At 47.7% G+C, this 144,179-nt stretch overlaps 1 protein-coding gene across 2 annotated transcripts; it reads right to left on the bottom strand.

Moving 5' to 3' along the window:
- Positions 1–24,726: 24,726 nt before the first annotated feature.
- LOC147729466 (uncharacterized) lies at positions 24,727–125,964 on the bottom strand. 2 transcript variants are annotated; one of them, XM_086954335.1, is made up of 7 exons: positions 125,842–125,964; positions 104,288–104,414; positions 91,903–92,013; positions 91,137–91,250; positions 79,093–79,200; positions 78,694–78,798; positions 24,727–26,938 (listed from the first exon to the last, which is right to left on the bottom strand). In XM_086954335.1, the coding sequence occupies exons 1-7, from the start codon at positions 125,857–125,859 to the stop codon at positions 26,268–26,270; spliced, it is 1,254 nt and encodes a 417-aa protein (XP_086810461.1). In that variant the 5' UTR covers positions 125,860–125,964; the 3' UTR covers positions 24,727–26,267. The 2 variants fall into 2 exon arrangements, with proteins under 2 accessions (XP_086810461.1, XP_086810463.1); XM_086954337.1 differs by having other exon boundaries at positions 78,694–78,795.
- Positions 125,965–144,179: the final 18,215 nt, after the last annotated feature.

Genomic DNA, 144,179 nt, shown 5'->3' with positions numbered 1-144,179 from the left:
TTTAACCTGCCGAAATTTAACGACGGTTGGGTCATTTAACACATCCAATAACGATCGAATGTTTTAAAATAAAACCAAACTCATGATTCCGTCCCATGCATAAACAGGGAGTTACACGAGGGGCGGAATTAACCAACTTGTAATCAGCCCCTATTTGCCTAATTGTCACGGAGGTTGTTGGCCCGATGCACACTTTGGCTGGTGAGTACATGGGCACATTACGAGCCGCTCATGAGGTTTTACTACAAAGAACAGGCCTTTACCTCACAGGCGGCGGCCTGTTTTTAAATCTGTGTTTTGGAATAAGCAATACTACACTGCTCGCAAGCCAATGGGTAAGTTAATTCAAGACACTATAGTTGTCTTTTCAGTTACTTCAATTGGCATGTCATTTTAAATTGTACGCTCAAATATTTTTTTCTCTCATTATAGATATTTGGGGGATGTTGTAGGGGAGTGCCCCTTTTTGAAATGGTCTCCCACACTTTTTGCCTGGACATTGATGCAATTTTAACCAAAATGACACTGGATCCCTGCTATCCAGGCCAGAGTGCTGATCTCTTTCCCTAAAACTGTACAATTGTTCCCCCAATTGGCAATACCTCTAGCAACCCTGGAAGACCCTAGTAAATGGTACCCCGGGTGCCTAGGGCATGGGTACTTAAGAGGGCCCCTAAGGGCTGCAGCACATACTATGCCACTCCTCAGCACACTCGTACTACCTGCCATTTCAGACTGCATGTCTTAGTGCAGAGAAAAGTGACACGACATGGCACACCTCGTGTGTGCCATGCTTGCAAACACTGCATGCAATATAGGTAAGTCAACCCTACAGCAGGCCTTACAGCCCTAAGGTAGGGTGCACTATACTACATGTGTGGACATATCTGCATGAGCAGATTTGCCCTTGTGACGTTGTGATGCGGCGCCCTCCCATACCGTCCTTGACCCGCGTCACTTCAGTCCTTCGAGTAACGCGGAAACCACATCCAGGGCGTCCATAGCAACAACCCGGCCCACCAAACGTCCAACCCTCTGTCCTCTGTTCCAGGAACCAATCGGGAGCAGCGGATACCCGGAAGCACAACATCCCGACCCCGGAAGTACCTCCCCCATGCGGGAACCGGACACTGGACAAGGAGGAACCAGGAAGCAGTCAGTTGTCGGAGCAAGCTTGTGGCAGGCGATCCAGACCGGAGCGGAGACGAAGAAGGCGACCGAGGAGGAAGAGGAGTGGAGTGAGGACTGGTGGAGTCCACAGGAGGTTGCTGGGGAGCGGCCGCAACTCAACCAGGAGAGTTGCGGCAGAGCGGGTGAGTGAACAAGAACCACCCCTGTAGCACATTAGGTGCAGTGTAAATAATTCCCTTGTGTATAAACCGACCCCTAGAATCACGCTGTCACCAATAGCACTGTATATAAACTGTATAGCACCATATCACTCTGTAGATAGAACCCCTTCGTCCCCCTCACGTCCTATCACTTAGTGCACATACTGCCTCTCAATATCCGCCCTGTGTCACGTTCCTAACCCGACCCTACCTTCCCCGCCTCACTGTCGTTTCCTCCCCCTCACGGATACCCGGGTGCTGGTGAGAGTTTCTGACCTACGAAGTCCGGCAGGACTAACGGCTCCTTTTTCTTTGTTTTTCCTCCCGGTACCTCCGAGGACAACCCAGACAGGAACCCCGGAAGAACCAGCCCTACACGAGACCCGGACCAGAGCCCATCCTTCTACCCGAGGAGCTGTTTTTTTGTGTTCAAATTTGAAAGACACTTACCTACTCTGTTTCTCAAGTGGGAAGAAAATAAACAAACATTGCCCACTACATACGGCCTCCGCGCTTGATATTCCGGTCCGCCAACCCCCCACGTCCACAGACGTCTAAGTCGATTCTTAGATATTATAAGTGAACAGAGAAGTCATTTTAAGTACATGTGCTGGACACTGGTAATGACAAGTTCCCCAGCTACATGAGGGATTCACTGACAACCAAGATGTTCGGTATCAAATATCTCGTATTAATAAGCCCACACTTATACCAGTGATGGGTTTATTAATAAATGCACCCAGAGAGCACCTTAGAGGTACCCTCTGGAAATCTACTAACTACTAATGTACTAGCTGACTGGTGTAGACCAGCCTGCCACCACAGACAGGTTTCTGACCCTCTGCAGGTGAGAGCCCGGGCTCTCTGAGGTCAGAAACAATGCCTGCTCCGGACGGAGGTGTTGTCACCTCCTCCAAGCAGGATGGCTAAGTAATCCGCATACTTTAAAGCCTCTACCACCCTTTATTTTATTTTTTAGATTTCTATAGCGTGGCTTATCAACCGTGAGGGTATCCAGGCACTGTCCATTGGCACAGAGATATTAAGTGATTTGCCCAGAATGGCAGGATGTTACGCCGAGACTCGAACCCGGATCCCCAGCTTCTAAGTCAGGAGCTGTGGCCACTTTGCCACATCCACTCCCATGTGATTCAAGGTTTCCACAGACAGGGGAAAAGCCACCCCTGTCCCAGGATAATTTGGCACCAAGATAGGTGGGAAGATTAGCTACTCAGGAGGCATGTTCCCATCCAGCAAGTTCCACCCCTAAGGTGGGCTGCCTGAAGTGAACACAAAACGTAGAATTCCACCATCTTAGTTTTGGTGGGATTAGTTTTACTGAGTCAGGGTTATACCCACTTCCCACAGGGTGTGGTCATATAGATGGTGTACACACCCTAAAGTTAAGTACCCCATTGGTTACTACCTGTTACTTTCCTCAATACCCCAAACTTATTTATTTAGGTGGCACTCCCGATGCCAGGAACTCAGATTCTACAAATCCAGAAGAAGAGGACAAAGAAGAGCTGCGAGAAAAGTGAGAACCAAAGACTGCTGTGAACTTTTGGCGCCAAACCCTGCCTGCCTGCACCAAGTCCCGACAGTCATGACCGAGTGCCTCATCCTGTGGCTGAGCCTCTACCAAGAGCCCCAGTAGACGGCCAGCCCATTGCAAATTGCCAGCAATCTTCCTTGGAGTAGAGGAGCTACTATCTGAAGTCTACAGGCACCAACAAGCACGAGTCCAGTTTACTGTGTTGCCGCTCCCTGGCCAGCCCGACGCAGCAGCTTCCCAGGAAGAGGTATCTGTGCTCCTGAAGGTCAGATCTGTCCTCCCACCGGGTGAGAGGGCACCAGGACGGACCAGAGACCGCACAGCACCAATACCTAGGGTACCAGACCCCTTACAGCAAACAAAGTCCATAAGAGTCTAATCCGGACTCCAACGACCTTCAGACCGAGCAGCCATCAAGGCACATCAACGGCGCAGAAACCCACTGCCAGAGTTGCCCAGCTGTTCTGACTTTTGCACTTTCAACTAGAAAAACCGAGAACCACATGTGGAACTTAGACGCACATAGCCCAGTCAACCTTTCCACACTGCATGTGAGGGCCCCGGCTTGGGTACCGACGAACCGGCTGCGCCCCCTTGTCCCCAGGACTCTTGTGATCCAGGCTCCATTGGGAGCATCCTGGACTCGTCCCCAAGTCTCCCTCTACAGCCTATTTCCAGGTGGCCCCCCTTTTTCCATCGGCATAGCATGCAAAGCCATCAACCCAACCAGCACCTCTGCACCCGAACGCCGCAGGGCAGGTAACAAGTAACTGCTGTTGGAACTTTGGACCTTGGTCCCCTACAATCCTACGTTCTGAAGGAGACTCCCAGAAACCGACCGGAAATAAGTGTATGCAACATATGTCTTTTTCCCATAAAAAAGCATTGCTGCGTAAAAACGCATTCAAGTGAACATTTTACCTACCTGTAAAAATCGATTTTAAAAAAAGTACTTACTTGAAAATGCAATTCTTGGCTTATTTTTCGAAATTGGTCTTGGATTTATTCCCGAGTCTCATTTAGTGCCTCTGTGAGTACAACAAATGCTTAGCACTCCCCTCTGACACTACCACAAAAGAGAGCATTTGGGGATATCAGTTTTGTCTCTGGAAACCAATAAGGGTTGCCTGGATTCTTCACACAGGGAGACTTGTTTTAGTCCACTGTATAAAGAGCCAGCTTCCTATATATGAGATTACGCCACATTACAATTTAATCATTGTGAGTTGAATTTCTTTGATCTCCTATTCTGTCGGGCAAGCCCATTGGTCAGGTTTTTTTAAATCAACTTTAGACATCAGTCTTCTACCCATTCCTAAATTAGAGTTTGTTTTTCCACCTGTTTTTGAGACTCCGTGCCTACATATTCCACGTATCAGAAGGTGCATTCTTTGTCTTCAGTCCTGATCAATCAATCAATCAATCAATGACATTTATAGAGCGCGCTACATACCCGTAGGGTCTCAAGGCGCTTGGGGGAGGGGGGGTGCCGCTACTGCTCGAACAGCCAGGTCTTCAGCTTCTTCCTGAAGGAGAGGTGGTCTTGGGTCAGGCGCAGGTCGGTCGGGAGGGAGTTCCAGGTCTTGGCGACCTTCCTCCTGTAGTCGCTCTTCGGATGCGGGGGACGGCGGCGAGGGCGTGGTTGGCTGATCGGAGGTGGCGTTTGGGAGCGTAGAAGTTGATCCGGTTGTTGAGGTAGCTTGGTCCTTGGTCGTGTAGGGCTTTGTGTGCGTGGGTGAGGAGGCGGAAGGTGATTCTTTTGTTGACGGGGAGCCAGTGAAGGTCTCTCAGATGTCCGGAGATGTGGCTGGTTCGTGGGATGTCGAGGATGAGTCTGGCTGAGGCGTTCTGGATCCGTTGGAGTCTCTTCTGGAGCTTGGCGGTGGTCCCGGCGTAGAGGGCGTTGCCGTAGTCCAGTCGGCTAGTGGCGAGGGCCTGGGTGACGGTCTTCCTGGTCTCGGTGGGGATCCACCAGAAGATCTTCCGTAGCATGCGTAGGATGTTGAAGCACGCCGAGGAGACGTTGTTGACTTGCCTGGTCATGGAGAGGGAGGAGTCCAGGATGAAGCCCAGGTTGCGTGCGTGATGAAAACCCAGTCACCAAAACTGCTTAAATATTTTGTTTATTGGGTCGAAACATCAACAATATATTTGTACTGTACATACATGATTTGTGAACTGCAGATAAGAGTCTTCATGCAGTTTTCTCATTGAAATATACCATACAGCATTTGTGATCCTTTTTTTGTTGTGGTTTGCTTTATATAGCGTTAACCAGACCCGAAGGTATCAGAGCGCTTTACATGAGCACCCGTTATGTTACAGATGGACACATACATTTTTTTTTTGGCACAGGGAAATTGCCCAGAATCACAGAATGTTTGGCGTCCCTGTCGAGACTCAAACTCAATTCCCCAGCTCCGACGTCGACCGCCCTAGCCATTAAGCCACATTCTATCCCCCGGGAAACATCATTTACTACGAAGGCATCCCCACGCTTAACGTTTACCACGGTACACTTACCACGCAAACGTTTTTTCAACGTGGGTGCCTTCCACGACCGTCTTTACCACGAAAGTACGTTCAGCGTGGGTTGGGGGGAGACGTGGTATTCCGTCCAGTCGTGCTGGGGGAGGGTTGGGAGGGGGCTGGGGGGGTCTCCCCCCCCAAAAAATAACAACAATTAAGGAGCGAGTTACATAAAAAAAAAACGCTCTGTGGTATTAATGAAGTAAAAGGAAAGAGCCTCCCCCAAAGACGTGCAGTGTACGTCAAAAAAGAAGTCCTTTTTTTATTTTGGAAGACGTGTTTTGACGCTTGTTTCCATGGTAGATGGAAGTAAGGGCTGCTGGAGAAAGACGTGCAGGTAAGACGTGGTACAATCCTTCTTTGTAAATTCCAGCGTGGTAAAGCCATGCGTGGAACTTGAAATCGTTGAAAAATCATATATTCCTATCCCCCAATTGAGCAGACAATTCGGAATATCATGTTTGTCTCTTCCCACACGCACTGGCCTTTTTAAAAAGAAATATTTTGAGCACCATCAATGTACAAAGCATAATAAATCCATAAAAAGTTATTGATTGCTCTGTGTGGCCTATTAGTTGTCGTTGCCTAATGAAATTAATTCTTCATCTGTAGGTTTGAGAAATACAGGGTTACCTCTTTTATTATTAAAATGTTCTGACCTTCGCTTGAGTGCAGAGTCTGCCTTCTCACTGAAAAGGCGCAACACCCCAAAGGGCGTTTCCATGAGGGAGGCCTGCACGTCGCTGGACAATCCTTTAGATTGCATCCATGCATGTCCAAGCAGCACAGCACTGGCGTCAACTGCCCTCCCTAGGCAATCCTAGGATTCTAGACCAGCGCAGATCACACACTGGCTGCTTATTGTACATCATGAATTGTTTTAGCCAAAGAAACCCTCGAGTGTTCTGGGACGGTCAGTAAGATCACACTGGCCATGTCCTCAGGGTATGAGTACAGTGGCCCAGTAACCAGACCGCATTAACCAACTCAAGTGCTATACTTGTAGAGGAAAATATGTGCTTTGTGTAAGAAAGTGCCCCCTTTTTGCGTGGCTTTCCCCACTTTTTACCAAACTGTTGATGTACTTTGAGTTTGCCTTGGGTACCATTTATCAGGGGCAGACCTGAGGCCAGAGAGTGCCAATTGGGTTTTGTTTTCAATACAGTTTTAGGGACAAACATAGGCCCTGGGTACCTGCATGGCAGGAGCCCAGAGCACACTCCGTCAAAGTACATCAGCAGTTCAGCAAAAAGTGGGGGCAACCATGCAAAAAGAGGGTACTTTCTTACAGTGGCATTGGTCGACTCCGCGTTCATCGTCCTAGTCACCTGGTCGACGTTGTGGTGTCTATACTTAGACGCCGCCCCTTCACACTGACGTCAGTTCTGACATGACTTTCCAGGCCAGAAGTGCAGAGCCATGCAAGACACTGACCACTGCTGCACATAACGTGGGCCTGTAAGGAAGTCCCTATGCCTAGAAGTCAGTTTGCAGAACGGGGAGGATGTGTGGTGCGGTAAGGAATCTATAACTACATATGTCTCTTAAAGGTACATCGTTACTGAAGGTAACTTGTTCATCTGAAAGAGACCATAGTTATAGATTCCTTGCCTTAGAATAGATACCCTAGCAATGCCAACCCCGGTGGTGGGTCTGCAAACTAGGTGCACACCAGGAAGTCCTGGAGAACATAATGGCAGAAAAAGCGGTTTCTCCAGACTTGGTTGTCCAGGCAGTAATGTTTCGTGAAAGTGTGCAGGGATGCCTACGTGGTTGCCTAGAAGAGGTCAACCAATAGAACTCCACGTCCCAATGCAGTAGTAGCTGCCGTCGCCCTGGCACAGTGGGCGCACAGACCTACTGGAGGTTCCTTTTTCGCTAAAACATAGCAAATGTTTCAAGCATAGGACAACCCATCTACCGACCCCCCCGGACCCTGCCCCCAGTTCAGCGACTCCATCGCCGACTTGATCAGCACTCACGCCCTGACCTCCACCGACTACATCCTCCTCAGAGACCTGAACTTTCACCTTGAGAACAACAACTCCGATAACCTCGCCAACCTCGGACTGAAGCAACTCATCACAATGCCCACCCACTCCATCGGCCACACTCTCGACCCAGTCTTCTCCTCAAGCCCGTACGTCTCCATGAGCCACACCACCAAACTCCTCTGGACCAACCACCGCTGCATCCACTTTGCCTTCCAGAAACCCACCACACACCACCACACCCAACAGATCCCCCGCCGCTGCTGGAGCAAAATTACCGAAGACCAACTACACGCAAACCTTGCTCTCAGCCCACCCACCGAACCCTCAAACACAGACGACGCTGCCCAACGCCTCAGACGCTGGATCGAGGACTGCGCCAACACCCTCGCCCAGCTGAAGAAACCCTCCCACAGAGACACCAGCAAGAGGGCCAGCTTGTTCACCCCAGAACTCCTAGCCTCCAAGCAAGCCTGCCGGAAACTAGAGAAGAAATGGCACAGTGAACAAACTCCGAACAGCCAGGCAGCACACAAGGACACCATCCGCAACCACCACCACCTCATCAGGGCGGCCAAGAGGACCTCCTTCAAAGACCGGCTCAACAACAATGCACACAATTGCAAGGAGCTATTCAACATCGTGAAGGAACTCTCCAACCCTAGCTCCAACACCAACGACATCCAGCTGTCGCAAGCCCTGTGCGACTCCCTCGCCACCTTCTTCCACCGCTAGATAGCAGACATCCATGATAGCTTCAACACCCCGACAGCCCCAACAGACAGCAACACAACAGACCCTCCGTACACCATCGACCACGAGCCCCTGCTAGCCTGGGTTAGCGTGAGCATCGATGACCCCATCAAGACCATGCGCTCAATCCACTCCGGCTCTCCGTCGGACCCATTCCCGCACCACGTCTTCAACAGAGCAAGCAGCACCATCCCACCTCACCTGCGCAATGTCATCAATCTCTCCCTCGAGACCGCGACCTTCCCAGAGATCTGGAAACAAGCCAAGATCAACGCCCTACTCAAAAAACCTAAGGCAGACCCAAGAGACCCAAAGAACTTCCGGCCCATCTCTTTGCTCCCCTTCCCGGCCAATGTCATCGAGAAAACCGTCAACAGACAGCTAACCCGATACCTCGAAGAAAACAGAATCCTGGACCCTTCCCAGCCAGGGTTCTGCAGCAACCACAGCACCGAGACTGCCCTTATCGCCACCACTGACGACATCAGGACCCTGCTGCACAACGGCGAAACCGCAGCACTCATCCTCCTAGACCTCTCTGCTGCCTTCGACACCATCTCCCACCGCACACTACGCGCACGCCTCCACACCACAGGGATCTGAGACAAGGGTCTGGATTGGACCACCTCCTTCCTCTCCGGCAGAACCCAGAGCATCCGCCTCCCCCATTCGGTTTCAAAGCCTCCGAGATAATCTGTGGCGTACCCCAGGGATCCTCCCTCAGCCCGACGCTGTTCAACATTTACATGGCCCCGCTTGCACACATAGCCTGACAGCACAACCTCAACATAATCTCCTACGCCGACGACACTCCGCTGATCCTCTCCCTCACCAAGGACCCCATAACAGCCAAAGTCAACCTCTACGAAAGAATGAAGGCCGTCGCCGACTGGATAAAGACCAGCCGTCTGAAGCTGAACTCGGACAAGACGGAGGTCCTCATCCTTGGCTCCAACCCTTCAGCCTGGGACGACTCCACACACGCGACCTGGGAATCATCCTCTACTCAACGCTCTAAATGACCAAGCAAGTCAATGCCATCTCCTCCTCCTGCTTCAACACCCTCTGCATGCTCCGCAAGATCTACAGAAGGATCCCGACAGATACAAGAAAGACAGTCACCCAGGCCATCGTCAGCAGCAGACTCGACTACGGAAATGCCCTCTACGCAGGAGCCCCGACCAAGCTTATCAAAAGACTACAATGCATCCAAAACACCTCGGCATGACTGATCCTCGACGTACCACGGCGCGGCCACACCACCCCCCACCTGAGAACCCTGCACTGGCACCCCGTCAACAAGAGGATATCCTTCAAGCTCCTCAGCCATGCACACAAGGCACTCCACAAGACTGGCTCAGCCTACCTCAACAGACGGCTCTCCTTCTACATCCCCAACCGCCAGCTACGCTCCGCCGACCTCTCACTCGCCACCGCCCACGCATCTGAAGAACAACTACAGGTGGGAGATCCTTCTCCGACCTCACCGCTAAGACATAAAACACCCTCTCACTGAGCCTACGATAGACCCAAGACCTGCTGACCTTCAGGAGGATACTCAAGACCTGGCTGTTCGATCAGTAGCGGTCCCCTACCTCCCCCCGCGCCTTGAGACCCTCACAGTTATGTAGTGCGCTTTATGAATGATTGATTGATTGATCGAGAGATGGTACGTTTGTGCAGTGCCTGACCTTTCTTGGCACCCGCATAACCCAGGAAGAGTTCATCGTCCACCTGAAAGTCTTTAGTGCGGTCAAGGTAGAAGGACAGGGCATGTTTTGGGTTGAGACGGTAGAGTCTTTCTTCCTCTTTGGAAGGGTGCGGAAGCAGGAAGAAGGTGGGCAGTGTGTTGGTCTGGTCTATGTGGAAAGAGGTAACCACTTTGGGCAGAAAAGAAGGCCTAGTACGAAGGATCACTTTGTCCGGATGGACAGCAAGAAAGGGAGGTTTGGATGAAAGAGCCTGAAGCTCACTCACCCTGCACGCAGATATGATGGCAAGAAAGCAGTCTGTAAAATAAGGAGATGAGGAGGACAATTATGCAATGGTAAAGGGAGCACACAAGATAAGGGAGGACAAGATTCAAATCCCACTGAGGCATTAAGAAAGGAGAAGGAGGAAAGAGATGAGCAATGCCCTTCAGAAATCTGTTAACGATCGGGGGCTTGAAAAGACTAGGCTGATCAGGAAGGTGAAAAAAGGCAGAAAGATAGCCTTTAAGAGGAACGTGGAAGAGACGGGATTGCTCCACGCGACGCAGTTTGGTTTCAGACCACGCCATTCCACCGAGTCTGCCCTCCTTATGGCTACGGAACATCTGAGGGAGGGTGTGGATGCAGGCCAAACTATGGCCTTGATCCTGTTGGACCTCAGCGCGGCGTTCGACACTGTAGCTCACAACATCTTGCTACAGTGTCTGAACAGAGGTGGCATCTCTGGCACCGCGCTGAGATGGATCCAGGACTTCCTCAAGGGGAGAAGCTTTCGAGTCAGGCAAGGAGACTGCTATCCAAAGGGGGTCCCTTTGGGCCAAGGCGTGCCGCAGGGTTCGTCATTGAGCCCGACCCTTTTTAATATGTATGTCGCGCCGGTTGCCTCGATTGTGGAGAGTCATGGTCTCCAATTGGTTTCGTATGCCGACGATACGCAGCTGGTGATCTCCCTATCGCACGCGCCCTGTCTTGCTGCCGATGGCTTCCGCTCGTGCATGAAAGATCTTGCCGAGTGGATGGCTATCAACTGTTTGAAGCTTAATGGCAGCAAGACAGAGGTGCTGGTGGTGGGGAGAGCCCAGTCTGCCTGGTCGTCGGCATGATGGCCACCATGTCTTGGACCAACCCCAACCCCCTGTCAAGAGGCACGTAACCTGGGGGTGTGGTTTGATGCGGGTCTTACTTTTGGCCCCCAGATCAACCGGGTGGTAGGAGTCTGCTTTGGGATTTTGAAAAAACTGAGAAAGGTCCTAGACTTACTCCCGATCGGTGCCCGTCAAACCCTGGTCCATGCCCTGGTGACAGCTAGGTCGGACTACGGGAACCTGTTGTACCTGGGGGCTCCGGAAAAAAGCATGGCACGCCTGCAAGTGCTGCAGAATGCGGCAGCTCGTTTGATTCTCAGGCTGCCCAAAAGGGCGCCTTCTAAGGCGGCCCTCCAGAAGCTACACTGGCTCCCCGTGAGGAGAAGGGTGGAATACAAAGCCCTCTGTACCTGTCATCGAATCTTGAATGGCAGGGCGCCCGACCCTCTGAACAAACTGATCGAAGTGTATCAACCAACACGTGCGCTTAGATCCGCTGGGGGCGGTCTACTGAGGATCCCCAGAGTTAAGAAAGCACGCATGGGAGGTAGGTCCTTTAGATGCTTAGCGGCAAATAACTGGAACAAACTACCAATGGACCTGCGCTTGGAACCGGAGGAAGCTAGGTTCCGAGCGAAACTGAAAACATTCCTCTACACCAAATAATTGTCCGCTTTGCTTCTGTGCTCCCTGCTCGCTGCCTCTCCCTCTCTTAGCGCGTGGACACGCCGGTGTGCGTAACGCAGCGCTCTACAAATGTCCCAATAATAATAATAATAATAATAATTTAAGAGTGCCCAGAGCAGAGCCTCTGAAAGAGGGACAGAAAGGGGATCCACAGCCTTTGCTGTGCACCATGCCACAAATTTGTTCCATCTACAGGCGTATACCGTTTTAGTGGCGAAATGCCTGGCTGCCAAGATAACGTTACAGACTTCGGGAGGAAGGTCAAAAGCGGTCAACTGTTGCTGCTCAATCTCACACACAAGGCGGTGGAGACTAGACAGGTTCAGGTGGAGAACCGTCCCCTGCTGCTGTGACAGAACATCCTCCCGAAGAGGCAGTCTGATCGGAGGATCGATGGCCATGGTCAACAGCTCGGGTACCAGACTCTTCATGCCCACTCCGGAGCCACAAGAATGACTTGGGCCCGGCCGCAGTTGATCATCTTCAGTACTCTGGGCAGAAGTGGTACAGGCGGAAAGGTGTACAGGGGCTGTAATTCAACTCGCAACGAAAGGCGCCGCTGAGCGAGTGCTGCCTTGGAAACTCCAATGCACAGAACTGCAGACATTGTGCATTCTTTTCGGTGGCTAATGGATCTAACTAAGGCTCTCCACACTGCTGAAAGAGACCGTGCACCACCTCCAAGTGAAGATGCCATTCGTGATCCATCATGCACCTGCGGCTGAGTTAGTCAGCCCTGGCTTTCAGGGAACCCGGCGGGTGTTGAACCACCAGGGATATGCCCTTATGTTCCAGCCATGTTGTCCAAAGATGAAGAGCCTCTTGACATAGGGTCCACAACCCCACTCTGCCCGTTTGTTGCAGTACCACATGGCGGTGGTGTTGTCCGTGAACACCTACACTACTCTTCCTTTGACAGAGGGAAGGAATGCCTTCAGTGCAAGACGAATCGCCTGGAGCTCCAGAAGGTTGATGTGGAGCCCGGACTCCGCCTGAGACCAGAGACCCCTGATCTCTGCCTCTCCCAAGTGGCCGCCCCATCCCAGGAGTGACGCATCCGTCACCACTGTGAACTCTAGTTGGGGAAGGGAGAGGGATCTGCCGCTGACCCAATCTTGGTTCGTTAGCCACCACTGCAACTGACTTGCAGTCCCCTCCGAGATTTGTGGGACATTGGAAAGATTTCCTTGATCCTGCGCCCACTGGAACTTCAGGTACCACTACAGAGCCTGCATATGCCATCTGGCATGATCTACCAGCAGGATGCAGGAAGCCAGAGTCATTCTCACCGAAATCCGTGATAGAGACAGAAAAATCTCTATCATTGCCTGAATATCCTGGCACGATGATAGTGAACCCCAGCGAATGCAGGAGGTCCGCCGTAGTCTGGAGGTGGGAGACAACAGCCTGGGGTGAGCCTGCCTTCAACAGCCAGGTGTTGAGATAGGGGAAGACTGGAACCCCTGATCTGCACAGATGAGCTGCAACCACGCCCATCACTTTCGTGAACACCCGAGGGGCGCTGGCAAGACCAAAGGGGAGCACGGTAAATCCCGGTGGGAAGGCAAGATGAGTATTTGAAAATAAGGGTCCTGCAAGTCCAACGCTACCATCCAGTCTCCACGATCGAGGGTAGACAGGACCTGAGCAAAAGTTAACATTTTGTACTTCTCCTTCCGGAGGAAGCGGTTGGCGCCCCTGAGGTTTAAGATAGGACGCAGGCCTTTGTCCTTCTTGGGTACCAGGAAGTAGTGGGAGTAGCAACCACGACCTACTTCTGGCACAGGAACTTGTTCAATAGCTCCGTTGGCTAAGAGAGCCGTAACTTCCTAGCGGAGAAGGGCCAAGTGATCCTCCGGCAGGCGATAGAGTGTTGGTGGCATGGAGTGAGGGGTAGTATTGAAGGGGAGGGAGTAGCCCCTTTGGACTATCTGCGAAACCCACCTGTCCGATGTGATGTTGCCCAGTGGGGGAGGTGATGGTGGATCCTGCCGCCCACTGGCTACTGGTGACCCTGAAAAGTCAGACTAGGAAGGTTTGAAGGCTGCTGCAGGGGGGGGGGCATTGCTGGACTGGCCAGCCCGCTGGCCCCCAGACCCGCGACCCTGGGTCATACATCCCCGGCCACTCGTAGGCTGGGGAGCTTGTTTGGCTCTGGATGGAACGTGGTGTGGCTCCCCTTCCCTAGCCACGAAAGGGGCGAAAGGCAAACTGCATGGGGCGAGAAGTTGCTGCGAGTCCTAAGAATCTGGCTGTGGCCTTAGAGTCCTTGACGCACTTGAGCGCATTGTACGCCTTGCCACCAAACAGGCCAAAGGGCATGTCCAAAAGTGTGGATTGGACATCCCCAGAGAAGCCAGACATGCTCAGGCAGGCATAGCGCCTCAGTGCTACCGACGTGGAAACTGTCCCACACAGCGAGTCAGCAGTATCCAGCCCACACCAAATGGTGAACTTAGCTGGGTCTCCCTCAGCAATTGGTGACCATGGCCTGGGCCTGGGCCTCCTCCGGGCTCTGCGGCTGCACTTGCGCGACCGTATCCCACACTGTGTGTGTAACTGCTAAAAAGACATGTAGTGTTCACCGACAGCAGTCCTAAGCTGGTGGAAGAAAACATCTTCCAAAGATGGTCCAGCTTCTTGGATTCCCGATCTGGGAGAGCAGTAGGGAATGCGCCTTTTGAGGATGAGGCTTGGACCACCAATGCTCTCAGGGGCAGGGTGTTGGGAGTGGCAAAGTGGGTCGCGCGGTGGCATCGGGCAACCATCCTGTCTACAGGAGCCCCTGTGCTGGGCTTGGACCAATTGCCCAGATGGATGTTAGTGAGAGCCTCATTAAAAGGCAGCAGGGGCTCCGAGGAGGCTACTGCCGGCTGAAGCACCTCAGTCAGAAGGTTAGTCCTAACAAACTCCTCCATAGCCATTGTAGGGAGTGAAAGCATATTAAGGTCTGGGAGGTGTATGTAGGAAGGTACCTCCCGACTATGGTTGCCCCCAACTTTTTGCCCTGTGTTTTAGCTGGTTTTTGACATAGTCGACCTGGGGCCCTGCCAATCAGGACCCCAGGCCTACTGCTCTCTCTGTAAAATGGATTCCATGTACCCTAGGTGCATTTCCAATTGGTACTGGGCCACCTTATCAGACCCTGTAACTCAGGGCATAGGTGTACCCAGGGCCTACCAGGGGCTGAAGCATGTATTATGCCACCCCTGGCTGGCCTCCTAAATTTGACACAACTGGCTGCATGACAGCTGGGGCAAAGTCGTGTAATCACCCTTTGCTGTAGATATAGTATACCTATATCTAACCCTAAAATGGACACACAGATTCCTATCAGTCACTCCTATGGCAGGCCTTGACAATCCTGAAGGCAGAGTGCTTGGAATCGTGTGAGATGGTGCTCTGGCATGAGCTGAGCCTGTCTGCAGCTTGCGGAACCAAGTCCTAATAGCTGTTCCATGATATTGCATACCATATACTCTTAAGTGCATTATAATCCTCGCGGTTAAATGCTATCTTTGGTATTGCTTTATCAAAACATGTCGAGTAAGGTGTCATACGAATTGGAATACTAACCCCTCGCCAATTCTGGCGACGGGGTTAGCATTCCACCCTTCTAGAGGGACACGACATGTATGTAACTGTGAACCCCGGTTAAAGTTAACTGAAGCCTCAGCTCCACAAAATGGATGCTGCCACCACAGACACAAGTCTGACCTCCTGCTGCTGGGAGTCCTTCCAGCGAGGGAGGCCTGGACAAAGGGTTTCCTGTCAGGGGCGGTGCTAGCACCGTCCCAGACATGGTTTTGTGTATCCTGGGTAGGCAGGGCTTTACAGGAAGGTGACTGCTGAGTGCCACCCCGGTGCTCACTACGCATAGGCCGGTCAGAACCAGTTCCAGGGGCACACCAGCCCCTGGCCTGGGGAAAGTCCGGCATGGCAGAGCGGTGTAAACACCCCCCTCCTAGTCCCACCCATAGGCAGGACCTAGTCACCGGGTCAGCCCCCTTTTTTAGTATAAAGATGGGAGCGGGCCCCCTGTTCAAATTAGATCATCTTTGGAATCAAGACACGACTTTCTGCGAAAGGACTTCACGATTTCTTCATCAAGATTCTCCCTTGTGGCTAAGGAGTAGTCACCCTGCATCAAGCGGGCACCATCCTAAAGAACACTGCGGTCTGCCGCAAGTCCTTCATCACGAATCCGACGACCCAGCTCGACGAGACCCGGCTTCCCTGGCACCTCTGACCTCTACTCACCTCTACAGCCAAGCTGAGAACCGTGAGTGCGACGAGACCTCGAGGGACCGACGATCGCCAAGACTGCACGACATCTTTACTGCAAGCCCACCGTGTCCTCCACGGGTGAGTGCTTTGGGGTCCGAGAAGCCCCGACCCTGCGCAGCTCCAGCACCCAAGATCAGCCTCCCTGCATCTCCACGATCTACGTGGGGCCCTTCTGCTGTTTGCTGTGCACCGCGTTGTTTGGCTACTAGCCGGCTGGCTTGTGGCCTTCTGAACGACGCCCGACGACATCACTGCTGCTGGTCTGGGTGCTCCAGACTGGCCCTTGCTTCCTTCTTGAAGAGAGGCACCCCGGACCCTCCTGGTCCACTCCAGACGCCATTTTAGGTCCACCGCGTGGGCTTGAATTTGCCAAGGCTTTGTTGCCCAATCCTGGGTCCAGCGACGCCGACAGCTTCTATCTTCGTGGGACAGCTCGATCCTCCTTCCTGGTCGCCGACAACGCCTCCTGGTCCGTGAGATCTCCGAGCCCAGCGTCACCCACACGCCTTGTCGAGGTGGCTACCATCCGGTGCCCTCCTGGTGCCCACTGACTACTGGCTAGTAGTCTTGAACTTGGTCCCCTCTGCTTTCAGGTGTCATCTTCCATCGATCCAGGCTTGGATCCACCGAACTTTCTTCACTGGTCGCCTGCCAGCAACTTCTTTCTTCCAGGCTCCTGGTCCGTCAACGAGGATTCCTGACGTATTTTGAGTCCTATGCAGCTGCAGCCCCTAGGCTAGGTAACTTCGGCATTTCGGTGCCCCAGCATAGCCTCACTATCCAAGGGTCAGAATCTACTTTCGTTTTCTCCCTACCAGGTCGGGTTCGCCCGAGAACACTAACTTTGCAATTCCTAGCTACCATAGACTTTGTCCCGCATCTCGCGTGAGAGTGCACACACTGCACCCGAGTCCCCTGGGTCTCCTAGAAGTAATCTAACGATTCTATAGCCAAGTCCTAGCGATTCCAAAGGCTATTAGTACTGTACTTACCTGCTAGTAATTTCGCATTCCACTTTTCAAGTATATGGTTTTCCGTGCCCCTCGGGCATTTGTAAATACTGTGCTAACTTAAGTATTTTTGTAAGAGTTTTGGTTTGTGCTTAGTACCCTGTCCTCATAAAGAGTACAGGGCTGTTGTGATTCTTAATAAATAACTGTTTATTTTCATAACACTTGTGTGGTGTCCTTTCACTTGGTGTTCAAGGGGTATATGTGGTATAACAGCTGGCTTAACACGCCCTCTCGAGTCTTTAGCCTTAGACTGCTCGTATCCACGCTACTAGGATAGCTGGTCTATAAGGTTGACTTACAACCACTCATCAATAAGGGTTGCTGGACTGATACATAGTGTTCACTAGAATAGTGACCACTGCATATCAGGCCACCTTCTCACAGTGTACAAACTGGCATCTCCCTACTCCTCTCGCCAGTCCGACTCCTCAAGTTGATCTCCTACAGGGTCAACAGACCCCTCCCACTCCTCCTCTGGCTGCCACTCAGGACGGTAGGGAATGTCAGGGACAAATAGCGGTACAAAATTACCCTCCGGCGCTGGTAACGATGTTGGTCCAACGCAGTGTCCAAATCAGCGGCGAGACTTGGGTTGACGCCAGTTGCGGCACAACCGACGTTGTGGGGTTATCAATGGAACCAGTGCCCAAGAAGGAACCGTGAGGTCAACCAGTACCGATCTGGATCCAGGCCTGGATACTTGGGGACCCTGCGGCGATGAGGCCGGAGCCGCTGGCATCGAAGGCCCAGGGCCCCCAGCCGAGTCCGCGGGGCCCGAATGCACGCCGGTGGAGTCGGCCTGCCCAAAGATGCTGTGCAGCGCTACGTAAATACAGTATTTGTAAAGCGCACAGCTACCCGGAGGCATCCCGGTGCTGAGGGCCGTTGGGAAGCTATTGCCCAGAGTCACTTGGTGCTAGGCAGACACCTGCCGCCGGACCCAGGGATCGAACCGTGATCCCAAGCGTCCAGTGTCCGTTGCCCTGGTCACGGCACCACACCTTTTCCATAAAATGCACAAAGCTGGGCAGGAGATGCTCCGAATCTGGGAAAAGGAAGGAAGCGCAGAGCCGTCCCAGCGAGCTCATAGGAAGGATTTGGAGAGTAAAAACGCTCTGGGTCCCTCGTAGCAGAGGGGGAGTAGGCAAAGCGAGACGATGCTTCTGCGCCTTCTTCTTGTGCTTGTACCCGAGGAGTGCAAAGACCTTGGGGACGAATGGTAGTGGCTCCACGACCGGTCCCGCGACCTTCCCCTGCTTCTTCGACTTCATATTGTGCCCGAGGAGTGTGAAGACTTCGAGGACGAATAGTGATGGCTCTGCGACCTTCCCCTCGACCTGGACCTCGAACAGCATGGAGCAGACGCAAGGCCTCCAATAGCTTTCAGGATTGCTCCCGCAAAGACTTTGGGTTTAGGGCCCAGCAATCAGAGCACGATTTCAGGTCGTGGTCGCGCTCCTGGCACCAGAGACAAATAAGGGGCTGATTGGTGACCAACAACAACTTATGACAGGAGTTACAGGACTTTGAACAGGGCCGACGACTGGACATCTCTCGTGCACCAGGAGTCGAAGACTCAAAAAGAGGTTGACAAAAGTCGAAAAAGGGTTGATCAAAAAGTGACTAAGGGCCCGCTCTCTCCGGATCTGCGCTGGATGGCGAGGAAAAAGAAAGAACTGACGTCACCGCTTAGGGGCGGCGGCTAAGTAGACACTGCAACGTCATCCCGGCGACCACGATGCCGAAGGGTTGTGCACCATCACACAAGGGCAGCAGCTCATCAGCTCTCAGCAAACATTCAGGGAGATAAAGCATGTGTATAATGAGGCACAGTCCGCTGAGTCACAGCGCATGCGATTGGTCATTAAAAGAAGGCACTGGATTGGGTGTTCACTTGCACTATTTCAATATTACAACATTCCCATTGGCTGGTCAGGAACTAAAGTGTCCTTTCACACCCATAAATGAATTTGGGTTGAAATAATGCACACCAAGGTTCAACAACAATCTTTAACAATCGAGCAATCAATCATTTACAAATACTGAGACTCCAAGATTGTTTCAAGTATTTAATAAAATACGTTAAACAACTTAATCATATTGTAAAGTGCCAATTTACCAGTATCATTTTTGCAAATACTAATCCAGATATAGCTGTCTGAAAGCCAGGCTTGTGTGCATGGTTGATAGGTGTGACCTTTGTGGAAGCATTAGGGGTTGCGCATCAGGGCCCAGCAGCAGTTCACTTTTGTTGCTAGGGACTTAGCGCGATGAGTAGGCATCTCAGTGAGATTGGCAGGACGGTACTGCAAAGCTCAATTGAACAGTCCATGCAGCACTGGTTTTCTGGTACAAATCCTTCCTCTGATCAGGAAATTGATTTACCAGGTAGTGGTACTTTTGCAGAGAGGAGATATTTCAGCTGCACTTGGTGCTTATCTGATTATCAGTAGCACATGAGAATAATTTCTATTACTGTCTGTTCTCGCTGCGCGGTCAACAAAATTAAAAAAAAAAACAGGAGGTGCATATGGAATTCTGTAGCAGTGCACCTACAAGATTCCTTGTGTTCTTGTCTAGGGTCGGGCAGTTCCGGCTAGAATGTTCCAGCTGGAGCAGAACCAAGCCTGATTTGCTGTTGGTTCGTTTCTATCTGGAGTGGCGCAAAAAGAAACAAAGTGATGGACTAGAACCGTCGTTCTTAACTTGTGGTCCGGGGAAACTAGGAGGTCCGCAAAGCCTACTCAGGGGGTCTGCTCCTATTACAAAATTAAATAATATTACGAAATTGATAAACTGTATATTAATACAGACGCAAAATTGAAAAATGTAAAATGTTCTGTAAATGTGAAGGAACTTCAAATATGAGGATAAAAATTAGGTTAGTATTTTCAGGTTGATTTGCGGGAGCACTGCAAGTGCATCAAACAGAATACAGCATGGACAATGAACAGCCTGAATTTAATTAGAAACAGCTCCAGCATTTCCATTTAAATTTAAAACTTAAAAAAAAATTGTTAGTGAATTAAATAAAGTATTTCAGCACTTGTGTGTTTGTTTAATGAATGCTTGTTTCTATATTTTTTGTTTACTTATCTGCGGTTCAAATGCTCAAAAATGCTTAAAGTGGGGTCCCTGGCTTCCAGTAATGATTCAGTGGGAGATCCCAAAAGCCAATATTGACTCCGTGGACAGTACCGGGTTCCAGTCCTGATTAAGTAGGGTCCACAGAAGGCAAAAGGTTAAGAACCACAGGACTCGAACATGGACCAAGCTAATAGGAGTGGATGAAATTAATTTGTACCTGTCTGGAAGGGTAACAAGGAAATTCAATTCACTGTTGTAATTCTTTATTTTTGTAACAACAAAGCAGTTATGGTTGTGTTTTAACCATGCAACATTGAATTCCATGTGTCCAGCACACCCTGATGTTTCACTTTGTGAAGCACAATCATCATGGGAAAATAACATATCGTAGAGTTTAACTCCATATTGGGATTCTGGTGTCAAATATTCTATCAGTTCTGGTATCTGTTAAGTTAAAGTACCAATAATTTGTATTTAATTGAAACAGGACACTTTCTCTGAAATATGAAATATCGAGGGTAAGCAGGTCCTTTCTTGATGGGTCAGCTGGCACCGATAGCTGCGAAAACCTTTTTTCGCCAGGCTCAGAATATGTGCAAAGGCAATGATTGCTGTTATTGTGCAGAAGGTGAGCTAGCAGGCATATTTATATCGTATATTATTGTAAACAAGTTGCTCATACCCTTCTAACCCTCTTGTTATCTATCACAGAACACATCTTATCACAGACTTATGCATTTGCTCTGAATCTGACTGAGTTCCAGTGCTGGTATACACACCCTGCAAAACCCTGAACTGACTGATTTCTGAATTTATCAACCTTGTTTCACATTTTAATTACTTTCATGGAGGAAAGCAACGAATTGTATCGAACAATAAAATATAATTATATGCTCAAAATGCAACAGAGAAAAAAACATTTGAACATTTCTGTAAGAGACCTTCTTAGACATACAAATATCAGTATACCTAAACACATCCTATTGTACCAACTTGATGCACTCACATATCCACTTCCTGTTGCTGGAAAGTGCCATTTACGTTGTATAAATTAAGCCTCATGTCAGTGCTTGCGAAATAGAAATGGCAGAAGCCCACACGGATACCAAAGAGATTGAGGGAGTGATGCACGGTAACGCTCTGCAGGTGATAGACGGACAGACACACAGATAGCTAGAGAGTGAGCGAGTAATGTACCGTACCTCTCTGAAGGGGACAGATGGACAGACACACAGACAGATAGAGTGTGACTACAACCCGCTACATCTGAAAGCGCTTCTTTTAGCCCAAAAGAAAAAATGTCAGATTACTCTGAGGGATATTCTCTCAAACTCCTTTTCTAGGAATGAACTGTGATATTTGTAGTGATCATAGGTCAATTAGTCCCTTGGCCGGAGCCCCTCCGACCCAGACAGAATAACCTCACTGTTCCCTAGTCAGGCTTTTAAAATATCTTGGGTCAGATTTCTGTCAATTCTGAATTCAAATTTTCTTTAAAGTATTTCTTTATCCTAAGTGAGAATGTGCAGCTTCTTTTATGTAAAATAAATACCAGATATAGTGGTCTACAGACCCTTGCAGGCCACTGCCCCTGGGATTGCGTCCAACGAGATTCTAAACTTGTGACCTGCTTCTTGAATACGAATAAGGCTGGTCAGACTGCAACCCACTCCGAATCGGAATTTTGTGAACCACCAAATAGTACATTGGTCGGTTCACAATTCACAAAATCACACACTGGTTGCAAAAATACTGGATGCAGACTGAGACCAGTTTCTAAAGCCAGTTAATGATACCTCTGGCCCTTATTCCTTATGCAGACTGCGAGGATACTTTGGTCCCAACTTCTTCCCCACCCCTCCCATTCTCCTCACCATGTCTTCTGACAGAAACCCTGTTTTATTGGACAGCAGCAGATCTGGGCAGACAGGACTAATGACACAGAAGGAAAGCGGCTGCTATGGGGGTGCATTGGGTGTGGAAAGACGTGGGGACTGAAGGACAGGGATGAGAAAGTCTGTACTTTCGTGAATGAATAAATTCCTGGTTGATAAACTCCTCATCCTGCTCCCTAGTCACAGTGCTCGTCTGCGCGAGGATATACTTCTCTAGGTGAGGATGCCCAAAGCAATGGACCAAAAAAGAGACTTCACGTCCTGTTAAAAGACCAAACAAACAAAGGAATTCACACTCCTTTCAATGTGAAACATACATTAAGACACCAGTGCCAAATGCACAGTTCTGCACAACACAACCCACAATCGATCGTGTTGGGTGCAGGTCTGTGAGTGCCCAAGTGTGAACATTATAGATGTCTATTAACAACACTGCGATCATGAACACAGGGAAGAATCATGCCTCGAGGTGACCTTTCCTGGACAGAAGGCGGTAGAGGCACCGCTTCTGCCTTGTAATCCTTGCAAATTGCTAGGAGAGTCAACTACTAAGAAAAGAAATAAACAGTTATGTGCCAACAATTGACATAACCTTCCTGGACAGATCAAAATGAGCTCACGTGTAAGCAGAAAGTCTTTTTATCCAGATTACATCTCACAAATGGCGTCTTCTGGCACAATAGCAGTTGGATTTTATCTTAGGGATATAATGTACCGTTGGAAATAGGTACTTTGAGGTGAAACGTTAGCTCTGACTGCACCAAATCTCCCCTCCCGCCCATCTGGCAAGAACTTCAAGAATGAACACTGCTATATGAGACCATCTGGTTCTCCTATAACTCATCTTAATTACACCCAAAAAATCATTTTGGCTGACGAAAAGTCAAACTGGACCGCTAAATAAAAGCTGAATTGGTGGAGCCTGTACGACTTACAGCATCATTGGAAAGAGACTGAAGATGCAGAAGGCGAATGACCCTCTGGGTGATCAAACATTTTAGGAATTTTGCTGCAAGTGGCTCCAATGACGAAACTGCTGACTCATACTTATGAAAGGGCTTTCATCACTGCCCACAGACCCCCAAAGCAGGGACACAGAGTAGGCAAGTAGAAAATCATCTCTCAAAGCACTTTGAAAAAAAAACCGGTTGCTACATCTTTGGTAAAAACACAACATGAGGAAGAGTCACCGGTAGTGTACAAAAGCTTCAAAAGTGACTGGCTGGCGCGATTCTTGTGTTTCAGTTGCAACTTCCCATGAACAGTCATTCCTATTGCAACCCTATCCTGTTAACATTCACACCACTGTGAAATGTCCAGGGAAAACCAGAGTTTAGAGAAAGCATCAGAGAAAAAGAGGAGGTACGCAACAGGGTCAAAAGAGGGCACAAGGGCGAAAATAAGAGATTTGTCATGTCTTCACCTTCTCATCACTGGTCCTCAAGAGAATCATAAACGCAATGGAACAGAAGAGGATGCAGACAGTTCATCATGGGAGCACTAAAGAATGTCTACACCACAAAGACAGCGTTGACGGAGATCCAAACAAAATGTAGGAAGAGTAGCTTTCTCCTTTAGTAAAAACCACTAGATCAGACACCCGATCAATAACAATACTAAAATCCTCCTTTACATTCTCAGGAGTAGACCGTGATAGACAATGGCCAGATGAAAGTTTGATATGTCCCTTATGTCAAGGAAAAGTGTTGACGAAAAATAAACAAACAGAATGTCCAGAACAGAAGCAGCGGTACAAAAGGGGGTGGTGATGGACGGAGCATCTGAATCAATCAAACACTCACACCCAGTCAAAAGATCTAGGTTTAATCCATCACCGTTCTTTAGCCCACTCTGCCACCCCAGTTCAGAGATGGCTATATGCAAATATAGTCCCAGGTCCCAGGATGCTTGTTTCTGGTCCAGGGAAGACATGGCTTGGCAGTTCGGGCTGGACTGTTCCCATGAGGCACAGGGTCAGACTGATTTGCCTATGGCCATGTCTGAACTGGGGTGGCTGAGTGAGCTAAAGAATGGTGATGGATTAAACCCAGATCAGTTGACTGGGGTGAGTGTTTGATTTGCTCAAACTCCATCATCCCCTTTTGTATCACAGAACAGAAGCAGGACTTGAATGCTCAGGAGATGAAGAAAGGGAGTTTGCAAAACAAGGCAAAGAGGAAGTAAAATAGCTCAACAGTAGTCTGCATAAAGAAAAAATATTTAAAATATTTTCAAAGCAACAGCTAGACTGGTCTCTGACATGGTGGAAAACCTCTTAAACTGGAAAAGGACTTTAATGTGGACGTGTGGAGAAAACAATGCTTATGTTCATTTCCACTGTGCCTTTGGACGACGCCAAGGCAATTCTCATTCTAAAACTGCTTACCAAACAATCACAAACATAATAATAGACTGAAGTGCACAGAGGCAGTATGCTAATGGAGAGACAGACACAAACAGATAGGCTCAAGGCAACATTTGCAAAAAGAGCACTATTAGACCCACCTGCAAAAAGGAGAGACTAACAGATATAACCAGCAACATAGTAAGAGAGAATGGGAGAAAGCGAGTGACAGAGAGGCATAGAGATGCACAGAGGAGGGTGCGCTAGAGAGTAACAGAAACACCAACACCCTTGTTTATAGTCTGACGGACAAGAAATGTTGTCAAAACATGGCAGAGATCACGTCCAACGTAGTACAACTGCTACAAGCTAAAATGCAGTAGTAATATGGCGGACAGGACATCAGTTAGGTTTTTGATGGAGTATCCCATCCGCCAAACTCTACATAAGGGCATAAGTTTGTAAAATAAACATAAAATCATAACAAGTAAGAGACTGACATACACACTGCGATTACTGCAGAGAAAGAGTGACAAGTGCAAATAAGCAATGATGGCGAGGGAGGAGACAGAAAAAGACAGCCATACAGAGAGAGGAGGGAGAACTGAAATATACACAGAGAGAATAAGAAACCAACTGAAGATACTCTGAGGTGACATCACAAGCAGAGACAGAGGCATATACTGAGCACAGACATTTGAAACACAGACAAGCAGAGGGGAACGGGGGAGAGATTGAAAAACTAGGCCATTAGAAGTTTAACTTTTATATGATTTTGGGGTTTTGACAGCCATGTGTGTTTGTTCATTTTCAATGTTTGTCTATTTGGAGGTACTGGATAAGGTTGTATTCCCCTGGCATGCACCTGTTTGGGCCATGCTCCTAATTAGTTTGGTTGCCGGGACCGTAATATTAAAGTGTCATTTATATTTATGGTATCCCACTTTCTGGATATGATGATTATGTTGTATACACTGAAGTTACTCCCGGTACCCTTTTACATGTTGGTACTAAGCACCAGCTGTAGTAAACACTGGTCGCAAAATACTGGTCGCAATTTGCAACCAGTATATTTGCGACAAATGTGGTATTTTGCAAACAAACCTATGTAACAATAGGTCGGTTCGCAAAATACTAAATCGTAGTGGCACAATACTACCAACCTCATGGATATTAGTACGATTGGAGGTCATCACAGACATGGTAGCCTGCTGGGGTAAGCAGACTACCATGTCTGTGATTGCTTACTAATAAAGCAAACAGTTTTTTGTTTTTTAATGCAGCCCATTTCCCTTAACGATGGGGCTGTGTTTAAAAAGAAAAGTTAAAAAAAATGTTGTATGTTTAAGGGAAAATGTGATCAACTTTTTTTCTTTTAAATTCACAAATGGGAAATGGTCCTAAGGGGACATCTTCCCTTTTGTGAATGGATTTCCACTGCCTTTAAGCTGTTAAGAAAGTAACGTTTTGCAACAGCGTCTTGGTTGCAAAACATTTGATACATAGCATACTAGTTCCGTATTTGGAAGGGACGCCTACAATACGCCCCTTCCAAAAATTGAATCCATATCCATTTCTAAATACATTTAGTGCCAGAGAAACACTTTTCTGAATCACTAAATGTGTTTAGAACAAAGAAACAAAATGAGTTTTTGCATTCACGTACCCTCTGACTTACACATTCCCTAAGTACAACTGGCCATTAATGCCTTACCAATATAGTTTGAATGGAGTTGATTTTATTTGCATTACGGAAGATTTTGAAAATATCTATAGATTTCTAATCATGGGAGTCATCTTTCTGTTTGGAATAGTATCTATTGAATCTCAGACTGTTGTCCCTGACGTTCTCACGATCGACTAACTTTTGTTCAAACTGGAACTGCATAAGCGCTTCACAGTAGTTTACAAACATAAATCTTTTCTTGCGATGTTTTCTTTGTTCTATTTTTATTTATAAAATATATGAATCTATTGACTGCTAGAGTGGAGCTCTCATCAAAGATGCTTTTTTCGATGTTGATTTAACTCACCCTTCTGAGTGAAGCATTTCTCACATTCAGTACATTTGTATGGTCGCTCTCCTGTGTGTGTTCTAATATGTCCGTTAAGATAATCTTTACGACTGAAGCTTCTGTAACAGAATGTGCATGTATACGGTTTTTCCCCGGTGTGTATTCTATAATGGTTTATAAGATTTCCCTTATGAAGAAAGCTTTTTCCGCAGTCATTGCAGGCATAGGGTCTTACTCGGGAATGTGGTCCTTTATGTCCAACAAACCTCTCCTTGAGACTGTCGCTGTTATCACATGAAGTGTATGCATATGGTGCCTGGTGTTCTTGTCTATTTGAAAGATCATTGAGTAATTGTGAATTGCTTGGAAGAATTTCAAAATCGGTATATGCCTGGGTTAACTGTGCCATGGGAACTCCAGGAAATGAACCGACGGGCTGAGAAGTGCTGGATCCATTTACACCTGGAGTAGCTTCATTGCCTCTCTGCTCCTGGTATACGTCTGACAATAGCTGGCTTCTAGGGTTTATGTCCTTGTGGAAGCTCTCTAGCACCTTGGTGGTGGTCTTCCGAACTAAAGCTCTACTCAGCGGCTTTCGTTTGGTCCACTTTATAGACTCTCCCATTTTTCTTTTCCTGTTCACAGTCCTATCACCTGTTGGATTTAAGAAAAAGATATATTTTACAATTAATTATTATAAAAATTCCATAGAACAATTATTTTCACGGTGTAAATGAGAGTAGAAAAACAGAATTGCATTGAATGCCGGGAATAGGCTCTGCTGTTACTTCTGGCCTAGCTTTTTAGCACGTCGCTCCTCAGCGCTGTATTTTAACTAAATGTGCATTTTACTAGCGTTTATTTTTCTTGTGCTTTGCTGCTTGGCCTGGGGGCAAGGGTCTCCACTTACCTGCATTTAAAGAGTTGATGCACCGCCGTTTTGGCGGGTCCGGGTCCCGAGGGGGCATATCTATCCAACTTTGGCCGCCATTTTGGATTGGGGCTGTTGGCGCTTTTGCGGGCGCCATCTTAGAGCGTCCTGACGCTCGCTTCAGTCCAGGGGACGCCTATTTAAAGTCGTCCTCTCCGCGCAGCGGGAACGCGCAGCTGGGACGCCGTTGCTTAGCCGGAGTCGTGCCAGAGTCCTGCCCGTCTGCGCCCGTCCGCGCTAAGGACGTGCGGGACTCTGGCCAGGCCCTGCTGGTACGGGGTGCGGTTGGTTATTTCCAGCCATGTTGACATACTCTTGTGACACCCTGCGTGACCTGGGACGCCGGACTGCTGGCTGTAGCTTACCCCTCCTACATCCATTGGACGGTCCCTATCATTGTGCTGGCTGTCAGTGGTTTTTGGAGCAAGCTACTTCCATTGCCCCCACACGTCCGGTGGCAGCCGTTTGCAACACCGGCCCGGAGCATGTTCTCCGCATTTTTAGTTTTAATGCTAGGTCTCTGGTGTCACACTATCAGGCAGTATTTGACCTGTTGCAGGATGATAGCCCGGACATCGTGGCTATCACCGAGACATGGCTGAAAGACGAGGACGCAGCCATTATTAATCTGGCATTCATCCCCTGACTATACAGTCCGTACCCTTAATCTATCTTCTAGGGGAGGGGGAATTGCCCTGGCTATTCGTTCTAGTCTTACTTGCTCCTGGACCGCACTGACCATTGCGGGATGTGAAAGTGCGTTGTTTAAGATTCTGGTTACTCCTCACTTCTCACTCTCGGGGATGGTGGTCTATCGTCCCCCAGGGAGCGAGGCGGCGTTTCGCGCCGCTTTCCCGGACGTGGTCAGCTCCTTGGTGGTGGGGTGTCCCAATTTTTCGATTCTGGGGGACCTTAATCTCCATTTCGATAGACCCAACCTACCTGCGGTCAGTGGCATTCTCACGGATTTGGAGGCCTTACAGTTGCTGCAGCTTGTTCAGCAGCCCACCCACATCGGTGGCCACACGCTAGATCCCTTCTTCACTAATTTGACAGATGCTTCTGTCACTGCCGTCTCGCCCCTGGGTTGGACTGATCACTCTTTGGTCGCCATTAGTACCCCTTTATCAGGTAGGACTGTCATCCCTCCTGCTAAGCTGATCGTAAGGCGGCATTGGGGCAAATTACGGTTGGAAGATCTGCACCGTGTCCTCGCTGCAGAGCCATTAGATCCGTTTGTAACTGTTGATTCAGGTTACGATGGGTTCTGCGCGTGGATCTCCAAAGCGCTAGATGCGCTCATTCCACTCACCGCCTGTAAGACCAGTGCCAGAGAATCTAGCCCATGGTACGATGGCGCCCTACGTGCGCTCAAGGGCAGTTGCAGGCGCGCAGAGAGGGCTTGGCGGAAGGCGTACGATTCGGGGAAAAAAGCTATCTATCTCGCCTCCGTCAAAGTATACCATCGGGCTGTGTGCCGTGCTCGGGCATTGTATTATACTGCCAAAGTCGGCAACAGCTCTAACCCCTCGAAAACTATTTTCAAATTGATGAAGGATCTTCTAGCTAAGCGCCCCGATGCTCCGACGACGGGCTCTACTGCTCATTGTGAGGCTCTTGCGGCGTTCTTTCAGGAAAAGGTCCAAAACATCTATATGACCTTTCCATCCACAGGACCCCCAGTTGAGTCTCCGATTTCCATCTGTGGAGACACAGCCCTGCACTCGCTTCCCCTGTTGACATTGGAAGGGTTTAACATCTTGGCAAAGCAGGTGAAATCTGGGTCCCCCGCCGACCCTCTCAGTTCGGCTCTCTTTAGAGATGAGTCGTTCGTGGGTCGGACCGTGGTACACTCCCTGATCAACATCTCGTTGGAGTCGGGCACGGTCCCCCGTAGCTGGAAGCGGGCGATGGTTTCCCCCATCCTAAAGAAGCCCTCACTGGACCCAGTCAAGCCTGAAAACTATCGGCCTATCTCTTTGCTTCCCTGGCCTACCAAAGTAATGGAGGCCCATGTCAACAAAGTTCTCTCGGCCCACCTCATCCAGTTTAACATCTTGGATCCCACCCAAAATGGCTTCCGTGCTGGTCACAGCACGGAGTCTGCCCTTCTCTCCATGGCTGAACACCTACGCACAGTGATGGATGCGGGGCAGACAGCGGCGCTCGTTTTATTAGATCTGAGCGCCGCGTTCGACACCGTGTCCCATACTATCCTGTTGCATCGCCTGGAGGAGGTCGGGCTGGGTGGCTCTGCCCTCCAGTGGTTTCGCTCTTTCCTGAACGATCGTTTCTTTAGCGTTGCGCTGCCACCGTACCAGTCCCAATTCCTTCCTCTGAGACAGGGGGTCCCGCAAGGCTCCTCGCTGAGTCCCACGCTTTTCAATCTATATGTGAGACCGCTGGCTGAGATCGTCAAGCAATGGGACATGACTATGGTCTCGTATGCTGACGATACTCAGCTAGCGGTGACTATCAGCGGGGATGCGGACCGGGATGCCCCCAGGTTTCAGAGTGGACTTAGGGCGGTGGCAAGCTGGATGAAGAACAACTGTCTCCAGCTCAACGCGAAGAAAACTGAGATCATGATCGTTGGCAGGAAGGCGGAACTGTGGGGGGACAAGTGGTGGCCCATTGAACTGGGGCCGGTCCCTCTCCCGGTCACTGAACTTAGGAATCTGGGAGTGTGGATGGATCCCGCTCTCAGTTACGAGGGCCACTCGAAGAAAATCGCGGCCGGCTGTTTTGGCATCTTGCGGTCGCTGAGGCCCATTCTTAAGTTCTTTGACCGTGGTACCAGGCAGCTGATAGTCCAGGCCACGGTATTATCTCGCCTGGACTATGCCAGCTCGCTTTTGGTAGGGACCAACGTGGCGGAGACTACCCGCCTTCAACGAGTGCAGAATGCCGCGGCTAGAGCCATTGTAGGCTTACCCCGAAGGAGCTCTGTCTCAGGAGTCTTGAGATCCTTGCATTGGCTCCCCATTAAATCACGCATCCAGTTCAAGGTGTTGTGCTTGGCGTTTAAGATCTTGAGGGGAGTAGGTCCGCCAATTCTTGCTGACCTCCTGTCGTGGTATGTTCCTTCCCGCGCTTTGAGATCGGGAAGCCAAGCGCTCGCGGTGGTCCCCCGATACAGGTTGTGTCGGGCTGGTGGTCGCTCTTTTCGGGTGAGGGCGGCTGAACTCTGGAATTCCCTCCCAGTGGACTTGCGGCTACTGACTGACCTCTTGGCCTTTCGCAAAGCTCTGAAAACGTTTCTTTTTTAAATAGATCTTTTATCTGTGTTGTGTTTCTGCTATCTGCTGCACATTGCCTGCCATGCGCCAGGACGCCCCTTAGCTGGGGCAGCTGTGCGCAATACAAAAGTGCATAACATAACATAACATAACATATGAACGGAGTAAATGCAAAGAAATAGGTAGTGATAATTACATTTTAGAGGCGTATTCTGATAATCATGTTGCGTATACTTTCCTCTGACATATGACTGTACCTTAAAACTAATAAAAGCTAGTGTGGCTCACTGGTTAGAGGCGGCAGACCCGAGAGCAGAGGACGGCCCGGGACCAGGGTTCGATTCCCGACGCGGCAGGTTTCTAGGACCAGGGTCAGCGGACTCGATAATTCTCTCGCCTCGGTGCCCACTCTGATCAGCGATCACACTCGGCAACTCTGGGCACTAGCTTGCCTCATCTTCACTAACGGCCCCATCAGACCGCCGGGGATGCCTGGTCTCACCCTGGAGATACCCATTAAGGGACCATCTCTCAGGGAAGCCAGGAAGGGTTTCGCAGCGGTCTAAGCGCGGGGACACGCCGGTGCGCGTAAAAACCCAGCGCTATATAAATGCCCCTATTACTATTATTACTATAAACACAGCACTTCTAGCCCATCACATATATTTTGTACACAACATACCTATCATTTTGAAGATCCCCCTTCCAGGTTATAGGTTAATTTATCTTATTTTGTGACCGCAATGCAAAGCGTGCACCATGCCCGCAGTGGCAGTCTGCGCTGCTGTAAAATCCCATCAGTGTAGAGTGTGTGCACTGCTGTAGAGTCACCCTGGGCCTGTACTGCCATGAAATGACAGCAGGACAGAGTGACCAGATGTGTTATGTTTTGCCATCACAACAGGGTTGTGTTACAGGCTGCTTTGCTATACCCTCACACCAGTGTCCTGTCACTTTGGCTGTTCACGTCTGATAGCACAGAAGTCATACAATCACAGATGTTGTGTAGTGGTGTGACAGGGTGCAGCACCTTCCACTGTGCACTGCGGTGTCATAAGAGCAGGAAATGTGTTGGCTGTTTATAAGAAAGTCTTTGTGTACAATCTGAGTAGCACAACAGCTAAAAAAGCCAGAAAGCTTTCAAACAGCCTACACGTCACTTATTTATCCCACTAAACTGGACTTCCAGACGGAGCGGTGACAGCAGAGAACACATCTGTTTGTAAAACTGAGCTAAACAGGGTATTGTTGTACACAACTCAGGTTTAACATGCAGACAAAGCTGTAATATTAATGATAAATGTGAATATTAGTTAACATTTTATTTCTATAAATATCAGTCATTCACATTTGTGTTAAGGGCTCTACAGGCGTTATGTTTATTCTTGAATAATCAGTGTGTTTTCAAGCAGCGCTCGTTTATGCATGCATTATTAGCTGATAAAAGACATTATTTATAGTCTCCCTACTCCCAGACGATTTAACATTATTGCCAATACGGTAATATTGTCACCTGTCTTGTGTAGCGCTTACAACCCGGGAAAGTCCAGGCACTCTGGCAAGTAATATTTATACAGGTGACCATAAAGGACAAGTAGTCAGGTCACCTTAACCTTGGGAAACCGAACGAGTACAATCTTTCAATTTAAGATATAAATGCCACAGTACTAATTCTGTGCATCATTACAGACACCAAAAATGTATGTTTAAAATTCCACAGTCAGGCATATACCGTTTTCACCAGAGGTCAGTCCACCTAGCACACACAGACAACTCAAAATCAAAGCGATCAGTACTGCGGGGGCAAAAAACACAGAAAGGAATGGGTTAAAAAACATTGATGCACACCGGGTACCTAGAGGTAAAAGATCATTTTGCGAGGAAATGGGGTGTATTATTGGTGTGCTTGTGCGACCTCGCTGTGCAATACACCCACTGGTGGGCTCCGGATATATAGATTTTACAAGCAATAACAAACTGAAACAATTTCAATCAACCGCGAACAAGCCTTGGCAAAGTCAACGAACAAGACACTTGGAAACGTTTTCAAGAAAAACATAGGCAAGAGTCAATACGGTTGGTTAGAAGTACTTGGGGCAGCAAACTCTAGCAGGAGCTACTCAGGGGGACCAGCAAGGTCCTTAAGAACAGTTACCTTCTCAGAAGAAGCAATTCTTTAGCAGTTCCAGGCACTTGACCGCATAGGAATTAATACCTAGGGAGAGGTCCTGATAAAAGGGATGAAGGATGCTGAAGATGCTCCAAGGATGCTGCGGATGCCATGCAGGGACTGCTCGGTCCATGAAGATGGCGAGGGATTCCTGGTTGCAGGGTCAAAATACCACAAGTCCTTTACGGTCCGGCTAACGTCCAGTCGCCACTGGACTACCAGTCGCGGTCACAGTCCAATCCTTACAGAGTCAATAACTTCCCTTTTGAAGGTCTCAGTAACTCTCTGACTGCACTATCGGGCTCAGCAAACTTTGACCTCAGTAGCCCACCACCAGGGTGTGGCTACCCCAGCACTACCCGCTCGTAGGAAACCCGGTTTGGCAACTTGTTTCCCTGCTCTGCCTCCCATGCCAGCCTGTCTACTTCATCAATGGAGCAGCCCTCCCACCTGGTGTTACAAACCTGCCCTTCAAAAGTGGCTTCACCTTTGAAGCCTGCCTTTTGGGGCTAACACCCATGTTGCTTCCTGCAGGGGGGAGGTGCCACCTCCCTGGCCTGCAACCCCTCATTATTCTCCTTCCTGAGAGTTGTTGGCAAGTCTCGTCCAGGAGGGAAGAGAGCAGACTCGTACAGCAGGCTCCAATTGTGCCTGAAAAGTCACAGGAGTTTAAAAGGCAACAAAGTGGCAGCTTTGCTACAGCTGCACACTGCAACATGTTACATTCATTTTGACTTGAGATATGGCTTAGTCTAACGAGTTGCATCAAAGTTAGCACAGCTGAGGGGTCAGCGTTTAACGCTGTCCTTGCCAATCGGGCGACTAAGTCTTTCAATGTAAAAACTGTGGTTTTGCATGTTTTACTGTCAGGACATGTGTCATATGTTGCACTCTGCCTTTAGGACTCTACAGAACTGCCAGAGGGGTGACGCACACACACTTCCAGGAAAAGTGGTTGCTTTGCCATGGCTTTTAATTGCAATGTCGGGCCAGCAGTGCACAACAGCTCTACCAGGCAGCAGTGGCAGACTTGTTCGACCTGGAGAACCTCCAGAGTGGCACAATCAGTGCTGCAAGGTCTGGGATAACCCTCTAACCTACCTGCCCTTGGTACCAAAGTGAGAAAAGAAAGCACTAACTTTGAATACTTAGTGTCCCTCAGTTGCACACCTTAATGGTTAAAGTAACCTTTTTCAAAAAAGAAGTTCCTCAAGTGAATTAGTAGATCCGACAGACATGTGTCAAACTTAGTGCTTTCTTTTCTCATTTCATATACCCCCTTGTGGCTAGAGGGGGATACCTCGTATGCACCCAAGTTGTTTAATATTCTTTCATATGATCTACCTCGCAATTTACTATAGTGTGCCTCGCTATTCCTCTTCAACTTGGTACCAAAGTACCATTTACTAGAGACTAACAAGTAATTTAGCCATTTCCAATTGAGTACAGCTAATTCAAAGTACACGTTAGGGTCAGGGCACTGGCACTGTGGTCCAGTTAGCAGGCATCAGTGCGCTCCCAGTTTAAAAACAAGCATTTGCAATGCAAAAGGTTTAGCATTTGCAATGTAAAAGGTCTCGCATTTGCAAGAGTTTGAACTATTGACATTGTAAATGATAATGCCTTTTATTTATGTGTTTTGAAAACCTGAAAGCAATGCGTAAACACCGCTTGCAGGATTTATAAACACAAAGTAAAAGCATTGAAACGGTTCATTTCCAAGGTCACCACAAACAAACATTTTTGCAGGCCACCCGAACATGTGTGTACTTATTATCAGTGGTGTGCAAATGGAGGCATGTGATTGGTTGAGTTGAGCACGGTGTTGTAATACTCTGCGTCACACAGTGATTTACAAGGCACTGAGCCAGAATTTAGCATGCCTGGTGGCCTTTGATCAACTGGAAGTGTGTGACGCACAGCACAGCCTTTCAACTGCTCAAGACAACATCGAGGGAGTAGCCAGTGGGTGTCAATTGAAGTTGTGTGTTTGCTGTTTGACACCTTGCTGTACTGTGTGGACTAAGTGGAGCAAAACTGCACTTCATGGCAGATTTCACCAATATGTATAATACAGTGAAAGCACTAGAGATGTTCCAGTAAACCCAACTAACCTATCTATGAATGCCCACTAGTATTATGTGGCCTATTCCAGGTCAGCGCCAATGTTAGCAGAGTCCCTTCTGCACCAGGCTACCTGTGCAATTACTGTGCTGCGCAGGACAGTAGTCTCACACGTGCGGCCCACGTGTGTTAAAGTGTAACGAGCTGCCCCGCAGCGGCATCATCTTAAAAGCAGGACACTGGGAGCAAACACGCTCAGTCCAATTTCCGCTAATTTACAGTGAGTGAACCTCTGGAAGTGAGAGTTATCCACAGTAAAGGCCCAAACAAAAGGGCTGTCATAAGCAAACAATCCTGGTAGACTAAATGGGCACAACCCATTAGCTACATACACATTCATTCGTTTAGGCTATGGGAAGAACGAGCCATTTCTCTTGGGCTCTCTTGCTTAGTCCGCTGTAACAACTGGCAGTATGTTCTGACAAGACACACAATTTGCCAATTGTCTCCCACCACATATATCCATTAGGCCACACCTCCTCACATGGAACCAAGACTGCACTAAGAACACTCTTGGTTCTAGGACGGATGCACGCATCCAGGACTCTAAGTGCCGACATGACCGAGCAGGTCTGGGCCTACTCTTTCCCTGAACCCACCAGACTATCCTTGGCAAGAGTTCGGTGCCTCAACACTGATGCCACAACAGACAGGTCCGAACTGGTCCCACTGGAAACTATACAACCCAATCCCTCACGCATCCATGTCACTACACCCTACTGATGCAGAAACAAGCTCCTACCAAGACCTCTGACCCTCACCCACAGCACTTACGATGGGGGTCTATAGCTACCTCCACCCTTGAGGGATAACTGAATTTCCGAAAAATGAGTTCCCCGCTGAGTGAGGGAGTCACGCTTAGGCAGCTCCACCCATGGCATCCACCCAGGGATCATTGCCCAGTTGTTCTACCCAAGAACAGGGTCCATGTCCCCCAACCGCGGCCTCTCAAGCCCCACTGGATCAGCAGGAAGTGCCAATGGACACTGTCTAGGCCACCCCTCACCCAAGCCTGATGTCAAACCACTTCCCAGCCCCCAAGCAGTCAAGCTGGAGATCAGCCATGAACTCTAAATATCCCTCGACGAAATTTGAAAGGTCAGCCTGTGGGCACACACTGCTGCCTTCCACCTCACTCAGCTGAAGGGCTACCCCACCTAGTAAACCAGGACTTCCAAAAGGCCTCCGGGACACACCCCAGGGCTGGTACACCAAGTGCACAAGCAGGAGTCTGCAAAGGCAGTGCCTCTGCAGCCTCTCCTTCTGACAGCTCAGAGACACAATCCCTAACAGATGTGGTTTTCTCCCACCAGACTGATGCTCGTGTTCAAGTCCTTCAGGAGCAGGCACCACCCAGCCACCTAGTTGGGTCACAGCAGGCTAATCTACCTCTTGTACACCATCAGTCTACAGGGCCTCCTCCCCGTGTCCTGGGGTGTTACACCACAGGACCTACCCGATTGGACACTAGGTTGGACCGGGCCATAGCATCCTCCTCTGGTTCCAGGCAGAGCAATCTCTAGGATGACATCCTTCACTGTATGGGGACAGTCGACTTCCCTACCCTGACATCGGAGTCCACCAGTAACCCATCCCTGGAATCTAGGGAGTTCACCACTGCCTCTCAGATCTACTCGGGGTCAGTCACTGGCCTACCTCGGAAAATGAAGGCACTCACTTTCCATCCTATTTCTCCTCACTGACTTCCACTACACCTCCTACCGCTGGAACCATCCTTTATTGGACCACCAACCACCAAGGGTCACCCTTGGACAGCTCCCCTCCCCAAAGGATAACCTATAGAGACCACAACTTATTCTTGCGCCTCCCACCGTTGGAAAATGTCTCGGGGACCACCCCAACCTGCATGTGAGAAGTCCCATGGGTGCCTCTAACTTCAGGGATCTCTCCCGCCCTGCCATTCTGGTAACTGTGGCCTGCGCCAATGGCTGGAAACGCTCTGCTAATGGAATGACTCAATGTGGGTTCCATTGTGGAAAATCTGCTGCGCACATGACAAGGTAGAGAATTTCTTGGAGCCCCCCATTCATCTCTAAATCTATAAAGAAGCACCCTCCGCACACAAGCACTGTGTGTAGTGTTGGTATAGAAAAGGACCCGATGGCCCTGGTCCAAGTACTCCATTGCAGCACTTCGACGGCTCTGCTTCGCTGCCCTGAGAGAGTCAAGTGCTACAAGGGGCAAACAATATACAACTGTAGATGTATTACTTGTACAGGACTTGCATCCTTCACAACTAAGAAAAAAAGTTTTGTAAAGTGGGCTCTTCATTGAAATGCAAGTCACAATCCATCTTTCAATAGATTGTTTAGTCGAGGCTAGGCCCTACCAAATATGACCATAATTGATGAAAAGCTGGTTCAATTTTCGCAGGCATTTTAGAAAGCGCACATCTGGTGTTGTGCTGAAGAGGATGGATTGGGGAAAAGGGAGAATGTGCAATAGTCTGATTTAGAAAAAACTGATACTACTCTGGGTAAAAGGGGCGTATTCTCAGGACTCTTTGCATGGAAACGAATATGGTACTTACCAGTATGCATCTGTTCTTGGCATGTAGGGCTGCTGACATTCATATCTGTGTATAGATCGCCGCCTAGTGTTGGGTCCGGATGATTGCACATTGTTGTCCTGGAAGAGTCTTCGAAGTATCACGAGATAGGTGGCTCCTCCCCTGGACTACAGTGCGCATGGGCATCGACTCCATCCTCAGATTGTTTTTAGCCATTGTGGCCAAGATGGAGTGAAACTAAGTGAATGATGACCATGCTAGAAGTATGCGTGAATGCTGCAGCCGCTACAGGCGCCGGGGAGGAGGGCGGGCGATATGAATGTCAGCAGCCCTACATGCCAAGAACAGATGCATACTGGTAAGTAGCATATTCGGTTCGAGGCATGTGGGCTGCTGAATTCATATCTGTGCATAGAATACATAGCAGTCCCTCCATTAACGGCGGCCGCCTGTGCCAGCTGCAGCAGTTTTGAAAAGTGTTTTTAGAACAGCCTGCCCTACAGCTGCCTGCTGTTTGGAGTGCACATCAACACAGTAATGTTTTGTAAATGTGTGTGTGGTAGACCATGTGGCTGCTCTACATATGTCTTCCAAAGGAATATTTCCAAGGAAAGCCATGGAGGCCCCCAACTTTTGGGTGGAGTGGGCCAGCGGTGGAAAGGTGAGAGTGCGCTTGGCTTTCTGATAGCAGATCTGAATGCATTTAACGATCTACCTGGCTATACCAGCCTTGGAAATTGGGTTACCTTTGTGTTGTGGCGCAAAGGCAGCAAATAGTTGTTTAGTCTTCCGAAAATCTTTGGTCCTATCAATGTAGTACATTAGGGCCCTTTTGACGTCAAGTGTGTGGAGCATTCTCTCCGCAAGTGACTTTGAATTTTGGAAGAACACAGGTAGTCTTATAGTCTGGTTGATATGGAACTGAGAAACTACCTTAGGAAGGAATTTAGGATTAGTGCGAAGCACCACCCTGTTGGAATGAATCTGAATAAATGGCTCTTGGATAGTTAGTGCCTGGAGTTCACTAACTCGTCGTAGCTACGTAATCGCTATAAGGAAAGCCACTTTCCATGTCAAGAACTGAATCTCGCAGGAATGCAGTGGTTCAAAAGGGGGACCCATCAGCCTGGTGAGGACCACATTCAGGTTCCACTCGGGAGCTGGTGGCGTCTGCGGAGGAATGACTCGTTTGAGTCCTTCCAGAAAGGCTTTAACTGCAGGCACCCTAAAAAGTGAGAGGTGCTGTCTGTTTTGGAGATAAGCAGCCATTGTGGATAAATGTATACGAATGGAAGCATAGGCCAGATTACATTTGTACAGATGTAAGAGATAACAAATGATGTTTTGAATAGATGCATCCAGCGGGTTAATGTTGTGGTCTGCACAATAAATGACAAACCGCTTCCACTTCGCCGCATAGCATGCTCTGGTGGTGGGCTTCCTTGCCTCCCGGATGATGTCCATACAGTCTGGAGGTAAGTTGAGGTAGCCAAACTCTAAGACCTCAGGAGCCAGATCGCCAGGTTGAGCTGTTGCGGATCTGGATGCTGAATGTCGCCATGGCTCTGCGTCAAAAGCCTGGGTGTGAGGCGCAGCCTTTGATGCGGTACCACAGACAGTTCCAGAAATGTGGTGTACCATGGTTGGCGAGCCCACGTCAGAGCAACCAGGATGAGAGTCATCGAATGCTGCTTCAGCTTGCGTGCCACCAGCGGTATTAGAGGTGCTGGGGGAAAAGCGTACGCAAATTTGCCTGACCAGTTCATCCATATCGCATTGCCTTGCGACTGTGGGTGTGGAAACCGGGCGGCAAAGCTTCGGCATTTTGCGTTCTCCTTTGTGGCGAACAGGTCTATCTCTGGATGACCCCACCTTTGGAAGTACGGGTGGAGTACTGATGGATGTATCTCCCACTCGTGCATTTGGCGGCTGTACCTGCTGAGCAGGTCCGCCATCTGATTGGGAGGTGTTCTGCCATGAGGAAGATGTTTCTCTGAATGGCCCACTTCCACATGCTCTGAGCCAGATGAGACAACTGTGGAGAGTGTGTTCCTCCCTGTTTCTGAATGTAGTACATGGCCGTCGTGTTGTCCGTCCGGATCAACACGACCTTGTTGCACAGATGTACTTTGAAGGCTTTCATTGCCATGAAGAGCGCCATCAGTTCTAGAACATTGATGTGCATCTTCCTTTGCTGTGGTGTCCATAGTCCCTGCACAGTGTAGTGGAGTACATGAGCTCACCATCCCTGGAGAGAAGCGTCCGTCGTCAGAATGATCTGTGGCACAGGCTCTTGGAACGGTCGTCCCTTGCAAAGGTTTTGTGGATTCCACCAATGCAGAGAGTAGTATGCCCGACCACTCACCAACACTAGGTCTTTCAATGTCCGTGAGCCTGAGTCCACTGACGAGCTAAGCACTCCTGAAGCGGACGCATATGTAGTCTCGCGTGCGGGACTATGGAGATGCAGGAGGCCATCATGCCTATCAACTGCATGAACACTCGCGCTGGAAGCGAGTGTTGAGGTCTGAATTTTTGTATCAGCGATTGAATGCTGCTGACCCTCACTGAATTCGGCTGTGCTGTGGCTGCCAGAGTGTTTATCGTCGCACCCAGATACTGCCGTATGTGGGCGGGTTGCAGGTGGGACTTAGGGTAATTCAGTGAGAATCCCAGATCGTGAAGAAGGTGAATGGTGTGGGACATGTGGGCGGCACACTGCTGGGCCGACTTTGCCTGGATGAGCCAGTCGTCCAGATTAGGGTAGACGTGAATGTTTGGTCTCCTCAGGTGTGCCGCCACCATCGCCAGGCACTTTGTAAACACCCTGGGTGCCATGGTGACCCCGAAAGGGAGAACCTTGAACTGGTAATGTTGGTTGTGGATGGTGAACCAAAGGCTTTTTTGTGTGTGACGGGTGTAGCGGAATATGAAAATACGCTTCCTTCAGATCTAAAGTTGCGAGAAAATCCCCCTGACTGAGCAACGGTAGGACTTGCTGCAGGGTCAGCATGTGAAAGTGCTCCGATAGGATGAACTGATTGAGGGGTCTGAGTTCCAGTATGGGTCTGAGGGACCCGTCCTTTTTTGGTATTACGAAGTACAGTGAGTAAACTCCTGTGCCTCTTTCTTTCAGAGGCACAAGCTCGATTGCCCCTTTTTGCAGCATGACGAGGACTTCCTGCTGCAATAAGTGCAAATGCTCGGCGGACATAGGACGGTGTCTTGGGGGTATGTTGGGTGGAGTGGATGTTAACTCCAAACAATAACCTTAGTGTATAAGCTGTGTGACCCACCTGTCTGTGGTGATGGACTTCCAGACTGGCAGGAACTGTTGAAGTCAAGGCGTCACTGTTTGTTAGTGGCGGAGGATCTGGAGTTGTTGTTTCCACGACCTCTGCCTTTGGCGCTGTTTCCACGATATCCACCTCGACTCTGTTTGGGTATGTGGTCTGCGTGCCGTCTTTATAGTACTGTGCGGTTTGGGAGAGCTGGCCTATGGAAACACCTCTAGTGCTTCAGCGACGAAAAGAACCACCCCTGAACTGCTGGGACTGCAGAGCCCCCATGGACTTAGCAGTTTCAGTGTCCCTTTTGATTTTCTCCAAGGTGGTGTCCACCTCTGGGCCAAATAGATGATCAGGGTTTACTGTCTGATTGAGAATGGTGGTCTGTATCTCCGGCTTGAATCCTGAGATTCTGAGCCAGGCATGTCGTCTCAGCATGACACTAGTGTTAATAGCTCTGGCCGCGGTGTTTGCCGCGTCCAGTGCACATTTAACAGAAGCATTTGATATGAGCTTCCCCTCTTGGATGAGCATCTCAGCTCCCTCTTTGTATTCGTCTGGCAGGTGCTGTAACAGGGTCTCCAGTGTGTCGTAATGTGCCCTGTCATACCTGGCTAGAAGTGCTTGTGTATTTGAAATGCTCCAGATATTGGCCGCTTGAGCTGCCACCCTTTTCCCCGATGCCTCAAACACCTTAGATTCCTTATCTGGGGGAGGAGCACCACCCGTTGTTTGTGAATTAGCCCTCTTCCGGGCATTAGAAACAACAAGAGAGTCCAACGGCAACTGTCCCTTGATGTAAGTAGGGTCACCAGGCGCCGGTTTAAACTTCTTTTCAATTCTAGGGTTCATCACCCTGGCTCTCGTAGGCTCCTTAAAGATCTCCCCAGCATGCTTCAAGACACCCTTCAAAACTTCAACATAGGTAGAGTCTTGACAGTCCTCTCTGAGACGGAAAAGGTGTCAAAAAGAAAGTCCACTTCAATGGGGTCAGCATGGAGCTGGACATCATGATTCTTCGCTGCCCTTTCAATGAGGGCATTAAACGCAGCAGAATCCTCTGTAGGCGACGTTTTCACAGCATACATCTGAGTGTCCGGGGTAGAGTGAGGATCACCTGGGTCAGCAGCAGCTGGCCTGGGTTCATTGTATCATCTGGCTCAGTGTAGGTAGTATAGCTGTATTCATCCTCATCACCTTCCCCAGTGTCCACATCTGAATAAGTGGGTGAGACATCATGGCCATGTGGAGAAACCGGTTCCACAAGAACAGGTGTCGAAGTGGAATCCTTTTTCTTCTTTAGTGGAATTTTATAGGACTCCATTGGCTGTTCCGGGGCAATTTTCCGCTTATGAAGGGAAAGTCTGCCCGTTTCGGCATCGATAAATTGTTCTTGTTCTTCCAACGAAGATTGTCGATGCTATAAGGCCGGGACCGCTGTCGTCGACTTCGGCACCGAGGACACCTTCTCGGGCACGTTGGTGGCCATTCTAGGGGCGATTTCGGCGCCACTTTCGGCAGCAACGTGAAAAGAACGGGCGTTGACGCCTTCTGAGGTTTATCGACAGGCTTCGAAGGTGGAGGATCTTTTGGCCCGACACTCGAGGCCTTGTCCTTGATGCGCTTTAGGGAGCCCGCCACTTGCTTGGAGAAAGCGTCGGACGGCTGCGTCGACTCGACTGAATCTTTCGAGGCACCACCAGAAGTGGACTCGTGGGTCGGTCCGCTCTTGGCTTTGTTTTGTCGACGCGGAGACTTGAGAACCTTCGGATCACTGAGCCCTTTGTCGGTGTCGACAGTCTTCGGCACCGATTTGTTCGGCTCGACTGCCTTGACCTTTGTCTTCAGCGTGCCAGACTTCGTCTCAACGCCCTTGAGCTGTATCTTCGGGTCGATAATGCCCTTTTGCTTCGTCGGCGCCGACAGGTCCGAGGGCTTTGAGCCGACCAAAGCAATACGCACTTTTGGTTTCAATGGGGGCACCAGTGCTTTCACTTGCGTCAAGACCGGTGTCTTCACTTTCGGTTTCGATTTCGCAGGATGCGGCTCCTTAGCAATGTCCGTAGCCGAGCCCGAAGGCGGGCCCTAGAACTCACTGGAAGATCTTGGGTAAGGCCTAGTGGCGATCCCTCGACCTGAGCCTTTTGAAGCGTTTCGGCCGCAATGTCAGTTTGAGTTAGCTCCTCGCTCGAGCTATCTTCCATGGCCCCAAAGGCCTCGTCGTCGTCTCCTACCTCGTCGACGACTTCTTCCGCGTCGAGCATTTCAACATCCGCGTCGTAGTTGTAGTCTACCTCCGACGCGAGATGCGACAGGTTCTCACGAACTTCCCGGTCAGCGCCGTCATCATCTCCGGCATCGAATATGTCCACAGGCGCCGGTGCAGTCTGCTGGGCATCCTGGCGCGCAGCGCGACGATGCAGAAGAGTCTTCTTGGATCGAAAACGGGAACTAGCAATGCAGCTGGCTTCATCATGATGGTCCGTCGATAAGGTCTCTGGCGTTGACTGGGCCTTCAGCGTCGAAAGCACGTGGCTCTCTGGAATACGGCTCGGAACTGAGCTGGAATAATCGGGCACCGAACGCAAGAGTATACCGACGAAAAGCTAAAGGCCTTTTGGCCTTAAGAAAGTTTTATATCGATTCCGACTAGAGTGAACCAATATACATCCTAACCCAATGGCGGAAAAAAACAATCTGAGGATGGAGTCGATGCCCATGCGCACTGTAGTCCAGGGGAGGAGCCACCATTCTCGTGATACTTCGAAGACTCTTCCAGGACAACAATGTGCGAGACGAACGGATCCCTCGACCTCTCGCAGTCTGGCTTTCGGGCCAACCACAGCACCGAGACCGCCCTGATCGCAGCCACCGATGACATCCGAGCCCTGCTTGACAACGGAGAAACAGCAGCCCTCATCCTCCTAGACCTCTCCGCGGCCTTCGACACTGTCTGCCACCGTACACTAGTGCAGCGCCTCAGCAACGTCGGAATCCAGGAGAAGGCACTGGAGTGGATCATCTCCTTCCTCGCCGGAAGGACACAGAGAGTCCGCCTCCCCCGTTCAGATCAGAAGCCACCAAAGTCATCTGTGGCGTTCCTCAAGGCTCCTCGCTCAGTCTAACCCTCTTCAACGTCTACATGAGCCCCCTCGCAGATATCGCACGCCAGCACAACCTTAACATCATCTCCTACGCCAACGACACCCAGCTGATCCTCTCCCTCACCAACGACCCCACCACCGCCAGAGCCAACCTTCACGAAGGGATGAAAGAGGTAGCCGAATGGATGAAGAACAGCCGCCTGAAACTGAACTCGGACAAGACGGAAGTCCTCATCCTGGGATCTTCACCCTCCGCCTGGGACGACTCCAGGTGGCCCCCCGCCCTAGGCAACGCACCCAAACCAACAGACCACGCACGCAACCTGGGCTTCATCCTGGACTCCTCCCTCTCCATGACCAGACAGGTCAATGCCGTCTCCTCGTCGTTCTTCAACATCCTGCGCATGCTACGTAAGATCTTCCGGTGGATCCCCACCGAGACCAGGAAGACGGCCACCCAGGCCCTCGTCACCAGCCGTCTGGACTACGGCAACTCCCTCTACGCCGGAACCACTGCCAAACTCCAGAAGAGACTCCAGCGGATCCAGAACGCCTCAGCACGACTCATCCTGGACATCCCCCGTCGCAGCCACATCTCCGGACACCTGAGAGACCTGCACTGGCTCCCGGTCAACAAGAGAATCACCTTCCGTCTCCTCACCCACGCACACAAAGCCCTACACAACCAAGGCCCAGGATACCTCAACAGCCGTCTCAACTTCTACGCTCCCAAACGCCAGCTTCGATCGACCGGCCACGCCCTCGCCGCCGTCCCCCGCATCCGAAGAGCCACCACAGGGGGACGGTCCTTCTCCTACCTCGCCGCCAAGACTTGGAACTCCCTCCCGACCCACATCCGCCTGACCCAGGACCACCTCACCTTCAGGAAGCAACTCAAGACCTGGCTGTTCGAGCAGTAGCGGACCCCCCTCCCCTAGCGCCTTGAGACCCTCTGGGTGAGTAGTGCGCTATATAAATGCTGTGATTGATTGATTGATTGATCATCCGGACCCAACAATAGGCGGCGATCTATGCACAGATATGAATTCAGCAGCCCACATGCCTCGAACACTGTGTACGTCTGTGTAGAAGTGAGTGCCTGAATCACGCTTCCTTTTGTTCTGGAGGGGACAGCACTAGGACAGACACTGCACTGAGACCTCGTAAATATGTTCAAACAGAAAACCCATCAACTTAGCTAAAACTAAGTGACTAGGTCTTCCATAAGGAAGAAGATTTCTGGATCAGAGAGAAAACTTTATTTTGTTATTCTAAGAAATACAGGTATTCTAAAAAATAAATACGATCCAGAGTTTTTCTATAGTTTATTGCTGCTATATTGAGTTTTATAGAAGAAAATTGTAGTTGGGCCAAACAAGAGTATTGGGTTGTGTCTTATTCCAGCACCAGATGCACAAACCTTTACATTTTAATGCATAACCGGCCCTGTTGAAGGACACTTGGCTTCTCTCAATATCTTTAAACACGTAGATGGTAGGTTTAAATGACTTTACTGTCTTACCTTAGGTGCCGAGCTGCAAAAGATTTAAAGTTCATATGCTGAACTTGCCCCGGAAGCCTCTATAATGAGTTGGGTCTGTGGGCAGTTTCTTGTTTGATGAACATCTGTAGAAGGTCTGGATAGCTCTGCTGTCTCAGCCGCTCCAGTGCTATCAGAATCATCTTTGTTTGAGATTTTGCACCACTTCGCTATTACTGTAGGCATTATTGGCATTAATGGAAAAGTGTAAGCAAATGGCCGGGACCCTGTGCTCAAAAGTGAATTGCCACAGAGTTTGTTTCTCAAGCCCGGATGTGAAGTCTCCTCATGTTTTGTTTTGTACCACTGCAACAACATCTAGGTATGGATTTCCCTACTCTTCATCTTGACTTAGTTGTCTAGGACCCATTTGTGTATTTCATCAAAGTATTAATGGAGGAAGTCTGCTTGATGGTCCTGTGTGGCAGGATGTGCAGTGCTGCCAGTAAGATGCCTCTGGCTAGAGACAAATGCCAGAGACTTGTGATTCCACTGACCGTGATCTTGATACTGCCACTCCCTTTTCTTTAAAGTGAAGATTATGTTACTTACACTGTAAGCCTCTGTTTTTGGCACATAGTGCTGTAGATTCACATCCTTTGCATATTTCTGCCATCTGGTGTTGGGTCCGGATATGTGCAATTTCTGTTTCTACGAAGATGTTTATTGAGTCACAGGTAGAGTGATTACTCCTCTTGGTGATAACGTCCATGGGCATCGACTCTATTGTTAGATTGTTTTCTTTCCGCTGTCTGATTCTATGGTATTGTTTTTTGGCTGAGAGTGTTGTTTGTCATCAGATATGGAAGGTAAGATAGTTTACTTACTAAACTAGTATTAATACATGAATTTTAAGTCACAGGTGCTTATGTGTTTTGAGCGGTTATCCCGCTCTTTGTATGATTTAAACCAAATCAAATAAAGTATTTTGAAACTGGAAACTGGATATGGAAGGAAAGCCTGCAGAGGAAGATAGACCAGTTTCAAGTCCAGGTAGTTGATGTGATACGATGTTTCCTTATCAGTCCAGAGTCGTTGGCTCAGAAGGGCTCCAAGCCTGTCATGTTATGTTATGTTATATGCTGTTTTGTAATGCGCACAATTACTACTGGAGTATCCTGGCGCGGTATACCGCTGGGGAACCCGTCCTGGCTTTCCCTGTGGGATGGTCCCTACTGGGAGTCCCTAAGGTGGAGCCAGGCATCCCCGGCGTTGATGGGGCCGTTGTAGAGATGAAGGCCACGCCCACCGCCCATCTACCCATCAACCTATAAGTATGTGCCTCCCCTGGAAGCGCAGCGGACGAGCGCAGCGGGCGCGCCTAAGGCAAGCCCGTCTGCGCCCGTCCGCGACCGACCGGGACCAGGGGCCACATCCCCTACAGGCTCCAGTACACCTGAGGCAGTCATCATTCGCTACAATCGTATCGATTTACTAGCCCTGCGTAAACCTATCGAAACAACAAACTGCATCCAAACCGGCCCAGGTCTATCCTACGGTCCCATCTCATGCCGTTCATGTCATCCTCACATGATCCCTACCAACCCCCAGCATGAACTAAAATGTCTATATTTTAATGCCAGATCACTACCCAAGCATGCACTAGACATATGGGACACCTTAACCTCCAAAACGCCAGATCTGGTTTTTGTCACCGAAACGTGGCTATCCGATGCCAGTGCCCCGGACCTAGCCAACGCTCTCCCCCCCAATTATAAAATAATAACACAAAACAGACAAAGCAAGAAAAAAGGAGGCGGAGTCGCCGTAATTTTTAGGGACCACCTAACTTGCCTAACGGATACAATTAATGCGGAGCCTGAACATGAGCTACTACCATTCAGAATTCTCGCTGAGAATTATGTCAAGCTAGCGGGCGCAGTCGTCTATAATCCACCTGGACAACAAATTAACCTTAGTGCGAAACTCCTGAATCAAGTACTCCCTTTGTGCCTAAAACACAAAAACTACATGATCATTGGAGACTTTAATGTCCATTACGAAAACCCCAATGCCCCTGGAGTCGCTCAGCTCAAATACGACATGGAAATCCTCCAACTGAAACAACTGGTCGATGGCCCTACGCATATAGCAGGGCACACCCTGGATCTCCTTTTTACGAACATCGAGTCGACCACCCTCAAGGAAACTCTCCCTCTGTCATGGTCCGACCATTTCATGCTCTCATTCTCACTTGAACTTCCCGGCAAACCCGTGAAAATCAGATCCTCCCCCCTCACCTCCAATAGAGCCTGGAAACTAATCAAAGACTCTAATTTCCAAAACCATTTTCACGAGACAGATGTCTCCCTACCAGATAACGAACCTATTGGTAACAATGTCATCCGGCTAGAAACTAGCATCCGCCAAACATTGGACAAAATAGCACCCTTGCGAGAAGTTAGGAAAAAAACAACCATTAACGAAAAATGGTACACCCCCTCCCTCAAGAGCCTTAAAAGGGAATGCCAAAAAACAGAACACCAATGGAGACAAGCGAAAAACCCCACAACCAGAGCCAACTACACTGCCAAAAGGAAACAATACATCCTTGCCATCCGAGAGGCAAAAAAGGCATTTTTCGTGCAACGAATCAACGAAAACCACAACTCGGCAAAAGAGTTATTTAAAATTGTGAAAGAGCTCAGCAACCCATCCTGCACTTCGCAAAACCTCACCCCTTCAACAGAAGCATGCGAACGGATTAGCTCCTTCTTCTCCGAAAAAAATCAATAAAATGTATTCAACCTTCACCCCCTCCCATACCGTCTCCCCCTATGATAACTCTGACGTACGCCCATCTACATCCGACAACGACAACGATCGCCTAGACTTGGGCAACTCCCCTCGCCTATCCAACTTCCAACCACTCTCCGAAGAGGAAGTACTAACAGTCTTTAGAGCAATAAAATCCGGCTCCCCTGCAGACCCCTGCCCGCACTTTGTATTCTCTGAAATTGCACCGACTCTATGCCCACTCATCACCAAACTTTTCAATCAGTCTCTCGCCTCCGCGTCCTTTCCAGATTGCTGGAAACACGCATCTGTAACCCCCCTCCTAAAGAAAGCTGGGGCCGATATTCTCAACCCAGAGAACTATAGGCCAATTTCACAACTCCCTTACCTCTCCAAAGCATTGGAGAAAATGGTTAACTTACAGTTATCCAAATATCTCGAGGACAACTCGCTTCTGGACCCCACCCAAACCGGTTTCAGATCCAACAATAGCACCGAGGCTACGCTGCTGGCAGTGTCGGACAGTGTCAGATGCATCACTGACCAAGGGGGTTCGGTGGCTCTGATACTGTTGGACCTGTTGGCAGCGTTCGACACAGTGTCGCACAAATGCCTACTGAACATTCTCCGGAGCAAAGGAATACAAGACACAGCATTGCAATGGATTGAATCCTTCCTGTGCAACCGCACCCAAGCAGTGCATATGGGCCAATTCCATTCAGAACCCCGTCCCATTGGCTGTGGAGTCCCACAAGGGGCTTCCCTAAGCCCCACTCTCTTTAATGCCTACGTATCATCTCTGGCCGACATCGGAAGAAAGTGGGGCATCGGCATCTGCTCATATGCCGATGACACGCAGCTGATGGTGACCTTGGATGAAAGATCGGAAAAATTAGAAACAACTAAAAATAAACTCCACAGCTGCCTCTCCGAAATGGCGGACTGGATGCGTAACCACTGCCTCAAGCTCAATGCCGGAAAATCCGAAATTCTATTAATTAATTAATTAATTGTGGGTTTATATAGCGCTAGGATAGACTCCCGGAGGAGTATCTCCGCGCTTCGACCGCTGCGAAACCCTTCCTGGCTTCCCTGAGAGATGGTCCCTTAATGGGTATCTCCAGGGTGAGACCAGGCATCCCCGGCGGTCTGGTGGGGCCGTTAGTGCAGATGAGGCAAGCTTATGCCCAGAGTTGCCGAGTGTGATCGCTGATCAGAGTGGGCACCGAGGCGAGAGAATTATCGAGTCCGCTGACCCTGGTCCAGAAACCTGCCGCGTCGGGAATCGAACCCTGGTCCCGGGCCGTCCTCTGCTCTCGGGTCTGCCGCCTCTAACCAGTGAGCCACAAAACTGCACACTAATTGTTCGGAGGAGCCAAACTATCGTGGAACGATTCTTGGTGGCCACCGTCACTGGGAACAGCCCCCACCCCGAAACAATATGCCAGGAATCTGGGCATTATGATGGATGACGCACTATCCATGAAAGACCACGTGCGCACACTTTGGGGTAAGGGATTTGCAATCCTGAAACTCCTCGCCAAGATCTTCACATGGATCCCACTTGACTGTCGTCGTACGATCACCCAGGCCCTCCTAGTCAGCCGCCTAGATTATGGCAATGCTCTATTCGAAGGAATGAACGAGCAGCTGTTCTCCCGCCTTCAGGTTCTGCAAAACCAGGCTGCCAAATTGGTATGCAACAAAGGTAAACGAGACTCTGCATCGGCATGTCTAAAACAACTCCATTGGCTGCCGATGCGCCAGCGTGCCACATTCAAACTACTTTGTCATGCGCACAAAGCCCTTCACAAAACAGGCCCTACAATCCTGCAAGGGAAAATTGAATTTTATATTCCAAACAGGAACTTAAGATCCACTAACTTAGCCCTAGCAAAACCCAAGCGTATCTACAAAACAAGAACAGGAGGACGAGCCTTCTCGCACTTGGCGGCCAAACGATGGAATGAACTACCGATGGATCTGAGACACACTGTAAACCTTCCTTCATTCCGGCAAAAACTCAAAACACACCTCTTCCCCAAATACTAACCCCTCCCGCTTAAACCTCAGCAGCCCTTTCTCATTTAGCGCCTTGATATCCCCTGGGATGAATGCTGCGCTCTACAAATACCACAAATAAAATAAATAAAGCAAGCTAATGCCCAGAGTTGCCGAGTGGGACCCCTGGTTAGAGTAGGCACCGAGGCGAGAATTATCATGTCCGCTGACCCTGGTCCACGACCCTGCCGCGTTGGGAATTGAACCCTGGTCCCGGGCAGACTCCTGCTTCCGGGTATGCCGCCTCTAACCAGTGAGCCATACCACTCCACTTGCGACAGAATCTCCTTTTGAAAAGATACTCCTTTGAGCATGTCATGTCTCTTGAATCACCATGTCAGGGACTGCTTCGCTACTGGGGCTAGTTGCAGTTTATATTTCCATTTGTCTGTCTTCTGACACCACTGATACTCTACGCATTGCTGCACAGGACTCATGTGCAGCCTTGCGTCTTGGACAATGCAAGTACATGGTGCTATAGACACTAAAAAGGAGATATGATGAGCTGTTAGGTTGCTGGCATGATGTGACGCTAGTCTCAGATCGGTGATAATCTCGCCTCCAATAGATACGTTCTACCTTCATTTGTCTCTTTTGTCGTTCCAAAGATGAGACAGATGCTGAATTGGGTTTGAGGTGGATTTTTCTAGGTTGATTTTAAATCCCAGCAGCTTCAGTAGCTTTGTTCTTGTTCTGAAGTCTTGTACAACCCTTAGATGACTAAGTGACTATGTGCCAGTCATCCAAGGGTGCCTGAAACCTCTCTTCTCCTCAAATTAGAAGCTACAACTAACACCTTTCTAGAGTGTTCGAAGGGCTGATTTCAGGCCAAAGGGTAGCAATGTCCATTGATAATGTCTTTCGCCTACAACAAATCTGAGGTACTTTCTTGAGTGACTTGTTGCTGGGATATTAAATTGCGCACCTTGCAGGTCAGTTGGGCATATTCTTTTGTGGTTTGCCTTAGGGCTAGATTATGAAATGTCATAGTTTTTCTTTTTTAAAACCTTTTTATTAGAAACAAATAGCAGCGTTATTGACAATACATTAGACATCTCGGCAGGAGGTACAAACTTTTGTCATTATATTACAGTCTGCAGTCCACCCTGAGCCCACCCTAATAAACAGTGCAAGAATCTTAAACGTGCAAGGAGGGTCACCATATTGCCTTCGGGTTAGAGGACGCCATCTGCACACACAGTTTTGGTAGATCGGGGTTTATGTTACCATGTCATCGCCCGCCCCCTCTAACCTTGCTAGTCTCTCCCTTCTGAGTTCTTTTGTGGGGGAGATGCAAATTTCACCGCTGTATTTATTCCAATGTCCCCACTTGTGATCCCATTTACGTGGGCAGCCTCTCTCTTTATATACCGTTTTTTCCGCTACCATGGCATGGTTCATGTCTTTAGCCCAGTAACGTAGTTGTGGTACCGTGTCCGCCCCCCACGTTTGGGCAATATTTTGTTTCACTATACTCCACCCGACGGTGGCCCATGATTGTTCAGCTTGGGTGAGGTCTGTTGCCTCCCAAATGTGGAGGAGACATAATTTGGGGAATGGATGTATGGGTTTGTTACAAGTCCTTACCAATTGTCGGGTGCTGTCTGTCCAATATTTTTGTATATGGGGGCAATCCCATAGGATGTGTATGAATGAGCCAGTTTGGTTAGTGTCGAAGGCAGAGTGTGTCTGATCTCCTACCTAGTTTAAATAAAAGTTTGGCATCAAAGTACACCCGATGGAGGATCTTAAGCTGAACCAGTCGGAGACGCATCGGAATAGCCACCTCTCGGGGGGATTCCAGGGCCTCCATCCAGTTCTCGTCAGCTATCATCCCCAAGTTCACCTCCCAGCTTATTTGAAGCTTCTGCATTGGGTAAGTCCGGTTATTGATCAGTTTCTTATAAGTGAGGGAGATGGCTTTACGGTCCATTGGGTCTAGCAATAATCTATCCTCAAGGGGAGAGGAGTCAGGGAGGGGGTGTCTTTAGGGAGGGCACAATCTATGGCGTGACTGACTTGTCAATACCGGAAATGTTCTGATGGTGCTAATTGATATTTAGTTTGAAGCTCCGCGAACGACGCCTTTTTACCTCTGATCCACATATCTCCCACTGTAGATATTCCAATCATGTCCCACTTGTCGAATCCTGCACAAGTGCTCAGTCGTCCCAGGATATCAGGTTCCAACATGGGGGTAGCCTTCGTTAGGCGTCCTCGCCACCCCATCCTCCGCTGAACTCCGTGCCACACTTCTATTGTACGGTCCGTGGGGCCAGTTCAATGTAGTTTCCAAGCCTCCAGTTCCTCTCGTCCAATGTCCTTATCCCTTCTGAACTTAGATACAAGCAGTACAACCAAGTCTTCGAGGCACAAATACACAACCCTCCCAATCCAGTTGATTTCCTAAACATCGGACACCAATTTCATTCCCATTTTTCCCACGTATAGATGGACCCCAAGGTCACAACAAAGGGGCCCCCGCCGAGGAGACGACCACAAACATCCCGCACTCAACCAGGAACCTAATGGGGATCCAGACCAACCCCCAGGGCGTCAAGAACCCCGGGGCCCAGGGATTCGCCAACCCCATCCCCATTAACAAGTCTCGTTTTTCTCCACTTTGGTTTGAAGCACATGCAGTACGGAACCACACCCAGTCCCCTCGTCAGGCAACCCCCCAGGGGGTGCAATCCCCCCTCCCAGCAATGCAGGACTTCGACCCTTTTCAGCCATTATCCCCAACCAGGGAATCACCTAGCCGGACCCAGTCTTTTCCACACCCTCCTCGGTCAGCTTGCTCAATACAAAGGACAAATGGCGCCCAGGCTTCCTCAATCGAACCAGGCATTGATTCAACCCCATCAGCCTGGCAGCTCTTGTTACAAACAATGGACACAATCGCCAAAGCAATGTCTTACCACGCTGACAAGCTGGATACCCAAGTGGACCTTCTAAACATCCTAGCAATTCACGTTCAGGGGGTAGAACAGAAACTGCAAAGCTTCAACGAGATGGGCTAGAGAGTGCAGCGAGACCAGGAAACTGCATATCAAACGTGTAACTGCCATTGCACCCAAATAATAGACAAACTAGCGGAGGTCCCCACCAACCTCTCAGATCTACTTGTCTCAAGTAGGGAAGCCACAGAAAAGGACGCCCCGCAAACAGTGAAAGATAATAAAGCACTAAGGGAGACTGACCCTGAATCACCCAACCATGTCGGCAAACAGATTCAAAGCAGCGCAGTTCCCTTTTCAAATCAATTACAGTCAGATCTTCCAGCACCTAGTCCAGCAACTACTGTCACCAACCCAAATATCTCAGTCTTACAACTAGCTGAAAATGTGGAGCAACCACTATCCGAGCCACTCACACCAATCAAGTTACTAACCAAGCGTGAGAGAAAACGCCTACGAAAAACAAGAAACAAAAGGCAACCTAGACCGGCAATCAAATCATTTCCTGTGCAAACCAACCAGCAACCGAATCAGAGCGACCACGATGAAGCCCTCACTCCTCCTGACACAACTCCATGCAATAATCAATTGAATCACCCACCCACGCAATTCACCCACGCAAACCTCCCAACTAACATCAAAAGGGAATTACCGCAGTCTGAGAAAGTATATAGTATTTTTAATCCACCAACGGAAGTAAAACACCTTAAATCCACCAAGGAAACCAACTCAGTGAACTCACCAATTAAACTAAAGAAACCTATGATAGATACAACCACACCAAGTCCAAGCAATGCACTTTCAGTTACCGAAAATCTAAGTGACAATATCTGTCAAACCGACACAGCCAATAATTCTAATGCGGGAAGCAATCAAGCAACCCAGAAAATTGTCCATAAACATCCAACCGAAAACAATGCTGACGTAACCGTGACCACTTCTCTGAGAACAACAGCGCCATCACTGCCCGACAACGTCTTGGGAAGGGCAGTACACCCAGCATCGCACCAGGATTTCTCCTCAAATTCCAACAAATTAGACTTCATCCCCCACTACGTATCAAGGAGAAATCATGACATTTTAAATAGAAGCATTCTACTTAAACTCTTTAAAGCACTGCCCTCCCGGAGTCACATAAATACCAGTGACATGGTTAGTATTGCATTTAAACAGAATACGTTCTTCAAGGGACAGGAAATCACCACAGCCTCGTTCTCAGCCACCTCCTTTAGTGAACAAATTTGGCAGCAGAGGGATCAATTTGCAACGTGGGGTATAGAGTTAAAAATGATCGACCCCCCCTGCTACCCCAACCTGCTCCAACTAGTCTACCCATCAGTCGGTCTGCTAAAAGGGGCAAAAGGCTCGGACCATCAAACTTTCCAAAAAAGAAACGAGTGCATGTCCAAGAACATTACTATCACCTTTGCTAACCCAGAATCCATTAAGTCCCTTCGACCCCTGGACCATCTCAAGATATGGCATGAATCAACACTCATGCAGCTTCCAATCATCTCCAAGGCTGCAACATCTGCTCCTGGAATGTGTTCGGGCTTAACACAAAACTTGAAGATCCAGGCTTCATGGAATTCATTTTAGAGTATAAAATTCTTCTCTTCCAGGAAACTTGGATGATTAATCCTACTCCCATAACTGGATACAAGGAATTTCAGTGCCCCGCCGAAAAGGCAGGAAAACTAGGGAGAGCCAAAGGAGGGCTTTCAGCGTTTGTCTCAACCGATATTCCATGGGAAGCATCAACAATAGAACTCGAGTTTTCTTGGCTGCAATGTGTCAAACTTGAAGCCCCCCCTCTAACTTGTTTGCTGATACCCAATATCTATATTCACCCATCGTTCAGTCGGAAAAAGATATGCGTAAACCATCTATTAGCAACAATGACAACCTTAAAACTTGCCTATCGGGAACCAAATATCATCCTGTCTGGGGACCTTAATATGAACTTACTTAAAGCCATTGACGAGCGCATACACGCACCGAAACTACGTGAGTCGCTCGGCAAGAGATGTGCGGCCAGTCTGGCGGACATTTCAATGTGAATGCTAAACAGGAGCAGCCCGACAGACTGTCCAGCTGCACACACCAGGATTACTCACAAATCTGCCTCAACAATAGACTACTGTTGTATTTCTATCTAAGACCCTAATTCGATATTCCCGATTCATGCCCTTATGTGGTTATAACAAATAGTTTCCTTATAAAGGCATAAGAATCATATCCATATTTAGTAATAGCCCATGCAGTCCTAAACACGGCAAGGCTACTCCCATAGACTCCTAGAAAGCACAACGCGTTCTTTAAACAAACCAAGCCTCCAGCAGCCCGGGAATTCCCTATGCTTTTGTTTTGATTTGCACAAGAACTCCTGGAATCCAGAAAAAACTGTTAGTTCTTAGTGACGTCTTATGTCCAACCTTACTTCAAACCCGGCACCTTTCAGGTATAAATATACCAACGTTGCCATAAGCAAGCACACGGTGGTGTGGAGCACAGCGACTATCTACTTATCCGAAGCCCAGCTGATGCGAGAGCCGAAGGAAGCCGCTCCTCCCCTTTGAAGCGCTGGAGTAGCTGCCCTTTCTCACGCCGAGAAATCCAGCTCCAGTGTTCCCAAGTCACCCTCGCGGGTTGCTGGGAGATCGAGTCCTGAGAAGCGAGATACAAGACCTCCTTCTTTCTATAACCAAGGTACGGAGCTGAATAAAACATTAGAGAGAATTCTTGATTCCGATACTTGGCAAAAAACCTTACTTAAAACTGCAACTTACTTACTCCTTCCCACGTATTAGGCTTAGGTCAGGTACACTGAGGTAGGCGTATCTTAGAAGCAACAGTTGAGTTCGTTAGTCAATGTTTTTATGTATGTATATATTTTATCCATTTTAAAGTATCATATGGCTAAGAAACCATATCAATGCTTTTACAGTATTATTTCATAATACTACTTTTACTGTACGCACTTTACTTTATGATAAGTATTGCAATTGTGGCAATTCATTTCTCTTGCATGAGAAAGAAGACTGCTCAATAAAACAACACCTTTTATTGAAAACTCCCGTCTTTCTATTTCTCTGCACTCTGGTGAAATTAAGCATGCACGATTGACTGAGTGAAATAGCTGCCTATTGTTTTCACACGACTCTAGAGATACACTCTTTATTCTGAGGGAGCAAAGTTGCCACGTTTATGCGGTTGTCAGAAACTAATCCCTTCTTGTCTAAATCAGGACGGTTAACCCTTTCCCGAACATTCGAGAAAGTTTCTAGTGACCTCTGAGCTAGCTGGCAAAACTAATTAAGTCTAACATAGTCAGTAGAGACCTAGATGACCTCAGTCCTACGTCTATACTGCTGTTTATGTTAGTCCAATGCGCAGAGCCTATTGGGAATATAGGAACTACACTACACTACACTTTCACGGATCAAGAGCTTCCCCCTTCATCACGAATTTCCAAATATTGGATAGGACTGAAAGCGACCACCAACCGCAAACATTCACGTTACTAAATAATACAGACTACGCAGAGCCATCCAGAGTATTATCACACCAAACGCAATGCTTTAACTTAAAACGTCTGGTCTGGAAATCAGATTCGATTAACGACATTATGGGGAAATGTACCAACCTCTTAGAAAGACTTCAAACAGAACCCATTAACACTCAGGCATGGGAGTGCTTTATCCTAGAATTAAATCAAAAATTTTGCAAGCAGGCCATGGGGATAAAAGCCAAAAGTCATCAAGGTGCTGAATGGTTCACAAAGTACCTCAGAAAGCAAAAACAACAATTGAATAAACACCTCAGGAGATTACGCACTCAGTGCTCTGCCCCCTCCCAGGACCTCCTGCAACTCATCGCCAAAGCCAGAAAAGACCTAAAAAAAAAAAAGACATCAAGGCAGCTGAAAAAGCGTTCCAAGAACAACTATGGGCCAAACTTCACCATTCTACCAAACAAAGGGACTCAAGGCAGTTCTGGTCAATAATTAACCAGTAAGCAAACGGCAGGAACCGGCACCACAATTGTGACAGTACGGAGGACTCCTGGAGTGCCCACATTGATTATCTATACAACGACATGTCAATGGTTTGTCCGGCAACTCACGGCCTGAAATCAGGCGAGAAGCCAACTGTTTTAGGTCATACCAGAACCACCTCAAATCCGAAGAATTCGAATACTCTCTGCAAGTCCGGAAGGAGCAAGTATTAAAAATAATTTAAAAACTAAGACCCGAGGGAGCCCCAGGACCCAACGGGTTGCCAAAAGCCTTGTTTCGGTACAACCCTCCATTCTGGTCTGATCTCCTCACGCCACTTTTTTAGGTCTCGCCTGCAGATGCACTTGCGCATTCGAGCTGGCGAGAGATTAAGGGGCTTATCCAGAGTTTAACCAGACTGGCGATTTGATGCAGTGCATGTGCGCTTTTAGCTCAATGCGCAAGCGCAATGAGTTAAAATGCGCGTGCACAGCATCAAATCGTCAGCTTGGTGCCGCCAGCAACTCTTCTCGCTCCGCCCCCTGCTGCATCAAAGGCTTTGCGCTCTGCCTCAGCCCAGCCATTCTCCTCCCCTAATTGCCCCCTGCTGCATCAAAGGCTTTTTCACGGCCGGCCGGCCGTGCTTTCAGTTTCACCGCCGCCAGGCCGTGTCTCCTTTTTTAATTTTTTTTATTTTAAGTGGCCAAGGCTTGTTTTCTGTTAGTGTATCTACCATCTCAATTAGTCCATCTCTTCACCCCTCACTTTACTTGTCTGTTAGTCGCTCCCCCTCTTTATTATGAACCCCCTCATTCTTCACCAATCACTCGCTATACATTTGCTAATGCTCCCCATTGGGGCTTTTACTCCTCACTAACAGTCCCTCCTCCCCTCACCACCTTTGTTTCCCGATCCTGTCAGCTTTCCCAGACTCACCCACTGTTTCCCAAACCTCAATTCCGAACTACTCCATAATCATTGTTTACCTATCATTTTTCCCATCTCCCCCAACCCTCTTCTGTTACAGCCCTCTGCATATTCCTATTTAAGCGTGTCCTTTCTCCAACGCTCAACCTTCCCTTATAATCCCGATGCCTTCCTTTGCCCGCAATATTACCTCTCCTCACTGGCACTGATTGCCAGGGACACAATTTCAAACTGGGTGGAATTTTGCGCTTTCCCACTCCTTCTACTTCCCTTGCTACCGGCATCTTTCAATCCCGAAAGGCGGCTCTGACTCTCAGCTGTGAGCGGGAATTGGAAGCATGAAATAACTACTTCAGAAATATAGTCATTATTCCCACAGACTTCAGAACTACTGAGTAATCGCAGTGGAGTCAGGCTCGAGGCGTCAGGCTTTCTGTTTAATCTGCTTTCTGTTTGTTAGTTTAAAGCCAAAGCGAAGACACTTCTAAATAAATAAATAAAGCGTAAAAACACGCGTTCTTTCAGTGCGACCTTTCAGTATGTTTTTTTTAGTTAGTTTAAAAACTGACCAGAACATCTATTGTCTTCGGACGTTAAGCATAAGCCTGTGTGTTCCCTTGGAATCCATAGGAGTAGTAAAACATAAACCAGTGTGTACCCTTAGAATCCGCAGGAGTGTCGTACACTCCGAGGGTTGCAGAGGTTTGGGGAACTAAATCTGATTTAACAAATGGAAGAAGGGTCTGTGAAAAGTGTCTTTGTGCAAGCTTCCCCCAGCGTGCGCTCTGGCATTTCTCCTCCCCAAATTATTCACTGCCTGGTACATCAAAGGCTGCTGCTCCCCGTGCGTCTCGTCACCCTCTGCTGTCCGTTGGTTACAGTATGATCAGTCCCGTCGTGCCAGTGCCTGTCAAGCACTTTAGCAAGTCCGATTTCTTTAATGAAGTCCTCGGAATTGGTGGACAATGTTCGGACTGTCGACATTATGGTAGAAGATGTCTTGTGTAGACAATATTTACTTGAAGCATTCAATTACTAAATCTTGCCTTTTCGCCAGCATGAGATGCAGTCCCCTCGGACCACCATTCAGTCAGATGTTTTGTCTCTAATATTCTCACCAAACAATAGTGAGTAAAGATACTCCACTGCCCACAACAGAAGAACTGAAATGAGGGATGCGCAGCCCCTCTTATCTCTCCGCTCTCCTTACTCTCACCACTCTCCCCTCCCTCTCTCACCTCCCTCTCACCTCAATATCCCCTCTCCTCACTATCCTCACTATCCCCACTCTCCCCTCTCACCACTCTCCTCTCACCACTATCCCCTCTCACCACTCTCCCCTCTCCTCACTCTCCCCTTTCCAAACTCTCCAATCCCTCTCTACCCTCCCTCTCTTCCCCTCTCTCCTCACTACCCTCTCTTCACTCTCCTCTCTCCTCACTACCCTCTCTTCACTCTCCCCTCTCCTCACTCTCCCCTCTCCTCAATTTCCCATCTCCTCTCTCCTCACTCAACCCTCTCCTCACTCAACCCTCTCCTCACTCAACCCTCTCCTCACTCAACCCTCTCCTCACTCAACCCTCTCCTCACTCAACCCTCTCCTCACTCAACCCTCTCCTCACTCAACCCTCTCCTCACTCAACCCTCTCCTCACTCAACCCTCTCCTCACTCAACCCTCTCCTCACTCAACCCTCTCCTCACTCAACCCTCTCCTCACTCAACCCTCTCCTTACTCTCCTCTCTCCCCTCTCTTATTCTCTCTCACCTCTCTTCTCCTATTTACTCTCTACCCTCTTACCTCTCTCCTCTCGTCCCGCTCCCCTCAGCACCACCACAACATCACTATGCGCCACTACAGCATCACTGAATGCCACAGCATTACTCATCGCCACCACAGCATCACTCAGCACCACCACAGCATCACTCAGCACCACCACAGCACCACTCATCACTCAGCGCTACCCCAGCATCACTCAGCAACGCCACATTACCCCTCAGCAACGCCACATTACCCCTCAGCAACGCCACATTACCCCTCAGCAACGCCACATTACCCCTCAGCGGCGCCACTCCAGCCTCACTCGGCGCCACTCCAGCCTCACTCGGCGCCACTCCAGCCTCACTCGGCGCCACTCCAGCCTCACTCGGCGCCACTCCAGCCTCACTCAGCGCCACTCCAGCCTCACTCAGCGCCACTCCAGCCTCACTCAGCGCCACTCCAGCCTCACTCAGCGCCACTCCAGCCTCACTCAGCGCCACTCCAGCCTCACTCAGCGCCACTCCAGCCTCACTCAGCGCCACTCCAGCCTCACTCAGCGCCACTCCAGCCTCACTCAGCAACGCCACATTACCCCTCAGCAACGCCACATTACCCCTCAGCAACGCCACATTACCCCTCAGCAACGCCACATTACCCCTCAGCAACGCCACATTACCCCTCAGCAACGCCACATTACCCCTCAGCAACGCCACATTACCCCTCAGCAACGCCACATTACCCCTCAGCAACGCCACATTACCCCTCACTCAGCGCCACTCCAGCCTCACTCAGCGCCACTCCAGCCTCACTCAGCGCCACCACAGCCTCCCTCAGCGCCACCACAGCCTCACTCAGCGCCACCACAGCCTCACTCAGCGCCACCACAGCCTCACTCAGCGCCACCACAGCCTCACTCAGCGCCACCACAGCCTCACTCAGCGCCACCACAGCCTCACTCAGCGCCACCACAGCCTCACTCAGCGCCACCACGGCCTCACTCAGCGCAACCATGGCCTCACTCAGCGCAACCACGGCCTCACTCAGCGCAACCACGGCCTCACTCAGCGCAACCACGGCCTCACTCAGCGCAACCACGGCCTCACTCAGCGCAACCACGGCCTCACTCAGCGCAACCACGGCCTCACTCAGCGCAACCACGGCCTCACTCAGCGCAACCACGGCCTCACTCAGCGCAACCACGGCCTCACTCAGCGCAACCACGGCCTCACTCAGCGCAACCACGGCCTCACTCAGCGCAACCACGGCCTCACTCAGCGCAACCACGGCCTCACTCAGCGCAACCACGGCCTCACTCAGCGCAACCACGGCCTCACTCAGCGCAACCACGGCCTCACTCAGCGCAACCACGCCATCACTCAGCGCAACCACGCCATCACTCAGCGCAACCACGCCATCACTCAGCGCAACCACGCCATCACTCAGCGCAACCACGCCATCACTCAGCGCAACCACGCCATCACTCAGCGCAACCACGCCATCACTCAGCGCAACCACCCCATCACTCAGCGCAACCACGCCATCACTCAGCGCAACCACGCCATCACTCAGCGCAACCACGCCATCACTCAGCGCAACCACGCCATCACTCAGCGCAACCACGTCATCACTCAGCGCAACCACGCCATCACTCAGCGCAACCACGCCATCACTCAGCGCAACCACGCCATCACTCAGCGCAACCACGCCATCACTCAGCGCAACCATGCCATCACTCAGCGCAACCACGCCATCACTCAGCGCAACCCCGGCATCACTCAGCGCAACCCCGGCATCACTCAGCGCAACCCCGGCATCACTCAGCGCAACCCCGGCATCACTCAGCGCAACCCCGGCATCACTCAGCACCACCCCGGCATCACTCAGCACCACCCCAGCATCACTCAGCACCACCCCAGCATCACTCAGCACCACCCCAGCATCACTCAGCACCACCCCAGCATCACTCAGCACCACCCCAGCATCACTCAGCACCACTCCAGCATCACTCAGCACCACCCCAGCATCACTCAGCACCACCACAACATCACTGGTTCAAATATGTTCTGTCAATGTTTCAAGCTTTATTACAAATGTCAAAAAAGATGTTAATATTTCACTTCTGTTCTTGGATTTTCGTCACAATAAAATACACTGAACATAATCTTCACAAAAGTTATTTACAAAAGTTAAAAGCCATTGTTATTTGTAATATCAATACATCTAAGTCACGTAAATACAAAACATGTTGCATTACAAATGCTATAGGTGTCACATTTGCTAAAGTTATAACTATTGGCGTTGTAAATGACAAAGCTATTAATTTACCTATTTTAAAAAACAACACATAAATAAAAAATATGTCATTTATAAGACCAATAGCTCAAACTTTTATAATGCGAGACCTATTTCATTTCCAATGCTTGTTCTTCAATTCTAGCTTCTTCCACCATCCCAGACTCTTGGAGGAGCAGTATTTTAAATCCAATATACAAGTCGGGTCCCCGCTCTGACCCCTCCAACTACCGTTTGATAGCTTTAATTAATGTGGAGGCCAAAATGTACGCATCAAACTTGCTGGCTGACCTGGAGGACTGGGTCGGAAGCAGTAACCTCATCCCTACACCCAAACAGGATTCAGGGCAGGGATGGGCACACTCACGAACATCTCTGCGGTTACCCTGCTAGCCAACCAAGCTTTCGCAAAGTGCAGGCCTCTGTATGCTTGCTTCATAGACCTGAAAGCAGCCTTCGACAAAGTCCCAAGAGCCAAGCTGTGGGTAAAAATGTACAACTGGGGTGTTCCAACCAAACTCCTGGACGCCATAATCAACTTGTATTCCCAGATGTGGGTTCAGGTCAGGAAAGGCGACGGGCACAGCATAACCAAAAAAGATTCAAACCCTTAACGGGCTAAAACAAGGGTGTGTGCTGGCACCCTGCCTCTATATCGCCGACCTAGATAACCAACTACAGTCAATTCCATTAGACCCACAAAACTGGGTAACGTCCCTACACCCAGTCTTCAATACGCGGACGACATTGTGCTCCTCGCTCTAATACCAGTAGGCCTGAAGCGACTCAAACTAGGAGCTTATACCACCAATGCCCAATTAACCATCAACCATCAAAAAACAAAAGTGATGTGTTTTGCCAGAAGAGTTAAATCCAAGGCTCATCGCAAATTTACCTGGCACTTGGACGGGCAACCCCTGTCCCCAGTAGACTCCTATAAATATCTAGGTTTTACTATAGATCGCAACCTCAACTTCAATTTACAACTGGGGCAAGGCTGTACCAGAGCTACACAACTGCAGTTCGCCTTCAGGGTCTTAAAGAAAAAACTTACGGGGTGCTCTACAGGCCATTTGCTTAAAGCCATTTCAGCAACATTTTTACCATAAATTTCATACGGCTCAGAAATTCTAAACACGAAAGATGTCATCTCTTTAAACTCAGCACAAGCAACTCTCTTTAAGGCGCTGTTCCCAATCCCCTGACACATTTCACCATCCCAAATTCGTCTTGAGTACGGCCTGAGAAACCAGACCCCCGACAGACAAGGGGCATTAGGGAAATACTACTGGAGAATGAGGGACGCAGAGGATAACACCTTAGCACACTACTGCTGGAAGGAAATTGAAACCCAATCCAGGCTAAGTAATTCAACGTTCAGTGTTCTGAAAGACTCCCTCGCGGCACTGCAAGTCGAGGAGGCCTGGCTCACCCTCCCCAGTTACTCCAGTTTCAAAATCGTAGTTAACAACGAACAAAACAGCTGTTTTAAAAAAAAAAAAAAAAAAAAAAAACACGCCTGGACTGTGATTCAAGGCTATCAGCGGCTGAAACCTCAACCATATTTACTTGATCATTTCTCCCAGGAGAGAAAACAGTACTTAACGTTATTACGGCTGGGGTCATTTCCATCAAAAGATCTGACACCAAAATGGAAATACCCCTGGCAATACAAGGAATGTTGCTTATGCGGAGGTCGGGACGAGTCCCTTTTAGTTCTGTTATGCATATGCCCCTCCCTGGCAGCTACCCGAAGAACGGTCCTCCGGGAAGCCTTAAGGAAGGAAGAAATACGGACATGCAGAGCTGCTGTCATCCAATGCCTTGGGGGGGTCATCAATCCAACTGTCCTGTAGAGTAATAACATTTCTCAAAATGGCAGCAAGAGAGCTGGATAAAAAGGAAATCATTCACTAATTTAATTAGTTCCAGCATACCCATCAACGGCATTGTCTTAATGTTTAAAATTCTCCTGTTTTTAAATTTAAAATGTATTTTTATTTAAGGTGGTTCCCCACCCTTTTATGATTTTTAGGTCGAAGCCTGTATTGCAGGGCATGCCCTGCTGCAGGCAAAGAGATATTGTGAGCAGGGGATTTCAGTACGGCGTGAAGCCACGCCCCTTTTTTCCATTGGCAGGCCTCTGGAAACGGAGGCCTGCCATTGGAAAAAGCTCCTGTTTAGCAGATTTGTCTGATCTGGATCCTGCCTCTCAAGGACGCCATGACCTGCCTTACGGTAGCACGACAATATTTTTAGAAATATTGCCTTGGCAACCAGGAGGCAGGTCAGGGGGTCCTGGAGGGGCGGGATTCAGTATCCTGTTTCCGCCCCGTTGTTGTTGTTTCGTTTGTGCCGTCATTCCTGTGCTGGGCGGTGGAGGAGGTAGGGGAGGGGCGGTGCTGGTTTAGAATAATAGACAGTTTCCTGTTGTTGTTCTCCAAATATGTCTAATGCGTTTCAACGGAAACCTGAGGCTGGCCCGTGATTTTGCTGTCTGCCGACCCTAATGTCAGGGTGAGAGCTGGGCCCGGCTGCCCCTTCCACAGCACTAACGAGGCAGCAGCCTTCAGGAAATATTGGACATCAGAAGAGACTGACTCATCCCAGCCCTACCGGCCTTTCATGTCTTATAGTAAGCAGAGTGTCAGCAAATAGGAAGATAGATTAAAGACTCGTAGGCTGTGGTGAGTACGGCGTCTGCGAGTCCTGCACTCCAGGGAAGATCGGTGAAGTGCACACAGGGCAGGGGGATTCCCTTGGCACACCGGGGCTGGATGGGGCTGACACCATGTCGTCGCAGAGGGGGAGGAGGGAAGGGCTGCTGCCATGCTTACGCCTGGAAGGTCAGGGTTTTCACAGGCACGAACAAGAGTCATGCCTGGCACATGGCAGGAAGGGGCGTCGAGGGAAGGGGGCTAGCGTGGCACCTCTCCAGCCCCGGGGAAAAACAAGTGTCAGGCCCGACACGCAGGCCTCTCATCGCGCGGGGTAACAAGACTCCAAAGGCCTGTGAGAACAGAGGCAGGTGCCAGGGAGAAGCGGAAACTTGGTGCGGGTTCAAGGACCAACGGAGGGTCCAGCTGGTCCCACTCAGAGGCCCGAAATACAGTGCGGCCGACAGCAGGCGAGAGCTGAAAGGGCCTCCATCGGATAGCCAAGGCTGCACGAGTATACGGACTGAGGCCTAGAGCTCCTACCGAGGGCGAGACACCCTACCCTGTCCAACGAAGAGTGCCCTGCCTGGTGCCGGGACAGCCTGACCTGCACAGTGCTCTGGAAGAAGCCTCCTCCGGCCTTCTGAAGAGAGCGCTGCCCCTCACGTCTCATTCTTCACGAGCGAGTCCCACGCACTTGTAGGTCAGGTTAAGCTGGCTAGGAAGGCGAGGGCACAGCCTTCCAGACGTGGCTTTAATCTAACGCCTCAAATGGCGAGCCCTTTAGCCATTTAATGGGCTGATGAAAGAAGGCAACTCAAATGCCCCTTCTTTTACAGAGAGCCATGCTGTTATTAGATCTCCACTCTAATTTCTTATCTCTAGATTTAAGAACACACAAAGAAAGAAAGTATCTTTTGTTTGTAGGGGTTGTTTTATTTAAACCCTTTTGGAATTTTTCTAGTCTTTTTTGTATGTTTTCATGAGTGAGAAAGATACTTATATACAACGTTTATACATATATACAAAACTACTACATAACAAACATATATACAAATATGAACAGTTTATATACAGTCTTCTTTTCGAAAGTGGCGGTTTTTCACAAATAATTAATCTTTGCGAAATCTCTTTTCCACTGTAATAACCACAAAATGAAATAGCTGCAAAAACGGCAACAAATTACTTTCAGAAAAATCAAACACCAACTTTGAAAAACAAAATCAAAGTGATCAACAATAAATTCTTGTTAACTTTCGTGCCTGCCGACGCGTTTCGAATCTGGAGTTAAGTTACAGATTCTCATCAGGGCTCTTTCAATGTGGGTAATCTAAACAGAAAAATGCAAAGGAAGACCATTCAGTAACTGCATCTATTAAAATGTTACTCCCCCTTTAGAAGTTGGATGTCACACAGCAATTTACCTTTAGCAATGGGCGACGCGGTCCCGCGGGTCCATTTATTCTAATGTGGTTAGTGAAATCCTGAGGCTTTTAATGCCAATGTAGACCTAGTGTGTAGAGTAAGGGATATTTACTATTTCATCAAGGAGCAAAACAACCATATTGGTTCATAAACATCAAGGCTCTAGATTCATACCTATTACGGTGTTGTCAGTGAGGAGGAATTCAGTTGTTTTTATTTTCGCAGTTCGAACAAATCCGGGGGTTCTAGGTGGGGCTCTAAATTCTAAAAATTTGTGGAGGAGAATAATCCTTTCAAACACCACATAATTAACTGGTTCCGATACATCGACGACGTGTGGCTCCTGTGGCAGGGGAGCCACACTGAGTTGACAAATTTCCATCAATGGCTGAATTCGAGACATAAAGATATAAAGTTCTCTGTGGACTCCAGTAATCTGAAAATGACATTTTTGGATGTGGAAATAACACATGTGGAAGGCAGACTGATTTCCTCCTTACACAGGAAACGGACAAAAATGCCATTCTCCACTATAAGAGTTCTCATCCAAGAAATCTAAGGACTAATGTGCCGTACGGGCAACTTCTTCGTATTAGAAGAAATTGTACGGAACTAAAGCAGTTTGACCATCATGGCCAGAATTTTTGAGAAGAGTTGGGGCAAAGGGGTTACCCCAGGAAGTTATTAAAATATTCCTGTAAGAGAGCACGTTATACACCCCGTGAGTGCCTCTTTGAAACCAAAGCAAAACGTGATCTTGAAAATTTGGTGTGCGTCACCACATTTTGTGCAGAAACCCATAACATAAGGCAAATGGTCCTTAAACACTGACATCTTCTTGAGGAACTTGAAGTGCCATTCCCGCGCCCCATATTTGCGTACAAGAAAAATCAAAATATAGGACAACAAATTGTCCGCGCAGATATAAGGTTAGCCAAACCCAAAAGTGATTTGCTAACACAATGGGGACTAAAACCCATCGAAGGCCACCACAGATGTGGCAATTGTGTGGCGTGTGATTCAACCATTGAGGGAAAAACCTTTCAACACGCCAACATCATTTGGTCACATGCTTGCTTTTCGAACTGCAGAACCAAAAATGTAGTGTATGCGATTGTTTGTTCTTGCCCCAAAGTTTACATAGGGAAGACGAACCAACAAGTAAATACTCGCATGACACAACACAGATCTCGCCTCAAAAATAAAGTCCTAACTGCACCTTTAGTCCAACATTTTATTGAGAACAATCATGCGGACAACGATTTCCAGTGGACTGTCCTATTCAGTATGAACCAGGCAAAACCCGGTAACGATACGGAACAAGTGTTATTGAGGAAGGAGGCTTATTTGATTTTAAAATTTAACAGCACACAAACAGGCTTGAATTCATTGTCAGAGGTTTCGAGGCTATGATGAGCCCCCACAAACTACAGCATCCATAATGCCTAGCGGCGGTTCAATATAGTGGAGGAGCCAAACATGGCTACCGTAATGGTGGTTTGTTCGCTGACCGAGGCAGTCGCACTAAGAAGAAGGTGAGTGTGTGTGTTGTGGATCAATACCACCGCGGCCCCCGAGCCCTGCTCACACTAAACAATGATTTCCCCGTGCAGGCTTACAGCGTGACGTTGAAACGCTGCCCCATCCCCCTGGAGGATTCGGAATCATCTCCTAACGCTGCTGAATTGAACTGCGGGCGTGCAATATACGGAGAAGGCTAACCGCGATCTCCGCACTAAACGAGAATAATACAGGTACGTCCTGTTTTCAGATACAAAGGCGAATTTGTACGGCACTAAAAAATACTGGGCTTTCACCAGCATCACTGTTTGTGCTTTGCAGATTCATTAGGAGCCCCACCTAGAACCCCCGGATTTGTTCGAACTGCGAAAATAAAAAAAACTGAATTCCTCCTCACTGACAACACCGTAATAGGTATGAATCTAGAGCCTTGATGTTTATGAACCAATATGGTTGTTTTGCTCCTTGATGAAATAGTAAATATCCCTTACTCTACACACTAGGTCTACATTGGCATTAAAAGCCTCAGGATTTCACTAACCACATTAGAATAAATGGACCCGCGGGACCCCGTCGCCCATTGCTAAAGGTAAATTGCTGTGTGACATCCAACTTCTAAAGGGGGAGTAACATTTTAATAGATGCAGTTACTGAATGGTCATTGTAAAGATAAGTCCAAGAAAATATTGTAATTGTAGTCTTATTGAAGAGTAGGTACAGGAACCTCCAGCTCATCCACAGCTTGCTTCACAGCTCAGTTTCATCTCTCAAAAGATAACATTCTAAGCTGCTAGGCAACCATTAACATTCCACATTAGTCATCTCTACACACCTTCCCCCTTATATATCCCGCAACAAAAACATTGAAGGGAACTATTATACAGAACAGAAAGATGAGTGAAAATCAATTTAACTACAAGGAGAAAAACACTTAGATACATTTCCCAAACTCCAAGTAGTCCCATCACGCAGAATCACGACATTCTTCTTCACTTCCTTCACCTGGACAGGTTTAGAGAACTTGCTATCACCCTTGACAATAAAACCTCCACGTCTCACTACAACCCAATCACCAGATTTTATGTTAGGAAATTTGACCCCTTTTAAGTGATCATAATGTTTGGCAGCAATAATTTGTTTGTTAACTCCATGGCTGCTATGCGTTTTCCCCCTCTGTGCTGCAAATTGTTCTTTTTCATTGTTTTATGACGAGCTGGGCTCGTCATCAGTGTTTGAGGAGGCTACACCATGACGAGCCCAGCTCGTCATGAGTGTGGAAGGGGTTAAGCACTTGATCTCCAACCTCATCACGATTCACCCATACACATTCCCTGTCTTTCAACCACCCTGGTACTTCTTTCAAACCTGGTTCCCTTCCTTTAAGAGAAATGAACGGTGATACTCCAGTCATGGAATGTGGTGTTACCCTATAAGACCACATCAGCTTCTTCAATTCTTCAGACCAGGACAAACCATTGCACAAAGAAAGTTGTATATTGTCCAAGATCAGGCGATTATTCCTCTCAACTAAGCCATTGGCTTGTGGCCTAAATAAAGCAACTTTCTCATGTTTAATCCCTTTCCCACACAGGAACTCCACCATTTTCCTAGAAATTAATTGCGGACCATTGTCCGACACCAAGACCTTTGGAATTCCCTCATTCAAGAAAACCTTCTCAAGAAACTTAATTACTTTTTCAGTTGTAATACTTTCAGATGTTTCAACCACAAACCACTTGGAGTGATAATCCACCAAAACCATTAAGAATTTGCAATTTGTTCCCAACTTGGTAATAGGACCAACGAAATCTAAAGCCAACCTTTCCCAAGGACGCTCAGGAAACTTCACAGAAGAAATAGGAGGTTGACGTAAAACTTTGGTCTGGTCACTAGCAGCACAAGCATAACAATCTTTGACAACTGCTTCAACCTCATTATCTAAACTAGGCCACCAGAATGACTGACGTACACGTCGCTTAGTCATATTTCTCCCCAAATGACCTTCGTGTGCCATGATGAGAATTTTAGATCTAAGATTCTTCAGTGGTACTAATTTGTCTCTCCTCCACAGTTTCCCTTCTCTTACACTTAACTCTTCAGCAACGTTAATGAAACCTTTAAACCGTAAATCATTGCACAATTGCGCATCCCATCCATTAGAAATAGAAAACATAACTCTTTCCAATACTTCATCTTCCAACATTGCAGCATCCCATTGCTCCAACCCAAAAGCTTGTTCTTCAGTATATCTCACTTCCTCAACATCAACTTCAGACTCAATATCACTCACAACAACAGGTATTCTCGACAAACAATCCGCTACTATATTCTTCAATCCCTTCATGTATTCCACTTCAAAATTGTACTCTAAAACTGATAAAATCCATCTTGATATCCTCGGAGTAACACTCCCTTCCAAACCTTTGCCCCCCTTAAACAAATGAACTAAAGGTTTGTGAACAGTACGAAGTTTAAATGGTAAACCCCATACAAAGTATTTGAAATGTTTAATGCCCCAACAACACCCCAAGGCCTCTTTTTCTATCACTGAATATGACCTCTCAGCACCCTGTAGCCTTCTAGATGCAAACCCAATAATTCTTTCTTCTCCATTACATACTTGCGTTAAAACTGCACCAATACTTATAGCGCTTGCATCAGTGGTGATAAAAGTTTTTGCTCTAACATCAAAGTGTCCAAGGCTGGGTGCAGACAATATTCCATCTTTAACATCCTGGAATGCTTTTCCACAAGCATCACTCCATACAAACTCAACACCACTTTTCATTAATATTCGCAATGGTTCCACAATATTAGTAAAATTTCTCACAAACTTGGAGCAATACTCCGCTAAACCGAGAAAACTCCTCAATTGATCTTTAGAAGAAGGAACAGGAGCATCTCTAATGGCAGAGACAATACTTTTCTTTGGTCGTCGCCAATGTAAAGATAAGTCCAAGAAAATATTGTAATTTTAGTCTTATTGAAGAGTAGGTACAGGAACCTCCAGCTCATCCACAGCTTGCTTCACAGCTCAGTTTCATCTCTCAAAAGATAACATTCTAAGCTGCTAGGCAACCATTAACATTCCACATTAGTCATCTCTACACACTTCCTTTGCATTTTTATGTTTAGATTACCCACATTGAAAGAGCCCTGATGAGAATCTGTAACTTAACTCCAGAGGCGGAACGCGTCGGCAGGCACGAAAGAAAGTTAACAAGAATTTATTCTTGATCACTTTGATTTTGTTTTTAAAAGTTGGTGTTTGATTTTTCTGAAAGTAATTTGTTGCCCTTTTTGCAGCTATTTCATTTTGTGGTTATTACAGTAGAAAAGAGATTTCGCAAAGATTAATTATTTGTGAAAAACAGCCACTTTCGAAAAGAAGACTGTATATAAACTGTTCATATTTGTATATATGTTTGTTATGTAGTAGTTTTGTATATATGTATAAACGTTGTATATAAGTATCTTTCTCACTCATGAAAACATACAAAAAAGACTTGAAAAATTCCAAAAGGGTTTAAATAAAACAACCCCTACAAACAAAATATACTTTCGTTGTTTGTGTGTGCTTAAATCTAGAGACAAGAAATTAGAGTGGGGGTTAGCAATTTTTTTTTGTTCACTTTAAATTGGCCCAGCTACCCCTCCGTCCCAGGGCCAGACTCCTTTTTCTTCACAAAGGTATTAGATCTCGCCACAGTTCTGGACTTCAGTACATAATAAGCATTCACAATGCAACAGGTCTCGCATTTACGCGACTTCGACCGATTGTCATTGATGCCTTTTATTTATGTTTTGGCTTTTAAAACATAAATAAAAGGCATTGTCATTTAACAATGTCAATAGTTTAAACTCGCGTAAATGTGAGACCCATTGCATTGCAAATGCTTGTGATTTGTGGTTGTCCGAGGACAGGGCCGCATCTCTCATCCTCACCTGGCTCCGCCCGTTAACGGTAAATTCTATAACATTCATCTCTGTAGCGCTTTATTGTATATTCCAGAGACTTTGCGGCACTGTTACAGGTAATTTAGTTGCCCAGCTCACTGGAACTCTGCTGTTCCGCATATTTTCATGATGCGACGCTCTGGGCTCACTCTGGCCTGGCTTCCTTCCTGCTCTATCAATTCGTCTATCGCTCTTTTTTTCCTCTTCACGTTTTTTCATTACAGTTACATGAATATTGTAGAAATCCTGCCTTTTGGGCAATGTTTCCAACCTAGCGCTTGCGACGGACGGTTGCTGCCTGAAGGCCTGGGCAGGTGGCCATGCGCTCGTCTTTCTTTTGGAAGGAATTGCTCCGCTTTGGGGTGCAGTGGTGGGTTGTTGCACCCCGTGCGTGCGGTGCTTCTGCAGAATGAGGTGTGTTGAAGTGTTGCACACGAAGAGACCGTGCAGTGATGCGATGATGTAGCGTGTCACCGTGCACTGGTGTACAGTGGTCCTCTACAAGATTACGCTGCACTTTGTGGCGATGTGATGTTTGTTGATGCACATTAAGCTGCTAAACACAGCTGTGCCCCTATTTATGCTGGGTATGCACAGACGCTATGCCTGCGCTTTATGTTTGGTGATCTGACATGTACCGCTTAGTAGCATGACGGGCGCTGCACGTTTTGCTGCTGTACATCAGGGCGCTATACAAGATGGCTTTTGTAAAGGGTCGGTGATGTTTGCGGTGCTAAATGACTGTACTTATAATACAGTGCAGAAACACGCTTCATAATATTGCGCTGCACTTTGTGGTACCACACTTGGTGGTGAGAACTGCGGGCCTGCACGCTGTGCCTCTGTATGTACCTCAAGGCGCTATACACAAGAGCTGTGCACGATGCATGATCCTTTCAAAAAATAGTTTCTTGCCCAAACTCCCAGCAGTTCTTGGCAGCTTCTGGCATGTCTGGAAGAACAGGTTGGCAGCGCCAAGACACAGCAGAATCGCGATATGGATACAGTGTGTGAAAAGCGCAACACATGATGGGAAGGCCTGTCCCGACTATCGCACATTGTTTCAGTAACTCACCCTTCTGTTTTTAACGACGGGCTGCTCTGGCCAGCATTGTCGCAGCTGCCCTGCAGGGTCAGGGGCTCCCTTAACCTCAGAGGTGTTTTGAGGATTTAACACCGGCACCAATTAAACACTTCATGAAGCATCTTTAAATAGCAAAAATAGTACTGAGCCACAGTGTGAAAAATATGTGTATGGTTACAGATGGCACAGTACTTTGTAGTAGCGTGCCCCTCGGTACAAGTCATTTTGGGTGCTGTAGGTGTGTAGCACAATAAAGCCAAACTAGGCCAGGGCTAAGTTGCTAAGGGGCATACCTTAAAGCTCCCGATTCAGCATTATGGTGAATTTGCATTCTAGGAGCATGAGGAGGACCTGCCTGGAATATGGTACGGATCTTATACCCAACAGAGAGTATAAATTCCCTGAGGTAGGGTTTCAAACAGGGTTACACATGAAATGCCTGCCTGTCTTACGAATCTGGCTCCACTTCCTCAGTAAAACATGCTTTATTTCCTTTAAATAATCACTCCACAGCAAGGAAATACAAAAATAAACAACATTGACATTTACAATGCAAATAACTCCAACTACGACAAATGCGAGACCTATTGCTTGTTTTTATTGAAATCAAATAAAAGTATTCATGACTCCGCTTGACTCTGACTTGTGGTTAGTATATAGTGTTCTATTGCAACCTCCCTTTCCCATTAACCAAAGATCGGTGCGTAAACTGGGGTCTGTATGCGACCCAAACACCCATTTGTTGATGGCAATGAATTGGGAAGCCTGGTAATAGAGACGCTTATCTGGCAGCCCGATACCCCCATCGTTCCACCCCATGGTGAGTTTGTTTATTGCTATCCGGGGCGACCTGCTGTCCCAAAGTAAGTCTCTGACTGTTGCCTCAATCTGCAAGAAATAGGATTCAGGGACCGGGATGGGAGTATTCTGAAGGGGCATATAGGAAGCGCGGTAGGGCGAGCATCTTGAATAGGGACGCCCGTCCCAGAAGAGTAAGGGAGAGGGAGGGGAGGGGGGGGGGGGAAGGGGGCGGGAGTGTCTTCCAGTGGGTAACATCAGATTTAATCCTCTGCAACGGTCCCAGTAGATTCTGTTCATAAAAAAAGCAGTGTCAGTGGTTATAAAAATGCCCAGGTATTTGAATCCTCGGGCCGCTACTGGGATGTTATATCCGCAAGGACTTTGTGGAGGTTCACCCCAGAGGGAATACATTTGGGATTTGGACCACTTTATCTTATAGCCAGAATGGGCCCCAAATATGTGGAAAATATGGAGAACACAGTGGAGTGAGCGAACTGGTGAGGCTAGATAGAGCAGAATGTCGTCTGCATATAATGATATATAGTCTTCATGGTCGCCCGTCCATTTAATGCCTCCGATACCTGGGTCTCCCCTAATCCAGACCACCAAAGGCTCAAGGACCAGGGCAAAAAGGAGCGGCGACAATGGGAAGCCTCTGTCTCGTACCACGGCAGAGGGGGAAAGATTTGGAGCGATAGTTGTTGACTGAGACATGGGCAATGGGAAGCGTATAAAATAGTTTGATCCACCCAAGTAACTTGGGCCCGAGCCCTATGCGAGTCAGAACCGCGAATAGATAATCCCATGCTACGGTGTCGAACGCCATTTTTGCGTCAAGCGCGAGCAAAAATGTGTCTCTACCCGGTCCAATGCGCCATGAAATTGGCGTACATTACGTGCCGTATTTCGGCCCGGCATGAATCCCGAGTGATCAGGGTGAACCAAGTCAGTGAGATAAGGAAGCAGACGGTTAGCTAACAATCTGGCCAAAATATTGGCCTCCACAGTTATCAGAGAGATGCGGTCCGGCATGAATCCCGAGTGATCAGGGTGAACCAAGTCAGTGAGATAAGGGAGCAGACGGTAAGCTAACAATTTGGCCTCCACGGTTATCAGCGAGATGGGTCGGTACGATGAGCACTCCTCCACAGGTTTACTGGATTTATGAATGACCACAATGGTGGCCACACGGATATCAACCGGGAGGAGACCAATCTCGAAACATTCATTGAATAGATTTAACAAGTGGGGGGCAAGTTTCATAGCCATTGGTTTTAACAGCTCGATCGGAAGCCCATTAGGGCCCATCGCCTTACCCGAATGGATGTCTTCGATAGCTTTCTGAATCTCTGCAACCGAGATGTCCGCATCTAAAGTTTCCCTGTCTTGTTGGGAGAAACATGCAACATCGATCGTAGCGAGGAGATCTGCCGCTAGTTGTGCTTGTAAGTGCTTTGGAAGTCTGTATATCTGCTCGTAATATTTTGTGAACGCCTCCGCAATGCCCCGGGGGTTGGTAATCAGTATGTCGTCAGCCTCCTTAATTGCTCGCACCCACCTCGCTGACGGTTCTTTACGTTCCAGCCATGTCAATAATTTCCCAGTTCTTTCCCCCTGTTCATATATTCGATGGCGGGTGGCGAGAGCGCGCCTGTTGGTGTGCTCCAAGAGCATTTGCTTATAATCCTATCTCTTAATACTAAGGGTATGCTGAACATCTTGATCAGGGTTCTCCGCGGTAGCACGTTCATGTGTCAAGATCTCCGTTTCTAGTTCACTCACTCTCCGGTTGCGCTCTGTCCTGTGGCTCGCCATCATGGATAACGCCCTCTCCTTTATCACAGCACCGTATGCACCCGAGTGTAATCGCGGAGTTCACGGATCCTATATTCTCCTAAAAATAATAATCAGTATCTTTGCATACGTTTTCTCAGATGCGCGGGATCTTTAGTGCCCATGACGGGGCCTGATTGTGACGCACGTTGCGCACCGAGAACCGCCAGGACAGGGGAATGGTCCGACACTCCCGGCGCGAGGAAAGCAGAGTCGGTGAAGTCTTGTATATGTTGTGCTTGAGTAAACATGGGTAATCATAGTGCAGCAACGAGCACCAAAGAAAAATCAGTCCCTCTAAGAACAGCCAAACATGTTGGCCAAATATATCAATCAGTGACAAAAGTAAATTAGTCAACAGTTACAAAAACCTGGGCCATCCACCTCAAATAAGTATCAAAAATCTGAGCTAGCATCCTCCCCAACACTACACATATGGAATCTCATGTGCCGGAGATCGTGGCGTCAACACCAGGCTACCAAAGGGTACCAGAGGGCCCCGACAACCCCACACAGTCTTACCAAGCACTGGATCAGTGCCCTCCCGTGTGTCCCTGGGAGTCAGAGTGTGGAGGAGAGCGCCGCTGCTGGCGCCAATCTGCGTTATCATCCGCCGCTGAGAAGGTCTGCTTTCCTTTTTTCTCAACCTTGCACCAGCCATCAAGCCAGTCCCAGGCCTACTCAGGGCGAGTAAAGAACCAGGATTTCCCATTGGCTTCCACTCGTAGTTTAGTGGGGAACATCATTGCATACTTTACCTCTTGGTCTCAGAGAGCCCGCTTCACCTCCTGGAAACTTCTGCATTATTTCTGCACTCTCAAAGTGCAATCTGGAAAGAACATGATCTTACTGTTCTCCAGGGTAAGTGGTGGGGCCGCCCTCGCTGTTTGCAGAATAACATTGCGATCTCGGAATTAAACACCCACGCTAGCAACAGCCGAGGCATGCCCCAGGCCTCGGACGGCCCTCAGGCACCCGGTGAGCTCTCTCCATCGTGAAGCATTTGGAGAGTCCTCTGGGTTGTAAATGATTAAGGACCAGTTCCTCCACAAAAAGGTCTGCCGCCTGCCCCTCCGCTCGTTCCGGCAAGCCAATAATGTGAATGTTGTTCCTTCGCATTCGACCTTCGTAATCGTCCAGCTGCAGGGCCATTGCTTCGTGAGAAGAGCGGAGGTCAGTGAACTGTTTCTTGAGCAGGGTGGTGTCAGGAACTAGTTCCTTAGTGGTGTTCTCCACGGTTCCTACCCGCTCGGCCATTTTCTTTACATGCTCTCTGATCAGAGCTACATCCGTTGCAACCGTGTCAATCCGCACCTCAAGGGAGGTCCGTATGGCCGTAATCGCTTAGAGTAGGTCCTTATTCGACGGTTCCGCAGCGTCCCCCGGTGTCCCCGCATCTGTTCGATCTTCAACCTGCTGCTTCTGCCAGGCGAATTTCTCCAGCTTGGACTGGGTAGCTGTCCGATTAATACGGCCGGATGCCATTGTCCGATTGTCGCAGAATCACCTCCAGTGGACCAGGGCGCCGCCGCTACTCCCCGCCTCCTGCAGTGAAAACCTCCACCCGGTCTGTCGGTTTTCGCAGTAAGCACCCTGCACAAAAGGGGGCTTCAACCCGCCTTCACACGTAATGGTGCTCAGCCAGATATAAAGTGCACACCGGTCCTTCCAACTTAGGAGGCCACTCAAATATCAGGGTCAGACCCCTTCAACTGCAAAGTCACTTCAAAGCAACCATGGGTCTCGCTCCTATCATGTAGCCAGCCAGTCATGAGGGTTGGGGGCGCAGAAGACTCAGGGGCCCTCAAAGCAAAAAAAAATTTCTACCACCAGCGTGTCGGGTGCTCCAAAACAACTGCTCCTTTACTATTTCCCCAGCTCCACGGGTAGAGAGGTCATACCGTATGTGGCTCAAATGTCATCATTTTTATGAATTGCTTTGCGAATCGAAGATCTAAAATCGGCCTGTATTCCAGTTTGTGACTTTTCGTTTGAATCAGAAAATATCTTGAAAACACTCCTTGGCCTTTTGCTTGGCTGGAATTAGGCAGTTTGGGCTGGACTGTTCCCATGGGGAGCAGGGTCAAGACTGATTTGCAAATGGCTGGGTTCCAACTGGAATGGCATGGTGTAGGAAGCTGGCTCTGTATATACTCTACCAAAGTGAGGTATAGGTGCACAGAGTCGAGTGGAACCCTAAAGGTAGGCTGAGGTAAAGTAAGATAACACCTCACTCTTTATTTGTGGTAGTGTGGTCGAGCAGTAAGGCAGTATCAGAGGACAGTGTTAAGCATTTGTTGAACACACTCAAAGAATGAAATTCAGACCAATTGTTCTTGTACAAATAAATATTTTAGTTATTTTATTTTCAAGAACCAAGCAAACACGTTTGTCCTCACATGCCTTCGTAAAAGCCTAAGCAGGCAACGTCTGGTATTTGAAAATGATGAATAAATAATTCAACGAACAAACATGGAGTCTCCGCAGTGATGTTATCAAAGAAAACACACAAGTTAAGATTTTGGATAAATTTCAAAAATTAAGATTACAATTATGTGATTACTAAGAAAGAGTCTTATTAAGGAATGATTTTCCACAATCGCAGTGCGACAGGCGGGCGCAAAAGAAAAGTGCCCTTTCAAACGTGCTTGCGATAAGGTAGACAGGATATACGTCACATTGGTGATCGAGTAATACATCCGCCAAAACCTAAATGGGTCCGAAGTCCTTGAATCAAAGTACCGCAGCGTATAATGCTCTTGTGATAAGGTGGGCAGGGTATTCGTCACGTTGGTGATCGAGTAATCAATCCTCCAAACTCTAAATCAGGTGCCAAGTCCTTGACTCACAGTGCCCAGAATGACCCCTCCTGAGATGCTGAGACGTGGTATTGTAATGGGCAGTCACTTCTGGTGGTGCAGAACCGCGCATTACATGTTTACTGGCGTAGGCAGGTGTGCTGCACCTACAGATCAGTCCTTCCAGACATCTACCCTACACTTGTCCTATCCATCCTGCAGGACTCATCTGCCTTTGGCCAGGCCCTCTGCTAATATTCAGCGCCCCTAAGAAGGAAGACATTTCTTTGCTGCAACTAATCTGGGTGGCTATTCTAGGACATTGGAGATGGTACCGCACTTCCACTATACACAGGGCAATGGTTTTCTAACCGTACTCCACTGGGTGAATCAAGACCGGAAGAAGGGGTCTTTTAGTGTAATGATCTGCTCTGACCCAAACCCGGCCAAGTGATAAATAATATGTAGAGAGCTTCTTAGAATATGTGGGGACAGAGATGGCCCAATTTCCCTTTCTTCTTCTCAAGTCAAAGTTACAATAAGAGAAATGTCTAATCAATGATCCGGCTGCAGTACGTTACCAGGAACTGGACTTATGGCACCGGGTACGCATGGGTAGAAGGCCAACAGTGACTTAATACAACTATTAGATGCAGGTAAGTGCACTTCACTCACCTGTTGATCTATAGCCGCTTGCTCTATTCCGAACATCTTGACGGTCCAATGTACACGGTTCCTCCTCCTCCTCTTTTATAATGATGGAAAGGACATTATGTTCTGCTGTTAGAAGAAACATCAAAGTTCGGAATCATGTGTAGCATACAAGAGGTAAGTCATCTATGATCTCACATATAAAGTTATATTTTCTTTGTGAAAAAAAGAAGAAGAACAGGGGAAGTCCGGAGAGCCCTTCACAGGACAGGGAAAAGGGGCCTATGAGCAGATGACAGCCCACGGAAGGATGCAGGGGCTCTGTAATCATGTGGAACCAGGTCATATGTGAAGCTACAAAGGGCTTATAAAAAGGCAAGATAGATGATGAAAGTGACCGCGTGCTAAGCGCCTCCCACTCACCTGTGCCAAGGCTGGGACTGTATTCTTCTTCACAAGGGTGATGCATCGACAACGTTTCCAACTCGTCATTTTTCCTATAATGCACTTCATCACAGAGAAGTGGAAATCCTGCTGGCCAACATATAAAGTTTTAGAAATTTTGAAGACATTTTTCAGTCTTATTTTTTAAAAATTCAAATAATCTTCATTACGTTTTCCAAAACTAGATAGAAAATTACAGTACTATATAAACGTACAATAGTAAGAAAAGTATAGAGAGTTATCAGAGTGCGCGTACATTATTACACCTCGATGTTGGTATTTTGATACATTTCTAAAATACTCCGAGGAGAGACGCACACAATTATAGCTTGACATATAGTGAAAGAGAAAACGGCCTCCAATGAAATTGACTGGAGACAATATCACCACAATAGCTCATCACCATACTAAGAAATACTGCAATAGTGGGCCTGAAAAGATTGAGAAGCACAAAGTATTGCGGTGCTGATGGCATGTGTAGGGTTCATGGTGGGTATCAAGTGACTTCCACAAAGCCTTGTACTGTGATTTTCATGCTGAATTCTTCAAACAGACGTCATCAGCGTCTCTAAGATGATTATCCAGTTGCTGGATGCTTTAGAGAAAGTTTCTGCAGTCTTCCAATTATTTCAAACTAATTTGCAGGCGGTAGTCAATGGTAGGCCCAAAAGGGCGCTATCATTTTAATTTTTTATGTTTAGGTAAAATACCCCAGAATAATGTAGGTTCTTAGGGATGGAAACCTAGAACTAATGTGATACAACTAAACATCTTTGTCCAGAAGAGTTTAACTGGCCTGCAGTGAAACAGGATATGTGTGAGATCCCCAAACCCTTCCCCACAATCCCACAAAGGTTGGTTGGTCCTCCTCTAGTTTCATTTTGTATCGACAATCATCAGGTCCACAGTATCCTCTATGAAGGAGTTAGTACTTGGTTTGTGAAAGAACTGGAGTGATCTTATCTGCAAATCTGTACTCCCATCTTTATCGCAGGGGTTAAACTGAGGACATCATTTTCCATTTGGATATCGGGTGTTTAAACGGGTTCGAGGATTTTGCTAAGAACTGGTCATAAAATTTGAATACATGATGGCCTTTTGAGTTCAATTTCGAGAATAAATGAGTCATTGATGGGTCTTTAAATGGGTTAGGCATTTTTTTAATAAAAGATTTTAGTTTCAATAAGTTATAAAATTCTATGCTATTTAGACCAAAATGTGTTTGGAGATTTTCAAACAAAATAGGGTGAGATGGAAAGTCTAAATGTTTAACAAACAAGATACCTTTGGAAATCCAATGATCCCATTAAATAGGCTTGCCTTTTAATTTGAATTTTGCACTGTACCCTAAGGATGCCATATTAGCGGCTTTAGTCCCAACGTCGGAGAGAGAATCTAAACCCTGAAGGGCCTTTTTAGTGTTAATAAGGATGCACCTTGAACAGGGTATGCTCCTACGGAGTAATGCTGTCCCACTAGAAGCCATGTTGGTAGGTATACATTCGATGGTAGGCCCATTGTAGTTCTTGCTTAGCCAGGAAGGCTAGTTGGTATTTCCTAAAATTCTCCACCCTTACCCTTCCAAGCTCTTTTGGGAGACAGAGTTTTTTTTAAGTAATTTGAGCTCATTTGCCTTACCATAAAACTTTATTTGGCATCTTGTTTACACTTTAGATGAAATCAACTGAACATTCAAGGGGGAACATGCTTAAGAGGTAATTTATAAGCGGAGTAACCATCATTGTATGGATTTTATTCTTTCCCACAAATTCATGAATTTTGGGGTCCAACCATCTAACATGTCCACACTTTTTTGATAGTGATTTCTTCATTATGTTCCAGCGTGTGTAGGAGATTATCTCTGAATTCTAGACCTCGGTACTTAAGATAGCTGGGTTGCCAAGCTAATCCTGCAGACCCCAACATATACTTAGAACCTAGCCTATTCAGTAATTTGACCTCAGACTTATCTCTATTTAGCTTGTATCCTGAAACTTAGGAGTATTTTTCTATTGTACCCTTAAGGACTAGAACAGAAGGTTGTGAATCGTCTGTGATTACTAAGATATCGTCCGCATGTGGCTAATTTGGCTGTGAAGTTATTGAAAGGGACACCTTTTATATATCTGTATTGTTTTAAATATTAAGCAAAAGTGGTTATAATGCCAGTAGAAACACAGATGAAGAGGGGACACCCTTGTCTTGTCCCTTGTCCCAATTTAAAGTAACCTGAGATGTATCCCCCTGTTCAGACCCCTGCTTGAGGATCAAAGTAGATTGACATTACCATTTTCTTTAAATACGAATCTAGATTCCATTTATGGAGGATGGCCTCGATAAAGGTTCAGGACACCTTATGAACGCTTTTTCCGAGCCTTAAGGAATTGCAAATGTTGGAGAAGTTGTTGATTTGACTTTCTCACTCATGTGACACAATAACCAAGTGTTATCACTGGCAAAAAACGGCTTTCAAGAAACCTACTTGTGATGGACTGATTCGGGTGTTGATGAGAGGTTCAAGTCTTTTACCAAGTATTTTCACATACATTTTACAGTGGATATAGATTTGGGATATCCGTCTGTTATTATTCGCTAGAGTAAGGTCCTTACCTTCCATTGGGAGAAATACTATTAAGGCTTCGGCCAAAGCGCCTTGTATCGAGCTAGTGGAGGAGAACTGATTAAACTGATTTTCCACTGTCTGATCTGAGAAAACTATATAGAATCTGTCTTAGAACCCATCTTGACCCAGGGCTTTATCTGTTTTGAGTGTCTTAATGGTCAGTTTAATTTCTTCTTTGGAGATAGGTTTGTTAAGAGATGTGATATCAGCTTCGCTTAGATGTGGGAGCATAATATTTATCACGGTTTTCTCTACAGAAATGCTGTTCGCCTGCCTATCATTTTTGGTAAAAATCCTCAAATACTTGAATTATTTTTTGAAGGGAGGTACGAGTGTGCCCTCATCTTTCAGGACTGATATATTTTGGGAGTTTTGTTTATGCTTTAAATATGAGGCTAATATTTTACTAGCTGCGTTGCAGTTGCATAAATTTAGACTCATATGTATTGATCCAAGTACCGACTCATACGCTAAGTAATTTATTATATCCATATTTCTTGGATATGAGCATTGATAATGTTTTTTGGTCTGTGCACCAATTGTCGGGATTCTAAAAGTTTGATTTCTTGTTGTAAGTGAATTTGTAAGCGTGTTGTTCGATTGAGGACAGTTTAATGACATTTCCTCTAATCGTAGCTCTGAGTGCTTCCATTCTTACATGTGGTGACGAGTCTTACGGTGCATTATCAGATAACTAATTAGATATTGCTTCTTTTATCACAGCCACAGTCTCTGCCTTTTTCAAGACGCCGTCATTGAACCTCTAGATTTTGTCACCTGGTTTTGGGTTGGATCCCATGAGTGACTCACTGATACAGGAGTAATCTAATAAGATTCTTAGGCCCGGATTTAGATCTTGGTGGATCAGGTCCCACCATTACTTTATCGTGGCATTCTCTTACCTTCTACTAGGGGGACCGCCTGCGCTATTTAAATGCTGTTGAGTGCATGGACGATAGTCCGTTGGAATCCTGCCAACTCCAGCAGGACTTTCCTCTCACGTCGACATTGGCAGAAACGGCCAACAGAGGGAGTCCAGCCAATATTACCCCCGGCCCAATCACAATGTGCCTTTCTGCCAAGGAAATTGTGGCGGGGAAACCTCCAAACCTGAGTAGGCATAAACAAAGGGATATGAGGTAGAAACACACCTTTTTTCCTGTTTTCCACTTCCATTTCCCTCATGAACCGGCTAGTCCTACCTTTGTTGCTGCTAGTAGACCACAAAGCAAATCAACTCCGTCGTCACCAGAATCAAAAGTAAGCTACTTTAGTACTTGTTTTCTTATGAATTGTCTGTTTAAATTTGCTCTGGCTTTGTGCGTTTTTAAATTGCTTTTATATGCAATTCTTTTCTTATGCATAATGCAAATGTGTTTATTTGTTCACTTATTAAATTAAAATAAACACAAAAACAATAATCAATGGTAAAATTAAAAATATGTGAAAATAATTTAGATAATTCTCACAAGGACGTTTGAAAATTACAAAAATAAAAGTAATGAAAAAAGGCTTAAGTTTAGGAAGGGCGGTAGAGGAGTGGCTTTTGATGGTAGAGTGAGCTGCAGTGGGTGATGTGATTGTTTCTGTATGTTTGGCCGTTTCCATGTGGGTCCGGTGAATGTTGTGTAGGTTTGGACATGTTTTTTATGACTGGTGTTTGATAATCTGGTGGTTGTTTGTGTTTGCTTTTGGTTGGTAGGTATGCTTTTGTGTGTGTTGGTTTGCTTATGGAGTTCCTCCAAGATCTAAATTAGGCCCCGAGATTGATGACTGTGTGGTCAAGGTGGGTGAAACTATCCGTTAAAAGAATGTAGTCTAGTCTGCTAAAAGAATTATGCGGGTGAAAACAAAAAGTTGAAGCCTTTGTGTCCGGATGTTGTACTCTCCAGCAATCTTTAAAATTAAACCTATGGCAGAGTCTGATCATAGCTTTCTGTGCCTTTGATGACTGGTATTTAAATTTGGAATTCCTATCCAAGAGCACGTCCCATTGGTAAGTTAAAGTCCATGCCAACTAATAGAAGTGTGTTATCCAGAATGTTACTTATCCTGTTTGAAAGGTCATCCCAAAAGGAACGGTCATCGGAGTTTGGGCCGTAGATGTTTACAACATGGATGCTCTGTTTGGCTACAATCCACCATCCTTCAGAGGCAGTTAAGTAAGTAAAATTCAACTTAATGTTTGCTTTATTAGCTATAAGTATGAATACCCCATTCTTTTTATGCATTGCTGGGGAACATGTCACTTCCACTATTCTTTTGCTTTTAAGGAAACTAGATTCCTTATCTCGGATTGAGGTGTACTGGAGCAAGGTGATATCACCTTTTTGCCTCAAGAGGTAGTCGTTTTTTGTTTTTTTCTATTTGATTGGGTGGTGAAGCCCTTTAACATTGAATGAGACAATTTTCAGATTGGAAGTCTTTGGTTTCCAGGTAATCATGGTGACAACAAAGATATCAATCACTGAGGCTGTCGTATATTTGTGGACTGGGACAGATCGAGGCAATGTGCTGAGAGGAGACCGCGTACGAGTCTTCACATAAATGGATGGTGTAAGAGCACTAGAAGACAAAGAGGAATAACGTGTAATACAATTTAGAAACATAGGCAATATACTACAGATAATGACAGTGTTGTTTGTAAGTAGAAAACAAACAGAAAACCCCTGAATACCCCTCCAATCACCCCCAACCCGCCCACCCCCACTTCCTGTAAGTAAACATGTAAGGATGGCCATAGAGACGTAGAATTCTCTCCTCCCCGCATTCTAACCACAACCTTATATTGGATCCCAAGAAAAAATACTGGTGGATTGAACTTAAATCTTAATATCATATACCGTGCTGGAGGGTAACCATTAAACCATAACGCGATCGACCCAAAACGCCTGTCAATCATATACTGACAAAGTGGTATGGAACTGTCAAATTCACTAAGGGTACGTATGTGATAAGCTAGCACATTATTTGAACATTCAAAGCCATACCATCCTGCTATTTTAAATCACATTGCCATTTCCAGCAGTAAAAGCAATGCCGTCAACGCAGATGACTTCCTTGAGTCGGAGCCTACCAAATCATATGTACTATGTCAAGAAGAGACATAGGCTCGCTAAAGGGACCACAGTGACCCTAGAACAAAGAACAATTAATTGTACCACAACATGAACAAATGGAGCTGGATCTAGAAGCAGAAGAGTCACATTGTATGTCCTGATGCCCAAATGATGCCTTCCTTTTGTATGAGATCAAGGAATCTCCATGTTTTGAGAGTCGAGCCATATAAGAAAAAAGCACATAACCTTGTGATCCTTGAAGGCCATCTATTGTGATCCTAAATGTGGCTGCGGAAGGAATATTACTGTCTTTAAGTCTTTGAATAAGACCCTGGAAGCCCCGCCAGATATCAACAGTCATCTTATAACACTCCTGAGATATGCAGATTTTATGGCCGTTCCACCTAATATTATTTTTCCTCCTAAAGTTCAGGATCATCCCTGGGTGTTGGAAGCTTGTGGAATTGCATACTACAGGGCGTGAGAACTTCACATTCGTTGGTTTATAGGATGGTACACGATGGGCATGTTCCAGTTTGAAGCCTTTGGTGAATGTTAGATCAGTGATGTGTTGAAACCATTTTCCTACCTACAAAGTCTTCCAACCCCTCTGGTAGAACAAAAATACGAAGATTCCCTCTCCTGCTACGATCCTCCAGCTACGATATGTCTCTTTAAAGGAACCATGATAATGACTGGAGGGAGGCCAAATCCTTAGAAAAGCTGTTGGTTACATCTTCATCTGGGCGGATCCGAGACAACGCCTCCATGGTTCTACTTTTGATAGACTTTATATCGGATCTGATAGCAGAAATCTCGGTTTGCATGACGTCAGGGTTTGCTTTGGGTGATTTTGCCAGGTCGCTCACCTCTGCTAAGTTCTTACGAATTATACCCATTTTAAAGTTCAGGTCAGTTTTCTTTTTTATAGGTGAATCTGGTAATGGCGGATCAACCTTGGATCTCTTCAAGTTAACTTCAGATTCCTTCCCAGACATTTCATACATAGGATTGACACTTCTGGCATAGAGATTAGAGATGCCTAAACAATGCGGATGATTGATAGTATACACATGCAAGTGCAAGCGCGAGTACGGGTATTAGTAAATGGCAGACTTCCTTTTGTGTGGGGCCGACAGCAGACTGAAGATGATCTTGCTTGAAGGAAGCGTCAAACAGCAGTACAACACAAGGCACGTTAAGGTTTGCTTATGAGGGGTGTAACAAGGTTTCCCTTCCTAATAGCTGTAGGTTATGTTGATGGGCACCATTGTAAAATCAGACAGACCAAAGGGTTGTAACACTCCAAATCCCTTGATAAGAGTAACACTAGTAAATGTGGTGCAGTACAGAAATGGGAATCAAGGACAGCGGTTGCAACACTAGGAGCGGACCTTCAGGTTGAATGATACAATGACAACTATATTAGGGTGAGGCGAGATCAAGTCAGCATAGAGGGAGACAACCGCTTGATTCATAAAATATATAGTGGCCTTTTAGGTTTATATAAGCCATGCGATGGTGCAGATCAAAATAAATCTGGGTAGAAGAGTGCCAAAAAAAAGTCCTGAGCCCTTAGTATTATGCTCCGAGGACAACCATAGCTGCCATTTTGAGACTCGGCCGTGTGACTGATGCTGTTCGTTAAATGCAGAACCGCAGAAATACGGCAGACGCCCCATCCAAAGAGAACTTGCAGGTGCGCGACTCTGTCCCCTCTGGAGCCATTGCCTAGATCCTTCACTGTTGAGTTTCGGTGGATACGCTGCATATGGGTGTAGTAGTTCCGGTCTCAGGGCTCATCCCCTTCACCTATGCTGTATACTGGTGGGCAGGAGCAGCACATTTTGGGTGAAGCCTTCAGCTGGATATCCTGGGCTACCACCACACGCCTTCTATAGCAAGAATTAGACCATTTTGTAATCACTATCGGCTTAAGAGCGTTTGCACGGGTGGGAGTAGTTGAGCTACGCTGCCATCTTCTTATCGCTCCAACAACGACCCCTTTCAATCTGACTTCCTATCTCATTTTGTTGTTCACAAGTGCATTTTGCATGCATCCTGATGTGCATAGCTATAAACGAGATAGCATGCTCGGTTTTGGAACAGGGAGAGGTCTCCAACACATTTGGCGCCCACGCCCCACACAGCCTCAAACAATCAGAGTCTGTCAGGATGGCCTGTGCTCAGCCTTCGTTTCAGATCCTGTATCTCATTCTTATAATAGCAGATTTCACAGCTACTGGAAATTAATGATAGGCTATTTAAAGAAAAAATATATACAGTTTAATATAGTGCTCACTTTCTTCATTCGGTACACAGTTTTTAGGTCGAGCCTGGGCAGCGCATGCGCTGCTCTGCGATGCATGCTGTATGGAGTAATGACATAGAAGCTCTGCCCATTACCTGCCCATCTTTTCAAATGGCTCCCGTTACTGTCCTTGCAAAATCGTTCCTTTTAATTCGTGAATAGGCTTAGCAGTCCCTCCTTGGTACCACCTTGTAACCTCCCATAATGACTGGACTTTTTACTTGTGTTGTTACACCGTCTACTTTAAAAGTCAGTGAGCACTGTTTTCTTTAATGAATAATGCGGCACAATAGCGTCAGCTTCGCGCGTTTGCAGCACACCCACACCGCACTCGTGGGACAATATTAGCCGCTTCTCCTATATGGAGCACGCTATGTACGCTTTCACTTTAATAGTGGCTGCCCCTACACAGCACTCGCGGGACAATGGCGGTCGCTTCTTCTAAACATATTTTTGTATCGGGTCACTGCCATTACCCTTACATTGGGCAGAGAGACTGCGGACAGTTCGTTATGCTCTAAACTATGTTCTTTCACAGCACTTCGAGTTATTCCTAAAATCCATCTACTGATACCTTGCAGGGACATATGGTGGCCCCTGTACATTTAACAAAGTCCAGAACAGTAGCTAGCTCCTAGTCCTCGTGGGTTGCAGATGAGAACAGACGACCTTGCTTTCAGCTCACCATCATTGCATCCACTGCACGGATGTTTGTTTATAAACCACTGAGGTGCTGGGCACACAGTGCGAAAATTGACCGCACTAACCAATATTTTCCAATGATGATGCTCAAAGATTTAAAAAATGATGGAGAACAATGAACTCCTGTTGCTTATACCCACCCAGTGAAAATCCTGAACAATAAAGGGCACAAAAAAATGCAGTTTTGCAGACACTATTGCACAGAAACAAAACACATTGTTACAAATGTCACACTCTCACAGGTACTCAATAAAACTTCAAACACATAGCAGCACTCACGTTTACTCAATGCAAGGAGAAGAACCTGGGTGTGCAATCCTCTTGCCTACATAAACCCTGGCCCTAGGAACACATTGAAAAGCTAGAGTGTTCACTGCTACCTTACCAGTATAGCGCTCAAGGCAAGCATGTATAAGAAACAATACATTGACTGTTCTCACTCAACATCAACTTACTTTGGCAATATGTTGGTAAGTGAAATTGTAGAGTCGATTTTAAAACTTCAACATTTTTAATTTTCTTTCATTTTAGTCCTAGGATAGTACTGAACCACGCCATGCACAGGACCCGAGAAGACGGGTGACAGCCATTTTAGGACTGTGGGACTCAGTCCGCTGTCCTCTAAAAAATATTAAACAAGCAATTGCAATGCAATAGGTCTCGCATTTGCGAGAGTTTAAATATGGGCATTTTAAATGAAAATGCCTTTTATTTAAGTGTTTTAAAAATCTGCAAGAGGTGCATAAACACACACTTTGTACTTATAGAAGGCTGGCAGAAACTGCCTCTTTTAATGCCAGCCGTGCTTCTCGTAAGCAAGGACTAGAAGTACAAAATGTGTGTTTACGCACCGCTTGTAGGTTTTCAAAACACATAAATAAAAGTCATTGGCATTTACAATGCCAATAGCGCAAACTCTTGCGAATGCGATACCTATTGCATTACAAATACTTGTTATATTTATTGCTCTCAATTCACATGTGATTGTCCTAATCACTTTGCAATTTAAATTTTGTACTAGGATGGTATATAATAGAAGCCTTTAGCTTAAGAATACACATTTTTTTGTGTGCTAACCTCGAACGGTCGGGGGAAGGCCCCTGAGGGGAAACTTGACAATATATGTCCAGTCCCTGGCAGGGTTGTTGTTGGAAATGGCCCTTTTTGCAGGGTTATCCCCAAACTTTTTGCTTCTTCCTCCTATTTTTTTCCTGACTTGTTTGTGTTGGTTTTAGGACTCTGGGCACTTTACCACTGCTAATCAGTGCTAAAGTGCATATGCTCTCTGTATAAATTATGTTATGGATTGGTGTTTCCATGACTGGATATTTGATTTACTTGTTAGTTCCTAGTAAAGTGCACGGAGAGTGCCAGGGCCTGTAAATCAAAGGCTACTAGTGGGCCTGCAGCACTGATTGTGCCACCCACGTGAGTAGCCTTAAAAAGGTAACTCAGACCTGCCATTGCAGAGTCAGCGTGCAGTTGGTAACGGTCATGCCGACTTGGCCAGTGCACACACTGGCCAAGTCCTAAACCTTCCCTCTTTTGCATGTCAGTCACCCCGAAGGAAGGCCCAAGATACCCCAGTGGGCAGGGTGCAGTGTATGTGAAAGTGGGGACATGCCCTGGTGTGTGGCATGTCCTGTTAGTGAATAACAGCCAATTTCGTTTTTTACTATTGCAAGGCTATCTGTTCTCATAGGCCAGAACGGGCAGTTTGATTATAACATCTTATCATCCTAAACTGACCCAGGGAACAAGGAAGAAATTCGAGTTTAGTATGCCTCAACGGCCTTCTCTCAATGGTTCCTTCTTCAGGTTAGAGGAGCGCGAAGGGTCTTAGGGCTCAATGGTCGCCTCTCAATGGTTCCTTCTTCAGGTTAGAGGAGCGCGAGGGGTCTTAGGGCTCAACGACCGTCTCTCAATGGTTCCTTCTTCGGGTTAGATGAGCGTGAAGGGACTTAGGGATCAACGGACGTCTCTCAATGGTCCCTGCTTCAGGTTAGAGGAGCATGAGGGGTCTTTGGGCTCAAGTTAAGTTTCCTCCTCTCTGCATGGCAGGCAGATACACCATCACTGCCTGTCGGCCAAGGGACTCTTAACAGGTGCGACTGGAATAGTCAGCACACTACAGTAAGACTAGAACAATTAAAGACTGGACAGGGAGACGGGGATTCATTGGTGAGTGTTTTACAAGAATCCAGCGGTTTGTGTGGCTTTACCTTTGTTTGAACACAAGGACCTGCATTCATCTCAGAATAGCGTCGACCCCAAAGGCGAGGCTTTGGTTGATTCAGTACTAGCACCAGCATCAGAGATCCCCTTTTAATGCTGTATATATTCTTCACAATAGAATGAATGTATTGATTTATCCCTATTTTAAGTCAATAAGCATATGTGCAGCCAGGGACAGGGGGTCCTGTTGCTGATGTATCAGCCACGAAAACACGGCCCGAGGAATAATATTGATAAAAAGTGTTTCCAGCTATCAGTAGCATTTCTTTGGTGGATAACTGTGGATTGCCGCCATGAAATACACATCTTTTCCATCCACAATAAATATACATTCTGTCAAATTCAGAGGCAGAGCTGGTAGCGACACAACATGTGAAAAAGATAATAAAACAAATCTCTTTCACAATTTCATAACTTTTGTGGGAAAGTAAATAGATTTTATATAAAAGTAATTGGTGTTCAGGTATCCCAGAGAAAGTTACAATATCTGTTTGGTTTCACTTGGATTGATAATATATTCCCTACCTAGACAACTGTTTCACCATTTTTAACAAATGGTCCTCTTTGCCCCATGGTGTAATTCTGTGCACTACTGTGCGGATGTTAGCATTGCAACTTTAGATATACTTAGAACATAACGCACCCACAAATTAAGAATGTATTTTTTTAAAGCAATTTCAGGTGAGAGAAAGCCAAAATAAAGCCATTTTTTGTTTAGAAACTGGGAGTCCCCCGACCTAGATCGGGTATAGAGGTATGTGTGGATTTAGAAGGGTGACGGAGCAGGTGACGGTGGGGCTGTGTCAGCAGCTGCTGCTTTCCCTTTTGTGCAGACGCAGGCTGGGTGGTGGACCCGGTGCTGCAGCTACCCCATAACTTTAAATCCAGGTCAGGTCTGGTCTGGTCCCTCCAGGATCACTGGTTCTGGTATTTGGGACCCGATAATCCCAGGCCCAAAAATACTACAATGTCCTGAGGTGGTATTGCCCTTCCCCCACCCTCCTGCAAACACTGCTCCCGGTGACTCTTGATTACAGCCAATATACCTCGCAATTTAACTTTCAACCAAAAGATACCCCTCCCTGTGCCTGACCTGTGATGAGATTCTCTCGGCTTCTTCTTCGGCTTGTGCTGTGGGGATCCTGTGCATGGTGGCTTTCTTCTCCTTTTATTCCCAGGGTCGAAGCGGAGCTATCCCTCACACAACCTGTTATCAAAGAAACTAGTGGTTTACTTACACAACAAAATGGTCCCTTTAGCTGCACGCTTCCCATAAACAAGGAAGGCTAGTTATTGTACAATCACAATTATGAATACTATAGAAGATGTTTTGGCTCCTTTAGACCTTGCCAGATACAACTGTGGAAAGGTTATTTTTCATTATTATGCTTGTTATACTACATACTCATTTCCCAGCACAGACAGAAGAATCTAAGACGGGTGATTATGTTTTTTTAATTTCTTTTCTAAAAAGAGAGCATTACTGGCCGCTCTGGATATGATGGTCATTCACAACAAACCACAGTGGTCAGTGCCTTAAGATGAACAATCAGAAGCCACAGTGGCTAGTGTCTTAAAATGGTCAGTCACAATCCACAGCAGCCAGTGTCTTACGATGGTCGTTCACAGTTAGCCACAGCAGCTCACATCCTCAGGAGTGTGAGACATGCAAAAGACAACACGTTCAGTGGTTGTAATGGTGAACAGTGCAGCCTTTGCAGTCGGTTCCTCTTCTGAACATGGTTTCTCCCTCAACAGCAAAAAGCATAAAGTTAAACTAACATAACACATTCGCTGTCCGAGCAGAAGTAAATAGCTCTTCCCCTTCGACAGAGCCCTGGCAGCCCAGGATTACTCACCATGAGAATGGTCACCCACGGGTGTTCTCGCGAGGTCCGGGTGGTCAACAGGACACAAACTTTCCTTCTCATGGGCTCGTAATGAAAAGAGTGTACTAGCAATAAGAGGTCCTAGTAAAAAAAATGAAAAGGAATTCGTAATTTACATCATTGTGACAGTTAATGGATTAATAGCAAAAATGACGTGCATTAGGTTATCAACTAACTCAAACAATGTCTACCATCTACAGGCGTTATGTAGAATCGGGTGGACGCGATACTCTGTCAGAATGTGAAAAATGCCCTGTCCACTGTGGGACAAGTGCCATAGGTGTGATGCACTTGGTAATTCAGCAGACGGGACATCCACCACGTTTCTGACGGAGTACCCTATCTACCAAACTCAAAAGAAGGCCCTGTGTCTAATAAATAATCTATGTGCAAATCATGCCATTTAAACACTGAACGAACTCTCGCAGGAAATAAGAGAGTCCCCAAATGCTCGCCGTCACTGTTGCTGTGCACTTTTAATTCTTTTATTTATGACAACAGATTTGAAAAGATTTCCTTTCCTGCCTGACCCGTTTGTTTTCTGCCCATTTTATTGCTCTTTGTGATAAAAGTGCAAATCATTGTAATTTTGTTTTTTAAAATAGTATTTTTATTCATCTTATTGTTATTTCTGGGCCCAATTCGTTTTTGCATAGTCTTTTAATAACCTTTCCCTGCTCACTTTCCCCATTTTACTCACTTTATGGGTTGCGAAATAGTTTCTTACCCCGGGGGATTGTTCCAGCCACTCATCTCTTTCCATTCTAAATCTCACAGTCGGTTCTCGCTCTCTTGTAGTGTTGCTTCCATGGTCACAGTAGCAGCGTTTGCAAGAGCACCAAGATTAGCGCTCAAGTTGTTGGAATCTATTTGATGGCCACACTGTTTAAAACACTCATCGTGTACATCTGTGTCAAAGGTGAACTTGTCTGGGCCCATGACGGTTTCATTCAGCTCCTAAATATTCATTCCATGCTTGTTCAATTCTTCAGGAACACTAAGTGCCACGAGCTCTTCTGCCTACCGATATGGGGATGACACGCGCCTCTCTTAACATCTTCTCAAATCAATCATCAAACGTTAAAGCAGCAGAACTGCAGTCCTAACCCTTCGTGCCCATCTCCCACACTCCCCTGCAACCTTTCTAACTCCAACTCAGCCAATGAGGTCAGTCTACTCCCACTCCTAGGCTAAGCATGCCCTTAAATCTGAGTTATTGGCCCCAAATTCACATCACTTGCCATGTCCCATGTATACAGAGCGCAAAAAGGTCCAGGTACTAGAGTTTATCCTTCAGAGTTACGCTTTTCTAAAACTCGACCATGCTAGAACAAAGAAGGCTTTAGAGTAGACATTACTTTCAAAACTTGCTATAGAGCATTTAGCGTGCAAGATGGGTCTGTAGAAGAAGCTGCGATTCAAACTACCACATTTATCAGTATCTTCAAAACCCACCATATCGAGAGCGCATCGATCCCTCCCACCACCTTTATAACAAATTCATCGACACTGTTACATCTGGTGCCATAAACAATAGACATTGCATAAAGCTCAGTAATATCCATTTACATCTTGAAACTCTACACACAAAACTACTTTCAATTACAAACTCTGGATTGTGGCTACAACAGTGAATTACAGCACAAACACATATTGTTGGTCATTCCCTAGACAGCGAATGGCCCCTCCCAATGAAACTATCTCAACCCTACCGGAGTAATTGACTATCCCAAAACTTGCAACGTAACTGACTCTATCCCAATACTTGCAAGTAACAGACTCTATCTCAACCCTCCCAAAGTAACTGACACTATCCCAATACTTCCAAAGTAACAGACTCCATCTCAATCCTACCAATTTAATGGACTATCACAAATTTTCCAATGTAACTATCTCCACTTTCCCAAAGTAACTGAGTCTATCCCAAATCTTGCAAAGTAACAATCTATCCCAAATCTGGCAAAATAACTGACTCTATCCCAAATCTTGCAAAATAGCTGACTCTACCCCAAATCTTGCAAAGTAACCTACTCTATCCCAATACTTCCAAAGTAACTGACTCTGTCCCAATACTTTCAAAGTAACTGACTCTGTCCCAATACTTTCAAAGTAACTGACTCTGTCCCAATACTTTCAAAGTAACTGACTCTATCCCAATGCTTCCAAAGTAACTGACTCTATCCCAATGCTTCCAAAGTAACTGACTCTATCCCAATGCTTCCAAAGTAACTGACTCTATCCCAATACTTCCAAAGTAACTTACTCTATCCCAATACTTCCAAAGTAACTGACTCTATCCCAATACCTCCAAAGTAACTGACTCTATCCCAATACCTCCCAAGTAACTGACTCTATCCCAATACTTCCAAAGTAACTGACTCTATCCCAATACTTCCAAAGTAACAGACTATCCCAATACTTCCAAAGTAGCTGACTATCCCAATACTTCCAAAGTAACTGACTATCCCAATACTTCCAAAGTAACTGACTCTATCCCAATACTTCCAAAGTAACTGACTCTATCCCAATACTTCCAAAGTAACTGACTCTATCCCAATACTTCCAAAGTAACTGACTCTATCCCAATACTTCCAAAGTAACAGACTATCCCAATACTTCCAAAGTAACTGACTATCCCAATACTTCCAAAGTAACTGACTCTATCCCAATACTTCCAAAGTAATTGACTCCATCCCAATACTCCAGGATTAACTGACTCTATCCCAATACATCCAAAGTAACTGACTCCATCTCAATCCTACCAATTTAATTGGCTATCTCAATCTTTCCAACGTAACTATCTGCACTTTCCCAAAGTAACTGACTGTCTCAAAACTTGCAAAGTAACCGACACTATCTCAACCCTCCCAAAATAACTGACTCTATCCCAATACTTGCAAAGTAATGGACTCTATTTCAACCCTCCCAAAGTAACTGACTCTATCCCAAAACTTGCAAAGTAACTGACTCTATCCCAATACTTGCAAAGTAATGGACTCTATTTCAACCCTCCCAAAGTAACTGACACTATCCCAATACTTCCAAAGTAACAGACTCCATCTCAATCCTACCAATTTAATGGACTATCACAAATTTTCCAATGTAACTATCTCCACTTTCCCAAAGTAACGGAGTCTATCCCAAATCTTGCAAAGTAACATAATCTATCCCAAATCTGGCAAAATAACTGACTCTATCCCAAATCTTGCAAAATAGCTGACTCTACCCCAAATCTTGCAAAGTAACCTACTCTATCCCAATACTTCCAAAGTAACTGACTCTATCCCAATACTTTCAAAGTAACTGACTCTATCCCAATACTTTCAAAGTAACTGACTCTGTCCCAATACTTTCAAAGTAACTGACTCTGTCCCAATACTTTCAAAGTAACTGACTCTGTCCCAATACTTTCAAAGTAACTGACTCTGTCCCAATACTTTCAAAGTAACTGACTCTGTCCCAATACTTTCAAAGTAACTGACTCTATCCCAATGCTTCCAAAGTAACTGACTCTATCCCAATACTTCCAAAGTAACTGACTCTATCCCAATACTTCCAAAGTAACTGACTCTATCCCAATACTTCCAAAGTAACTTACTCTATCCCAATACTTCCAAAGTTACTGATTCTATCCCAATACTTCCAAAGTAACTGACTATCCCAATACTTCCAAAGTAACTGCCTATCCCAATACTTCCAAAGTAACTGCCTATCCCAATACTTCCAAAGTAACTGACTATCACAATACTTCCAAAGTAACTGACTCTATCCCAATACTTCCAAAGTAACTGACTATCCCAATACTTCCAAAGTAACTGACTCTATCCCAATACTTCCAAAGTAATTGACTCCATCCCAATACTCCAAGATTAACTGACTCTATCCCAATACATCCAAAGTAACTGACTCCATCTCAATCCTACCAATTTAATTGACTATCTCAATCTTTCCAATGTTACTATCTGCACTTTCCCAAAGTAACTGACTGTCTCAAAACTTGCAAAGTAACCGACACTATCTCAACCCTCCCAAAATAACTGACTCTATCCCAATACTTCTAAAGTAACTGACTATCTCAATCTTCCCAATGTAACTATCGCCACCCTCTTAATGTAACTGACTCCATCTTCACCCTCCCAATGTAACTGACTCAATCCTCCCAATGTAACTGACTCAATCCTCCCAATGTAACTGACTCAATCCTCCCAATGTAACGGACTCAATCCTCCCAATGTAACGGACTCAATCCTCCCAATGTAACGGACTCAATCCTCCCCCTAATGTAACGGACTCAATCCTCCCCCCAATGTAACGGACTCAATCCTCCCCCCAATGTAACGGACTCAATCCTCCCCCCAATGTAACGGACTCAATCCTCCCAATGTAACGGACTCAATCCTCCCAATGTAACGGACTCAATCCTCCCAATGTAACGGACTCAATCCTCCCAATGTAACGGACTCAATCCTCCCAATGTATTGGACTCAATCCTCCCAATGTATTGGACTCAATCCTCCCATTGTAACGGACTCAATCCTCCCAATGTAACGGACTCAATCCTCCCAATGTAACGGACTCAATCCTCCAAATGTAACGGACTCAACCCTCCCAATGTAACAGACTCAACCCTCCCAATGTAACAGACTCAACCCTCCCAATGTAACAGACTCAACCCTCCCAATGTAACAGACTCAACCCTCCCAATGTAACGGACTCAACCCTCCCAATGTAACGGACTCAACCCTCCCAATGTAACGGACTCAACCCTCCCAATGTAACGGACTCAACCCTCCCAATGTAACGGACTCAACCCTCCCAATGTAACGGACTTAACCCTCCCAATGTAACGGACTCAACCCTCCCAATGTAACGGACTCCATCTTTCTGATACAGGCTCACACTGTGGATTCTTTTGCCCTGTAAGGGATTCCAGGCTGCCACTAGCACATTGGCAAACGTGTATTTGAGGAATAGGTGAAGAGCACGGCAGCGCTGGAATGGATAAAAGTGTTCGGAGCTGCCAGTTTTATAAAATAATTCTTAAAATGTTTAACGGGGTGACATTAAAAGTTTGCAGGCCTTTGCGTATGCTAAAAACATCCCAATGTGTATACAACCCAAGGCTCACTCTCCTGCTTTTTAACAGCATTCCAGGAGGGGCTTTACTCACCAATGAGCAACTTTCACTACTTGAGAAAATGCTCATGAATTATTTCTACTTGTGATGACGAAGCACTGCTCATGGAGACTGCTACGCCAGAGACTGGAAAAGAACGCTTTCCTCCTTACCTTTCTCCCTGTCCCCTTCTTCATTTACAGAGTGTGCCGAACACTGTTTCTATAGAGTTGTTGGAGGTCTGCAGAGTACAGTCCTTCTCTGTGCCGAGTCACGTGACCAAGTCAGATGACCCGCTCGGGTTCAAAATGGAAGACGCCGAAGGAGGAGGGTTCTCGTCTTGGATCCTGGAAAAGGAGAACCGAGAATCCGGAGAAGACTGCCGCCGAGTACAGACCTTAGTTGTGAGCCTCACGCTGAGAGACCGGAGGACCATCACGGGAGACGAAGAGCTACAACAGGATGAAGGAGTTCGAAGCTCGGGAGCCGAAGGAGGAACCGCACAAAGGACGCCGGACCCCAACTGGCAACACGTGGAAGCCCGCCACGGCCCAGGAGTGTCGTGGCTTAACAAGGTACGGGGAGGCCTCGGTCAGTCTGGGGCCGTACGACTGAGTATCCTAAGGGAGGGGGTGCAAGAGGGAAGGGAGAGTGAAGTAGAATGGGTGGAGGTCTTTAGAGTGGAGTGGTTGAGGTCTTAGCGTAAAGTGGTTGGAGGTCTTTAGCGTACAGTTGTTGGAAATCTTTAGAGTAGAGTCATTTGAAGTCTTTAGAGTAGAGTGGTTGGAAGTCTTTAGAGTAGAGCGGTTGGAGGTCATCGGAAGAGAGTGGTTGGAGTTCTTTAGAATAGAGTCCTTATATGTTTTTAAAGTGTAGTGAGAGAGGTCTTTACACTAGAGTTGCTGTAGGTCTCTGGAGTAGAGTGGTTGGAGGTCTTTAGAGTAGAGGGGTTAGAAGTCTTTAAAGTGGAGTGGCTGGAGGTATTTGATGTAGAGTGGTTGGAGGTCTTTAGAGTAGAGTAACTGCAAGCCTCTAAAGATCTCCAACCACTCTATTGTAAAGACCTCCAACAACTCTTTCCAGTTTAGTGGTTAGAGCTCTGTAGATTAGAATGTGTGGAGGCCTTTAGATCAGAGTGGTTAGAGCCTTCATAGTAGAGTAGTTGGAGGTGATGAGTAGTGTGGCGCGGTGGAGAAGCAGACCAGGACACTAAAATAATTTTGTCACTAGGATGTTTATTTGTGAAGTCAAATAATAAGCGATTATGGGAGTTGGCGGCGAGTCCCAGGTCTTCTTTCCTCTCTTCCTTGGAGGGTATGGGGTTTACTGCCTTCTTCCTCTTTCAAAGAGAAAGGAGGGGTTTGGCCCTATGGGAAAGAGGGTAGGTAGGGCCTTGTAACGGGGTGAGGCAGCGGTCTGTTGAGGAGTGGTGGGCACCCGGAATTGACCCAGTACAACCTCCTTCCTTGCAGACAGAGTCATGGGGGACAGATCACGACGAACTTGAAGAGGAGGAACGCGGCTCCTTTAAGTGGACATACACGGAGGAGGTGGATCCGCCTCCTGCACACGTCAGCGGGTACGGATTGGATAAGACTGAGGAAGTGTTATTCATGGCGTGTGACATCACCCCAGGAGAGATGGCGAGGAGCGGAGACGGAGACGAAGAACCAGAGAACAGGGATACCGAAGAAAGAAGTGGAGAACCCGAAGAACACCTGGAAGCAAGCGGAGGAGAGTCCTTGGGAAAGCCAGGAGGCCAACGACCCTGCGAGCCGCCGTGCCACTCTCCCGGGGGAGGAGCGTGGCTTTCCCAGGTACGGCAGCGTATGGCGGCTTGGGTGGGGAGCAAGCGTGTTAAATAGTGTACATAACCCCTGTTTGTGTCCCGCGTTCTCCCCCCCCTCTTGTTTCCATTTACCCCGCGGTTACCCTCACCGTCTGTGTACAACCCCTCCCCACGTCACTGGCATAGTAGTTTGATGCACGTTCACCGGTGACTACTCTCCCAACACACTTCACCCGGTCCCTCGGTGCATTAACCCCAGCGGACAGCTGAACTAACGGCTCCCTTTCTGTTGGTCTTCTCTTTCCATGGGACACCGGAGTCAAGGGAGCAACATAACACCTGGACCCTGACCAGACCTCGAAAGGCGGCGCTGTGCCCAGGATAGGAGAAGGAAGAAAGCTCGGACGCCAAAACGGATCCCAGCCAGTTTGCAAAAGAGAGACTTACGTTTAGAACACGGAGAACTTTGATGTTAAGAACAAACCGAGGAATACCAATAAAGCCCTCTTTAACCCCACGAACCGGTGTCCAACTCGTTCCTGCACCACAACCTGATACTTCTATCACCCTTGGTCCACAAGCCCAGTCCACAGGCCTATTATAGTACCAAGAAAGGGGAATTTACCTATGCCTCTATACACAATTATGCAACGACATTTAATGTTGAACAGAGAGAAAAAATAGGTTTTTTGGTTTCTATTCCTGTTGTTAAATAACATGAACTTTTGTAGCAACATTGTGACAGGAATTTGGGTTGGTAGTGAATAAGATTTACCCCCCGGAAATTCAATATATGACTTGATGACAGTGTTTTCTGTACTGTTTCTGTGATAACTGTTCTATGACTACTGATAATATTTTTATATGCACATTGTCATGATATGTTCATTTATTTCTACACATTAATTGTATATATTTTTTTCTTGCTTTTTCCTTTCAAAAATCATGGTTGGCTCAATGCGAAGTTGATAATGTACTTTTCCTTGTCCTTAAATGTTAAACACATAACCTAAAAAGTAAATGACATAAATTAAATGTCTGGGTTAACTAATGAATGTGGTTTTCTCTCTGTTCAACATTAAATGTCGTTGCATAATTGTGTATAGAGGCATAGGTAAATTCCCCTTTCTTGGTTCTTCCTCTTTCAGGCTTCTCGAAACAGGTATTCGGCAAGACCCGGTGGAACATATGGGGGAAAACAAAGAAAAGAAACACCCAGTAAAGGTAACGTCCTTGTTCTTTTAGAGTGCGTGGGGAGTGCCAGGAAGTAGCAGCCGATTCCATCAGCAGTGAATCTGGCAGGGTTAAAGCAGTAAGTGCTCCGAGTGGAGCGGAGCGCTTCAGTCTCCCTTCCCTCTTGCACCCCCCTCCTTTAGGATACTCAGTCGTACGGCCCCAGACCAACCGAGGTCTCCCCGTATCTTGTTAAGCCATGACCCTCCTGGGCCGTGGCAGGCTTCTCGTGTTGCTAGTTGGGGTCCGGCGTCCCATGTGCGATTCTTCCTTCAGCTCCCGAGCTTCGAACTCCTTCATCCTGTTGTGGCTCTTCGTCTCCCGGGATGGTCCTCCGGTCTCTCAGGGTGAGGCTCACAACTAAGGTCTGTACTCTGCTGCAGTCTTCTCCGGATTCTTGGTTCTCCTCTTCCAGGATTCCAAACAAGAAACCTCCTCCTCCGACATCTTCCGTTTTGAATACGAGCGGGTCATCTGACTTGGTCACATGACCAGGCACAGAGATTGACTGTACTCTGAAGACCTCCAACAACTCTATGCCAAAGACTTCCAACCACTCTGTGCTAAAGACCCCCAACGACTCTACGCTAAAGACATCCAACCTCGCTATGCTAAAGCTCTGCAACCGCTCTACGCTAAAGACAGTTGCGGCTGGTAGATTTGAAAGTGGTGGGCGTACGGCTTAATCCTAAATTAGACTGAACGAGCATGCGTAGTGAGCGAGAGCAATTGTCTCCATAGGACTTCATGGGTGGGTGTCTCCAGGTGTACATATATATATTTTGTATTAAGGATATTGAATCTACATGCAGCTAGTCATACTTACCTGAGGTATGTGTCTGCTGTTGATATCCTACCTAGATTATTCCTGAAGCACAATACTTTCATAAATGGCATTCAGAAATACAATCCCCATCTTTTGGACCGTCGATGCTATTCTGTGCCCTTCCATCCAGCCATTACTCTATTCCTTTCTCTATGCCCTGCCACACCAGCTAGTTAATTCCATTCTATTTAATTTTATGTAACACTTGTATTCTCAAGAACATTTCCTCTACGTATTCCCATTTTGTTTTTCGGTGTCCCTTCCCTGTATACATACATTTCTCATTTTTCAACGTATCTCTGGATTCCTCCTCTATTCTACTTGTCCTGATTTATCTCCATCACTCTCCCTCTCTTGCTGTTGCTACGTCTTCCTCTGCACAATGATTGGATTGAAATATTTGTGTAGCGCTTACTACTTATGTGGAACTTTGAAGCGCTTGCCTACAGGGGTAGCATGCTACATCTTGTAGGTGCGTGGTTGGAAGTGTGCTTCTTTTGTTTTGATCCTAGGTGGGAAGCGTTTCAGTGTCGAGCTAGAGGACGCCGTGGTGCGATCTTGTTTTGGGTCACAGCACTTAGTAAAGTGATGACTGAAGAAGTGGGAGACAGGCACAAAGTTCAGCTGGATACACACAAGTGCACAAAAACAGCCCTTTGAAAGCATTATTTTTGAAACTCCATCAGTAGGCAAGCACAGCATCCTTGGATACATGAGTTATTTAACAGTTATATTTCTACATTACAACACCATATTGTGCACCTTACAGAATTTGTATAATGTTTCCAACCATCAAAGCAAACATTATATTTACTGCATTTAAACATAAAAATGTGAGGAACGCGGTTTCTTAAATAAAATACTTAAAAGGCTAAACTCCAAGGATCCGAAAGAAACTTTTGCTGGGACTGGAAAACGTGAGACATTTAAATGCATATTCCATTACAAACCCAGGTCTAAAGGTGTTTGCTAGGCAACTGCTCCAGCAATTTTGAAAAAAATAAAGGCCCTTCTGGTATGCCTGTTTTACAGTTTTCCGGCTGAATATTTACACAAAGAAAGTGTGTTGTGTTGGAATGTGAATGGTCGGGGACATGCAAAAAAAAGAAAAGACAAAGAGAACACAAATATGGCCTTTTAAAAAAAAATCAAAAATGAAACCTCTGCTGAGCTCACTCCTTTCAAGGCACGCACATGCAAGGGCGACGTGGTGCACTTAAAAAACGGAATATGCCAGCGCACTGAAGTCATTCTTTAATCCAAGTTGGGCTGCTTCTGATTTGAAGACATGACTCTGTCGAAGAAGAAATGCAGAAACAGGTTCCCCCTAGCTACCATTTACTTGGCCACGCTGGGCCCAATCCAGTCCACGCTGGGCTCAATCCAGTCCAGAGGATGACTACAAACCTTTTATAGACGAGTGCTCAAGTGTCACAGACTAGTGGAGACAAACGTCACAGAAAACAGAGAAAAACCTGAAGAATAAACCTCCTGGACTCAGTATGCGTTTCAAATTTACACAAACTTCATTCTCTCTCCATCCAAATGTCTGTCTAAACTCTTCCACCTCCAATCCAGGCCTCCTCTTACCAACTCTCCACAGAGTGGGATGGGATGAGGAAGGTCGGATGATTCACCCCACTCTGCGACGAGTTAGGAAAGGTGAACCTTAGCTTACTGACGCACTGGTTTGGAAAGCAGAGTCTGAAGCGCCTAAATGGATTCAGTCAGCGAGTGTGGTGCACTTCACAGGGGAGGAGTGGCCCTTCACTCTGGCAGGCCACAGAAATAACGGCTGAAATCAAGAAAGCCCTAAACACTCTCCGACATGGCACATGCGCAGTAGGAGCATGTGCCTGTCCGTGCTGCTGTGACTGCCTGACCCTTGTGCAGAGCAGAGCCCCCACGCCCATACAAAGAATCCGCCCCAGGCTAAAGATCTTCAACCGATCTCTTCTAAAGACCTCCAACTCCTCTACTCTAAAACCTTCCAACCCTTTAATGACTCTACTCTAAAGATCTTTAGTGACTTTACTCTAAAGACACCCAACAACTCTACTCTGAAGACCTCGAAGGACTCTGCTCGAGAGACATCGAAGGACTACTCTAGATACCTCGAAGGACTCTACTCTACAGACCTCAAACTCCTCTATGCCAAAGATCTCCTGCCACTCTATTGTTAGACGTCTAAGGACTCTACTTTAGTGACTACCAACAACTCTGCTTCAAAGACTTCCAACCACCCTACTGTAAAGACATCTTACGACTCTACTCTAGTGACCACAGAACACTTTACCTTGAAACCACCAGCCACTGTACTCTAAAAAAATAAAAATTAACAGGAAAGGATAGTCTATGGTAAAACCAAAGCAATTTAAAAAGACATTGAGGAAGATCATTGCATTATTTCGTTGCTGCATTAACTAGATGAATTAGAGTGGGTCTTGGAGGAACAAAAGATGATGTGGATACGAGGAGGTTATATCACTTATTATTCTTTGTAAAGAAGGATTTGGACAGTAGAAATGCTGCACTTGTTCGATATTCTTGAGAAAGATGGTTAGAATCCAAGACTGAGACATGGTCTCTTTGTTAAACTGCACCTTGGAGACCCGAGTTGCTGCGTTTTAATCCCAGTTATTGCACTTAACTGACAATTGTGTGATTTTAGGCAAGTCGCTTTTAGCCTTGCTTACAAGCTCACTGGAAAAAATCGAAACCCTGTGTAAAACCTTGTTCGTCAAGCGGTCGCATTTAAGAATTGTACAGATTTTATTTCCAGGCTTGCTAAAGCCTGTACTCCAGATAAAGAGCTTTTGTGTAAGTTTACGTTTGTTTTGGAATTCACAAACTACGATTAAATATTACGTTTATGACTGCGGAGATTCTGTATTCGGAGCAGAGAACTCCACACATAAAAAAATAAAAGGGCAATTTTTTTGGGGTGCAGAGTTGTCTGCACCTTCTGCGGAGCCTCGGCAGTTGTAAACTTACTATTAAATCACAGTTTGTGAATTCCAAACGTAAAGTTACTCGAAAGTGTAAGTTTACATTTGTGAATGAGGCCCATAGTTCAGAAAACCTGCTCCTATTGACCGGGGAGAAAATGACAGATACATTCCGAAAGAAACAGATTCTTGCACGCAGAGATGCAATGTCCCATTTGGGAGGGCGAACTCAAAAGCAGGTGATAATTATCACACTGATGTACTCAGATCGGAGCCTCTGATCTCTAAACCTGTAAATGTATGAAATGTCATGCAGCTGTCCATAGCATAAATGTATCATGAGTGTAGAATAAAAAAAATCAATTATGAAAGTAAATTATAATAATACGGTATTATGTCAAACTTCTCGAACATTTTACCACGTTTAAAGCTGTTTACATTACCCAGGGAGACCAAGGCCTGGTGGATCTCCTTCATCACGTTCTTGTAAAGGTCCTTCTGCCAATCGTGCAAGACCTTCCACTCCTCCCCGGAGAAATACGCAGAGACATCAAGCATTGTAACTGGAACCTGCAAGAAAACAATGTACATGACCCGGTCAGGAGCCAGGGCGGTGGAAGAGGACAGTTACATTCTTGTAAATGATGCATGCCATCCCTATCAACCACCCCAGCAGTCTTTACATTTCTAAGCATTATGTAAGATGTCGCTGTGTGTGCAGCTGGTCTGTCTAATAGAGTCATTTGTGAATTATTTTCAAGGTTGGTAGTGGATATGTGGACCGATCCAACTCAAGGTGTAACACATTGGAGAGGATAGTGGATTGATCCAACTCAAGGTGTAACACAATAACTCATTTTGTTGTTCTGTGCTTGTGCCCCGATTGTGTTATTGTTTACTGTTTCAGCTGATTTTGCCGATGTCCTGCTCGTTTCCGCCGATGCCTCCCCTGCGGCCCGCCCCCCTGCGTGCCCATTTGCCGCCCGCTACAGCCTCCCAGCTGCTTCTCCCTCCCACTTTCGCTTATATGGCAGCCCTAAGGCAAGCCCGTCTCCGTCCATCCACGCCTGGACCGTGCCCAGCGCCAGAACCCCTGGCCCCCACGTACCCCACGATGCCTGACTCCGCTACAATGCCAGCACCCTCCACGCACTCAACCCAGGACAAGAACATACCTGCCACCCCGAAGCACACCCAAGGACCCTTCACCTGCTGGACCTGCAGCTTCACCAAGCATCCGCCCCGCCAAACCACTGCCCAGGAATGAACCAAACCACCTCAGATGCGTCCTCCTCAACCCCCGCTCCGCCCGCAAACACGCAATTGAACTCGCATCTACCTCCCCAGATGTCGCCTTCCTGACGGAGACCTGGCTGAACCACACCTCGGCACCCGACATCGCCATAGCCATCCCGGAAGGCTACATGATCACCCGCAGGGACTGCACCAACGGAGTTGGAGGAGGAATCGCCATTGTCTACAGGAACACCCTCAGAGTCTCGACCAGAACCGCCGAACACCTGCACTTCCATATCCACACCGAACCCAACACCACCCGCAGACGAACCCTCGTCTACAGACCCGACCCCAGTTCAGAGACTCCATTGCCGACTTCATCAGCACACACGCCCTCGCCTCCACGGACTACATCCTCCTCGGGGACCTGAACTTACACCTCGAAAACAACGACACCAACTCCACCTCCCTGATTGACAACCTCGGACTCAAACAAAACGTAACAACATCCACCCAAGCCACCGGCCACACGCTCGATCCCATCTTCTCCACAAGCCCCTAAGTCTTCTACAGCCACACCACGAACTCCACTGGACTGACCATCGCTGGATCCACTTCACCTTCAGGAAGCCCACTATGCACCACCGCACCCAACAGATGCCTTGCTGCAGCTGGAGCAAAGTCAAAGATGACCAGCTAACCACCACCCTCGCCCAGAGCCCCCATGCCGCCCCACCGACCCGGACACTGCCGCCCGCAACCTCAGACAATGGATGCACGACTGCGCCAACATCCTCGCCCCGCTCAAGAAACCCTCCTACAGTAACACCAGCAAGAAAGCCAGCTGGTTCACCGAAGACCTCCAGGCCTCCAAACGGACTTGCAGAAAACTGGAGAAGAGCTGGCTCCGCAAACAAACACCGGACAGCTACGCACCCCTGTTCTGACCGGGTTTTTGGCTCTATTTCTGAGTGATGGTGACTTTAAGCTTGCTACCATCCTGGATCCCTATTCGTAGCTTGTTTTGGTCCTTTAGGCCCCTTTTCAGACCTAGAAGCATAAACTAGAGGATAGCTGCTTTATATGATGATAGATCCCTTATTCCTGACTCTAATCCATCTATTGCCTATTGGCTTTGACATAATTATGTGTCCTTTCATCACCCTACCTATAGTAGAGGGTGGATCCTGTAGTCCTGACATTATATTACATATTGGTATGGTTTGTGTATGTACTCTGATAGAGTTAAGTCCTTTTCGGGCCTACAAGGCCCAGAACTAGAGACTCCATTTTGCTCTCTGCCTCTGCTGATTGAGAAGCTTACAGGGTAAAGGTGATGTTTATAGTTAATCCTGTTGTGTGCTAGGGGAAAACCAGCCGAGACTGGATCTTATCAAAAGAATGTGTTTGTCTCTTGGGCCTAGACGTAACATGCAGATGGTCACTGCAGGCTGCGCAGGGAGCCTCGGAGCTGGCACAGGAATTCGGTGGGAGGCAGCTCTCTGTTGGAAATTTCCATGAGGGGAGAGCATTCCATATTAGCGAAGTGCAGAAGAGGCGGAGCAGTCAGTCGGTTCTTGGAATGAGAGAAGTCAGTCAGTGAGTTGGAACCAGAGAGAGCAGTCAGTTGGAGCTGGAGAGAGAAGTCAGATGGTGTCTGGAACTGAAGAGAGTGCAGATGGTGTTTGGAGCTGAAGAGAGAAGTTAGATGATGTTTGGAGCTGAAGAAAGCAGTCAGAAGCAGTTACTTATCAGAAGGAGTTGTGATCAGCTGGAGCAGTCAGTTAACAGCTGGAGTCTGGAGTGATGGCTTTTGGAAGAGACTGAAGTTATATCGTGAATTAGTCTGTGGGAGCAGCTGGAGTGAGTTGGACATTGGAGCTGGGATAATCAGACAGAGTAAAGAAGCTAGTGAAGCAGACTGTTATCAGAGCGGCAGAAACTATATCATTAGACTGAAGTTTGAAGGTGAAGACAGTTCGTGCGGGAGAGGAATCCAGTGCAGAGTGATCAGCGCAGATGTGTGTACAAGAGTGCAGGGGAGAATCTGAGATGAGCCAAGGCACAGACGAGAGAGGAACCCAGATGACAGCTAGAACAAGACTTCATACTAATCAGGTGATATCTGTCCTGTTATAGTAGTACCCATATACATTAATCTTGTCTTTTATTTCCTAGGTTAGATTCCCTACTGCATTGCTAACCCTTTTTCTTTCAGCGGTGTGCAGTCAGTTACATGTGGATGTGTTATAGTAATAAAGCTTTCCATTATAATAAAGAGACCCCGCAGATCTGTGTATGTGTCTATTCCCGTTTTACTTTTCAGGCTATGTGTGATATTGTAGTGTTATATTGTTGATGTTATTAGTGAATAAAGGAACCCCAGTTCTTAGTGAACAACTGTGCAGTCGTTGTCATTCATAATAAGGTTAACCTTTCTTCTAGTCAGATGCTGTTATGTGAACGGATGCGACTCCCGGCCAGGTAAATGGTAACTGAGCAAGGGAGTAGAGGAGAACTTGTATTTGATAATAACCTTTGTGTATTGTGATTTGGCCATTCTTGTGTACCAAATAAAATATAACAATTGCATATGAGACATCCCCAGTAGATATTAGATGTATAAGAGAAACTTCCCAACAGAGAGAGAGAGAGCTAAAGGTATTCATAGGAAAGGGATCGTTGTTGTGTTGCGGCGTTATACCCACCAGATTGTGGCTTGCGAGAGCACCAGGAGGACCTGGTGTGTAACGAGAGCACTGATTGAAGTCAGTGTGTATACCCACCAGATTGTGGCTTGCGAGAGCACTGATTGTAGTCAGTGTGTATACCCACCAGATTGTGGCTTGCGTGAGCACTGATAGTTATCAGTGTGTAATGGTAGATAATCGGAACTGCCTCAGGGTAGTCTAGTCTGGGCCCCTGTTGCCGCGAGACTATAAGGTATGAGTGTGGTGTTGTAGAAGATCTAAGCTTGTATATTGCTAATTCCCCATCCTTAGGTAGGTACACAGGTGCCTTTTGTAATTAGGTCCTGAGGAGGGAGATGGTTACGTTTCGGCTGGGTTAGGGTTGTTCTAGTCTGATTCTATCTGGTCCGGAAAGTAATCAACATCTTCGAGACAGCAACCTTCCAGGAAAGCTGGAAGCACACCGAGATCAACGCCTTACTCAAGATACCCAAGGCAGACCCCCCCCCAGGACCTCAAGAACTTCCGACTCATCTCCCTGCTTCCGTTTCCGGTGAAGGTCATCGAGAAAACCATCAACATACAACCGACCCGCTACCTCGAGAAGAACAGCATCCGGGATCCGTCCCAGTCCGGGTTTTGCAGCAACCACAGCACCGAAACCGCCCTCACCACCTCCACCGATGACACCAGGACCCTGCTGGATAACGGAGAAACAGCAGCCCTCATCCTCCTGGACCGGTCAGCCGCCTTCGACATGGTCTGCCACCGACACTACGAACAGCCTCCACGACGCCGGGATCCAGTAGAAGGCCCTGGACTATACCACCTCCTTCCTCGCCGGCAGAACACAGAGCGTCCGCCTCCCCCCTTCCTCTCCGAGGCCACTGAGATTATTATTATTATTATTATATTTTATAAAGCGCGTAGTCACCCGTGAGCATCCCAGCGCTAAGATCCATACAACTGCGGTTCAGTAGGGGCAGAGGGGAGAGGTCAGAAATTAAGGAAAGAGATGAGTTTTCAACCGCTTCCTAAATCGGAGATAGTCTGGTTCTGTTCTCAGGTCGCGGGGTAACGCGTTCCAAAGGCGTGCAGTGTGGACCGAGAAGCGCCTTCCACCCGTGCGTGCCTTCTTGACTCTGGGGATGATGATGAGATATTCCTGATCGGAGGGATCTTGGGGCTTTGTATGGTCTGATAAATTTTCTTAAGATAGGGGGGCCTTTGTTTTGAAGCAGTCTGTGGGCCAAGCAAAGGGCTTTGAACTTCACTCGCTCTCTCACTGGGAGCCAGTGAAGCAGCTTCAAGGCTGGTTTAGCCAAAGCTCTGGCAGGAGCATTGGTGAGGATCCGGGCAGCGGAATTTTGGATCCTTTGTAGCTTGTTCAGTGTTGCCTCAGGGGCACCTAGGTAGATGGAGTTACTGTAATCGAGCCTTGATAGTATCAGGCCTTGGATTAACAGTTTTTGGGAGGTGTGAGGAAGTAGAGGCACGATCTTTCTGATCGACTTGAGGAGCCCAAAGCACGTCCCGGCTACTTTTTTGGCTTGTGTTGTAAACGACAGATCTTTTTCGAGCCACACACCCAGGCTTTTAATCTCGGGTTTCGGGTCTGGAGGCGAACCCAGACAGGGAGGCCAAATGTTCTGTGAAAGGGACAGCCCCTTCTGACCAAGGAGGAGAATGTCAGTCTTTGAACCGTTAAGTTTTAAAGATGAGCTGTTCATCCATCCTCGTATCTGTGTCAGACAGTTGTATAGGTCTGCAGGTTTTTGAATTGGGTGAGATAAGGACACCACTAATTGTGTGTCATCAGCATAGCTGACGATACTCACTCCGAACGGGTTGACAACCTCCTCCAATGGGGACATGTAGATATTGAATAATGTAGGGCTCAGGGAAGAACCCTGAGGCACGCCACATTGGAGGGGTGTTTCGGAGGAACGGGTGTCATTCTCCCAGATCTGAAAGGAGCGTTGGCCCAGAAAGGACGAGAGCCAAGTCAGTGCGGTTCCTTCCACACCGACATTCCTAAGTCGGTGGATAAGGAGCTGGTGGTTGACGGTGTCGAAGGCCGCACTGAGGTCCAGGAGGATCACTGCCACTGATCCTCCCGCGTCCAAAAGTGCTCTGGCCTCCTCCACCGCTGCAAGGAGGGCGATGTCGGTACCTTGCCCTGGGCGGAATCCCGTCTGCGAGCTTTTAAGCCGATTATTGATTTCCAAAAATTGTGAGAGTTTTCTATTCACAAGCTTTTCGTCAATCTTACTAGTTCCAGGGAGAAGGGAGATTGGCCTGTAGTTGGCCAGGTCCACCGGATCCAGGGATGGTTTTTTTAGAAGAGCCTTGACGACTGCAGACTTCCAGCTGGAAGGGACGACTCCCTGTTGCAATGAGGCGTTGATAAGGTGGGTGAGGGGGGGAACGATGGTGGGTGCTACTTTCTTGAGGATGCGTAGCGGCGCAGGATCCCTGGGAGATCCGCTTTTGATGATATTTAGCGTGCTTTTGACCTCTTCGACAGTCACTAGTCCCCAAGAGGTTAGCCGGGGGGAGGTAGGACTATTATTGGTGTCTTTTTCCTCGCTCGAGTTTGTGGTTGGAATAGAGTCCAGGATTTTCTGGATCTTCTCCTTAAAGAAGTTAGCTAGTTTATGGCATTTTTCCTCATCTGCCTTGGGGTCTGGTGGGTTTCTAGGTCCGGGGTCTGGGACCTTAAGGAGTTCTTTTATAATAATAAAAGATACCTTGCTGGAGCAAGCGGAATTTTCTATTCTTTCTTGAAAGAATATACTTTTTGTCTTGCGAAGGGCGGTCTTATAAATTTGTAATGAGGTGTGGTAGGCGTCCTTCTTTACATTAGACTTATCCATCCTCCAGGAGCGTTCCGTTCTTTTACATTCTTGTCGCAGAAGCTTGAGCTCCGGAGTGTACCAAGGAGCGGGGCTCACTCGTTTGGTATGTATGAGAGTGGTAGTTTTGGGGAGGAGTTTGTCCAATGAGGATGTGACCCAAGAATTGAACTCTTCATCGGCAATGACTGGATCGGTGGAGAGGGCAGGGATAGAGTCCGTGAGAATGGTGGCCCAATCGTCTGGTACAAGCTTGTGCCATCGTCGGTCAGTAACCCGAGTTTTGGAGGGTTGGGAGGGTGCTATGAAAAAATGCCAGGAGATAGGGATAAGGAAGTGATCTGTCCATGGAAGAGGAAGGGGGGGGGGGGGCAGTGGTGATGTCGGTGATGTTAGTAAGGACGGGATCCAAAAGGTGTCCCTTGTCGTGGGTAGGTCCTTTATTGACCAGCCGGATGTTAAATGACATAAGGTCCAGAAGGAGATCAGATGCTGTCAGGTCTGTGGGGTCTGTAAGGTGGAGATTGAGGTCGCCCACGAGGAGGAAGTTAGGGGCGGAAGAAGCTAATTGTGACACCGTGTCAATGAGAGCGTTGAGGAATTTCCCTGGTGTTCCCGGAGGACGGTAAATCAACAGTCCTGAGAGGGAGTGTGCTGGGGAAGTTTGAAGGGCGAAGTGGCAGCTTTCGCAATCTTCAATGTTGGCATTGCTGGTTCGACAGACAAGGTGTTCTCTATGGATTATTGCCAGCCCCCCTCCTCTCCCTCTAGGTCTATGAAGAGTTTGAATAAGATAGCCTGGGGGAAGGGCGTTGACAATGTCAGAGTCTGAGCAAACAGAGAGCCAGGTTTCTGTGAGAAACAGTACGTCCAGACCTTGCATGATCATCTGCAGCGTACCCCAGGGCTCGTCCCTCAGCCCAACGCTGTTCAACATCTGCATGGCACATATTGCCCACATCGCCCGACAGCACAACCTCAACATTATCTCCTATGCCAATGACACCCAGCTGATCCTCTCGCTCACCAAAGACACCCACACCGCCAAAACCAACCTACAGGAAGGAATGAAGGCCATTGCCGAATGGATGAGGAACAGCCGGCTGAAGCTGAACTCGGACAAGAAGGAGGTCCTCATCCTCTGATCCACCCCTTCGGCCATGGACGACTCCTGGTGGCCGACCACACTAGGAACAGCTCCAACACCCACCGACCACACACGCAACCTAGGGCCATCCTTGACTCCACCCTCTCCATGACTAAGCAGGTTAACGCCGTCTACTCCTCCTGCTTCAATACCCTCTGCAATGCTCCGCAGGATCTACAAGTGGATTCCCACTGTGACGAAAAGAACGGTCACCCAGGCACTCGTCAGCAGCAGGCTGCACTACAGAAACGCACTCTACGCAGGAGCCTCGGCCAAACTCCTGAGACGGCTGCAATGCATCCAGAACGCCTCCGCACATCTGATCCTCGACATACCCCGCCGCAGCCACATCACACCCCACCTGAGAGACCAACCCTGGCTCCCCGTCAAGAAGAGGATAACCTTAAAGCTCCTCACCCACGCACACAAAGCACTCCACAACACCAGACCAGCGTACCTCAACAGATGACTCAGCTTCTACACCCCCATCCGCCAGCTCCGCTCCGCCCGCCTCACCTTCGCAGCAGTCTCCTGCATCCAAAGAATGACCTCCAGCGGCAGATCTTTCTCCCACCACGCCGTCAAGACCTGGAACACCCTCCCCACCCACTTACGCCAGACCCAAGACCTGCTGATGTTCAGAAGACTCCTCAAGACCCGGGTCTTCGAGCAATAGCAGCACCCCCCACCCCCAGCGCCTTGAGACCCTCATGGGTAAGTAGTGTGCTTTACAAATGCTATGATTGATTGATTGGAGGGGATAGTGGAATGATCCAACTCAAGGTGTAACACATAGGAGAGTATAGAAACTCCTTTCACCCTAGGCTATGAAGAGGATGGCCGCGTCAGTGGTAGAACACATGCTGCAAGGCGCAGGTAACATTTTGAACGGGGTCCCTCACTTCCACTGGAGCCTTTGAATCAGTGATAGCACATGCTATTAGTAGGGTGTGCGTGAGGTTAGAGTCCTTTGTGAGGATCAGGTGACTCTTAGATCAAATGGAAGCTTTCTTCATCCAGGAGGATGTGATGTGGCCTTTCAGGTAGTCTGGGATGGTGAAAGACATCTGCCTTCTCCAGACAAATAAAACGGCATCAAAACAGAGAATTAACCAGAACCGGTTTAGTGGCCATGATTCTTCAGCGCTCACTGTTCAAGGTCTCTAAAATTCAGCTGCGATTTCTCTCCAAGGACGTCGGAGCTCTGCCCCCTTTACATTTATAGTGAAAACATTGCAACCATAGCAATACAAAAAATCTGTGTTGATGCAGTCTAGTTGTTAGAATTTGGGGCAATGTCTGCCCCACTAACTGCATTGCTGCATGGTGGAAGTGGAAGAAGAGGTGACTCAGAGCGTTGCTCCCCCTGGGCGGGCCCAAAATCGAAGTATTTGTCAGGCTGACAATCTCACAGACCTGAGGCCTGTGGGGTCATCAGCTCAGCAAAGACTGAGCATCCAGGCCTAGTCGCCACCCCCTGATAACGTGGGGGTATTGTTAGCCATGGGCGTTCCAGATGAAAGCCCTGTAGCAATAAGCCTCCAGGTCAATGAGGGAGTGGAGAGCATTGCCACCACACCCTTTCCCAACTCGGAACCCACCCTGTGAGGAGTTGGGAAAGGGTGTGGTACTAGACTAGCTCCGGGCGGAATCCAAGAAATCCAGTCTGCGCAGACTAGAGTCAACTGTGGTGTGACTGCGACACACTGGCTGCGCGCCTGATTTGGAGCTCAGCGCCATTTTTAGCTCCAGTGTGCTGCTGAGTGTTGTTCACATAAGAGTTGATTTTATTTATGGCTGCATTAGTGCCAGCACTGTCTTTGCGCATAGGTACAGCACTGCAGGTTTGTGTGGTGACTACACACTGACTCATCGACGTCGTGTCTGAGTGTGAAGGAATCGGCAGACCGGACGGGCATCTCAGTAGAGCAAGGTAAAAAAAAGTGTAATTTCCCGGCCCAGGCCTATTTTGTAATAACGTGTAATTGGGCCCATTTCAGGGTCTGGTGGTGGTTCTGCTGCTGGCCCTGGGATAGTCAGTTAGCCTAGAGCTGAGTGAGAGCGCTGCACAGAGACTACAAAGCAAGCCTAATGAATGTGCCCTGCTTTTTCCACTTTCACCTGCGTGTATGAGGCACAACTATGGGTGCCAGGACATTTTTAGATATCATACATTAGAGCCCTAGGTAGTTCCTCAAACGTGCAAGTGAAGGAAGGAGGGCACATTCATCATTTGGCATGTCTGTGCGCAGTGCTCTCATTCCCTTGCTGGGCATGGCATCTCTCTTCACACCCCCGGGCAGCTGGGCTCCCATGAGGCACGCGCCCTTCTCCTTTCCATGTCCGTGCATCTGCAATTAACCAGACCAGGCGGGCTGTGTTAGCCTCCGGGTCTGGGCACATCTCTCTGTCCCCTGCAGTCTCACAGGGTCTACGCTAACCCTACTACACTAACCCTGCCACAAGTGCAGCTGCTCTCACCTCTTTCGTGTCTCCGTCATGTCCCGATTACTGCCCTTGTCCCAATTCATGCCCGAAAAGTTCAAGAATGTCAGACTATATTTGTAATTTACATACACAATCTGAGAACGATGGCTGGGGCATTTTTTTAAATATGCCCGGGAGCCCAAGGCTTTGTTTTACACATGACATGGATTGATAATAACACCACCAACATAAATGTGACAGGTGTGCCTGTTTTTCAGAGACAATCAATCTGTGGATGGATTTTTGCTACTGCCATCCTCAGGTTGTGCTCCACATCCAGTCTTATACGGTACTTAGTCTTTAATACCGCAAGTGCTGAGAACCCAATCTCACATAAATAGGACGAGCTGAAAGGCAAGAGAGTTTTGAAAGCAGTTTCTCCCAAAGCTGAATATTCTGCAGACATTTTCAGTCAAGACAGGGACTGTAAGGGAGACAGTGTTGTCAGATGTTTCAAGCACTCCCTAGCTCAGAGCTGGTACACGAGAAACAAATCTTCTCTAGAAATCATTAAAAAACGTTTTAGGCAGCATTATAATGGGATAATTGCCCACCAACCAGTTATGTATCCGAAGACAGTTGAAAGCCCACAGAGAAGGCGCTGAACAAACACCTTATGGAGAATTCCTTAGTGGTACGATAAGTTGCTTGCCTGAAGCAGTGGGGTTTGGGGCACGTCAGGCTTATGTTTAAAAAAAATAGAACTAATAATAAATGAATGATGTTGTCTAGTTTACTTCAGAGTAATGTTGTCTGACAGACTTTGTGATGGCAGGGACATGTTAGGGATTTTGGGTGCCCTGGATCAAAACAATTTTGGGGGTCTCTGCTCAGTACAGCTTTGAGTTTAAATGACTTACTTTCAGCTCTGCCATAGCCTATTTAGCCAGGCTTCTAACAGTGCACAGGCACTGTAGTCAAAATTCTAAAAGCGTTTACATCTAATATTCAGAGATATTGATGTGTTTTCACTGTTGTAACAAAGCAGCAGCCCACTAATTTTACAGTGAATAATATCTGTGATATCCTCCAATTTTTCATATGTGAGGACCCGCTTGGATCTAACTTTTTTATGGTTCACTTTTTTATGGTTGTTGCATGAAACAAACACATTTCTCTGCAAATAGTAATAGACTCCCTCACATCAATTACATTAAAAAGAAATTAAACAAAACTGTATTTGTAAGAATCTGTTTAGGAATTATTCCAGTCCATCAGTGCAAAAACAGAACTGTCTCTATCGAGGGGCCCCTGGAAGGCTGGATTGCAGTGCATTTAGATGTTTCCTTTTGTAATTTAGGACGAAAACCTTTATGGGGCACAACATGCCCATACTTGTGTACAGGGGTGAGTGAGGTGACCATATGAATTTGGGTGCGCATGTTAGTGCAGAGTGGGACGAATGAATGTATGGTTAGTGGTGGGCTTATTGGAGTGAGATTGCAGATTGAGCAGTGAGGAGGACAGGTGAGTAAAGTGTCATGACTGGAGGTTGAGTAGCGGGCTCATGTGACTGCGGGGTGAGGTACAGAGTGAACAGCGCTAGTGCATTGTGAGTGCAGAGTGATTACTGTGATTGCAGGGTGAGCGGGTGAATGGTGTGAGTGCATTGTGATCACTGTGAGTGGAGTGATCGCTGTGAGTGCAGAGTGATCACTGTGAGTGGATGGTAAGTGGGTGAATGTTGTGAGCGCATTGTGATCGCTGTGAGTGCAGAGTGATCGCTGTGAGTGCAGAGAGATCGCTGTGAGTGGAGGGTAAGTGGGTGAATGGTGTGAGTGCATCGGGATCAGTGTGAGTGCTGGGTGAGTGTGAAAGTGAAGGGCGAGAATGAGGAGTGAGTGGGCTGAATGCAGGGTGCGTTACTAGACATTTGAAGTAACTCAGCATGTTATTGATGGCAGCGAAGTGTTTCAAATGTGTTAAACTATTGCTATTATGGCCGTAACCAGGGATCAGGGTGGAGGAAATAGATAGTGTGCTGATCCCTCAACAAACTTCCAGTCTTATGATTAGGGTTGCCAGCTCATTATTTTGATGTCACCGATGGTTTAAAAATAAGCAGTCGCCTAGAGCTGTATTTTCAGCACTTGTCTGAGCATACTCTGAACAGCAAATATAAATAGAAAGAACTTTTAATTGTTTTCTAGAGCTGCCTGAATGATCCATGACTGATAATAAAAGGGAATAAAGACAGAAAAGTAACATTAAAAATGAATACATACTTCTTATTTATAACCATATTTAGGAATTTGCAGGCTGTTTAAACAACACATGGTTGGCTGGCATTTTGCGTGCCTGCCAGTTTAATTTTAAAAGAAACTTTCAGGGACGTTTTAGGGATTTTGGGGGCCCTGGGCCAAATGTATTTTGGGGGTCCCTGTTCGGACCAGCTTTGTTTTTATGATCCAGTCTCAGCTCTTTCATGCCTTCTTTGGTCAAATACTAAATGTGTGTACATCTAATATGCAGGGATAGTGATGTGTGTTTTCAGTATGTAACACAACAGATGTTGACTAATATTACTGCAAATAATCTCTGTCACATCCTCCCATTTCTCATATGTGAGGTCCTGTATTGAGCTATAATAAACTTTTTTAATGGATGTTGCATGACACAAACACATTTTGTCTGCAAAATGTAATAGACAAAAAAAGAATGATAGTAAAACGCTATTTACAACATTGTGTTTAAAAATGATTCAAGGTAATGAGGGCAAGACTCTGCAAAAGCCGGCTCTTCCAACCCCCCCCCCCCCCCCCCCACCTACTTTGAAAGGCTGGGGCCCTGGCCCAGAGCCGCTTTGCCCATGCCTTAAAACTTCTATGGCAACTGACTCCTTTCTGGGAAGAGCTAACTCTCCCAGGAGGGGTTTAATTCCTACAGCTGAAATGCTTCAGCTGCAGTGGGAGGCAAGGGGTCTCCTCTGCTAAAACTGAAAGCGTGTCTGTTTGTTTGTTTCTCTTGCCTCCCACTGCAGCTCGTCAGACGAATTAACCCCCTCCTGGGAGAGTCATCAAGTCAAAAGAATGGGTCGATTTCCCCTCCCTCCCTCTTCCAACCATCCTGGAGTAAACTCTAAGAAGGGTTGCGACGGACGCAGGAAACAAAGGGAAGACTGGAGTGGAGTGCGCCCCCCCTGGGAAGGTGTTGCGCCCCCAACAGATTGAGGAACTCTGTTTTAAGGGTTTTCAACAACTCTTCTCTAATCTTTTCCAATACTGAGAAATGTTGGAAATTTACTCCTGACAATGGCAGATGTAAACCTTCTTCCAGAGTTGGGAAAAAAGTAGTTGGAGTGAAAATAAACTATCGACTGGCTTCACGGTGAGTGACAGCATTCTGCTCTTTCACAAAGAGCATATCGGCACACAAAGTAATTTTGTTCAGTGCCAGTAACTAATGTGGCAGTGTGTGCTTTTTTTGAGATCAAAAACAATTTTTGCTTTGCCAATGTTTGTTATATTGGTGAGGGTCTGGCAGCTCTCACATCAATAAGGTTTTACACATACCATGCCAAAACAAGTCACGCATTGCCAAAACTAAAAAGCTGACTACCATTTCAGACCTACTGGCTTTGCCAATGCTTGTTTATTTTTGTTTCCCAAAATCTTATTGAAACTGGTTACAATGATTTTCTAATATGAACATTTTGGGGAAATACTAGCATGTATCAACACATTTTACAAAATGATGCTCAAAAGAAATGGTAACTGAAATTTTACAGTAGTTTAGCAAAAACATTTTTTTCCTACTTTAATTTTTTAGGAACATTTTATATTGTAAGCAAAGAATCATTAATCTTGCTTTCAAGCTTCTGCAAATATTTGCATCTAATCAGAGAGCATTCTGGGAGCATTAGGCATAGCCTCATATTGCTAAACTTTGAAACCGTGTGTCCACATTTTTATACTGTAACCACTGTCAGTAGTGCAGTCAGAACTTACATTTACCAAGAGCGCTCAGCCTAATAAAAAAGGCTCTCAATTAATGAACCATAAATACAAGTTTGAACAGCATTAACATATGCACGCAAATATTAACTTAACAGCAGGCAGTGCCCTTCCCTGAGCCTTAATGTGGTACTGCAAACTAGCAGCCAAAGGGTTTGCACAGCAGGGGGTTGGGCCTGCTTGTTCCAAAGACAAAATACACATTAAAAGTTGTTGCCCTTGACACCAAACAATATGTCCTGGGCGTCGGGCTATAGGAATTTGACATCTGAGCTCCCTTCCATTGGTTTTCCCCTACCCTTCCTATTTTGGTTTAAGAGTTGCCCGCATCTACGTGTTCGGAACAAAGAAACCACAAGACACCGGGTGTGGTGACGGGTATACATCTAAATCACACTATCCCCTCCTCACAGCGGTGACTGGCGGCTGTCTTCACTCCTCTCTTATGAGCCTCTGGGGTAACACCAAGGAAACAGAAGAGCCGGATCCATCCACCTATGATCCCCAACCCACCTCATCTGGAACGGACCAAAGAGAAGAGGGAGAAGAGACCATTGCCGTAACATCAACTCCTACAATCACTGATAATAAAAAGCGCACCTTTGGAAAATACATTCAGCCTCCGCGTCTGTTTATCTGACCTGCCCTCCCACACTCCCCAAACCCAAACCCAAATAGCAAAAGAAAAACATCCACACACACAAAAAACCCAAACAAAAGTGCAACATATTTTATTGCTCCAGTCAAGACCAAAATTGTGCTATATAAAACAGTAAAACTGTTTTTAAAAACGGATTATCTCAAACAAATTGCCACTCAGTCAGTACTCCTCACAGAGAATGAGCTAGAGAGAATGCAAGCTACAATGATAAAGATTACTGGGCAACCAAACATTAGCGAGTACTAGTTTAACTAGTTTAGGAGATAGTGAACCTCGACATTGATGTCATGCTCAGTACTAGAAAACATACAACATGTATTCGCTAAGTGGCATCCGACAAAGTACTAAACCATGGCATTTACATTATATTCCAAGGGAATATTACACAGACAGAAAATGCTCAGACACAGAACCTTTGAAATTGTTCATCAACACAGCCAAAATATTTAATTCAGGCACTGCACCAGGAAATGACCATTATGAACGATAGTGGCACCTTCTAAATCTAGTTTGCCAACCAGCTGGCAACCTTTTTTCCTAGGTAGTTCCTATTTTATGGATGTGGTGTGAGAAAAAAATGGGACCTCAGGTCTGCCAGGCCACAGCGGCCCTTCAATCATTTCTGGTTTTTCCAAAGACTCCCTGGGTGAAAAAAAGAGAAAGAGAAGGAGACAGCAAGGAAGGAAGGAAGGAAGAATGAAGAGAAATGGAGAGGAAAAAGAGGGTGTGAGAGAGACCGGCATTATAAGCCAAACATAAATAATACAATACCCATTAGATGCGAAGCCTTTCTACATCGGATACGGAGACATGAAATATACTTTTACTGATTAATGAAAGGGCCCCCAGAAACTGACCTGTAAGAGATGTATCAGACACTATCCAAGGAGATGATCAGACTATTGTAAAAGAATGGTTATGTACCAGGAGTTGCCCAGCTACAATGGTGGGGATTTAGATATTTGTATTTATTGTATATTTAAAGAGCATAGATCTTATGTTGTTAGCAGGTGCGGCACATAAAACAACAGGTTATATAGAAATGGCAACAAGCTGATTAGATAAGGTGCGAGGTTATGGTCTGATACTGTCAGATTCTGACCAAATATTATGCAAAGCATTGAGCTACTGTCTGTGTCAGGCACTGTTGCATGAAACGTCAAGCTATTGTGCCAGGCAAAGCCTTCCTCCCTCACAATGCCTTGCCTGAAGACGCTGCTGCGTAATTCTCAAATGCCACCACAGCTGAAACTGAGATGCTGTACACTGTGCTTAGAAATGCCAAGCTACTGTGCCAGGAAGACCATGAATGCAATGCCAAGCAGAGCCTGATAAGTTGGTAAGCATTGCTCAAATGCAGTGGAAGGATAAGTCCGGAATACATACCACATGGCGCCCAGAGTCCGTTCATGTGGCTACCTAGAAACCTCAGACCTGCCAACAAAGACGGTGCCACCGCGTGTCATGCGATATCAGCAACCTTCACGCGTTCACCCAGTGAGGATCTGATATTACATGGTGGCAGAAAGACTAACTGATAAACTCTACATAGAGGGGTTTTCTGGCTCATTTTTGGAGGCTCTGGTCTGCCAGTGGCTATTAATAATTTGTGCCTGATTGTGCCGGTGCCTCTGCCCATATCATTGCGTCTTCCCAGACTGTGCCCCAATCTCGCCTTGTTTCGCTTTTGTTTCTGCTCCCATTTTGTTGTTTGTTTGCCTCCCAGCCCATCTCTCCACCCCGCTCCCGCCTCCCAGCTGCTCCTCCCTCCCACAGATAGTAAAGGAACGTCCTGCTTGCCTTAGCGCTGTGACCGTCCTGACTCGTGCAGAAGCGGTCGCTCCCCACGCTCCCTGGTATCGTAGCGCTAGACTTCTCACTGCTAAATCTAAGTATTCTGTGCATTGCTCACATTGCCTGCATATTTACTTGTGCCAGATTTGTATTGTAGCGCTATATCGCATTGCCTGCATATTTACTTGTGCCAGATTTGTATCGTAGCACTATATCGCATTGCCTGCATATTTACTTGTGCCAGATTTGTATCGTAGCGCTAGATTGCGCTGCTTGTTTAATAATTTGTGCCTGATTGTGCCGGTGCCTCTGCCCATATCATTGCGACTTCCCAGACTGTGCCCCAATCTCGCCATGTTTCGCTTTTGTTTCTGCTGGCATTTTGTTGTTTGTTTGCCTCCCAGCCCGTCTCTCCACCCCGCTCCCGCCTTCCAGCTGCTCCTCCCTCGCTCTGCCCCCCCCCCGCCACTATCCACTTATGTCAGAGCAGCTTACGCGCAGCGGACGCGCCCCATGCCCGCCAAAGGTATGCCCGTCTACGCCCGTCCGCGCCTGCATCGCACCCAGCGCCAAACCCCCTGACCTCCGCAAAATCCACTCCACCCGCATAACGTACGACGCCGCAACCATCTCAGCACTTAACCCCGGCCGACTCCCAAACTGCTACCAAGCCGCCCCAGGACACACCCATGGACCCTTCACCTGCCACTCCTGCAAGTTCGACTGCTTCAGGACCCACACCAAATCCACAAACTCCAAACAGAGCTCCGACACTAACCACCTGAAGTGCATCCTGCTCAACACCCGCTCGGTCCACAGACACGCCATTGAACTTTGGAACCTACTCGACACCACATCGCCGGACGTCGCCTTTCTTACTGAAACCTGGATGAACGCCTCATCAACGCCCGACATCGCCATAGCCATCCCGGACGGCTACAAGATCATCCGAAAGGACCGCATCACCCAAACAGGAGGAGGCATCGCCATCGTCCATAAGAACACCATCCGCATCACGACCAGTTCCGACGATAACCTTGCAGCCGCCGAACACCTTCACTTCCAGATCCACACCGACCCCAAGACCACACTCAGAGGCACCCTCATCTACAGGCCACCAGGATCCCGCACACAATTCAGCGAAGACATCGCTGACTTTATCAGCCCACACACCCTCCCCTCCGAGGACTACATTCTACTGGGAGACCTCAACTTCCACCTGGAAAAGAACAACGACAGCAACACCACCACCCTTCTGGACAACCTCGCCAATCTCAGACTCAAACAACTTGTTGACACCCCCACCCACTATGCCGGGCACACGCTCGACCCAATCTTCACCTCCAGCAAGCACATCTCCTTCAATCACACCACAGCTCTCCATTGGACGGACCACAGCTGCGTTCACTTCAACTACAAAAAGACTACGACCCACAACCAATTCCCCGCAGAAACTGGAACAAAATTACCACCGACCAGCTCTTCACATCGCTTCACCAAAACCCTCCTGCCAAACCATTGGACCCAAACCAAGCAGCCACCAACCTCACACAATGGATCACCCACAGCGCTGACGAATTAGCACCCTTGAAAAACCATCAAATCAAGCAAGGTAGCAAAAAAGCCCCCTGGTTCAATGATGACCTTAAGAAATCCAAGAAGATCTGTCGCACCCTCGAGAAAGCCTGGCAAAAAAACCCAACCACTGACAACCTGGCCACCTTTAAGAACGCACCCGCAACTGAGCTGATCCACCAAGAAATCAGCATTCAAAGATCGACTCGACAACAACGCCCACAACAGCAAGGAACTATTCAACATCGTCAAAGAGTTTACCAACCCCACCGCCGGCACCAACGACATCACTCCCTCCCAAGACCTCGGCGACTCTCTAGCCTCGTTCTTCCACAACAAAATCGCTGACATACATAACAGCTTTGGAGACCAGTCCACCCCACCCACCTCCGAACTAAAACCCCCCTCCAACAACCTTTGCGCCTGGAACCCAATCACCACTGAAGACACCATCCGCCTGATGAACTCCATCCATTCAGGATCGCCAACCGACCCATGTTCCCACCACATTTTCAACAAAGCAGACTCCATTATCGCACCCCATCTCCGAGACGTCATCAACTGCTCCCTCAACTCCGCTACCTTCCCGGAAAGCTGGAAACATGCCGAACTCAGCACCCTCCTGAAGAAACACACAGCAGACCCCACTGAACTTAAGAACTACCGCCCCATTTCGCTCCTCCCATTCCCTACCAAAGTCATTGAGAAAGCTGTCAACAGTCAGCTCGCCGCCTTCATCGAATCCAACAAATCCCTCGACCCTTCACAGTCCGGCTTCCGAGCCAAACACAGCACCGAGACCGCCCTCATCGCAGCAACAGACGACATTCGAACTCTACTGGACAACGGAGAAACAACTGCCCTCATCCTACTTGATCTCTCTGCAGCCTTCGACACAGTCTGTCATAGCACCCTTATACAACGCCTCAGCAACGTCGGAATACAAGGAAAAGCACTGGACTGGATCATCTCGTTCCTCGCCGGAAAAACCCAGAGTCCTCCTCCCCCCTTTTAGATCAGAGGCCACCGAAGTCAACTGCGGCGTACCACAAGGATCATCACTCAGTCCCACCCTCTTCAACGTATACATGAGTCCCCTCGCATCCATCGCGCGCCAACACAACCTCAAGATCATCTCCTACGCAGACGACACGCAGCTGATCCTCTCTCTCACCAAAGACCCAAACACCCCCAAAACCAACCTTCACGAAGGAATGAAAGAAGTAGCCGAGTGGATGAAGAACAGCTGTTTAAAACTGAACTCGGACAAAACGGAAGTCTTCACCTTAGGATCACCCCCCACGCCTGGGACGACTCATGGTGGCCACCGGCCTTGGGAACCGCAACCAGACCAACGGACCACGCACGTAACCTGGGCTTCATCCTGGACTCCTCCCTCTCGATGACCAGACAAGTCAACGTCGTCTCATCATCATGCTTCAACATGCTACGTATGCTCAAAAAAATCTTCCGTTGGATCCCCACCGAAACAAGAAAGACGGTCACTCACGCACTGGTTACAAGCCGACTGGACTACGGGAACACCCTTTAAGCCGGAACCACAGCCAAACTACAGAAAAACTCCAACGCATCCAAAACACCTCAGCCAGACTCATCCTAGACATCCCCCGCCAAGCTCACATTTCCGGTCACCTGAAAGACCTCCACTGGCTCCCCGTCAACAAGAGAATAACGTTCCGTCTCCTCACCCACGCACACAAAGCCCTCTACGACCTAGGACCCGAATACCTCAACACACGCCTGTCCTTTTACACTCCAACCCGCCAACTACGATCGTCCAATCAAGCCCTCGCTGCAATTCCACGCATCCAAAGATCTACCATGGGGGGAACTCTCTCCCCACCCACCTCCGCCTTACACAGAACCACCTCTCCTTCAGAAAACAACTAAAAACTTGGATATTCGATATGTAAAGTACCCCCCCTCCCTCAAGCGCCTTGAGACCCTCTGGGCGAGTAGTGCGCTATACAAATTTCAAACTTGCCTTGACTTGACCGCTCCTAGTCCACACCCCCCTTCTTGCAAAGAGATATAGATTTGTAAGTTAGCAAGTATGAAACCTACTAGGAGATGCCATAAACCCCGCCAGGAGACACCATAAACCCCGCCAGGAGACGCCATAAACCCCACCAGGAGACGCCATAAACCCCGCCAGGAGACGCCATAAACCCCGCCAGGAGACGCCATAAACCCCGCCAGGAGACGCCATAAACCCTGACAGGCGATACCATAAACCCGGCCAGTCGATACCATAAACCCTGCCAGGCGACATCATGATCCCAGTGCTATAGTCTGAATGAAAGGCTTCTATAACTTCCCTTCACAGTGTTTTATCTTCAGTTTCCCCATAATTATAGATGATTTCATAGTTGCCAAAACAGCCACTCAAATTAGTCAGCAAGAATCTCCAAATACAACTCTCAGTGAGCACTTACCTGCGATGTCCTAAGGAAGACAAACAAGAGATTAACCTCTTGTCAAAACTTCAACCTGAAAGTGAACCCGTAACTGTGCATGTAGAAAGCAGAGGCAATATAAGCGACGTATTAAGCATGCATGAGCACTCTTATATTGCTGATTGCAAATTGAGGAAGAGTAATCAATATCCCTCGGTGCTCATGAAATCCTGGAACACCAGAGTCTACCCGAACTGAGTCCTATGTCCCACAAGATCGGTAAGAGATAAGTGAAGTTTGCAGTAGTGTGATTCTGCCTTGTCTGGCATTAGTGTTTGGGTACCCAATGCAGCTCTCCCTTGGACGGTGCTCTATGCTGGTAGAGGCGTTTTCTCCTGGTGGGGAGAAACAACCACCCTGATTCCTGCTGTGAGCCCATGCCCGACAGACATCAGTATTTCCTGGATCTACCCGCATGAGGGGAAAATAAACAAGTAAGTGCTGAAGAAATACTACTCTATTTGAGTGCTCGGTAGAGAGTGGGTGGGCTGGTTGCATTTCCTGTTCTGTGATTGGGTGAGAATTCTCATAGGTAAATGACTGGACTGAGGTCAAGGGTCGCACATATAATATTGTTCTACCATTCCAACATGGCCAGCGCATTGCTCGCGACTGTGGCGGCCAAGATTGAACCTTAAAACAACAACAGACAACGTTTAAGAGCTTTGCAAGACGGACTCATGGTGCTAAGTGTATTATTGCTCTCGCAAGCACAGGCTGAGGGCTGAGGTCGCTGCAGGGGGTCGTTTTGACTTGCATTCTTCTAATGCATCCTGCAGATGTGGTTGAGATGGTGTCAGCGGGGGATGCAGCAGTGAGGGGCTGGATTGATGGATGCATGCATGGGTGCAGAGGGGAGTGAGAGTGCACGTGTGATGAGTCACAGAGGCACTCTCGAGCAGACGCCAGGGCTCCTGTCTCTGCCAGTGCTTGTTGCGCTGCTCGTGCTCAGTCTGAAGGGGCCGGGGGCGCAGAGACAGGAGGCTCTGCCGTGTACTGTGAACCCCCCGGGCGGAGGCGGCCTGCCCGAGGGGGGCCCCGACCGGGACGGGGGCACTGTCGCGACAGGTCGCCGCTATCGCGATAGCCGCCTCCGGGCGCAGTCCAGGGAGGAGGACTCACCTTCTCCGGCTGCTCCATGGCTGCCGACGGGGCTCCGCGGGGTCAGGGTTCAGAGGGGGTCACCAGCTCCTGACCCCGGCTCGCTCGCTGAAGCAGGACTCAAGGCACTACAGCTCGGACACTGTCGCACTGCGCATGCGCAAACCACACGAGACCGCACGTGCGTCACTGCGCATGCGCGAACGGACGTGGCGCCCGGCAGGAGACGAAATGGTTTGTCACGCACCGCTCCACGACACCAACTTAGGCCTCATTTGTCATCTGCGCATGCGTACGCATTAGACACTATTGCCGCGTGTCACCGTCGTTGAGAAAAATGTCAGACCAACGCTAGTGTCACTATCGAAGACCTTTGGAGCATGCGCACAAACACTGCGCTGTTAACACGAAGGTGGATGGCCTTCTGAGCATGCGCACACAACCCCTGCTAAAGAAGCCTATGGTGATGACACCGGACTCTCTCAGGATATAACAGGAAAGGTTTATTTCTAAACTTAAGGACGTTCGCAACAGCAGAAAGAGAGCGTAAATGTAAATTGATATGTAAATTGATACTTGTATAGCGCACTACTTACCCGCAAGGGTCTCAAGGCGCTTGTACGAATACCGCTGTGGAACCCATCCTGGCTTTCCCTGTGAGGCGACCACTCCTGGGCACCCCCAAGGTGGAGGCCAGGCATCCTTAGCGTTGTGGGGGCCGTTGTGGAGATTAAGCAAGCTATTGCCCAGAGTTGCAGAGTGGGACTCCATGATTGGAATAGGCACCGAGGCGAGAATTATCAGGTCCGTGGAATTTTGAGCCCAAGACCCGCCGAGGCGGGGAATTGAACCCTGGTCCCGGACTAGACCTCTGCATCAGGGTCTGCCGCTCTAACCATTGAGCCACACTTCTCCACAGAGCGTGTCATCTCACGCCAGCTGTTGCCGCGAAATGAGCATTCCAAGTGACGTCATCAGCTCGTACACCGCAGCATCAACATTCCAAGTGACGTCATCAGCTCGAACACCGTGGCATGATCATTCCAAGTGACCTAATCAGCTCGAACACTGCGGCATGAACATTCCAAGTGGCGTAATCAGCTCGAACACCGCGGCATCAACATTCCAAGTGACATAATCAGCTAGAACACCGCGGCATCAACATTCCAAGTGACATAATCAGCTTAAATACTGCTGCATCAACATTCCAAGTAACGTAATCAGCTTGAATACCGCGGTATCAACATTTCAAGTGACGTAATCATCTCAAACACCACAGCATGAACATTCCAAGTGACGTAATCAGCTTGAACACCGCGGCATGAACATTCCAAGTGCCATAATCAGCTAGAACACCTCGGCATCAACATTCCAAGTGACATAATCAGCTCGAACATCGCAGCATGAACATTCCAAGTGACGTAATCAGCTCGAACACCGCGGCATCAACATTCCAAGTGACGTAATCAGCTCGAACACTGCGGCATGAACATTCTAAGTGATGTAATCATGGACGGGACGCAACCAAGTCTAAATGAGGAGAAATCACATCACTGCACCCCCCCCCCCCTCCCTTCACCTGAAAGAACAGCAGAACAAAGATGGATGAGAAAAAGAAGGTTAGACAGGGGTGAGGAGAATGCATAGGATGAATAACAAAGAAGATCATATAAGTACATAGTCGGCCAAATAATGAGGTGGTCTCCGGTCAAGGCCGGGACATGCGGACGCATCTCCCGAAGGGAGGGAAGAGGTACTGGGAAGGTTTTCTAGAGCTCCACTTGAGGGGAGCCCAGAACGACCGTCACCACCCACCACACTGTCATCAACACTGTTTTCAACATCACTCGAAAGCCAGAAGTCATTGGAAATGTCCTTAGCATCAATACTGTCTTGACTGTCTGTTTTATTCATCTTCCTCCAGCTTTGCAAAACAATGCAACTTTGCGTTTGTTCCACTTGTTACCATTGTTGAGCACAACATAATCTGTAAACATTTGTTTACCCTAAATGGACCCCAAAACTTGGACAGACCTCTGACAGTCCTTCCGTGCCTGATTTTAACCAAGTCTCCCGCACAGATCATAGAAGTTTTAGAGTAGGATTCAGCCTCCTTAACATTAATGGTAATCGGGGCAACAACTCGTAAGAACAAAGAGGAGCCCCCTAGAACCAAAAGATTAGGGCACTATACAGTGAAAAAAGGCAATTATCCTTTGGCCCCTATGACAATCTCTACTATACCATTCATCTATTGCTCACATTCAGCCAGGTATACATTTATTCTAAAACCACATCCATACTCAAGAGAATTATGCCATATATCTCCCACAAAGAATCATTAGACATCAAGTTTACAAAAATATAAATGGATTTATTAATTAAAAAACAAATAATTCTTAAATAATAATTACAACAAGGGAAAAACCCTATACCTAATGGGCACAAGATATCATATTACTAAATCAACACTATTATCATGGGCTCAAAAAAACAATCACACATTGGTTCACAATTCATCAAAAACACAATAAAATGACAAAAGAGAGTACATAACAGAGACACACTCAATATGTCCTTTGCGTGTTACACATCTGTATTTCAACAATGGTTTAGGCATGTATCTTGCTACCAAATACTCGTTGACCTCCGCCTCTCTCACAGATTGTGTACTGTAATGAGTGTGGGTGCCACAAGCCATGCAGGTATAATTTTAGTGCCTGGCTTCCTACCAGGCATTTTCTCTAACGGAGAAGACTCGGTTATTCTATGCACAGTAGTTCTATGCGCCCACACCATCTCTCTCACATTCTTCCCACTCTGGATGGCCATGGAAATTGTATCCTCGACCAGACAGTTGGCCCGTTCGGCCATGCCATTTGCTTGGGGGTTGTACAAAGCCGTACAATGGTGCGTGATCCCACACTTGTCCAGGAAATCTCTCATTTCTTTTGAGACAAGTTGGGTCCCATTATCAGTGACCAGGACATGAGGTAGAACCTCCTCCCTGAATACAGCTTTAAGTTGCTCAATGGTGCTACGAGTAATGACTTCAGGCATAAAATGCACAATGAGCCACCGGGAGTGGACATCTACCATGACCAAATCATTTTTGATTTCCTCCCCAACTCCATGCATGGGTCCAATGAAGTCTAAGCAGACCGTACGGGAAACATCATTTACAACGCAGTGTTTACACCGCACAACCTTTACCACGCAGCTATTACAACGCAAGTCATTACTACGACTTGCGCTGGATGGCGCTCTTGGTTAAGGAATAGTGTGATTTTCTATTCCAACACCTTCCCTACTGTTACGTGGGCTGGAGTTGGAATAGAAAATTATATTAATCCTCAATCCAGCGCCCTCCAACGCAAGTCGTTGTAACAACATGCGTTGTGAAAACCGCGTTGTAAAGTACTGCGATCAAAATTATCGTGTTGTACTGTCGTACATCCGACCGTACTCCAGGATAATCCTGGGTCTTCGATGTGTCCAATGGCAGACTTTGGACAAGTCTTGAGTCTTTTCTCACAATGCAAGCACACCACATTACCAACCACCCATGCGTTAATCTCCTCGTCCATACTAGGTCACCAGAAGTTTTCTCACGCATTTCTTTGTCAAGATTTGTCCGAGATGACCCTCATGTGCAAGTGCGATTATCTTACGTCTCAACCCACTAGGGGGTACACATTTATCCCCTCTCATTAACACCTTAGCCTCGCTCATGCTCAAGTCATCCAAAATCTTTTCATATGGTCTGACAGTAGGCACAACAGTGCTTTCTCTTCTTCCGCCTGTGATCAACATATGTTCTACCTCTCTAAGGGTGGAATCGCGCTCCATGTTCGTCCTCCATTCCTCTTTCGAAAATGCACCTGCCCCAGACTCAGCCACATTGCCTAAAGAGGCAACAGCACCTTCTTGTTCCCATAAAGAGTTTCTACTCATTACATACTTATTTTTTAATGACAACCATGACAAACAGTCCGCCTGTGCGTTTCTCCATCCCGGAATGTGTGTGACATGGTATCTGTATTCCTGCATCCGAGACGAGAGTCTGGCTAATCTTGCTGACCCCTTACCAGCACCTTTCACCAGGGGCTTGTGGTCCGTACAGATACAGAATTCAAGACCACACAAGAAGGTCCTGATGTTCTACAGACGACGCAGCAGCCAATGACTCCCGCTCTATGACTAAATAGTTGCACTCGCACTCAGTCAAAGCACGGGAGGCAAACGCCACAGTGCGTTCACACCCTTTATGAATTTGGGACAGAACAGCCCCCAGACCACATGCACTTGCGTCCACAGTAAGAAAGGTGCTAAGTCGTGTGTCAAAAGGTGCAAGTACACCTGCTTCACATATGTTTCTTTTAATTTGCTCGAAAGCTTTCTGTTGTGCCCCTCCCCATAAAAATGAACATCCCTTCTTCAGCAGTAGTCTAAAGGCTTCTGTTGTGGACGTAAAAGAACGGACAAACTTAGCGTAATACTCGATTAAGCCCATAAAGGACCTAAGTTTATCTTTGTCGTTGGGAATGGGCGCATCGCGTATGGCTTCTATGAGGTCAACTTTGGGACGAACACCCTGACCCGAGATGGTATGCCCCAGGTATTCAATTTCTTCCACTAAAAATTAGCATTTTTCTCTTCTCAGGGTCAGGCCGGCATCCCTTAGTCTACCCAAAACCTCCCTCAAGCTCTTGTTGTGCTCTTGAACTGACTCCCCAAACACTAGGATGTCATCCTGAAAAAACTTTACTCTCTCAACATCCCTCAACACCTCTGACATGATGCGTTGGAACACGCTAGATGCAGAGGATAGCCCGAACGGCATTCCCTGAATCTAATGGTTCCCTCCATGGTGACAAACAATGTGAGATCTTTGGACTCCTCGTGCAACCTGATCTGGTGGTAAGCACTTTTCAAATCAAATTTTGAAAAGTACTTACCACCCTCAAGCAATAACAACATTTCATTAATATTAGGAAGAGGAAATGTGTCAGTTACGATATGCTGGTTCAGACTGCGCAAGTCCACACAAAATCTCAATTTCCCATCACTTTTTTTGCTGATAACTTCGGGAGAGACCCATTCTGAGGCCTTGCCCGGTTCTATGACTCCCTCTTCCAACATTTCCTGTAAAAAATGTTTGACCTTGTCTCTCACCACAATTGGAACCCTCCTCATCTTATGTTTCACGGGAAACGTGCCGTTCCTCAAAATCATTTTGTGGGTGTATGTTGCGGGGCAAGAGTAACTGAGTCAGAGGCCTTAGTGATATGCTTAAGTGACGGCTTTATTTTTATTAACACTTTTCTTTGTCGGCTTGTAAGTCTTTCTCTGGCAAATGCCGCCGGGTCCGTTTTGGTATTTCTTAGGGGATCCAGACTGTAGGCGCTGCAGATGATATGTTAGGCTCTCCGTAGTTCAGGGATCTCCCTCAGTAGTCGATACCAAACGGAAACACACAAAAAAAACACAGGGATTAGGACGGGCGTCCTGGTTAGAACTACGAGGGGGCCGGGAGTGAAGGAATCTGAGTGCTCAAGTACTCACACGAGTACGGCTGTTGTGTTCAGGCGCTCGTGAAGAGGGTAGGGGGGTGTGACTCTACAGACTATTTACAGCTATGTACAGGCGGTATTTTAAACGGCAGGCTGGTTACGTCGTCCCACCCAACCCGCTACCCTGCCCCATACCTGTTCAGCCACGCTCCTCCCGTGGGAACGTGGCAGGGAGGCTCGTGGGATCGTTGGCCTCCTGGCTTGTCATGGCCGCTGATGTTGCTCCAAGCTGTCATGATTTCCTCCCCTCGTCATGCCTTCGCCGTTGTCGCGCCACCGCTGGCAGAGCGGACTACGAATCCCAGAAAGCCTAGCACGGCGAGATGAAGCAACAACTATAGCACGTGTTGCATACATGAAGGTCCGCCCATATAAGGCGGAAATGGAAAGGAAGCTGTGTCGGATATTCAGACTCCTAAGCCGACGCATCCTGAAGCCGAGCGCTCCGTGAGCAGAGACTATTGTACCAACCATAGATCTTCGGGAGAACGGAGGTAGGAACGCCCCGTGTCTCAGTTACTATTGGAATAGTGGTCTGTAGCGCGCAAGCGTCCTCTGACTCGGACGAGTCAGCGAGGCTCGCTCAGGATCCCGAGTTGTGGCTGGTTGGAGCGGCTGCTCCCAGCTCGGTCCAAGGGTCTTATCGAAGACCAAGTAACGGAGGTTGGTGTGAGCCGTGACTCCCAGCCCCGTCCTCGAACTAGTCAGGGATTAGTGTTGATACGCATTCCAGAAGGAGTTTGCCGCGTCTCCACGGTCCTAGCATCCAGAGGTAGGTCTGATCGAGCGGCTGCTCTCGACCACCTCTCGCTTTTGGTTCTTGGGTGATAGCAGCGAGAAAACGCCTGATCGAGATACGGGTAGAGCGGCTGCTCCCCGTATCCCCTAGGAAGGAGTGGTAGAGAACCCGGCTGGGCGTCTCCCACATTCCCCACGTCTGCTACCCCAACGGTAGAGATCATAACCCCTCACAGCTATCGAACAGCATTGTCGGCCGCTTTTAGCACAGTGCCCTCCGTTGGCGTACAACGGGACCGTTGTACTTGCGGAGGACGGTACATAACACCAGCGCTGTGAATGGGGTAACGTATACAGAACTGGTGCATTCTATTTATCATTTCTGTTTGTTTTCTACCGCTACTTTAAATTACACAATAAATCCTTAAACTCACAAGAAGTGGTTTTGTGTTCTGTGGGTGTCTGTCCCCGATCCCGGGAACGCCAGGTCGTTACAGAATATCCGACCCATTTCCCATAACTATCCCCCGGTCAGGTGACAGACATGGCCACATTGGAGGATGTATTAGCAGCGTTGGCTACAATACAGATTGAACTAGCAGCGTCGAGGCAGGAATCTGCAGATGTAAGGGCACGACTTGACGCTATGCAGAGATACCCTTTGTCGCCTGGCCCTCCCTCCACAACCGCTGCCCCTGCGGTTGTTGTTGAGATGCCTGTCACAGTACCATTGGCTGCACCGGAGAGGTACAGCGGAGACCCCAACACGGTACAGGTGTTCCTCACGCAGATAGCGTTGCATCTATCCTGCAAAGGGCCTTTCCTACAAGCCAAGCCAGGGTGGCTTTTCTCTTGTCATATTTGGCTGGTGATGCGGCGCAATGGGCGGTTCCCTTGGTGAGCAGGGACGACCCCATATTGTGTGACTGGGGAGCTTTTCGTGAGGAATTTCTTCGAGTCTTCGACCGTAGGGCAGACTCGTACACTGCAGATCGCGAGATGCTAGAACTAAAACAGGGCAATAACGACTTGTTGCAATACCTCAATGCATTTCGCCGGCTGGTGGCTGAAACAAAGTGGCCTGTTGCCAAACAAACAGCGTTGTTTCACCAAGGACTGTGCGATGAGCTCAAAGACGTGGTGGCTCAAATCGATCCCCAGCCCAAGACGTGTGAGGGTCTCATCAGTCTGGTCCTGCGTTTGGACCACCGGCTGGGTGAGAGAAAAGGTGACCATAAGAAGAAAGGCAAGGCTTTGCCTTCTTACCTCTCCATGGGGAGCCCCGAAGCCAGCTCCGCTGCCAAGTCCGAGCCCATGGATATCGGAGCAATAAGATCCAGTCTTACTACAGCAGAGAAGGAGTCACGCAGGAAACAGGGTCTTTGCCTGTATTGCGGCAAGAAAGGACACTACGTCCGTGAGTGTCCTGCCAAACCTAAGACCAGTCGATACCGGACCACCAGGCCTGGGACGGCTGTGGTAGACGTACCAGCGGAAAACTGATGGACTCCAGGAAAACAGAAGGGGCCTCTTGGAGTCACAATTGCATTCCTTCCATGTCTAGTTCCAACCAAAGAGGAAGACAACATTTGTTCATCACGGTACACATCGGAGTTCAGGATCAATGGCTACCCTGTGGTGGCCATGGTGGATTCGGGGGCCACAGGCCTCTTCATAGATTACAATTCGGCACAGAGACTGGGGATCACTCTCATTCCCAAAGGAAAACCAGAAGACGTCTATGCAGTGGACGGAAGACGTCTGGTAACCGGACCCATCGGACATCATACGGGTGAGATGCCGGTAATGTTCGGCAGATGGCATGCTGAAACCATCGATTTTAGCATTATCAGAGCACCGCAGTACGGAGTCATATTGGGACTGCCATGGCTCCAAAAACACAACCCGTCGGTGGATTGGACCACGCATCAAATCGAAATGTCTTCACCATATTGCATACAACAATGCGGAGTGCGACAGGAATTGCATGACACCCCACGGACCGGAAGACATACAGTGGCCACTGCAGCCGAGAAAGTGGTGACGCTACCTAGCGTATATCGCGGATACGAAGACGTTTTTGATGAAGTAAAGGCGCAGGTGCTCCCGCCCCATAGGATTTATGATTGCCAGATTGACCTGGTACCAGGAGCAAGCGTCCCCAGCGGCAGGCTGTATGCCCTCACAGAGCCTGAAAACCTGCATCTGCGTTCGTATCTGGACAAACTCCTGGAGTTAGGATTCATCAGGCCGTCCAAGTCACCGGCAGCATCGCCCGTCTTTTTTATTCCAAAGACCAACGGCGAATTGAGGGCGTGCGTGGACTTTAGGGCCTTGAACGCTATTACCATTAAGAACAGGTATCCTCTTCCCCTCATCAGCGTTCTCCTGGAACAGGTACAAAAAGCTAAGGTGTACACTAAGCTGGATCTGAAGGGGGCTTATCACCTAGCGCGCATGAGGGACGGCTTCGAGTGGAAAACGGCCTTTAAGACCCGATTCAGCCTTTTTGAGTACCTCGTCATGCCGTTCGGGCTCTGCAATGCCCCCGCTGCCTTCCAGTTCTTCTTGAATGAAGTGATCCGGGATGTGTTGGATGTATACGTCGTCGTATACATCGATGATATCCTCATATACTCCGACACAGAAGAGGATCACGTGCGTCACGTCTCAGCAGTTCTGCAGAAACTAAGAAAGAACATGCTATACTGTAAACTCAGTAAATGCGACTTCCACGTCACATCCATGGAATTCCTTGGGGTGATGCTGAGCCCAGGAGGACAGGAAATGGCGGAGCGAAAGATCAGAGCTGTGGAGGAATGGCGGGTGCTACGGAACGTGAAGGACGTCCAGAGTTTCATAGGCTTCGCCAATTTCTACAGGCGGTTCATCGAGGGGTTTTCCGGATTGGTCGCCCCAATCACTCAGCTCCTACGGAAATCCCAGAAGTTCGAGTGGAACAGGGATGCGCAGAACGCCTTCGAGGTACTGAAGTAGGCCTTCGGAACTGCCCCGGTGTTGGCTCACCCTGATCCGGAACTTCCCTATGTGGTGGAGGCTGACGCCTCTGACGTGGCTCTGAGTGCCATACTGTCACAAAGAAATTCAGGAACAGGCGTGCTCCACCCAGTGGCATACATGTCACAGAAACTCAACGACGCTGAGCGCAGTTATCATATTGCGGAGAAAGAACTCCTGGCGATCAAGGATGCGTTCAGTGGAGACATCTGTTGATGGGGGCTAGACACGTCGTCACTGTGTATACAGACCACCGGAACCCGCAGTTCATGACCGCAACTCGACATCTTTCTCCTAGGCAGCTGCGGTGGATGATCTTTTTCTCTGGATTCCACTTTCACATCACCTACAGGCCTGGAACCGAGAACAGGAAAGCGGACGCATTGTCACGACAATCGGACACCAGGGAGACCGAACCTGTCACAGAACACTCTATCATTCCACCACATGTGGTAGTGGGGGTGATTCAGCCTGATACGTTCCTCAGAGACATCCAGAGGGGGATTCGCACCTTCGCGTGGCAAGGTGGCTCCGTAGTCACAGAGAGTGGAGGGTGTCTGATGGCATACCCGTAAGGGGCCGCTGTCTGCTGTTACCCACGCCTCGGCTCCAAAGACAAGCCTATGAGTGGTGTCATGTATCCCCGTGTGCGGGTCATCTGGGATTTGAGAAAACGGTGGCATATGTGGGTAGACACTTTTGGTGGCCGGCCATGAGAGCGGATGTACGGAGGTGGGGTGCGGCATGTTCCGTATGTGCTGCCATGAAAACTGACCACAGCCGAACACAAGGGCTTCTCCAACCACTACCCACGCCCACCAGACCATGGGAGAACATCTCTCTCGATTTCATAGTGGGTCTACCAATGGATCAAGGGAAAACAGCGATATTGGTGGTGGTGAACTACCTCACCAAGATGGGACACTTCATTGCATGCCACCAAGTCCCATTGGCGGGCGAATTGGCGTCGTTGCTACTACAGAACATTGTGAGGCTACATGGCCTGCCCAAGGTGATCATGTCCGACAGGGGTTCACAGTTCACCGCCCAGTTCTGGAAAACCTGGTGTTCGGCGTTGCACGTCAGATCGGCCCTATCTACGAGCTATCACCCATTGACGCCGGTGCCTGTGATGGTGGATTCGGAGGTTGAGTACGAGGTGGCAGGCATCCTGGATTCCAAATGGCGAAGGGGCAAATTATGGTACTTAGTGGATTGGAAATGGTACGGCCCGGAAGAGCAGTCATGGGAGCCGGCTGCGCGGGTTCACGCGCCCGCTTGGTGTCGGCTTTCCATCGCAAATTTCCTTCTTGTGCTGGCCCTGGTGGGCGGTGAGATGGAAGGGGGATGTACTGTCATGATTTCCTCCCCTCGTCATGCCTTCGCCGTTGTCGCGCACCGCTGGCAGAGCGGACTACGAATCCCAGAAAGCCTAGTGCGGCGAGATGACGCAACAACTATAGCATGTGTTGCATACATGAAGGTCCGCCCATATAAGGCGGAAATGGAAAGGACGCTGTGTCGGATATTCAGACTCCTAAGCCGAAGCATCCTGAAGCCGAGCGCTCCGTGAGCAGAGACTATTGTACCAACCATAGATCTTCGGGAGAACGGAGGTAGGAACGCCCCGTGTCTCAGTTACTATTGGAATAGTGGTCTGTAGCGCGCAAGCGTCCTCTGACTCGGACGAGTCAGCGAGGCTCGCTCAGGATCCCGAGTTGTGGCTGGTTGGAGCGGCTGCTCCCAGCTCGGTCCAAGGGTCTTATCGAAGACCAAGTAACGGAGGTTGGTGTGAGCCGTGACTCCCAGCCCCCGTCCTCGTACTTGTCAGGGATTAGTGTTGAGACGCACTCCAGGAGGAGTTTGCCACGTCTCCACGGTCCTAGCATCCAGAAGTAGGTCTGATCGAGCGGCTGCTCTCGACCACCTCTCGCGTTTGGTTCTTGGGTGATAGCAGCGAGAAAACGCCTGATCGAGATACGGGTAGAGCGGCTGCTCCCCGTATCCCCTAGGAAGGAGTGGTAGAGAACCCGGATGGGCGTCTCCCACATTCCCTGCGTCTGCTACCCCAATGGTAGAGATCATAACCCCTCGGGGAGAGGGAAGACTCTGGACAGGTAATCAGCATTCCCGTTATCTGAGCCCTTCCTATGGTGTACAGTAAAGGAATATGGTTGCAGGGACAGGAACCATCTGAGAATCCGCTGATTGTGGCTCTGGTTGTTATACATCCCCTTTAAGGGAGCATGGTCAGTATATAGGATGAATCGCTTACCCTCTAGATAGTATTGCAGCTTGTCGATGGCCCACTTGATTGCCAGGCACTCTCGCTCTATCGTGGGGTATTTACACTCCCTTGGGAACAGTTTGCGACTAGCATAGAGCACAGGATGTTCTAGACCGTCCTCCCCCATCTGTGACAAGACTGCCCCTATCCCTACGTCTGAGGCATCTGTCGCTAGTATGAAGGTCTTGGTGAAATCGGGTGATATCAAGACGGATTTGGTAGTGATTGTTTGTTTTAGGTTCTCAAATGCTGATATTGCTTCTTGAGAGGGATGTTGTAGTTCTTTGGGTCTGATGTCTTTTCGGAGGAGGTCTGTCAGTGGAGTAGCTAGCTCAGCAAACCGGGGGATGAATCTGCGATAATAGCCTATCAGGCCTAGAAAGGCTCTCAGGTCTCTTTTGTTGTTTGGAAAGGGCGTTCTTTCAATAGCCTTCACTTTTTCGGTTTGAGGGGCAATTGTACCGTCTCCTAACACATAACCCAGGTACTTCACTCTGTGGAACGCGGCTCGAGACTTCTTCGCGTTTATGTGTAGCCCTGCTTGTTTCAGGGCTGTTAAGATGATGGACAGATGTTGTAAATGGTCTTCCCAGGTACTGCTGTAGATTACAATATCGTCCAGGTACACCAAAGTGAACGAAGGGTATGGCTGCAATATGGTGTTCATGAGGCGCTGGAACGTGGCAGGTGCTCCATGGAGGCCGAAAGGAAGAGCCGTAAACTCATGCAATCCTTCGTCCGTTATAAAGGCCGTCTTCTTCCGGTCTTCCTCACGGAGGGGCACCTGCCAATATCCCTTCGTGAGATCCAGGGTGGTGATGTATACGGCATCCCGAGCTTATCAATCAATTTGTCGACCCGCGGGATGGGGTAAGCATCAAAGGTAGAGAAGGCATTAAGGGCCCTGAAGTCCATGCAGAAGCGTTTGGACCCATCGGGTTTGGGAACCATTATGATCGGGGACACCAAACTGCTTTTGCGAGGGGTGGATGACACCAAGGTTTAACATGTCCCTTACTTCATTTCTCACCGCCTCTCTTCTGGCTGCTGGGATCCTGTATGGCCTTTGCTTCACCATTTTACCGGGGTGGGTTTCAATGCTGTGTTCGACCAGTATTGTTTTCCCGGGCAAATCAGAGAATATATCTGAAAAGGGTAACAGGGTGTTCTTCAGATCTTCCCCCATCTGGCTAGAACGCTCTTCATTTACAACAAGTTGGTCTACCGTAGAGAGTGCTTTGGGTATTGTGGGTATTAATAGGTTTGTTCCCTGGGGAACAGGGCCCATCCATTTTTTTAACAGGTTGATGTGGTAACATTGGGACTTGGTTGTAGCCTATACGTTGTGTTCCCTATTGTATCAGTCACCTTGTAGGGGCCCACCCATTCATTCTTGCTTTTGCTGGAGGAGGATGGTAAGAGGAGTAATGCCCAATCTCCAACCTTTAGTCTCCTTAGCTTCTTCCCGCGGTCATAATTTTTCTTCTGCTTATTCCTCTGTTGTTCAAGACTGGAATATGCGAGGTTCCTTAGCTTACCCAATTTGGACCTCAGTTGGGTCGTGTATTCAAGTAAGGACTTTTGTTCTTGTTCCTCTTCTGTTTCCCAAGCGTCTTTCGTCATTTCTAACAATGACCTTGGGTGACGTCCATACAGTAGCTCGAAGGCTGAGCAGCCCAAGCTGCTCTGTTTCTGGTCCCTAAGTACATGTAGGGCCAATGGTAGGAGGCGGTCCCAATCAGGTCCTTCCTCAGTAAGCATTTTTTTCAGTGTGGCCTTTAAGGTATGATTGTTCAGTTCTACGAGTCCATCCATCTGTGGGTGATAGACTGAAGTCCGTATGTGACGTAGACCCAAGGTTTTGCAGACTTCCTTCATCAAGCGTGAAGTAAACGGGGTTCCCTGGTCCGTTACTACCTCTTTCGGGAACCCGACCCTTGAGCACAACTCCACGAATTTCTCTGCAATGTTGGAAGTTGTGGGGGCCCTTAATGGAAATCCTTCAATGAACCTTGTCGCATAGTCGTCAATTACGAGTGCGTATAGATGCCCCCTTGATGATCTCGGCATGGGACAAATTAAATCCATACCCACCCTCTCAAAAGGGGTTCCAATGATGGATAGTTGTCGCAGGGTGCTGCCGGAGGCCTGTGTGTATTCCTTTTTTGACAGTTCTCACACTTCATACAATAGTTCTGTTTGTCTTTGTGCCTTCCAGGCCAGTAGAAATAGCGTAGAATGCTCTCAGTGGTCTTCTCCTTCCCTGAATGACCCGCCTTGAGGTGGGCATGTGCGAAGAACAATACTTGTTCCCGGAAGGACACGGGTACCAGTAGCTGTGCGTTGCCTCTTACTTCGCTTTCCCTATACAGTAAGTCATTCTTTATAACAAATCTGGGATAAGTGGGAGGATGGACACTCTGGGACACGTGCACTTTTCCAGGCGTTATACAAGGTTGTGTCATCTGCTTGTGCAAACCTAAAACTACGGTCTAGGACCCAAGGTTCAGAAGTTATTAGGGTAGGTATGGGGCTGTCTACAGCCTTGTTTGGCCTATTAATGGTATTCTGGAAAAGGGAAAGGAACTCCGGGTTATCTACCCCTTGGATAACGTCTTCAGGTAGGGCATCTACCACCCCTACTTTTACTGTACATGGTTCTTTGTCTGTAGGTCTTAGAGTTACCTGTGCAAGGGGGTAGGGTTTGACGTCCCCATGTACACAACGTATGTGTACCACCCCCCCTGGGACATATTTGTTGGGGAGAACAAAGCGTTCTTGGACCACTGATTGCCTGCACCCCAATTCTAGAAGGGCTTTTACCAAGTAGCCATTCATCCTCACACTCACATAAAAGGGTGCTCCCATCTCTGCGGAGTACAGAACTGTCTTGGGAAGATACCCTACTTCCATAGGCTCTTCCGCCGGTCTCTTTCTGGGACATAGGCGTGCGATGTGGCCCCATTCGCCACACTCAAAGCATTGCGGCCCACGCATGAGAGGAGAGTCCATCCTGAACTGTTTGGGTCTCATGTGCTCCATCACGGGTTTTGGTTTCTTTTCCACTTTGGCGGGAGGCGCACCCTTACCGGTTTTCTCATTGTCCCAGCCTAAGGTTCGAGGTTGAGCCCTGGCGTAGTTTGCTGCCATCTCAATGGCCTGTTCTATTGTAAGTCCAGAATGTTGCTTCAGCCATCTTTGAGAGGCGTATGGGAGTGCCTCCATGAACTGTTCAAGGTAAATATTGGCCATTACTTCTTCCTTGGTGCTGGTAGATGGTTTTAACCACTTATCCATGGCCATTTTGAGGCGAACAAATTGTGTTTTAGGGTTTTCGCCAGGGGTCCCTTGCTCTTTCAGAAATTGGACTCTATAGGTTTCTGCGTCGAGTCCTAGGTGGTCTAGTATCACCTCCTTAATTATCTGATAGGGAGCATTTCCCAGGGGGTTGGCCACTTGGTAGGCGAATTGTGCTTCGCCTGTCAGCAATGGGGCTAAGAAAAAGGGCCATTTCTCTTCTGGCCAACCCAACGCTCTGGTGGCCCGCTCAAAATTCAATAAAAATGCATCGGGGTCTTCTCCATGCACATATTTTTGTAGCGCAATTCCAGAGGGGGTGGGGACAGGGGTTTGACCTTCTACAGGTACCGACACGTTTGGAACGGTTACAGTCTTCTGGAGGCTTTCTAACTGTGCAGTGATATTATTTTGGAACATCTCCCTGTCTGCCTGGGCAAAGGTGAGTTGCCTTTCGATTGCCCATTCTAATTTCTCTTGCCCCTTTATGATGTGCTAGATGAGGGCGTCCATCTCGGTGTTGCAGACGGACTGTGATGGAAATCCCACTTCTGACACCAGTTGTTGCAGGGCAAGAGTAACTGAGTCAGAGGCCTTAGTGATATGCTTAAGTGACGGCTTTATTTTTATAATCACTTTTCTTCGTCGGCTTGTAAGTCTTTCTCTGGCGAACGCCGCCGGGTCCGTTTTGGTATTTCTTACGGGATCCAGACTGTAGGCGCTGCAGATGATATGTTAGGCCCTTCGTAGTTCAGGGATCTCCCTCAGTAGTCGATACCAAACCGGAAACACACAAAAAAAACACAGGGATTAGGACGGGCATCCTGGTTAGAGGTACGGAAACCGAGTGCTCAAGTGCTCACATGAGTACGGCTGTTGTGTTCAGGTGCTCGTGAAGAGGTTAGGGGGGTGCTGACTCTACAGACTATTTACAGCTATGTACAGGTGGGCTTTTAAACGGCAGGCTGGTTACGTCGTCCCACCCAACCCGCTACCCTGCCCCGTACCTGTTCAAGCCACGCTCCTCCTGTGGGAACGTGGCAGGGCGGCTCGTGGGATCGTTGGCCTCCTGGCTTGTAGTGGTCGCTGATGTTGCTACAAGCCTTGCGCGTCACGTCTGTTTCTTCCTCCTGGGTCCTCGGGTTCCTCTCTTCTCCTCCACTCGCGATCGCCTTCTTCCTCCCGGGAAACGCCGTTTGCCTTCTTCCTGGTTCCTCCTTCTTTTGACGGGCTCTGCGCGATGACGTCAACCAGGGGAGGAGTTTTGTCTGCCTGGAATCCCCAATTAAAGTAGCCTTGTTCATTTTCTTCCTCCTGACTCCATTGGGGCTGATTACCCGGAAACCATTCCTCGTTTGGATATGGCTTAGGATGCTGTTGAGAGGGGACAGAAGCCGGTGAGAATGGGACTGACCACCATTCCGGTATCTTGTCTTGTCCCTCGGGAGAACGACCCACCTCATCACAGTGTACCCCTTCAATTCTCCCAATCCCCCAGTGAAGACTCCCTCCATTTCTCTCAGTACTTCCCCTGTGGACGCATCCGACAAACTGAGAACTTGCCCCTCAGCATGCAGATCTATGATGATATGTAGATCAAACTGATGACTCCACCCCAAAATGGGAGGTCCATCCTCTGCAACGTAGATCTTCCCCATAGTTTTTATTGACTTGAAATTGATGGAAGCAATGAAGAAGCCTAAAACATTGATTGTCTCCCCTTGGTATCCTCTTGGATCAATGTCCTTTGGTAAAAGAGGGACTTGCGGCTATATCTACTTAGGCACAATTGTCCACAAAGATCCACAATCCACCATCAGTTCCACCTGTTTGCCTTGGATGTCAAATGTTGCTTTTGGACGTTGCCTTTTCCCTTCAATTGCGTTGCCTGGAAGGGCCATCAGGACGCGTTTTTCATTGTCTCCATCCAAACTCGATTCTTCTGCAACCGCAACCCTTGACCCGCCCTGCGTCTTAAACATTCTCACGTAGTGACCTCTGCGTCCACACTTTCTGCAATCTTGTTTGCTAGCGAAACACCATTTTGAATTGCTGTTATGTACATGAACTCCCACATCTTGCACATCCTCTTTGCTTTGTGCCTTTCTGCACTCTCAAACTGGACTTTTCACTCCTAGACTTCGCAGGGTAATCCTTCCTTCCCACAACTGCAACTTCCTGTGCAACCTCCACTTTCTTTTTCATGGCCTTCGTACATCGCTCAGACGCCTCTACAACTTTTGCGATGGAAATTGCGTCTTTCAGTGTTGGGTTCTTAGTTGCCCATAAGCGCTCTTGTGTCTTTTTACTGTGGCATTGAACAATGAATTGATCATGAATAAGTTAAACTGCCATTTGACCAAAATTGCGTTTGATTGCTAACTCGCGCCGAACTGAAATGAAATCTTCCACAGATTCCTATGGTTTTTGTGGCCTAGGCTAGAACTCGTATCGTGAGAGGATGACATTCTCTTCTTTTGCAAATCTTTTCTCCAACCTTACCTTGACTTCTTGGTATTCATCCTCAACAGCCTGATTTCCGCTTCCGAGCATCTGTGGCAAATACTTGAAAATGCGATGTGCTTCCTTTCCTATAGTGCCCAAATGAAGTGCTTTTTTCCTCCCTGAAGAGAATTCCAGACCATCTAAAGCTACGATGTAATTTTCAAACAAGTCAATCCACTCCTCCCATGGCATGGAAGGTTGTCCAGGTTGTGCCAGAAAGGAAGGTGGAATTACAATTGAGGATACAGCCATTACAAACAGCGATATTGCAGATTTCCCCCAATGAATAACTTAAAACCTCTTTATATGCTGTTATTCTTTGTGCATTCAATACCTCCAGCAACCAGTAGAGGGCTCACAATGCCTAGAGATGATAATCTGCAGTGTAAACTGACGTGAGTGGAATGAAGGAAGTCAGATGTTCATTAATGGTTAAAAGAATAGCTTTGTTAAAATCGCTCCCATATCATGAACAACGTTTCTCTGCTTGTTAGTATTTCCCACAATTGACGCACAGAGCTGAGTTCGAATTGTCGACTCTTAGACAGAGACTACTCGCGGGGCCTATCACAGCCAACCTGACGCATCAAAACTTTTTTAGAGGCACAACAATTAGCCGGATAATTACTTTGTAGCTTCAGAAAACTACCAGTAGTACGGTACTAACAAGGACATTGTGGAGGAGACACTGACTGCGTATGAGGTACACCCTCTATAACATTGCAGACATTGGTCGTATTACATGTTGAGCAAAATTATTTGCATAGGTGGCCCTTCTACGTGATTACTCGCAACAAGAATTCAGATGTACTTCGTTCTCTGATTAATTCCCATCTTGATATCGTCTACATTGGAAGACCTTGGGAATCATATTACTGTGTAGTTTAGTGTGCTCTTCTACTTGGAAAAAGCCTTGAGGAAGTCACTTGGTGTGATGAAAC

The sequence above is a fragment of the Lissotriton vulgaris genome, chromosome 2_1 (assembly GCF_964263255.1).
Source record: "Lissotriton vulgaris chromosome 2_1, aLisVul1.2, whole genome shotgun sequence".
NCBI lineage: Eukaryota > Metazoa > Chordata > Amphibia > Caudata > Salamandridae > Lissotriton > Lissotriton vulgaris.
The sequence above is the reverse complement of the archived record's forward strand: the minus strand, read 5'-3'. Positions and strand labels throughout refer to the sequence as shown.

What these genes read in the sequence shown, in the direction of transcription:
- LOC147729466 (XM_086954335.1), bottom strand. An exon ending in CCAGGCCTTGGTCTCCCTGG is followed by an intron (nt 92,014 to 104,287) that starts GTAATGTAAACA and finishes TTTTTTTACTAG; the next exon opens with GACCTCTTATTGCTAGTACA. An exon ending in AAGCGGCTATAGATCAACAG is followed by an intron (nt 26,939 to 78,693) that starts GTGAGTGAAGTG and finishes TAAATCCAACAG; the next exon opens with GTGATAGGACTGTGAACAGG.